The sequence below is a fragment of the Engraulis encrasicolus genome, chromosome 1 (genome assembly GCF_034702125.1).
Source record: "Engraulis encrasicolus isolate BLACKSEA-1 chromosome 1, IST_EnEncr_1.0, whole genome shotgun sequence".
Classification (NCBI taxonomy): domain Eukaryota; kingdom Metazoa; phylum Chordata; class Actinopteri; order Clupeiformes; family Engraulidae; genus Engraulis; species Engraulis encrasicolus.
In genome coordinates this window covers 35,846,716-35,973,234 of record NC_085857.1, presented here as the reverse complement: position 1 = coordinate 35,973,234, position 126,519 = coordinate 35,846,716, and the positions used below count along the sequence as shown (strand labels likewise).

The following is a 126,519-nucleotide window of genomic DNA, read 5'->3' as shown; positions in this document are numbered from 1 at the left end:
TTTCCAAAACATAGTTGGGGAAACAAGCTAACATGGTAGTCAGAGATTGTTTACAGGAAAGAACTTTGAGGTAGTTGTTAGCCCGCCAAGCCTTTCTATTCGAATTTGACTGGAAATGCTGGCATTGTCATGCAAACAATTGGTAAACGTTGAAGTATCCATATATTGTTTCTGTGCTGGTAAAAGCAGGACTACTTAGTAGCCAAGGTCTAATTGAAAAGGGGAATAGTTCCCCGCATATTTGTTTGATTACAAGCACGACAAACACGCTTCACATCGTACAGCATTGCCAGCGCATTGTGCTGTCTTTCTCTCCCATCCCTCTCGCTCTCCCCCTCGCCCCCAAAAAAACTCCACCGGCATGCTCATTACAACAAGCGCCCAAAGTCCGCTTCTGGTTCTAGTTCCTACGCATCACTATAGCGTGGACTCACGTGAAGCTCTCGCTCTCTGTCCCCCCGCTCTCGACTCAAAGAGAAGCAAGCTGTCTACATAGGCTATTTTAGCTTAATGGTGATGGACATTAATTGTTGAACATTAGGCTATTTAAGCAGTTGAAATAAAAAAGCACTGCTGACAACAACCGAACCACAGGACTATTATTTTATATCATGGCATTCTCCAAAGACTATGCCTATTTAATCCGTTTTGCTTCTCCTGTCCTTTATGAATGCGCTTATGTTCAGCCCCCTAAGGCTGTTATGTTCCGCTCCTATGCTTGCGAGACGGTCACTTTCCCAAGGTGAAGTGTTCCAGCCTTGCGAGTAACGTGCATTTTCCCCATCGCGGGCTTAACGTTATGATGCATATCTGGCGTGGTAAACATTACGAATATGCCCTGCTTTTAAGTTTGCCCCAACCCAGGATGTTTCCATTGGCTATGGCCTGATATGCAGGGCTGATATGCACCACAACTCAACACGCTTAAAATGCATGTGAAGCTCGCGCTTCTCAGTCTAGAAAGAGTAGCCTATCGGTGACATTCTTTGCATTGACCACCATCGGTTGAGTTTTAGAATCAATACAAAAAAGACACTTTTATAGCCTACATGGTTTTGTCATCCAGCATGCAATCGAAAATAGGCGAGTGGCTACTTCATCCCCAAACCTTAGTTAGGCTATTAGCAGAGAAGAGTTGGTCTTGCATTCATCAAAGGAGCTTTACTGAGCGGTTGCCTACTTCAGATGCTGGTGAATGGTGCGAAAGGAAGATAATTTATGTTCCAGGGATTCTTGAGAGATGGGACAAAACGCGTTTTGAAAACCTAATTTTGAAAATGCAGAATATGTTGTTGATGGTTATATATTCATGTAGTAGTTTTCAGGCATGTAAAAATACAGGCTCTAGGTAAAAAGGCAAGTTTACCTTCACACCTAGATTTTCGTCAACTCCGTCAGACACAAGAAAAGTGCATAATTAAATTATTATACTAGTCCAACAAGAATCTTTAGCTCTGATTTGAATTGTAATGATACTTAGTTACCTTGATATACAATAATGTGTAATGTATATATTAAAATTTTAATTTAAGACTGTTATTAACACACAGTTAGAAAAATTGTCATTTTCAGACTTTATCTTTTATTTTGCAACCATGAGGAAAACACCTAAAGTGGTTAAAATACATGATGGTATAGATCTAATGACCCTTTATTTCCTAAACAAAAACAAAGAATGATTAAAGAATTAGCTTTTCCCCCAAAATATTACAAAAACACCTGAAAGTGCTGAGGAAAATCTTAAGGAGTTGACAGAAAAACTGACGGAGTTGACATACTGGTCTGATTTTTGAAGCCTATTTAGTGCAAAATGTTTTTTCACAGTTTATTTTGTAGTTTTGTTAAATTCTTAAGCTTGTCTTTTTAAAAAGTTGATTTGTTTTTAATTAAACTTTAGTTTTATCTTTTTTGTCCATGTATCGAAAAATTATGTAGTTATATGCATTGTATGCACATTAATATACATATAATATCCTAAAATAACTTTTCCTCCTGTTTCTACATTTGAAAATAATATCATATCAGCATATTGAGCAGTTTTTGGTGAATTTGTCAACTCCATAAGATTTTGCATGTCAACTCCATAAGAAAATCTTATGGAGTTGACTCTTACGGAGTTGAAAAATAAACCTACTTTTCATACATTTTCTAACAAAAATCATCTGGTACATCAGCAGTCACTTAAGGACTTGCCAATAATTATATAAGCTTAATAAATTATTCTAAGCTTTTATTATACAAAATACTGAAATAACCCTTATTTTTATGCTATGGTGTTGACACATTATGGTTGTGACATAGGTGGTCTTCCTAAAGATGCATTGATAAAATCAAATATTAAATGTGACCTTAACAGAACAGTGTCTCCATGGCGTGTATACCAAACAGGAAGTAGTACCAGGCTGCTTAGAGTGTGAACTGACCACAATAATGGTAGATTTTTTTGTGTTTTAAAAAAATCTTACGGTGTTGACTAAAAGTCCGGACACATGTTCAATAGTTTAAAAAGTATATAAAAAGGTTTATAAAACATTGTACATACATGTAGTTTGATTAATTATCCAAAATACTTGATGACATAAGCTATGATGTTTGTTATATTTCATTTTAACCAATTACTATGGTATTGTCAAATTCTAAATCTTGCTTTCGGACATGGGGTTTTGAAGGTACTGATGACACATTGCAACGTGTAAAATAAAAAAAATAAAACTATATAAATATGAAATCATATTTTAGTGTACAAAACTACTTCAATCATTCCAGCTAATTTTGTTGCAATTTTTAATTACATTTTAAGCACAAACATGAGTTTTATCTCCCGGACATGTTTTGTCCCATCTCTCAAGAATCCCTGGTTCATGTCTGTTCAGGACAGTCTTGCAAACAAAGAGACAACCGTCTATGTTGAATAATTGGTCAAGGCGCGAGATGAGGAATACTTCAGGGCTATTGGAAAAAATTTAAGAAACTTAAACGCAAGCAGCACTGCTGCCCGCGACGCTTGCGCAGGCTATAAACAAGCTATGCGCCCCGAACATCACTGCTTGTTGTTCGATGACTTGAATCGATACATTTATAAGGACATCAAGGCTATCTTATTGATTCCTGGAATACCGCCTCAGCCAGCTGAAAGCAGAGTAGCAGTGTCCCATGTGTCAAATGGTAAGATAATGCTGTTCCTGTCTTCATTTAACGTTTTAAAACTCAGCCTTCCCTTGACACACGCATGTCGGCTACATCATATCAGTTGAAACGCAATCTTTAATGCAGCCTATCGTGAAGTTTAAATGTTATGCGAGGTAGAGGGTGTCCGTAGGTCTTGATTGATACCTGGTGTTGGAGGTAATAGATCAATTGGCCTAAATAAATGTGTTCGTTAGTTTTAGTTGAAGAGCCTAGGCCTATTTGTATTTCCGATAGTTAAAAGCAGGAGAGCCTGGACGTTGCAACCTCAGCTGTTGAGGTATTCGCTTTCGCTATCATTGTCACTTTTACATGTACTAAAATGCAATTTGACTCCAAGTATTTCTTTAATAACTATTGGCTCAGGGGCGGATCTACAGGGGTGGCTAGGGTAGCATTTGACCCCCCTGAAATCTGATTGGCTACCCCAAGTGCTCCCCCAGAAAATGGACAGTAGCCCCGCCCACTCGAGTTACACGAAGCGCATAGATCGCCCACAAATCGCTATCGTGAGTGAAGAAAGGATAACCATTTTCCCCACACACATTTTGATGCAAGTTTGTGTACACACCACCCTCGTGAATTGGGGCATATGGGGTACCATTCGAAAGCTTAGAATGCTGTCTGTCTAGTGGTATGCATAGGAACTCTCTGTGTAGTACGGTCTGACGGCAATGTGAATGGCAGATGTGTGCTTTTCCATCCTGAAGAAGAAAAGCATTAGAAAAATAACATCTTATTTCAGTCCAGACTCATTTCGTTTTCCTTTTAATGAAAAGTTAGTTGTGTGCCATTTAAGATTTTACAGTACTATATAATGCTCTATATCCCATGTGATAAATCAATAGATTCATTTTTGGTGGTAAAGTAGCTTCATGATTAATTCCTGTGAATTCAACTCAAACCTCATGTCTAAAGTCCAAATATTCACTGGCATATGCTAATTGCTGTCTTTGTGTTGGAATAGACTATATGCTAATGCGTATTTTAAAAGAATGTCCGTACAGCACCTTTGATAGCATTGTTATATGTTTGAATTGTAGCAAGTTCTTAGCAGCATTGCATCATTACAGTGACTGGATTTTAGCAGTAACTCTTTAATGTGCTGTCTGAGTTCAATGTGAACTTTGAAATTTGAAATTACATAAAAACACAGATGGTAGAAAATAATTTGATTAACTCTCAGACACCTAAGCATTCATTTCCTTTCAACCTAATTTTACTAAGTCTCTGATGCAGAAACTTTTAAGTTCATTTCTGAGAATTCTGTAGAAACGCTGAAAATCTGCAATAGGGCTTCAGTGAAACACTTATCTTTATCATCTCAAATCACTATATGATTCTCGTATACACAAACACAGATAGCCTACAGGTGTACACACCTGCCTGTGCATTCCAATGGCTTAGCACCCAGGTATTAGGCATTTTCCTTCCAAATAAGAGCAGCCCTTCATATCACTTTTCTAAAAAAACGTATGTTTCCCACATTTGTGGCACATCTACATATTAAATAATTACTTCTAAAATGGTTAAAATGTATTCAGAAAACACAGCTAGCAGTATACAAAAATGGCCATGTTTTTACTTGGAATGTGATCTTTTCTATACTATTTTCTCTCCGGAAATGACTGTGTGGTGTTGGGATATGTAGGCCTTATTTGAGTTAAGTTCAGTCAATGTAAGGCACTAAATATTTCTTTGTAAATCTTGCCATTTGCAATGCAATGGGTTTCTAAGGGTCAAATCACAAAAAATCTTACAAAAAATCACAAAAAATAACTGATTACCTCTTTGACATAATAGGAGACCTAAAATGTGCCAAATGTTGCCAAATGTGACCAATGATTACCAACCCAAAAATACTAAAAAGAACGCCTTAAGAATAAAATCTTGCCAGAATTAAACAGAAGTCTTGATTTATATGAACACAAATCTACAGAATATGTATCTGCCCAAAGCCCTTCTTTAACCCATAGATGACCATCGGAAACCGCTCAATCTGGTAACACTCACAGGTGTCATAAGAACCCGGAAAAATCATTCTCTTCCTCTATTCTATAGTGTTTGAGTGTTTTTTTTTCTTTGTGTAAGAGCATGCCCCTGTGAAATTCATGTGGCTACCCCATTGCTCCCCCAAGAATACAGTAAATGTCTGGTTCCGCCACTTTATTGGCTATGCAGCAATTCTGTGAAAGTAGTCATCTTTCCATGGGAATAGCAAAGTCCAGCACGCGCGCACGCTTATTTCTCTCCTTCCATTGACAATCCACAAGCTCCAACAAGGGGAGGGAAAAAACAGCGCTGTCCATGCGCTTCCTAACAGGTGGCGACCCCACCACTAGTGTCACAGTCATGAGCACACAGACAACCTGGCAGGCACTCCACATCATTGTAAATTTATGTGGCACGCACAGAGCTTAGGTGTCTGATGTGGCAACGAAAAATGGAATTAAAACCACTATCGTCAGATGGATGTGCTGCGGTCAAGATGCTAGACTAACTTTATTGATCAAAGAGGGAAATAAAGGGTGAATTGCTGCCACACGTAGCTGGCAGTCTAGGACATTACGCATCCCCTCGGTGCGGCCGCGGACATTTAATTTATGTTTATTTAATAGGCCCATAGGCTATATCCAAATACGCATTTATTTAGGCCTATTAAACAAAAACGAAAAATAAGCAGGGCGGGGCGGGTCGGGTTAAAAATCATTGTGTAATATTTCGGGCCGGGTTGGGTTGGGTTGGCTGCGTGATGGGTTGGGTTGGGGCGGGCTGTAAATATCAACGGCCAGCGCACCACTACTACATGGTTACTCAAGGCAACTTTCTTTACAAGGCATGGATGTTCATCATTTAACACCCCCAAAACCACTTAATTGATAGTGATTGTGGCTAGCTAACCGTGAGTCAATTGTGACATTTAGGCTATGTGAAATAAGACTGTACAGAACCCATCCTAATAATAAACAAAATGGCTTGCCATCTATCTATCTACCCCCCCCCCCCCCCCCCCCAACCGTGTGCGCCCTGCTGCAAAACTATCCGTATCCCCGCGTGCGCCACCATGGGCCCGAAGAGTCACCACCTCGCCTAAGCGAATTCCTGCGGGAAACACTGAAATCCATCCACCCGGTCAGAAGTTATGGGCCAAATAAAAATTCGTCCATCTTGAATTCGGCTATCTTGATAGTGTTGACCTTCAAACTCTAATCAGTTCATGAACCCACCCTAGAGCATTCACACACCCAATCTGGGAGAAATCCAACCATCCGTTCGAAAGTTACTGCGTTAACACGTAAGACCTAACGCGGCGGCGGTGGCGCACGCAAAACCATTACATCCCAGAGGCTCTGCATTTCGGGGATATAAATACAATTTTACAACAGCACTGTGAGAAAAGAGGTACTGGTAGTCCAGACAGTAATGTATTTGTCATCGCATTTAAGCCTGATCATTATGTACTAACACTAACCTCTACTGTAAACCCTTTTCCTCACTTGTGCACCGCTATCCTTCATGTAAGTTGCAGTGTACAAACCCAATGACTTAAAAGGTAGATCATAATGTAAAACATTGTAACCCCTCAAGGCAATTGAAGGAACGCTGTCTCGTCTACGGTGTTTATCTTAAAACAATACTCTATTTATCACTAACGTATTGTGAGTGTTTATATGTAGTATTTTTGTATCTCTGTCACCAGGACGTCTAAGATGCCCAGACCTCCGTCTCCAGTGCCCAGCTGTGTGTCTATGAAGAGTGACAAGTCCATAGATCATCCCCCAAATATCAGCCCTCAGCCCCTTTCACAGTAAGTACCTACAATAGCTAGACTGCCTGTGCAGTCGCCTTCGACTGCTTAAGGTACAAGCGGATTCCAAAAAAGTTGAGACACTTTGTATTTTGTGAATAAAATCAAAATGCTGGCATTTTAAAAACATCTAATGTGTTAATAAGGTAGATCGTTATGTACAGACAATATATCAGTTGTTAAAGTCGAGCAGAATTATTGTTTTGAGGTAATTATGTGATCATTTAAAATTTGACCCATGCAACAAATCTCAAAAAAGTTGGGACAGGGCCAAAACATGTTGTAATAGTTGGATAATTCTAAAAATTATAAAGAAAGAATATTTTAAAAGGAACTATATTGACTGCCAACATGAATGCACAAATAAAATACCATCACATAGAGGCTGTGGCACTCAGCAGCGAAGATTTTGGGGGACTAATTACTTATCTATTACACAGAAAGATTGAATTATCAAAATTGGAGGCATATAAGGCCTATTTCCGTAATATAGAGTTCTGTGTAATCATTGCACGAGTTATGAGATCATGACATTCTTGTGGTCAATAAGCAAACTATGACACTCCATCAATGACAGCTCTCGAAGAAATGACCATAAACACAACATTTGATTAATGCACATGATGCAGACATTTAACAGTGTTGCATGCGGAAAAGCTCATTCTATGGACCTAGGAGACATGTGAAACTGTCCTCTGATTACAGAATGGAAAATATTAAATCCTTTTTGAAAATTAAGGAGTCATGCACCCTCCAGGTCATATAGAAAATGAATACTTCAGCTTGATTTAGTGGTCAGTCTGAAAGACAGCATATATGATGGTAAGGGGGTGCAGAGGTGACTTGGTTAGGGTCTTCAGAACATACCTATCAGTTGAGCTGCTGAAATCATGTCTCGCACATCAAAATATCTAATTTTTGAATAAAATTATGCCATCAGTCAAAGTATTTAACTGTTCAGCATCATTCCTTGAGTTGTGTTTAGTCTTATCCAATATAAAAAGCATTTTATTGGCCCTGTCCCAACTTTTTTGGGATTTGTTGCAAGGGTGAAATTTTAGGGCGTATTCAGACCAGGAAAGTCCGATAGTTCACTTTGTTTGGTCCGAACCTAATTTAAAAAATTTGGTGCGGTTGGCTTTCAGACTGTGTACATTTCAGTAAGCGGACCAAAATCGACAACAAAGCCACGCGCCCTGAGGTCGTTCAGCTATTGGTCAGAAACGACACGCGCAACAAGTTAAGGCTATATTCAAATAGGCCCAAAGAGCTCAGCGGCATGTAAAATAAACGTTCACGCCGGCATGTAGGCCTATGGCATAGCGCTCACACGAAATATAGCGCAGACTATATGAAGTTCATGAAAAAGAAGGGAGTCTTCATGATAGCCCCTTAATTGATCCCGCGAGTTGGGATAGCCTACATTTTATCCCCGTTTCTTTCTTCCTTTCTTTTTTATAATGTCATAGGCCTATAGCGTGCGGGCGAGATAACGAGTGCATCGTAGGCTACATGGAATGGCCTCGGTTACATTACGCAGACAGGCAAGAGAGAGAGAGTCTGAACCTCACTTGGCTGTTCAAAGCCAGATTGTTCAAGAGCGAGTTTTCACCCATTGCTTGACAACGAGCGTGCTGGCTGGTTTATTCATCAATAGGATAACCACCTCCCTGCAATCGGTGTTTTATACTTGGGATGTCTGGGAACGACGCAAAACAGGCTCAATGTGAAACATTGGCGAGCTTATTCCAAGCACCACGCCATTCTTTCTTCTCGAAAATAAACAGTGCGCTCCACTGTCATTTGGATACGTTTGTATTGGAATATTGGCTACGATTTGCAGCAATATTTCACGCACTCCATCAAGAAAAAAGTAACATGATGAGCACGGGCATAGCGTTTGGATCATACAAACTTGCCAACATGCCACCACAGCGGGTAAATTAATGAATTACCTTCGTTGACTTCATCACAACTTCTTCAAGTAGCCTAGGCCTATAGACTATTCCACTAGCCTACATCCATCCAACGCACAGCTAGCAAGCCAGGGGGATAAGTGCCAACGTCGTAATTATTGCTATGATTATCAGAATCCATACTGTGCCGACTACAGTGTTTTCTTCCGTTTCTTCAGTAGATGCTTTTCGAATTTGCCCCAATCGACATTTAAAATGCTGTGATAGGTAAATTAACAGAGTCTCCTTTTCCTTTCCTGCATGTGCTCCACTGACAAGCCATCCTCATTGAAAATATAAATGACCGTAGCCTACAATAATGTTGCCTACGCCCACGATTGCGATAGTTTAGGCTATTATTTTATTAATAGGCCTATTAATATTGTTGCAAACAAACCACTCTGTCAAATTTACACCAAAGATATGGACATGACAAGTTGTGGAGTCGCTTTGTTTACACTCTGTTTCCCATGAATCTCAAAAACCACGGAAGCTCCCGAGGTACAAAACCATTACATCCCCGAGGCTCTGCATTTCGGGGATATAAATACAATTTTATTAAAACAACAGCACTGTGAGAAAAGAGGTACCGGTAGTCCAGACAGTAATGTATTTGTCATCGCATTTAAGCCTGATCATTATGTACTAACACTAACCTCTACTGTAAACCCTCTTCCTCACTTGTGCACCGCTATCCTTCATGTGAATGAATGAATGAAACTTTATTGTCATTGTACAGGTAAAACGAAATTGGTAAAGTGCAGATGCTCACGGTGCTTAAAAATCAACAAAGAACCTATATATATACCGTATAAAAATAATTAAGATTTTAAAAAGTCAGCTGTGCAAAATTTAGTGTGTAGATTGCTTTTGGATAAAAACTGTCTTTTAGCCTGTTTGTTTTTGTACCCAGAGCCCTGTAACGCCTGCCTGATGGCAGCAGCTCAAACAGTTTATGTCCAGTATGGTAGGGGTCTCTGATGATTTGCTTGGCTTTCTTTAGACAGCGACAGGAGAACAACTCCTCTAAAGAGGGCAGGGGACAGCTGGTGATCTTCTGAGCTGTGCTGACCACTCTCTGAAGAGCTCTTCTGTCCGCTGCTGTGCAGCTGGAATACCACACACATAAACAGTATGTTAGGATGCTCTCTATGGAGCTCCGGTAGAAGGCCACCAGTAGACTTTGGGGTAGATGGTTAGCCCGAAAGACCCTAAGGAAGTACAGTCTCTGTTGTGCCTTCTTGATGGTGGCAGTGGTGTTGGTGTTCCAAGTAAGGTCGTCCCTCAGATGCACGCCCAGGAAGCGGAAATCAGAGACCCTCTCCACACAGGCCCCATCGATGACCAGCGGTTGAATGTTAGCCTTTGTCCTCCTGTAGTCCACTATCAACTCCTTTGTTTTTGAGATGTTTAGGAACAGGTTGTTCTCCTTGCACCAGACCGATAGACGCTGCACCTCTTCCCTGTATGCAGTTTCGTCTCCCTTGGAGATGAGACCTACGATGGTGGTGTCATCAGCAAACTTGATGATACTATTGCTGGATTGAGAGGGGGTGCAGTCGTAAGTGTATAGGGTGTACAGGAGTGGGCTTAGCACACAACCTTGGGGGGAGCCTGTGCTGGTGTTTACGACTGAGGACAGGTGGGAGCCAGCTCTTACCCTCTGGGAGCGGCCTGTCAGAAAGTCCAGTATCCACCGACAGATGGAGTGTGACAGCCCCAGGTCCAATAACTTGGTCACCAGTCTGTTGGGGAGGATAGTGTTGAATGCCGAGCTAAAATTCACAAAGAGCAGCCTGGCATAGCTCCCCTGCTGCTCTAGATGGGACAGAGCAGCATGAAAGGCTGTTATGATGGCGTCATCTGTGGACCTGCCGGCCCGGTAGGCAAACTGATGAGGGTCAAACCCAGGTGGGAGACAGGAGGTGATGTGAGCCCGAACCAGTTTTTCAAAACACTTCATAATGATGGGAGTGAGTGCCACTGGTCGGTAGTCATTCAGTCCACTGATGGTGTTCTTTTTGGGGAGCGGGATGATGGTGGAGGACTTCAGGCAGGGGGGGACAGCAGCCTGGCTCAGGGACTGGTTGAAAATGGTAGTGAAGACCCCAGCCAGCTGGGCCGCGCAGTCTCTCAGGACCCGTCCAGAGACACCATCCGGGCCCGCTGCTTTCCGTGGATCCACTGCCCGTAGCACCCGCCTCACCTGCTGTTCCTCCAGCACGAGAGAGTGACTGCTGTATCCTGGTGGGTAATGGATGGCAGTGTCAGGTGGCTGTACCTCAAAGCGGGCAAAAAAGATGTTAAGTCCCTCTGCCAATGAGGTGTCCACGGAATCTGTTGACTTGGTACTGGGTCTGTGGTTCGTGATGTGCTGAATGCCCTGCCACACCTGCCTGGAGTTGTGGCTCTGGAAACAGTCCTCTATTTTCTGCCTGTAAGCCGCCTTGGCTTGTCTGATTCCCCTCTTGAGGCTAGACCTGGCCGCGCAGTACATCCCCTCATCACCACTCCTGAAGGCAGAGTTCCTTTCCTGAAGGAGGTTTTGTACCTCTCTGGTCATCCATGGCTTGGTGTTTGGATAAACCCTGATCTGCTTCTCCACGGTGACACTGTCTGTGCAGAATTTGATATATTCCAGGACAGCTGTGGTATGCAGTTCCAGGTCTGGGTGTTCAAAGACTTCCCAATTTGTTGACTCAAAACACTCCTGTTCAGAGGCAGTATCGGGCCAGGTTATGACTGTTCTGGTGGTTATGGGAGTGCTTCTCCTGAGGGGGGTGTATGCTGGTAACACAAGCAGTGACAGGTGGTCTGACTGGCCCAGGTGTGGTAGTGGTTTCACTCTGAAGCCTGACTTGACATTTGAATATACCTTATCCAATATGTTGTTCCCCCTTGTGGCGCATTTAACATGTTGATGGAATTTAGGCAGTGCTGTCTTTAAATTAACATGGTTAAAGTCCCCTGCTACAATGTGGACAGCCTCTGGATGAAGGCTCTGTTGGTCGTTAACTGCGTCATATAATAGTCCCAGGGCGGAGCTGGCTTTAGCATCAGGGGGAATATATACAGCAGTGATGATGATGACGGAGAACTCACGAGGTAAATAAAAGGGTCTACACTTCACAGTCACATATTCCAGGTCTGGGGAGCAGTATCTGCTTACAGGCACAGAGTTTGTACACCAGTTGTTATTTGTATACACGCATAAGCCCCCTCCCTTGTTTTTACCGGAGTCTCTTGTCCTGTCCTGCCGATGCGCTGTGAAGCCCACTATCTCGATAGCTGCGTCTGGGGTAGACGACTGAAGCCAGGTTTCGGTGAAGAGTAGAATGCAGCTTTTCTCCACAGTGTTGTTATTGACAAGTAGCAATTTCAGTTCATCCATCTTGTTTCCGAGTGATCTTACATTTGCGAGAAAAACGCTTGGGAACGGAGGTTTATTAGCCCCTCTCCGTAACCTCGCTACCACACCAGCCCTGCAGCCTCTTTTCTGTCTCCTTTCCCGACGCTGCCTGCGCCGTCTCCCAGCAGCGATAATCCTTGGAGACCCAGGGGTTCTAGCGAAGTCTTCTGTGATATTGTGAGACTGTAGAAAAGGTTGTAATTGCCCTCTCGCTTTGTAAACCGATTTTTATGAGCTGGTGCCTACTAAATGTAATTCCCGACATTTAAAACAGCAATAAATTAAACAAAAAAACATATATTAAGCAAAAAACAAAGCACCGAAAAGACGCACTAAGCCGCTGCGCGTCTGCGCGCCGCCATGTAAGATGCAGTGTACAAACCCAATGAAGGTAGATCATAATGTAAAACATTGTAACCCCTCAAGGCAATTGAAGGAACGCTGTCTCGTTTACGGTGTTTATCTTAAAACAATACTCTATTTATCACTAACGTATTGTGAGTGTTTATATGTAGTATTTGTGTATCTCTGTCACCAGGACGTCTAAGATGCCCAGACCTCCGTCTCCAGTGCCCAGCTGTGTATCTATGAAGAGTGACAAGTCCATAGATCATCCCCCAAATATCAGCCCTCAGCCCCTTTCACAGTAAGTACCTACAATAGCTAGACTGCCTGTGCAGTCGCCTTCGACTGCTTAAGGTACAAGCGGATTCCAAAAAAGTTGAGACACTTTGTATTTTGTGAATAAAATCAAAATGCTGGCATTTTAAAAACATCTAATGTGTTAATAAGGTAGATCGTTATGTACAGACAATATATCAGTTGTTAAAGTCGAGCAGAATTATTGTTTTGAGGTAATTATGTGATCATTTAAAATTTGACCCATGCAACAAATCTCAAAAAAGTTGGGACAGGGCCAAAACATGTTGTAATAGTTGGATAATTCTAAAAATTATAAAGGAAGAATATTTTAAAAGGAACTATATTGACTGCCAACATGAATGCACAAATAAAATACCATCACATAGAGGCTGTGGCACTCAGCAGCGAAGATTTTGGGGGACTAATTACTTATCTATTACACAGAAAGATTGAATTATCAAAATTGGAGGCATATAAGGCCTATTTCCGTAATATAGAGTTCTGTGTAATCATTGCACGAGTTATGAGATCATGACATTCTTGTTATCAATAAGCAAACTATGACACTCCATCAATGACAGCTCTCGAAGAAATGACCATAAACACAACATTTGATTAATGCACATGATGCATTTAACAGTGTTGCATGCGGAAAAGCTCATTCTATGGACCTAGGAGACATGTGAAACTGTCCTCTGATTACAGAATGGAAAATATTTAATCCTTTTTGAAAATTATGGAGTCATGCACCCTCCAGGTTATATAGAAAATGAATACTTCAGCTTGATTTAGTGGTCAGTCTGAAAGACAGCATATATGATGGTAAGGGGGTGCAGAGGTGACTTGGTTAGGGTCTTCTTACTCATGTAGAGCATTAAAATGAATGTTGAATGACACATACAGTCTTTAAACAGTAAACATAGCTACCAAGGCATTATATTTTGGAGCACCGCCTTTAGATATTGTCCCATAATGATGGCCAATTTCAATCTCTACTATGTTCCAACAGTGTGGTTCCATCATAAGAGTAAACAGGTCACGGAACCACGGAAGCTCCCGAGGTACAAAAAAGCAAAAAGTCTGGGATTAGGTCCGGTCTGCTTTCACACCTCCAAAAGGTCCTCACCAGGGTTCGTTTGATCCGGACCGAGTCTGACCTTTCAGCTCGGTCTCGGTCCGCTTGTTTGGTCCGGACCAGGATTCGCTGGTTTGTATTCAGACCATCCCAAAAGGTCCGAACCAACGAAAATCTGGTCCGTTTGGTCCTTTGGTCCGGACCAAATGTGGTAGGTGTGAATATGCCCTTAAATGATCACGTAATTACCTCAAAACAATACTTCTGCTTGACTTTAACAACTGATTTGTTGTCTGTACATAATGTTCTACCTTGTTAACATATTGAATGTTTTGAAAATGCCAGCGTTTTGATTTTATTCACAAAATACAAAGTGTCCCAACTTTTTTGGAATCCGCTTTGTATATCCCCGAAACGCGACGCCTGCAGTCCCCCATCATTCCTACCACTCCCATCCACCTTGTCATAAACGTATATGATATACAAAATGTAAAAGAAATACATTTCCTATCTATACATAGATCAATGACGTGCATAGGCTTAAAACAAAAGCAAAACATGGGGCAAATGGTAACACTGTTTTAATGGTTCACTATTACAGTGGATATACCACATTAGGTACAGTGTAATAACCAGTGTAACAATATTTAATACTATGTAATACCAGTGTAACACCATGTACCAATTTTGTACTTACATCATGTATCTGTGTGTAAGTGGTATTATATGGTTTTGCACATTGTTGCACACTGGTATTACACTAGTATTACATTGTATTAACTGTTGTTACACTGGTTATTACACTGTACCTAATATGGTAGATTCACTGAAATGGTGAACCATTAAAATAAAGTGTTACCGGGCAAATCAATCCACCCAGTCAGAAGTTATGGGCCAAATACAAATTCCACCATTTTGAAAGTGTTGACCTCCAAACTCGAATCATGTCATGAACCTACCCTAGAGCATTCACACACCAAATCTGGGACAAATCCATCCACCCGGTCAGAAGTTATGGACCAAACAAAAGTTTGGCCATCTTGAATTCGGCCATCTTGAGCGTATTGACCTCCAAACTCGAATCAGTTTGTGGACCTACCCTGGAGCATTCACACACCAAATCTGGGACAAATCCATCCAACTGGTCAGAAGTTAGACACGGACGACGCTCCGTGTTCCGGGGATATAACAAGGGCCATTTTTTATATATATATTATAATTATTATTATTTAATTTTTTTTCGTTAAAAAAGAAATAAAAAAATAGGGGCCCACAACGGTGCGGGGCCCACCGGGAAATGCCCGCTATGCCAGGTGGCCAGTCCAGCCCAGACGAAGGGTGTTGTGCGCAATGGCTATTTATATAGTGAACATGTAGTCATACATAGCAAAATCCATGCTTTTCTCCGTGCAATTCTCTCAGTACTCACACAGCAGAGCCTGGAGCAGTTCTGTGTGCTGTTTGTCCAAAGAGGGCGTTTAAGTCTTGTCGGACCTGCATGGCCTCCTTTTGTGGAGACCATGTGAAACCCCACTACACAGCACCAGCACTGCAGAGACACAGACTGGTGGAGGCCACTGAAGATCTGGAGCTGATGGTGTGTCAACGACACAACAGAGAAATGGACCTGTACTGTAACACTGACCAGACTGCCATATGTGCTCTGTGTGTGGGGAAGACACATATGGGACATGATGTCATAGAGCTGGGAGAACACCAGGTACATCTGCATTGACACATCAACCCTGTATACCACAACATATGTGATCTGAAGGGAAGACTTGAGTGTCAATTTTGTTCACTCTTATATCCTTAGGTAAAACAAGCAAGTAAATCTTGTATTGTTTCGCACCAGTGATAATTATGCTTACCTGTTATGATGGTTGAGTCTGATTTACTTGTTTAATTCAGCTTAAGGTGGGCATACACTGTGCGATATTTTCAATCTTGAGTATTAAGCTCCTTCTCACACTGCACGAGGGAATTTTTCGATTTAAAAGTTGACATCTCACGACTCACGTCCTCAAACTATGCGAGCAGAATGCTCCCACTGGGCGACACGACAGGCATGTGCCCCGAGTCTGCAGAGGAGAGAACATGCGCACCTGAGGTGGAGATGAGGATGCGCTCAAGAGCGAATCGCACTGCCCTGTCAGTTTACTTTGTGCATGTGTAGTGTCAAATCGGGTCATAGCACTGCTTTAACTGCGATTTACTCATGAGGGACGACCTGGATTTCAAACAGTTTTGATTTTCTTGCGCCCCTACGATTGCACGATCGTGAGGTGAAATCGCTTGATGTTACCCTATGTACACTACACGAGCGAGACTCACGATTGACCTGCGATTGAGCAAAGAATTGACCCGACTCCCCAAAAAGTTGTGCCAAATCCTGGCAAAATCGGGCAAAAAGTTGCACAGTGGAAGCCCGGCTTAAGGATACAAGAGTGAAAACATGTTTTCATATCATAACTATTGCACAAAACATTTCATTTTAATGAATTGGTGAGATTTGTGACATGCTTACTTTTATCTTTAGGAAAAGGAAATAAGCAAACGAGATATAAAAAACAGAATTGGTAAGATCATTTATAATAAGCACAAAATGAAATGACTGTTCATATGTATTATTATGGCAGTATTAATTTTCCAAGGTCTTTGTGGAACCCCAGTAGTTCCTCTTATCAGATTTGTTATGTGTATTTTAGATGTTCCTCCACCTCAGGATTTAACAGTGGACATGGGTTTAACATCAGTGTCAGTGTCATGGAGAAAACCACCAGGAGTGGATCAAGCCTCATACTTGTTGACTCTCAACAGTGATGGAGATTGTATGCAGACAATTTCGGTCAAATCTACCCAACATCAATTCACTGAGCTGGACATTGGCAGAGAATACTCTGTTAGTGTTTCCATGGTACTGCAGGAGAACTATAGCAAGCCCATCTGTAACACCATTTATATACGTAAGTCACTAATCTATCATCATGTGTTTGTCATTTCATCCCTTTCATTAAACCGTGACAGTAGTGTGCATACTTGGTTTTACTACCTTACATTTGGGTGTAGCAAAGACTAAAGATTAGGACAAAATAGAATTTAACTCCCTATCTCAACTTTGAATTTTAACGTTCATGTTTTGTGTTGTCATTAGTATTCAGTTATTTTTCTTCCGTCATGCTCATTTTGTTTACACCAATAGTCGGTGTTAATTTTGACAGGATTTTTTTATTTAGTTTTAGTTTTAGTCTCTTGACGAAAATGTAATTTTAGTTTTAGTCACAATTTAGTCCTCTAAATCATTTTTGTTTTAGTCGACTACAATTCATACAATTTTAGTCGACGAAATCTGAAATCATTTTAGTCAACTAAAATATTACATTAATTTCCTCTTGTCTTGTCTTGTCTTGTCCTTTTATCACAGAGCTGAGACAATATGTTTTTTATTGGGTAGCTTTATGCAGCAAAATGTCCATTTCTATTCCAAGATTCTGACTATCACCATTATTTTCTATTTTCATGGGGCTGGTGGCCCCGGTAGACTTCATCCAAATTTCAAAATATTTTACACAGTGTGTTTTTACTGGGTGTAGAACATTTTTACTATAGGGCCAAGGCGATATCTTTTCATAGGGGGCAACTGATGCACCCTACTATACAGCATTGACATTTTGACAAAATCCACCAACTGAACCTTGTTGTACCTATAGTACCATCATGGCACCCACCACAGCAACCCCCCTACCCCTCCTACCCTGTACCCTGGGAGCTACTTTTGCACCCTCCCACTACACACACACACGCTAGCATAAGATGGGTCACATATAGTCAGCATTGCTGTGCATGCTGTTCTGTGCCCGGCATACATAATTATAAGTGATGGTATATTTGAAGAGAAGCTTTATAATTGTGATCAAATATTGAAATGGACTGTTCTGATGGTGACAAGCCGATGTACTTCTGTAGATGGATGCGATCTCAAGGTTTGTTGCTATGTTGAGAGATGTAATGGTGCTATTCTTCTCCTCTATTCAGTATGGTGTTCCAAATTGACATAGTTGTCTGCAGCATTGGTTATAAACTGCTGCCACCTGACATAGAGAAGGCAGGAACAGCAACAGCTGTAACTCTTGTGAAGGACATACACATTGACGTCCATACCACAAGTTCTCCAATGGGCATACATAGTGAATAGAAGTAAATGTACTATTTGCTAGCCCTGTTCCTTCAAACATTACTCCACTACCATGAACATGTAATATGTCTACAAGGTCATTTTATTGCTTATGCTTTTTTATGCTCCTTGTGCTATTTCCCTTCACACCAATTCAAGCGTAGAAATAATGTAGAAAACAATGATTTTCTAGGATTTTCCCGAAACTCTTGGTTGGCAATGTATCCATGTTCTTACCTAACTATTATACTTGTGTTATAAATACACATTCAAACATTCAAGGAAAATTAATGTTGGACTTAAAAACCTTCTGAATGTTTGGGAAAATGTCTATTTCTTTTAGGGTCAAATTAACCCATACGGTAATAGACAGATAATATCCTTGATAATCAAATTTGTTTTTTTCTTTTCAAATGTTATAAGTAATAGAAATTCATATTTAGGGAGTATATGGAGCCACTAAAATTTCAATAATATGTATCCATATGTTTTTAGACCAATTAATGACATTTTATTGCTATTTTTTCTAATTTTCGCCTAGTCATGGATTAAGTTTTTTTGGTGTGTGGGCTATGTGTGGGGGTGCTAGGATATATTTAAAGGACTTTTTATGTCACCAACAGAGCAATGATACATATCTGAGACATAAACATGTGCCAAAGTGTTGTTTTCTACTGATTTTGTAGACATTTAAGTGGTTGGGGTCAAATTGACCCCAAGGATCACGGATGTTCCAAAATTTGAGGGTAACAGGAGGGTTAAGAGTTTACCTTGTGTAATCAAAGAAATGTACACTGTAGACTGGTGACGGCGGCCATATTGGATTCCTTCATTTTGATGTACTATGGGAATTAAAGGCATTGAGCACCCTTCAAACCCCCTGAAAATGTTGTATATCAAACATGAACACTATCAAAGACAATATGTCCTTAAAGCAAAAATATGGGCAGTGAGAAGTGCAGTATTTTGGGGTCAAAAATCTGTGCTTTTTTGTGGTGTCATCCCATGTTCTACTGCCCATAACTAAAGAATGGAAAAAGGTAGACACAACCTTCTTTTTTCAGGTGAAAGTAGACAGTTCAGTGCAGTTTTCTGTAGTATTTGTGTTCACAGAGACAAAGAGCATTTTTTCTGTGGATCTTGAAAGATTAGTAAAAATGTTAGAAATCGTTGACAATATGAGGCTCTCTGCTTTTAAAATGGCTGCCAGCCAATGACATAAGCATTTTCCTCCAATCTGAGCTTAAATCTGATGACATAATGGCTTTCCCCATGTCTGAAAACATAAAAGTAAGTGCTATTTTCAAATTCATACCTTATTTAGTCCAAAAGAAAAGTGATTGCAGGATTTTAACACGGTGGCGGCGGCCATATTGGATTTTGTCCGTTTTGAGGCATTTCGGTACATTTTTGCGTCCGGCATACGGCAGATTTGGATTCAGCACCCTTGAATACCCCTAAATCAGTTGTATGCCGAAAATTAACATGATTTGCCTTCAGGACCTTAAATAAGCACCTTTTCAGAAATCCTGCCTAGACTAAAACGTAGAAACAGGAGGAAAAGTTTTTTTTAGGTTATTATATGTATATTAATGTGCATATAACGCATATAACTACATAATTTTCCGATATATGGACAAAAAAGTCAAAACTAAAGTTTAGTTCAAAATAAATAAACTTTTTAAAAAGAGAAGCTTATGAATGTAACAAAAATACAAAGTAAACTGTGAAAAAAACATTTTGCATTAAATACCAACATTATTTTAGATGCAATTAAATGTGTTTTATTTAGTTCATTTAAGACCATAATGATACATCTGTTCATTTTTATGGTCCCCAGAAAAGACAGTGAGAGACAGTGGAAGGGCAGTGAGATTTCTCTTAATTTAAAAACACATTTTTATGTGTGAGTGAGAGAAGGCAGCACAAGAAGTGTGTATGCTGAATCTCAATTGTCATTTAAACCCTTTGAATGAGGAATTTCCCCAGGTTCTTCTAGAATTTTATTTGAACACTCTACAGCTCCCATAGAAGTAAGAATCTTGCAAAAAACCTTATGACATCATAATGAGAACTCAACATTTGGGCAAAATTCTAATCAAATACCGGTATTTGTGATGCTACTCCTCAAAGGGCTAATGATGGCGTTCTGTTGGTAAACCTGCAACCCCTTTAAACACATATAGATATGCAGATGAAATCAATGGTTAGGAAAACACCTTTGAAAATGACAAAAATATGAACCTTTGAATACTGTAATTTCAAACATTTTCGGTCTTTAACCCTAAAGCGACCGAGTCGGGTCATTTATCACCCCGGGCACAATATTTTTGTTCACCGTTTCTTGTCCTTTTAGGGGTTGGTCAATACCTATGTTGTGCATGTTGTGAATGAATTTTGTGAGAATTGGCCCATTTATAGCCTATGGGAATTTTTCTGGATTTTACGGCCCTCGGAGCAATTTGAAGTGGCCCCTCCAATAAAAATGTTCCCCAGCCCTGCTCTAATACATATGGAAGACGCCTTTTCACAGCCACAATGTCCAGAAAAAGTTTACGATAAATTGAGTGTGCACAAGCTTATATGTTTGAGACATGGTTTTGTCTATGTAAATTACCATATTCTCTATTAGTCGTGATTTCATGAACCCAGAAATGTTGAGTACCCTAAAGTTTTATTGCAGAAAAAGCCTATAATCTATGGGCCTGATTGATAGAATTTAGCTTGGTTCCCCAAAGTTGCACTTTGAGAGAAGAAAAAAAATTCATCGGATGTTTTTTTGTATTTTTATGTTTACATATGCAAATGAGAGCATACATCATTATCAATGTACGTATGTAAGTTTGACAACCTTTTAGCAAAACAATAAAATGTTCAAATTTACAGTGTATATTTGTTTGCTTTAGATGAGGGACAAGTAGCCTATGTATTGGATGTAAATACATTTGAATGATCCCCACAATATAATGTATATGGTGGTATTTCTATATTAACTCCTTGGGGTCATAAATGACCCCGCTCGGTCGGATTAGTCGCAAAAAGAGCTCGGTCGCTTGAGGGTTAGTCACTTTGATTAATGTCATCAAGGTGTCATAATAAAGATAGCCCAAGCAATGTCACCTACCATGACCATAGCGGAATGTCAATGAATGCCATCAGGCATAAAACGTTTATGACATTGACGTTATGATTAAAACACGTCCATGACTACATCACAATACAGTTATGACGCTGTCGTGTTAGCCTACTATAGTTCATGACAAATAAATCGTGCTAGTGAACAAAACACAGCATGTTTCAGGATGTAATCAGAAGTGCATATCGCAGAAGTTCGATATTCTCTAGTTTCTAAGCAGCATTTTTAATTAACCCTCAAGCGACCGGCCTGTTTTTGCGACTAATCTGACCGAGCGGGGTCATTTATGACCCCAAGGAGGTTATATAGAAATACCACCCTATAAATTATTTTTTGGGGTTCATTCAAATTTATTTACATCTTGTACATACTTGTCCCTCATCTAAAGCAAAAAAATGTGAATTTGAACATTTCATTGTTTTGCTAAAAATTAGTCAAACTTACATACGTATATGCTAAATATGATGTATGCCCTCATTTGCATATGTAAACATCAAAATACAAAAAACATCCAATACATTTTTTTCTTCTCTCATCTTCAGTAATCATCTGAGAAAGTTTCATGGTGATAGCTATCATTTAATTTTTTTAGCCTATTCACTTGTCATAGTCTTACCGTAATAATACAGTATATTTATGCTAATTATGGAAATTGCTCAAAGTCAAACTTTGGGAAACCAAGCTAAATTCTATCCATTAGGCCCATAGATGATATTCCTGCAATAAAACTTTAAGGTACTCAACATTTCTGGGTTCATGAAATCACAAGATCAGAGAATATGGTAATTTACATAGACAAAACCATGTCTCAAACATATAACCTTATGCACACTCAAAATGTCTCTGAAACTCTTTCTGAACATTGTAGCTGTGAAAGGGTGTCTTCCATATGTATTAGAGCAAATACATGATTCAACTGATGCTTCAGCCTTTGTATAGTCATATAATAAGGAAAATTCTAAAAACGCCATTGATTTCTACACTGATGACTTGTTTCCTCCCTTTTTGTTCATCAGGCTGACTTCCATTTCATATTCTAATCATGTGTCTAGGACCACTGTGCCATGATATCAACAAATATGGAGCAATAACAGAGGAAATGCTACCTGGGTGCCCTCACAATATCCTTCGTTGGCTATCGCAGGGGTGCCCTATTTATTTATATAATATATTATATTTTAATACTATAAATGTTTATATTATTCATATTTTAGGTCTGGTGACCATGGCCTGCCCCAAGACACAAAATACAAAAACCAGAGTTTGAAAATTACAACAACAATGGACATTATGATGTTGAGTATCTCATGGATCCTCTCAGGGTCATAAGTGACCCCAGAGGTGTTTTGATTATAAATCCCACATAGATGGTCCAAATCTCACAGAAATCATTTACAACATGCAAAACATGTGTATTGACAAACTCCTAGAAGGACAAGTTTTTCTGATGAAAATTGCAGAAATGGTGTATGAAAATATGTGCCCGGGGTCATAAATGACCCCAGTCGGTCGCTTTAGGGTTAAAACAAATCAAACATATGTATAGTGCACACGTCATTCAATGTGCTTAAGAATAGAGAAAAGAGAAGAAGAGGAAGAAAAAAAAAGTAGTTTGTGTTATAGATAGTGTGTAATTGACTATCACCAAAGGCAGATGAGAATAAAGCAGTTGTTAACTCCCTTTTAAAACAAGATAGGCCTACTGTTCTAATTTGGACAGGGAATTGGTTCCAGCATTTCGCAGCATAATGCCTAAATGCCATGTCATTTTTAGATGAAATGCCGTTAGATTAGGCTACTTCCACGCGGTTTTGATAGACTCGCCAATTCGATTTAGGCTATTGATAGCTCATCTCGACAGAATGTCTTGTCAATGCAATCTATGCATAAGGTTTTTGCAACTACATTTTTCTTATCATTACAATGAGTAATCCAATTATTCCACGAGTATTAGGCCTATTATTATGAGATAATAATATAAGATAATCCTTTATTGTCTCTTCAATAGAACTTTTGTTTGGACATGTGAGTGTGATGTAGGCCTACACAAAAAAACATAGCACAACAGACAGACAAATGACACACACATGTACACTGAACAAGGAAATATGTAACATATACGGACAGCTTCTGTTAATATAGTTCTGACTGCATCTTCGCCCATACCAACCAGCAAACATTCGTCCAAAACAATAATGCAAACCAAACATATTGCACTCATCCCTTTCAGAGGGGTAAAAAAAAGAAAGAATAAACAAATAGTAATGTATGCATGCATGAAGTGTGTAGAATGCAACTGCTCTACAGTTGAAAGGTTGTAACAATGTATAGGCCTACTCGTGTGTTACATTGTTGCTATTAGAAGGGCACTGCGCATGTCACCAAGATGGACCCGCCATAACGGTTTCGAAGTCACAAAGGGAGGGGCGCTTGGCCCTAGTACGCATTGTTTCAAGCAGGTCCTCCTGTGTGGCATAAATAAGCCGGGCTCACCATGAGAAGATACTAGTCTTTGTGATTACAGAGAGACAACATGAGCGGACGCGGCAAAGGAGGAAAAGGTCTTGGAAAGGGTGGCGCTAAGCGTCATCGCAAAGTCCTTCGCGATAACATCCAGGGAATCACCAAGCCTGCAATCAGGCGCCTGGCTCGCCGTGGTGGTGTGAAGCGTATCTCTGGCCTCATCTACGAGGAGACCCGTGGTGTGCTGAAGGTGTTCCTTGAGAACGTGATCCGTGATGCCGTCACCTACACCGAGCATGCCAAGAGGAAGACTGTCACAGCCATGGACGTCGTCTATGCTCTGAAACGCCAGGGCCGTACTCTGTACGGTTTCGGAGGTTAAATATCGACTCACCGACAAAAACCAAAGGCTCTTTTAAGAGCCACCCACTTATCTAAAAAAGCTAATATATCCATTGTGTCCACGCTCAAAAGAAAGGAACATCTGTATGAAACAATGAAATGGTTAGTGTTATGCAGAATGTGGAATGAACCATTCTGTGTGCCTTGCACTGCAAAGTAGCCTAGGCTACACCAGCTTCTTCAGATTTTAATCGAAGTCCTTATTACAGTGTGAAGCTTTGAAATTGAACTTTGTTCAAACCACTCACACGACTTGCAGTAAAACAATTAGGCCTACATCAAATTGTAAGGGACTGTTCGTAATTTACCGGGGGGGGGAGGGCTGGTGCGTAGGGGGGGGAGGGCCATGATGAAAAAAAATTAGGTGGAGGGGAGGGCCATGGCAAAAAAAATCGGAGTTAGGGGGAGGGCCATGGGGAAAAAAACGAATTTATTTTATTCATTTATTTATTTATTTTTTAAAATAATAATAAAGAATGCTCTGAAACACATCGCTTTGCGATGCAAGGTCCCGGTGCATACTATTATAGCACTGAAGCGTGTATCTGTAGTCAAAAAACTATCAGGTGCAGCTACTGTAGATTGCCCGCGCTGACTCTCTTTCACTGTAGGCCTATTGCTAGTGCTACGGGAACATTGAGCATCATAGAAAATGCCCGTGAGCAAATAACTAGCTGAGGTGAACTATATGGGCTAAACAGTTTGGGAAGTTTTGACAACGAATTGGATGGGCATTTCCAGAGGAATTTTGGAGAGGTGTTGTAGTCAACTGGTGGTCACAGCCTCTGGTAAGTCATGATTTTATTTATTGGCACCGCCGTGTGCTTTAACATCTGTGTTAAAAAAAACTTTTAGACCCCAACCAGACCGGAATGAACAGTAGGCCTACCTAGGCCTAGACGTACTTTGGTAGAACGGTGCAGTGACGCGGGAGATTTTGTTTTGTTTAGCTTGTGGTGTCAAGGTAGTAATAACAGTGGTATTAACGGCGATGTGTTGGCCATGCATCATATACGGTCTTGAAACCATTGGAGGAGCTAACTTGTTGTGAAGAGAAGTCTCGTCACTTTGGTGAACAAAAACGGACCAACTAAGCAAGGAATTGTGTAGCCTACATTTAAAGCGTGACGGGAGAAGGGAATGTCACCAAAGTTGTGCATCGTGTCAGGTAAGAAGTGACTTTTGTTTCTTGCTGTGGAGATTGGATTCGTAGAAGCGTGTATTGGTATGCTAGGTCTTGCCTGTTGCTGGTGAAGTAGTCTAGCTTAGCCTCGGAGTTGCTATGGGGTGAATCTGAGGAGAGCACAGCTGGTGTGCCTGGCTTGTCTATCATCAGTTGTCAAAGTTGAATTGCCGCGGTGTGTAATGGCTGTGCTATTGTTGGATGTTTTGGAATGTTGTACTGGTTCTGTTTTGGCAATTTGTTCCATTTTGCTGATTTGACCACCATAGCACCACCTATTAATGCGTCTTAAATAGGCCTATGGCCTACGTTAAATGCAAACTAAAGGTGGATTTCTCACTCTCTCTGTATCAATAGCCAGCAATGGCTCGAGCTGCTTTGGCGCTTAGCCTACTTCTTGCTCCGATCACATCCCGGACTCTTTGGCCGTCAAAGTGTATCACATTCGGGAAGGTAGAGCTATGTGTGTGTGTGCGTGCGTGCTTTTATGCGCGGTCTGGGAGACAGGACAGGGGTCCTGATCGAGATGCACCTTGAGATCCACAGTCGCAAATCTAAATTATTTGAAAGCCCGGTCACCTCTCACGAGTGCATCGCATAGCCTAGTCAAAGCATTTCTTCTAATTTCACACATTGCACACTGCCCATGCTGAGACAAACTGTCAAGGCAGCGCGATTTGCTCTTGAACACGCCCTCACCTCCACATCAGGTGCGCGTTTCCCTTCCGCAAGAAGAACTTAAATTAATAATGTCAAAGTGAGATGTTTAACAAAAAGGTAAATCTACCCATCCTTGTTTAGGCTACATAAAACATGAGGAAGTTATTCAGATGTGATTCGCCATTCCTCACCCTAAAATCGATTAGAACGCAGGAAATTGCATCTAAAAAACAGATTTTTTTTTCACAGCACCCCCTGGTCAAAACCAGTTCCTGCGTCCCTGGCTTCGCTACTGTGCTGAACATGTAAAACGTACTTTGTGAAAGGCGCTGCTTGTCGAGCAGGGAAATATTGAAGCTGCGGTGGGGAAACTCTCTCCACTTTGTAGTTTACAGTAGTAACAACTCGGACATTGGTATTGAAATGGAAGTTTTTATTATTATCATTATTATTACTTAACACGTAAAAACAATAGTGAAGGCAATTTGTCTTGGTGACAGTGGAGTTAAAAGGCATCCCATGCAGCCGCGGAGGTAGATTCTAGCGGCTTCTCATAGGTATCCACTGATATCGATAGCACATAATAGTGCAGACAACCGCCCTTGATGTAGGCTACTCTGACTGTTCTCATGATGGTTGTTCATCTACCAATTTTACATATTATTTTTTTTTTACCTGTAGGGGGAGGGCCATGGGAAAACAAAATTGAAGTGGGGGGAGGGCCATGGGGAAAAAATTGAGGTGGAGGGGGGGGGCCATGATTTTTTTTTTTGACCGGACTTCCAGCGCACCAGCCCTCCCCCCCCGGTAAATAACGTACAGTCCCTAATTCGGAGGCAGTTGAACTTGTTATTTCAATTTAGACCATGCCCATTGCCGTGCGTAGTAGAATTATTTAACTCTATCTATCATGACTTACTGACTCAGCTTTATTTAGTGTGTAGGACTTTCCCAGCAGGTTTCCCTATGAGCTGGTCGTGACAAAAGCCACTTTCCACATTGTGGTCCATTGTGTAAATGTATATTTAAAAATTGTGAAAACGGTCAAGAATGCCCCTCACAATAATTTCCCCCTGGGATCCATAAATTATACTCTACTACAGAATGAATAATGTAGGCAACTACATATGTTAGGCAGGTACAATAAGGTCTGCTATTTACCCTAATAAGAAACTTGAGTCTGCTTGCTCGCAACATAGGCTACACGTACTCATACTAACTTTTCAGGTGATTTAAGTTCATCTGACTAGAATAGGCTGCTTGTATTACTTTGTTGAACGTAATTTATTTCGTTAAAAAGTGCGGGAAAAGGTCAGTGTGCAACGAGGGCAAAACTAACGTTTGTGGGTAGAGTGCTCTTTGAGGCAGACGGAACGTCCCCCTATTTCAAAAGTGACCAATCATCGCCTCTGAAAATGGAGGGAAATGGCTCATTGGATTGTCCTTGAGCTCAGCTTGTGCCGACTTGAAGTGAGGTATTTGCATACTGGTGGGTATAAGAACAGCAGAGCAACTATGCCAAACACCATTGTCCCTGACAACTGCTAACCATGCCTGATCCAGCCAAGCCTGCCCCCAAGAAGGGCTCAAAGAAAGCCGTGAGCAAGACCGCCGGAAAGGGTGGCAAGAAGCGCAAGAGGACCAGGAAGGAGAGCTATGCTATCTACGTGTACAAGGTCCTGAAGCAGGTCCACCCCGACACAGGGATCTCTTCTAAGGCCATGAGCATCATGAACTCCTTCGTCAACGACATCTTCGAGCGCATCGCTGGTGAGGCTTCCCGCCTGGCACACTACAACAAGCGCCACACCATCTCCTCCAGGGAGATCCAGACCGCAGTGCGTCTGTTGCTGCCCGGTGAGCTCGCCAAGCACGCCGTGTCTGAGGGAACCAAGGCCGTCACCAAGTACACCAGCTCCAAGTAAAGAGTTCTCCCCCTTTTCCCAAACCAAAGGCTCTTTTAAGAGCCACCCACAATCTCATCAAAAAGCTATTCCATGTATTGTGAATATTGAACAGAATGATCTGTGTAGTATGCCTATGTGATCAAATGAAGTCTTACGCACATACGCGCACAATCAAAGCCACCAGTCCACAAGCTAACGAACCAAATGAATCATTTGTCACCACCTGAATCATTTGCCAGGCCTAGGATGACGCGCAGTAAGGTATTGCAGTCTTTCGCTATTGGGCCTCGCATGTGTCAACACAGCGCCTGGTTGAACTGGTTGAAAACAAGTGTTTTAAGTTGACCAAACTTACTGTGAGAAATCTGCTCAACTTATCACGTTTAAGTTGACCAAAGTCAAGCAGCCCGGACCCCTAACTTTTTTTTTTTGCACGTCTGCTCTACTTTTTGCAGTGTGCTGTATTGTTGTATATATGCGTGTCGTGTGAAGTTGTGACAGTGTAGTATAATTGGCCTTCAATCACATTTAAGATTGGGGAATATATTCTGAAAAGTACGACACGGCTGTATTGAAATACCCACTGCTCGGCCAGCGTGCGCTCTTGCTGTAGACTCACACGTGTAGCCCGTTACTTCACAGGCTTATAGTCATGGCTTCATAATATTAAGTGAATGATTGCTGCTATATTGCACTGTGCAAGCGCTTTGTTGTGTTGGCTTTTGATGTGTTTTGTGCCGTGATGTACTGTACTTGACACTGCGACTGGCTGGGTAGAAACAATGCTTTCATAGGAAGGTGTGAGTGGCTCTTAAAAGAGCCGTTGTTGGTTTCAGGGGAAAGACTTAAGCACGCTCTCCGCGGATACGACGAGCCAGCTGGATGTCCTTGGGCATGATGGTCACTCTCTTGGCGTGGATGGCGCACAGGTTGGTGTCCTCGAACAGACCAACCAGGTAAGCCTCGCTAGCCTCCTGCAGAGCCATGACAGCAGAGCTCTGGAAGCGCAGGTCGGTCTTGAAATCCTGAGCGATTTCCCTGACCAGACGCTGGAAGGGCAGCTTGCGGATCAGCAGCTCAGTGGATTTCTGGTAGCGACGGATCTCTCTCAGAGCCACTGTTCCTGGCCTGTAACGGTGAGGCTTCTTCACGCCACCGGTAGCCGGTGCGCTTTTACGCGCTGCCTTGGTGGCGAGCTGCTTCCTCGGGGCTTTGCCTCCGGTGGACTTGCGAGCAGTTTGCTTGGTTCTTGCCATTGTTGAGCTTCGTTGGAAGGGACGAACGTGAAGCCAAATGGGAAGCGCATGCTATTTAAGCGCTACATCCGAGACTTGCCTCCAATGACGTGTCCTCACCGGTTCCCTCTGATTGGATTTCATCTCAATGGCGCCTAAAATTTAAATCATAGAGCACCGCCCCACCGAGAGTGCAATGTAGTTCTACTCAATGGTGTTATAGTAGTCAACAAGCACTTTTCATCTCTCACATGCACAACGTAGGCACATTGAATTTATTTGCCACTGTTAAAACAGTTAACAATCACTTTTCAACTCTATCCTACATACATATGTCTTTCCACGTTATGCTATATTAAAACCACAGCCATATTTAATATCACCATACATGCTTTTGAGTCCCATTGTGCTTTGGCGCCCACACCGCAGCACTCTCAATGGTCTTTCTATTTTATGCGTGTTTGAAACATCTCTGAAATACTTTCATATGCATTCAACACACAAAGTATGTATATTAGCTGTTGCACCATAGTCGTGGACGAATGCATGGCAACACACCGTGCTGGCGTCTAATGCGGGAAATATACTTGGGCAGTCAAGGAGTCTTTGTAATAGGCCTAATTATAGCTAAGCAATTCCCTTCCGGTGTCGTCTTGGCACATTCTTATTTAGCCGGTATGTAGCCTAGACGGTGTATATTATTAGGCCAGGGTTTTGGAGATGGGCGATAGTAACAGTCATCCCCATTCTTCATGGTATAAACATGTCAATGTATACGTTTTGTTTTACTACGTGTCATCATGATTTCTGTCAAACATTGAAAATTGCTCTTTTCGGGATGTGTGGGTGGCTCTTAAAAGAGCCGTTTTGTTCAGGGAAGTCGGGGGAAGATTTACTTGGACTTCTCGGTCTTCTTGGGCAGGAGAACAGCCTGAATGTTGGGCAGCACACCACCCTGAGCGATGGTGACACCACCGAGCAGTTTGTTCAACTCCTCGTCGTTGCGCACGGCCAGCTGCAGATGACGGGGAATGATACGAGTCTTCTTGTTGTCACGAGCGGCGTTGCCAGCCAACTCGAGGATCTCAGCGGTCAAGTACTCGAGCACTGCAGCCAGGTAGACGGGTGCGCCAGCTCCCACGCGCTCAGCATAGTTGCCTTTACGCAGCAGCCTGTGCACACGACCAACGGGGAACTGCAGTCCAGCCCTGGATGAACGCGTCTTGGCCTTTGCCCTAGCCTTGCCACCGGTTTTGCCTCTTCCGCTCATGTTTGATGCTTTGTCTTAGATTTAGAAAAATCACCTCACCTCACGCCACTATATATATCCACGACTGTGGAGGCAACCTAGAGCTTGAGTGGTGACTGGCTGAAGCTGTAAGCTTTGGAGCCAATCACTGGGTAGTCAATACCGTGACGTCGTTGGGGAACTCAAAATGCGCTCTTTCCCCATTCTCCACAACATCACATATTCCCTTATTTTTGGCAAATAATATACTTCATGCCATGAAATATAAGTAAAAGCATGTATGCATGACGACGGGATTTTACACAGCCCACCGTGCGCTTTGTTATGTGCGCTGTTCTCGGAGGTGTGTATTTAATAAAGTAGCAGTAGAAGTACTCTTACATATGTAATTGCGACCCTATAACATATGGTGCATTCCCCAGAGGTAGGAGCTTCCTAGTAGGCAACAAGAAGGCAGCTACCTCCCACTTGAAAGCGTTCCAACCAGCAAGTCAAACAAACTACAAACATGGAGGGACAAAAACTACATATCCATTTCTCAAAGATGTCAGCAATGTAAACAACATCATGTGTTATTTTCATTTAGCCGCATTTCATCTTTGAAATACACAATGTCAATATAACTACACCTTAGAAAAGTTAACAGGCTGTTTTGCAACCGTTAACCTGTCCAAATCAACTTTATTTGACCATAGAATGGTGAAACTATTCCTAACACCGTGCGCTGCCATTGCTGTGATGACATCACGACAGTCAATGGGGCGAAGTCGGTTTGCTTCGCTTTTGCCCCAGCTCGCGACTTGAACATTCCGCTTCAACAGGCGTTCCAATGCATTTCAGCAAGTAGGAGGTCAGAAACATCCCATCTCCCAACCCTGGGGAATGCACCAATAGAACCTTTGTAATGTCATACTACTAGTGTTGTTATTACACATGTAAGCACTTCTACTGTAGGCCTATACAACTTGTTGCCTATCCCATTAGGAACAAACAGCTGGAGTCAGGCGTCCATTGCGCGTCTTTCTAAAGCCTCCAACAAATATGGGCAATTAGTTCCTAAACAGCTTGTCATGTGTACATATGTATCTTGTACAGATGTGTGTGCATGTTCATAACTAACCATTTACTGGCAGAGTTTGGCTGGGTTCAGCCTTTGTATCGTCATGGCAATAGCGGCGGCAGGGCCGTGAGTGGGGCCTCGGTGATTTTGCAAACAATGAACGAGGTTGGTTGTGAAAAATGGCGCAAATCATGCTTGGCAGGAGACCGCTAGTTCAGTCATGTCAAACTCTGAGACAGTGCTGATGCGTGCATTTCATTGGAAAGTGTGCAATTAATGAGGAAATTGGGTGGCTCTTAGAAGAGCCTTTTGTTTGAGAAACAGCAGCCTAAAATGAATTTACTTCTTCTTAGGGGCTGCCTTCTTGGGCTTGGCTGCTTTAGGTTTAGCTGCCTTGGGCTTGGCTGCCTTAGCCTTCTTCGGGCTCTTTGCTGCCTTCTTGGGAGCCGCGGGCTTCTTTGCCTTCTTGGGGCTCTTTGTAGCCTTCTTGGGGGCTGCGGGCTTCTTAGCCTTCTTCGGGGACTTCTTGGCGGCGGCTGGCTTTTTGGCTGCTGCCTTCTTGGGCTTCTTTGCTGCGGCGGGCTTCTTGGCAGCTGGCTTTTTGGCCGCTGGCTTCTTGACTGCCTTCTTCTTGGGCTCGGCCGCCTTCTTGGCTAACTTGAAGGATCCGGACGCACCGACTCCTTTAGTCTGGACAAGGGTGCCTTTAGTGACCAGTCCTCTGACTGCCACTTTGACACGTGCCTTGTTCTTCTCCACATCGTATCCGCCAGCTGCGAGCGCCTTCTTCAGAGCGGCAAGGGACACTCCCTTCTTCTCCTTGGAGGCAGCGATTGCTTTCACAATCAACTCGCCGACACTTGGTCCAGTCTTCTTGGGCCTGGGTGCCTTCTTCTTGGGTGCCTTTGCCGGTGCGGCAGCGGGGGCTGGAGCAGCGTCTGCCATTCTCGTTGCGTTTCTCTAACAGAGTTTCTCTTCTCAGTGAGTGACTGGATGAGCCAGTGGGCAGGACTTAAAATCGACATGAGAGCCGTAGAGATTCAACTAAGCCAGCTCTCCGACTCTTTGACTGTACTAGCAAATCGCTTGTGTTTTCTGCTCTCGGTTTATGGCAAAATATGTAAAGAATGAAACCACTTTTGGGTGCATCAACAAGTCCTCCGTTAAAGTAAACAGTTCGATGTTCACAGAAACATGAACAAAGTTGCTCTGTGTCCGTTTCTGGTGTTTAAACTTACCCCCAACTTCAATAGTACAGGTGGAGTTATGGGGACTTGTGTCTGTTTTGTCATGGAAACTTGCGATTTTAAGAGTTTTCCAGATATCAAACGGTGTCTTCGAAGCCCATGTGGTCAAATTCACAATGTCGTCTATCTAACGAAAGAGTAATAACTTGCTTACGCCTTCTGTATTACTCTACAAATAGCATGTTTTGGACTGCGTAAAACACAGTCCCTTGCGTGCCCAACTGGCCATACGCGTATAGTCATTAGGAACCTTGGGGCAAAAAACAAGCACAGATGTGCCACTAAAGTAATCATTGAGACTTTTGCCATGTTTAAACTTGGTGAACAAATGTGTGTTCGATGTTTTAATGTGTGGGTTGATGTTGCCTTCCCCGCTTCCCCCCGGACTGCAATTCACTATGCCTCACCACACAGTGACGTGAAACTATGGCATTTTACTTCATAATAATGCCTGGGTGGTTTCGTATTCTGCCCATCTTTACCATCATGTCCCCAGTGTTATGCAACATGCACCAGGAGATGCTGGTACTATCACTTGATATTCAACTGCTCACTATGTAGCCTTATAACGAAGCGATCTCCCCCAAATAATGTACTGCTTTAATATTGAACTTGGAACCTTTTACCAAATTAATTTTGCTCAAAATAAAAGATGATTCCCCCCCTTGTCTCTATGGGGTAGCTTTAAATTAGCCAACGCAACTGCTTTAATATTGGAATTGGGACCCTTCGCCAAATTAATATCTGAATTTTGATATTGATAAACTGAGCCACATCATCACATTCCCTCACATAGTGCATATTTGTTGCAGGTCCTAGACTCCATTACAAATGAGCCAGTCGCATTTCATGAGCAAGAGAAAACGCTCGCACTGCTCAGGTTGTTTGAGACAGCAGACAGTTTCCATTCTGGGTGTAACATATGCAGTCTCGTGTTTGTGGCCACACAAAAACATTCTTGTGCTAATTATAAATGTACATTATACAAATATTAAGGCATACATTACAATAAAAAAAAACTTGAATATTAGTATCTTCTCTCTGTTATTTTCCTCAAGACCGCCTCTGTCTTTGCAGGATCAGCAATTTCTCCCTGTAGCTCTTTGTTCTTTCTTTACCTGCCATCTCTATCCACCTGGTACAAGCTTAATCAAGCTGTAAAGCTGTAAATAAATCAACAAATAAAAGAAAGGGGAAGCATTTGAATTTTACAATGAAGAATGTTATCAGGAATTCATATTCACATAGGCCTATGGATATATATAGCATAATGTGTCAACACCATAATGCATAAAAATAAGGATTATTTATGTATAATAAAATGTATGTATAATAAAAGCTTAGAATAACTTTATTGGCAAGTCCTTAAGCGACTGCTGATGTACCACATGATTTCTGTTAGAAAAGCATGTGTTATTATGAAAAGTAGGTTGATTTGTCAACTCCGTTAGAGTCAACTCCATAAGATTTTCTTATGGAGTTGACATGCAAAATCTTACGGAGTTGACAAATTCACCAAAAACTGCTCAATATGCTAATATGATAATCTTTTCAAACGTAGAAACAGGGGGAAAAGTTATTTTAGGATATTATATGTATACTAATGTGCATATAATGCATATAACTACATAATTTTTCTATATATGGACAAAAAAGATAAAACTTAAGTTTAATTCAAAACAAATAAACTTTTAAACCCTTTAACGCATAACATGGGTCTAAATAGACCCGGCTGAGTTTAAAATTTCTATATCTTTGTAAGAATACAATTTTCTTACTCAGCACTCCATGAATTCCTCAATTGACTTGTTTTTGTCCCTTAGATGACTTAATTTATTTTTATTCATCATAACTTTTTGCGTGAAAACACTTTTTTGGTTACTACCCCTTTAACGCATAACATGGGTCTAAATAGACCCGCATTCATTTCCTATGTAATTTCATCACAAGCTTAATGTCTCTTAGCCATATTGAAAAAGGATTTTGATTATTTTACTAAAAGTCCAACTTTTTGTCATTTATGGAGTATTAACTTCTAACATCAATACTTATTTTAAATACGTGATGGTTATTCTTTGATATAGAAGCCATTTTATATAACTATATGATATTTAGACACATGGGTCTAAATAGACCCGCATTAATTTCCTATGTAATTTCATTACAAGCTTAATGTCTCTCAGCCATATTGAAAAAGGATTTTGATTATTTTACTAAAAGTCCAACTTTTTATCATTTATGGAGTATTAACTCCCAGCATCAATACTTATTTTAAATTCTTGATGGTTATTCGTTGATATAGAAGTGAAGAGTTCAGATGCAAAACCCCCTAACTCCATTTCTGAAGACCTGTACGTCTATATTTTTAGAGAACCCTGTTGTTGGTTTGGTTTACATTCATGTACTTGATAATACATATAAAAAGTTATATTACATAAATACAATTTAAAAAATATGCAATTTTGATAGCTTTGTATTAAATAAAAATGAATTAAGATTATTTTCTGAAAAGGCACTTAGGGGGTTTTGCATCTGAACTCTTCAAGTCATTTTATATAACTATATGATATTTAGACACATGGGTCTAAATAGACCCGCATTCATTTCCTATGTAATTTCATCACAAGCTTAATGTCTCTTAGCCATATTGAGAAAGGATTTTGATTCTTCTACTAAAAATTCAACTTTTTGTCATTTATGGAGTATTAACTCTCAACATCAATACTTAATTCAAATACTTTATGGTTATTCTTTGAAATAGACATCTTTTTATACAATTATATGATATTCACGCACATGGGTCAAAAATGATCCGCATTCATTTTTTTATATACACTGTGTGCAGAATTATTAGGCAAACATTTTTTTTTGACCATATTGTCTTTTTTATGTTTATTTTCCAACAGGAATCTATATGATCTTGAAAACCTATCGGATTTAAGAATTCCAGGCCATGCATATTTGTATAAAAATATGGGGCTGTGGTCGAAGGTGCCCAACACCTTATATCAGGTGTGCATAATTATTAGGCAAATTAGTTGTCTTCTTGGAAAATGGGCCACAAAATAGATCTAACAAACTCGATTAACAATTTTGAAGTCTTCTAGAGGGATGTGGCTGTCGTGAAATTGGCAAGACGTTGGTCACTTTACCACAGAATTATGAAATGCATCATTACAAAGTCATCAGTCTCGTAAGAAATGTCACTGCCAAAAATTGAAAAGAATTTAAGGTGGAGCTACAAAAAAGTATTACCCTGCAGTCCTATAATATTACACAACAGAAACCTACACCAAGTGTCCAGAAGAACAGGGCATTAAGCACTCAGAGATATGGCCAAGGTAAGAATGGATGACACAAGACAAATTAATTAAGTCAAGACTGGGTCAGAAATACCTGGGGACAGAGTTTTCAAAGTTAGGCCTATTATGGACTTGGGAAAGTGACTCTTGACAGACAGGGTGGATGAGCCCATGGCTGGATCATTGAGAGGAAGACATTTGCATCTTTTGAAGACCATGGTATTTGTGCTGTACTTTGCTGCCATTTGAGTGGAACTCAGGAACTCATGCAAGTGTGAACATTGCTGATCTAGACATAGACTCATCTACCTGGTCCATTAACAGCCACCTTCTCTAGTTCATAAAACCATTGAAAAAACTGCCTAAATACATTTTTTGACCCAGTCTTGACTTCAGTTTCTTGTTGAGTGGTCTTCAGGTTTCAGCCTGTTTTACCTTGCCCATGTCTCTGAGTGCTGAATACAATGTTCTTGTGGACACTCAATGTAGGTTTCAGTTCTGGAATATAACAGCACTGCAGGTAATAGTTTTGTGATAGTTTCATCTTCAATTCTTCTAAATCTGGCAGTGACTTTGTGAGCTCATGTCATGTGACACTGATGGCTTTGTAACAGTGCTTTAGACGGATGTGACCAATACTTCAAGATAGCCACACCCCTCAGGAAGACATCAAAATTGTTTATAGTATATTTGGAGTTTGTTAGATGTCTTTTGTGGCATATTTTCCTATAGGAAAGCAAAGTTGCCCTAATAATTATGCACATTAATTATGCCCTGATATAGGCTATTGGGCTCCTCCGATCACAACGTCTCTTATTACACAAATATGCATGACCTGGAATGCTTAAATCCAATAGGTCAGCAGTGGTCAACAGTGCTCAAAAACTGTCCGCAGTTTATTTGTTCCTGACTGGAATTCTTTTAAATATACATGTATTTTAGTACCTAACGTGAAACACTTCAGACTTAGGCTATGTCTGCAATAATTGTGGAAATTATTTGTGTGTTTATTTATATAAGATACAAAAAGTAGCACCCATTTTGTGCATTAAAAACAGCCTAAATCAAAACTTTTAATCCTTTAGCTATTAAAATACATTAATTGTGGAAGTTATTATTGTGAAAGATTTAGACTTCCATTAGAAATGAATGCGGGCCATTTTCGATCCACGTCTAGAAATTAGTGATTTAATTCCAAATTCATGTTTATTTGTAAAGTACAAGTATAAGAACATTTTAAAAAATACTTTTTTGAATTCAGGACCACCTGTGTAATTACTTTTAGAAGAATTATGGGATAAAATGTATTGGTTTTAGAAGTTGTGTGAGAGAATACATGATTAATGCACAGAAATACATTGGAAATGAATGCGGGTCTATTTAGACCCATGTTATGCGTTAGTGTGAGTCCAATGACTTATGCATTAAAGGGTTAAAAAGAGAAGCTTAAGAATGTAACAAAACTACAAAATAAACTGTGAAAAAACATTTATCACTTAATAGGCTCCAAAAATCAGACCAGTTTGTCAACTCCGTCAGTTTTTCTGTCAACTCCGTAAGATTTTCCTCAGCAATTTCAGGTGTTTTTGTAATATTTTGGAGAAAAAGCTAATTCTTAAATCTTTTTTTGTTTAGGCAATAAAGGGTCATTAGATCTATACCACCAGGTATTTTAACCACTTTAGTTGTTTTCCTCATGGTTGCAAAATAAAAGATCAAGTCTGAAAATTACCATTTTTCTAACGCTGTGTGTTAATAACAGTCTTAAATTAAAATGTATATATATATATATATATATATATATATATATATATATATATATATATATATTACATATTATTGTACATCAAGGTAACTAAGTATCATTACAATACAAATCAGAGCTAAAGATTCTTGTTGGACTATTATGTAAGGGTTAACGTTCGGCGAGTCGGTCGCTACCGTGGAATAGCAGCACGACAGAGAGAATCTTTAGACCCCGACGCGGAGCGGAGGGGTCTTGTTCTCTCTGAAGTGCTGCTATTCCACAAAGCGACCGACTCGCCAAAAGTTAACCCGCTTATTATGTGGATATACTTAAATGATTCACACATGGCGGGGACATTTCTTTAGGCCTATTTAATGTTAAGTCTATTATAGTTTTTAATATCAAAAGATTGTTGCTGCGCAAAACAAAACAGTGCCGTAACTTGGAACACCACTAGGCAACAGCTAGGTAGCCAGGACAACAGGTGTTGTCTATCACAGCAGCTGATTAGAGTCTTGTTGAAAAGTCGCTTTAGCAGTGAAAAGTCTTGTTGCCATTGACAGCGGTCTGTTATAGACCAACCCATCCGTTATCGAAAAATAACAGACGTGCGAACGTTGGGGAGCCCCGTTGAAATGAATGGAGCATTCGACCGATGACGTCACACCATATAATAAAAGAATTTATTTGTGTACTTTTCTTGTGTCTGACGGAGTTGACGAAAATCTAGGTGTGAAGGTAAACATGTTAATTTGTTAAAAATGCCTTTTTACCTGGAGCCTGTATTTTTACATGCCTGAAAACTACACATCTTTATCTACATGAATATATCACCATCAACAACATATTCTGCATTTTCAAAATCAGGTTTTCAAAACGCGTTTTGTCCCATCTCTCAAGAATCCCTGATTTTCATGTTAGCCATTTAAAACCACGCTAAATGCAATATGACAAGATATGTGATATAGACTTAAAAAAAAAAAAACCCTATTGTCTTTATTTTTCAGGGATTCTTGAGAGATGGGACAAAACATGTCCAGGAGATAAAACTCATGTTTATGCTTAAAATGTAATTAAAAATTGCAACAAAATTAGTTGGAATGACAGAAGAAGAAGTTTTGTACAACAAAATATGATTTCATATTTATATAGTTTTATTTTATTATTTTTTTACACGTTGCAGTGTGTCATCAGTACCTTCAAAACCCCATGTCCGAAAGCACGATTTAAAAGTTGACAATACCATAATAATTGGTTAAAATTAAATATAACAAACATCATAGCTACTGTGATCAAGTATTTTGGATAATTAATCAAACTAGTTGTAATCAAACTCTATGTACAATGTTTTACAAACCTTTTTATATACTTTTTAAACTATTGAACATGTGTCTGGACTTTTAGTCAACACTGTAAGATTTTTTTAAAATGCAAAAAAATCTACCATTATTGTCGTCAGCTCACACTCTAAGCAGCCTGGGACTACTTCCTGTTTGGTATACATGCCATGGAAAAACTGTTCTGTTAAGGTCACATTTAATATTTGATTTTATTTGTGCATCTTTAGGAAGACCACCTATGCCACAACCATAATGTGTCAACACCATAATGCATAAAAATAAAGGTTATTTCAGTATTTTGTATAATAAAAAATTAGAATAACTTCATTGGCAAGTCCTTAAGTAACTGCTGATGTACCAGATAATTTCTGTTAGAGAATCATGTGTTATTATGAAAAGTAGGTTGATTTATCAACTCCGTAAAATTCAACTCCATAAGATTTTCTTATGGAGTTGACATGCAAAATCTTATGGAGTTGACAAATTCACCAAAAACTGCTCAGTATGCTACTATGATATTATTTTCAAACGTAGAAACAGGAGGAAAAGTTTTTTTTTAGGTTATTATATGTATATTAATGTGCATATAACGCATATAACTACATAATTTTCCGATACATGGACAAAAAAGTTAAAACTAAAGTTTTATTCAAAACAAATAAACTTTTTTAAAAAGAGAAGTTTATGAATGTAACAAAACTACAAAGTAAACTGTGAAAAAAACATTTTGCAATAAATACCAACATTATTTTAGATGCAATTAAATATGTTTTAGTTAGTTCATTTAAGACCATAATGATACATATGTTCATTTTTATGGTCCCCAGAAAAGACAGTGAGAGACAGTGGACGGGCAGTGAGATTTCTCTTAATTTAAAAACATATTTTTATGTGTGAGTGAGAGAAGGCAGTACAAGAAGTGTGTATGCTGAATTTCAATTGCCATTTAAACCCTTTGAATAAGGAATTTCCCCAGGTTCTTCTAGAATTTTATTTGAACACTCTACAGCTCCCATAGAAGTAAGAATCTTGCAAAAAACCTTATGACATCATAATGAGAACTCAACATTTGGGCAAAATTCGAATCAAATACCGGTATTTGTGATGCTACTCCTCAAAGGGCTAATGATGGCGTTCTGTTGGTAAACCTGCAACCCCTTTAAACACATATAGATATGCAGATGAAATCAATGGTTAGGAAAACACCTTTGAAAATGACAAAAATATGAACCTTTGAATACTGCAATTTCAAACATTTTCAGTCTTCAACCCTAAAGCGACCGAGTGAGGTCATTTATCACCCCGGGCACAATATTTTTTGTTCACCGTTTCTTGTCCTTTTAGGGGTTGGTCAATACCTATGTTGTGCATGTTGTGAATGAATTTTGTGAGAATTGGCCCATTTATAGCCTATGGGAATTTTTCTGGACTTTTACGACCCTCGGAGCAATTTGAAGTGGCCCCTCGAATGAAAAATGTTCCCCACCCCTGCTCTAATACATATGGAAGACGCCTTTTCACAGCCACAATGTCCAGAAAAAAAGTTTACGGTAAATGTTGAGTGTGCACAAGCTTATATGTTTGAGACATGGTTCTGTCTATGTAAATTACCATATTCTCTATTAGTCGTGATTTCATGAACCCAAAAATGTTGAGTACCCTAAAGTTTTATTGCAGAAAAAGCCTATCATCTATGGGCCTAATTGATAGAATTTAGATTGGTTTCCCAAAGTTTCACTTTGAGAGAAGAAAAAAATGCATCGGATGTTTTTTTGTATTTTCATGTGTACATATGCAAATGAGAGCATACATCATTATCAATATACGTATGTACGTTTGACAACCTTTTAGCAAAACAATAAAATGTTCAAATTTACAGTGTATATTTGTTTGCTTTAGATGAGGGACAAGTAGCCTATGTCTTGGATGTAAATACATTTGAATGATCCCCACATTATAATGTATATGGTGGTATTTCTATATTAACTCCTTGGGGTCATAAATGACCCCGCTCGGTCAGATTAGTCGCAAAAACAGCCTGGTCCCTTGAGGATTAGTCACTTTGATTAATGTCATCAAGGTGTCATAATAAAGATAGCCCAAGCAATGTCACCTACCATGACCATAGCGCAATGTCAATGAATGCCATCAGGCATAAAACGTTTATGACATTGACGTTATGATTATAACACGTCCATGACTACATCACAATACAGTTATGACGCTGTCGTGTTAGCCTACTATAGTTCATGACAAAGAAATCGTGCTAGTGAACAAAACACAGCATGTTTCAGGATGTAATCAGAAGTGCATATCGCAGAAGTTCGATATTCTCTAGTTTCTAAGCAGCATTTTTAATTAAAACAAATCAAAAATATGTATAGTGCACATGTCATTCAATGTGCTTAAGAATAGAGAAAAGAGAAGAAGAGGAAGAAAAAAAAAAACCTAGTTTGTGTTATAGATAGTGTGTAATTGACTATCACCAAAGGCAGATGAGAATAAAGCAGTTGTTAACTCCCTTTTAAAACAAGATAGGCCTACTGTTCTAATTTGGACAGGGAATTGGTTCCAGCATTTCGCAGCATAATGCCTAAATGCCATTTCATTTTTAGATGAAATGCCGTTAGATTAGGCTACTTCCACGCGGTTTTGATAGACTCGCCTTCGATTTAGGCTATTGATAGCTCGTCTCGACAGAATGTCTTGTCAATGCAATCTATGCATAGGGTTTTTGCAACTATATTTTTCTTATCATTACAGTGAGTAATCCAATTATTCCACGGAGTATTAGGCCTATTATTATGAGATAATAATATAAGATAATCCTTTATCGTCTCTTCAATAGAACTTTTGTTTGGACATGTGAGTGTGATGTAGGCCTACACAAAAACATAGCACAACAGGCAGACAAATGGACACAGGCAGGCACATGTACACTGAACAAGGAAATATGTAACATATACGGACAGCTTCTGTTAATATAGTTCTGACTGCATCTTGGCCCATACCAACCAGCAAACATTCGTCCAAAATAGTAATGCAAACCAAACATATTGTATGAGGCGCCGCCTAGCCAATATGTCAGGAATTGCATACACATCACCGCTAAAAGCTTGCACGTACCTTACTTTTCCTCGCACATCACCGCTAAAAGCTTGCACGTACCTTACTTTTCCTCGCACATCACCGCTAAAAGCTTGCACGTACATTACTTTTCCTCGCACATGCACCCGAAAGGTTTGCACGTACACTGTTATTTGCTTGCACTCGAACAGGAAAACGTTGTGCATACGCCACATTTTCATGCACGCAGTAACAAAAATCTCACACACAAACTACTTTGACCTCGCACACACACCACTTTTGCCTCTCACACATACACACATTACACTCATACGCACAATACTTTTATTTGCACATGCACGCCAAACGCTCACACATAATTAGACTTTACTTCGCACATATCCCACTTTTCTATGCACATACACCCTTAAAGCTCGCACACATACCAGTGTTACTACGCACAACCCAGATAGCAAAAATGTTCTGGGCTTTTTATGGCCCAGAAACCTTGGTTCATCCTGGAAATATGCCACAATATGTAGGGGTTACTCCCGGGCCTAAAACGGCCCACAAGATTTTGCCGGAATCATGCCAGAAAGCAGCCAGTAGAATGCCAAGAACGTTCGACAGAGTGCCGGCAACCTTACCAGATGTTTGCCATAGACCCAGAAATGGCCCATGAGCCTACCACAAGATTGCCAGAACCCTACCGATTAAAACCCATAAATATGCCGGAATGTATTGAACCTTCCCAATAATAATAATAATAATAATAATAATAATAATAATAATAATAAAGAATAAAACCCACAAAAATCATGCAAATTGGCCATTTATTATCTTTAGTAAGCTACAACATTCATCCATTCAATAGATTTTGGAAATTGAAAATGTATGACATTTTAAACAAGAAAACAAAATGATCAAAATGCATTTTTTTTAAACTCACAGCCTTTCTTAAAATATCCCTTCATGTTTTAAATGGAATTTTCCAAAAAACAAACCAGAAGATAAACACGTTTCTTAACATATCCATTTGAGTTATTAAAAAAAACGTTCAGAAAATAAACAAAATATAAACATTTTGTAACGCATAAACCTTTAAGATATCGGTGAGAAAAACGCACAAGACCTTGCAGTCGTACATTGTATTTTCTTCTGTGAACATGTATTAATCATGTACAAACATGTAAAATACATACAATCAGGGTGCGGTTTGTAGGGATATTGTCCCCTCTTCTGGTTTTGATATTGTCACTTTTTCCACATGATTTTAATCATAGTTTAATGTAACTCCATTGATATTGTTGACATCTGAAAACACATCCCCCTTTCTGGTTTTCTGACAAATCGCACCCAGCATACAATATAAAAAGTTGAGTCCTTTCCTGAGAGTTTCTGCAGTCAGGGAGCTCTGAGACATTTGACCCACAGGTACCAAACATACCTTTTAAGGCGACATCTTTGTCATGATGTGTTAATTCAGCACTGTGGCATAAATCATCTCAATTACAAAATACATCAAAGTGAAGCGAATGGGTATACAAGAGTCTGACTATCAACATTTTAAAATATCTTCCCCACAACAAAGTTTCCTCCAAATTGACAAAGGTGTTCCTCCAAAAAATGGATGCAGTCAAGCCACCGATGCAGCCTTTTCGATCTGGCTACTTTGAGCATGTGTGTGTGTCTGACCTAGTTCACAGTCACCAGTGTGTTTGTGTGTGTACCGTAGCATGCATGCGTGCAAGGTATTTGTTGCTGCTGCCATGCCATGTGTGGTTCGGATGAAGGCACACCACACTGGGGAGAAAGTCAATGCTGAAGGACAGGACTCGCGTAGGTGGGGCACCATGGTGGAATCATTGCCGTGTGTATCGATTCAGATTATTTGCCAACATCACCAGAGACTCATCTTGTTTGAGAGTCTGTGTATGTGTGTGCATGTGCGCCTGTGTCTATGTGCATGTTTATATGCTGGTGTGTGTGTGTGTGTGTGTGTGTGTCTGTGTGTGCTGGGCATAAAAAAGGGCAAATGTCTGACATTCCGTTCTTGGTCTGTGCTTCTCTTCCTCACCCCATCTCAGTCTGCTGCCAGGTATAGCCACCTCTTCGTACGATTTCCCACCTCCTAGTGGGTGGCCTGGATGCATCTCTCTATTTCTCCAAAAAGTAAAGATACAAAAATGGCATTGAATCAGCAAATTTCAATGATCATTTCACCTGCAACAACATTCTTGAACTCTTATCCCTGGAACGATACATTGAGATTTGATACAGTTCATTTTTTCATGGGACAACAATTAATAAATTTCACTTTGACACATTGAATAGTAGCCAGCGTACAACAATATAACGACTTCAATTCAACTTCAGAATGCATCCATGTAAATCAACTTACTGCTTGAGGATGTCTGTCCTGGCCCCATGACGAAAGTCCCCCTTTTGGTCCCTGGCTGGAACGTGGCACATGGGACTGACCTGTAACGAGAGTGAGATAGTCAAATGTTTAAGTCCTGTTCTACTATACACAGGGTTAAAAAGTTCAGTATTATGCAAATTATATTATTTCACTGACATACCTAAATAATCAAGAAAAACTAAAAAAATTGGCATAAGTTTGTTTGTAGCACATACACGCTCAGAAAGATGGGCGGGCGGGCACGCGCACACACACATTTGATTTTTTATGGACTGACCTTATACAAGATTGGTAATCAAATGCTTATGTTCTATTTAAAGACAATTCACATGATTTCCTTTATTAGATGTAGAAGATCAACTTACTGTTTGAGGATCTCTGTTGATCCATGTCACTGGAAATTTCTCTCGGGCCCCTGGCCTGAAGACGTGGGCTCATGGACTGACCTGTGACAAGAGCAATAGTCAAATGTTTGGGTCATTCTAGGTATAGGGGTCTGTTAAGTCCAGGCAGGATTCACTTTCACTGTACAGTCTACACCTACACCTACAGTTATACACTGGGTTGTTAATTAACTTTTTTCTCCACCAGCCAAAATGGAAAGAATTTTACTATTAAAACACACACTTAATAATGACTCAAAGTGGCTAGTAAGTTAGTCTTTTCTACATATGCTAAAAAAAAATCAACTGTTCACTAGGAATGCTGATTATGGAGGAGTGCTGTTTCACTTTTTTTCTCATAAGCAGGTGCACTTTGGCTCAAGGAAATAAAGTTGCTCAAAATTATGGTCAGACTTAGCTCCAGTGACTGTTGATAAGGCCTGCCAAAGATTCCAAGGCACACTGATGGTGAATTTAAAAAGCCTTTAATTAAACCCTTTAAGACCTTATTAGCTGGAGCTAATTCTGACCATAATGTTAAGTCCTTTTTATACATACAATAGACACCTTTATATTGCATCATTTTCTTATGTAAATCAACTTACTGCTTGAGGATCGCCGTCTTTCCTCACGTTGTAGAGCCTCCTCTTTGGTCCCTGTCCCTCACCCGTGTTAGTGAGCTGATGGACTCTCCTGTGACAAGAGTACATGGACTATTTTATTGCAAATCTGATATTTCTGTTAATCACATTACCTCGTGCATGTGTAATAATAAGGGCAGCTACTTTGTGTCCTCAAAGATATATCATTGAGTGCGTATACATGCAGTTCAGTATCCCGAATATGATCGGGATATTAAGTATCCCGAATTTGCGTTTGCGCATATAAACACTTCAGTATCCCGAATAAGCCCTTATTCGGGATACTGAGAAATCGGGATATGCTAGGTGGAGTTTTCCGAAAGAAGCCGGGATACTGACGCATGTATACACCTTATCCCGAATACAGGGGCTTCCCATGGAACGCTGTTGCTGGTATCCAGGCTACACGCATTTGAAGAGAATTCTATAACGGCCAAGAATGTAGACTGGGATATAACGTTCTGTGCGCATATAAACACCTTATCCCGATTATGATCATAACCGGGATAAGCCTCATATTCGGGATACTGAACTGCATGTAAACGCACTCATTCACGTATGTCACAAACTGCCCTCTTTCGTCTGATAACGACCTAAGAAACTGGTGGCTATATTGCATAAAGCGACGTGGACTCGAGAATAGCACTAGAACTAGAGCTCAGGGTAATAATACGCTAAAGCAATAATCCGTGACCTGACATTAGTCATCATGTTCTCAACGAAGTGGGTGGCACCTGACCCTACGATAACTGGCATGGTTGGAGCATTGCCCAAATCATCAATATCGCCTATTCTGAAAAAAATAATTTCTGAATCCAAACCTCAGCAGGCATCTGAAATCTAGTCAAACGGGCTGTCCTAAGCCCGTACGATATGTTATGACCAAAGGCCATGATAGTACACCAACGATAAATTGAGAATAAAATACGGTAGTCTTGGCATATCAGTCATCTAGCTCTAAACACTGACGTTTGCCGAATGTCCAAAAAGGATTAGCTGCCATCTATGCTAGCAAGGGTCGCTAGCTTGTCCTCCAAACCAGTTAAAAGCCATGACATGACATAACATGAATTAATACGTACTGAAACGCCTGTCAAGAGACCTAATGGCACTTAGTCATGAACAAACATCTGAAATACCGTAGGCTAGATGTTAGCTATCTCCAAAGGAAAATTACCTCAAGAAATGTTGCCTCAGCTTGTAGCACAGGTAAACACAACAAAGAACAATGTAAGTGAGTAGGCCTACAGTGTAGCCTAGTTATTAGGTAAAAGTATAACAATCGTTTTACTTACCTCAATGCAAATTATTTACACAGCACAATATCCTAGTTCAGTAGTAGATCGAGTCCAGGTTCGTTACTAGACTACTGTACTGTCCCGCCGAAAAGTTTCCTAGGATGAAGTCGGTCTCACCTAAATGAGCATGCGTGTCAACCGTCTCCGTAGGGCAGGGCCGCTGTCATCTTTGCCTTGGGCCCTAGGTTTAAAAAAAAGCCCCCCCACCCGAACAAAATGTTTTCTGGTAATATTCCAACTTGCCGGGAAAGAACCATAAAGTATCTGTAGCTCCGCCCTCCTGCACCACCGATTTTGTTATTTGGGTGGCATTCCAGTGAAAAGCCAGAATATCTCTGGCATTATTCCCACGTTGCCATTAATTTGCCGGAATCAACTGAAATCGTACATTCCCCAGAGAAATGCCAGAAAGATCCAGAAAGATGCCGGAGGGTTTTGCTATCTGGGTATGCTTGACTTTTCCCTCACGCACATAGGCCTACCACTTTTTTCTTACACATCACTACCATTCAAAATCGAGATTTCAGATGGTGTTTATGACAGGGAAATGGTATGTGTGCGACGACGTTAGTGTTGTGTGTCTCTGAGAAAGTGGTGTGTGTGTGTGTGTATGTAAGTTGTAGAGTGTCACACAAAAAGTGTTGTGTGTGCGAGCTAACATGTAAATTAAGGGCCGAGCTCCGCCCAGGTGCCAGCTCATTATGCAAATGCAGACCGAGTAAAGAAAACATTGAATATTCTGACCATTCTGAACGTTACCCTTCTATTATGTAAAAAAAATATATATATAAATAATAAAATGAATGGTGATACAGTTTCAGAAATAAAAATATTAGCGTCCTCTCAAGACAGGAAGTGAAAAAACAACAACCGGAAAACCAGCCCAACCCACTTTCTTTGCCTGAACGTGGGTTGCTCGCACATTTAACGGACTGACGAACGGACTTCGAAATGGCTGCGCCATACCAGGGACAGGGACGCCATGTTAAATCAGGCTATAGGGCTTTTAAAACACAATTATAGATTCTCCTGGAAAATTCAGGCGTTAACATCCAGGCAGTGTGTTAACAATTTAGCTCGTTCTAATAATTCGACACCAACACCAATTGGCACCATTCAATGTTTTCTTTACTCGGTCTGCATTTGCATAATGAGCTGGCACCTGGGCGGAGCTCGGCCCTTAATTTACATGTTAGCTCGCACACACAACACTTTTTGTGTGACACACTACAACTTACATACACACACACACACACCACTTTCTCAGAGACACACAACACTAACGTCGTCGCACACATACCATTTCCCTGTCATAAACACCATCTGAAATCTCGATTTTGAATGGTAGTGATGTGTAAGAAAAAAGTGGTAGGCCTATGTGCGTGAGGGAAAAGTCAAGCATGTGCGTAGTAACACTGGTATGTGTGCGAGCTTTAAGGGTGTATGTGCATAGAAAAGTGGGATATGTGCGAAGTAAAGTCTAATTATGTGTGAGCGTTTGGCGTGCATGTGCAAATAAAAGTATTGTGCGTATGAGTGTAATGTGTGTATGTGTGCGAGGTCAAAGTAGTTTGTGTGTGAGATTTTTGTTACTGCGTGCATGAAAATGTGGCGTATGCACAACGTTTTCCTGTTCGAGTGCAAGCAAATAACAGTGTACGTGCAAACCTTTCGGGTGCATGTGCGAGGAAAAGTAATGTACGTGCAAGCTTTTAGCGGTGATGTGCGAGGAAAAGTAAGGTACGTGCAAGCTTTTAGCGGTGATGTGCGAGGAAAAGTAAGGTACGTGCAAGCTTTTAGCGGTGATGTGTATGCAATTCCTGACATATTGGCTAGGCGGCGCCTCATAATATTGCACTCATCCCTTTCAGAGGGGTAAAAAAAGAAAGAATAAACAAATAGTAATGTATGCATACATGTAGTGTGTAGAATGCGACTGCTCTGCAGTTGAAAGGTTGTAACAATATATAGGCCTACTCGTGTGTTACATTGTTGCTATTAGAAGGGCACTGCGCATGTCACCAAGATGGATAGCTTGCATGCTCCCGCCATAACGGTTTCGAAGTCACAAAGGGAGGGGCGCTTGGCCCTAGTACGCCTGGTTTCAAGCAGGTCGTCCTGTGTGGCACAAATCACCGGGGCTCACCATGAGAAGATACTAGTCTTTGTGGTTACAGAGAGATAACATGAGCGGACGCGGCAAAGGAGGAAAAGGTCTTGGAAAGGGTGGCGCTAAGCGTCATCGCAAAGTCCTTCGCGATAACATCCAGGGAATCACCAAGCCTGCAATCAGGCGCCTGGCTCGCCGTGGTGGTGTGAAGCGTATCTCTGGCCTCATCTACGAGGAGACCCGTGGTGTGCTGAAGGTGTTCCTTGAGAACGTGATCCGTGATGCCGTCACCTACACCGAGCATGCCAAGAGGAAGACTGTCACAGCCATGGACGTCGTCTATGCTCTGAAACGCCAGGGCCGTACTCTGTACGGTTTCGGAGGTTAAATATCGACTCACCCGACAAAAAACCAAAGGCTCTTTTAAGAGCCACCCACTTATCTAAAAAAGCCAATATATCCATTGTGTCCACGCTCAAATGAAAGGAACATCTGTATGAAACAATGAAATGGTATTATGCAGAATGTGGAATGAACCATTCTGTTAGCCTTGCACTGCAAAGTAGCCTACACCAGCTGCATCAAATTTTAATCGAAGTCCTTATTACAGTGTGAAGCTTTGAAATTGAACTTTGTTCAAACCACTCACACGACTTGCAGTAAAACAATTAGGCCTACATCAATTTGTAATTCGGAGGCAGTTGAACTTGTTATTTCAATTTAGACCATGCCCATTGCCGTGCGTAGTAGAATTATTTAACTCTATCTATCATGACTTACTGACTCAGCTTTATTTAGTGTGTAGGACTTTCCCAGCAGGTTTCCCTATGAGCTGGTCGTGACAAAAGCCACTTTCCACAATGTGGTCCATTGTGTAAATGTATATTTAAAAATTGTGAAAACGGTCAAGAATGCCCCTCACAATAATTTCCCCCTGGGATCCATAAATTATACTCTACTACAGAATGAATAATGTAGGCAACTACATATGTTAGGCAGGTACAATAAGGTCTGCTATTTACCCTAATTAGAAACTTGAGTCTGCTTGCTCGCAACATAGGCTACACGTACACATACTAACTTTTCCGGTGATTTAAGTTCATCTGACTAGAATAGGCTGCTTGTATTACTTTGTTGAACGTAATTTATTTCCTTAAAAAGTGCGGGAAAAGGTCAGTGTGCAACGAGGGCAAAACTAACGTTTGTGGGTAGAGTGTTCTTTGAGGCAGACGGAACGTCCCCCTATTTCAAAAGTGACCAATCATCGCATCTGAAAATGGAGGGAAATGGCTCATTGGATTGTCCTTGAGCTCAGCTTGTGCCGACTTGAAGTGAGTTATTTGCATACTGGTGGGTATAAGAACAGCAGAGCAACTATGCCAAACACCATTGTCCCGGACAACTGCTAACCATGCCTGATCCAGCCAAGCCTGCCCCCAAGAAGGGCTCAAAGAAAGCCGTGAGCAAGACCGCCGGAAAGGGTGGCAAGAAGCGCAAGAGGACCAGGAAGGAGAGCTATGCTATTTACGTGTACAAGGTCCTGAAGCAGGTCCACCCCGATACTGGGATCTCTTCTAAGGCTATGAGCATCATGAACTCCTTCGTCAACGACATCTTCGAGCGCATCGCTGGTGAGGCTTCCCGCCTGGCACACTACAACAAGCGCCACACCATCTCCTCCAGGGAGATCCAGACCGCAGTGCGTCTGTTGCTGCCCGGTGAGCTCGCCAAGCACGCCGTGTCCGAGGGAACCAAGGCCGTCACCAAGTACACCAGCTCCAAGTAAAGAGTTCTCCCCTTTTCCCAAACCAAAGGCTCTTTTAAGAGCCACCCAAAACCTCATCAAAAAGCTATTCCATGTATTGTAAATATTGAACACAATGATCTGTGCAGTAGGCCTATGTGATCAAATGAAGTCTTACGCGCACAACCAAAGCCACCAGTCCACAAGCTAACAAACCAAATGCAGGCTACTGAATCATTTGTCAGGCCAGGCATTTGCAGTCTTTCGCTATTGGGCCTCGCATGTGTCAACACAGCGCCTGGTTGAACTTGTAGACCAATTCAAGTACGTATGTATAAGTGTTTTAAGTTGACCAAACTTACTGTGAGAAATCTGCTCAACTTATCACGTTTAAGTTGACCAAAGTCAAGCAGTCCGGACCCCTAACTTTTCATTGCACGTCTGCTCTACTTTTTTGCAGTGTGCTGTATTGGATCATGTTGATGCGTGTCATGTGAAGTTGCGACAGTGTAGTATAATTGGCCTTCAATCACAGTTAAGATTGGGGAATATATTCTGGAAAGTACGACAAGGATGTATTGGCGAACAAATACCCACTGCTCGGCCAGCGAGCGCTCTTGCTGTAGACTCACACGTTGTATAGCCCGTTACTTCACAGGCATGGCTTCATAATATTAAGTGAATGATTGCTGCTATATTGCACTGTGCAAGCACTTTGATGTGTTGGCTTTTGTTGTGCTTTTTGACGTGGTGTACTGTACTTGACACTGCGACTGGCTGGGTAGAAACAATGCTTTCATAGGAAGGTGTGGGTGGCTCTTAAAAGAGCCGTTGTTGGTTTCAGGGGAAAGACTTAAGCACGCTCTCCGCGGATACGACGAGCCAGCTGGATGTCCTTGGGCATGATGGTCACTCTCTTGGCGTGGATGGCGCACAGGTTGGTGTCCTCGAACAGACCAACCAGGTAAGCCTCGCTAGCCTCCTGCAGAGCCATGACAGCAGAGCTCTGGAAGCGCAGGTCGGTCTTGAAATCCTGAGCGATTTCCCTGACCAGACGCTGGAAGGGCAGCTTGCGGATCAGCAGCTCAGTGGATTTCTGGTAGCGACGGATCTCTCTCAGAGCCACTGTTCCTGGCCTGTAACGGTGAGGCTTCTTCACGCCGCCGGTAGCCGGTGCGCTTTTACGCGCTGCCTTGGTGGCGAGCTGCTTCCTCGGGGCCTTGCCACCGGTGGACTTGCGGGCAGTTTGCTTGGTTCTTGCCATTGTTGAGCTTCGTTGGAAGGGACGAATGTAAAGATGAATACCAAGCGCGTGCTATTTAAGCGCTACAGCCGAGACTTGTCTCCAATGACGTGCCCTCACCAGTTCCCTCTGATTGGATTACACCCTAATGGCGCCTAAAATTTAAACCATAGAGCACCGCCCCACCAAGATTGCAATGTAGCTCTACTCAATGGTGTTATATGGTGCGGTCCCCAGGATTGGGAGATGGGATATTTCTGACCTCCTACTAGGTAAAATGCATTGGAACGCCTGTTGAAGCGGAATGTTCAAGTCGCGAGCTGGGGCAAAAGCAAAGCAAACCGACTTCGCCCCATTGACTATCGTGATGTCATCACAGCAATGGCAGCGCACAGTGTTAGAAATAGTTTATGTTGCACATCACCATTCTATGGACAAGTAAAGTTGATTCGGACAGGTTAACGGTTGCAAAATAGCCTGTTAACTTTTCTAAGGTGTAGTTATATTGACATTGTGTATTTCAAAGATGAAATGCGGCTGAATGAAAATAATGCATGATGTTGTTTACATTGCTGACATCTTTGGGAAGTGGATATGTAGTTTTTGTCCCTCCATGTTTGTAGTTTGTTTGACTTGCTGGTTGGAACGCTTTCAAGTGGGAGGTAGCTGCCTTCTGGTTGCCTACTAGGAAGCTCCTACCTCTGGGGAATGCACCAATAGTAGTCAACAAGCACTTTTCATCTCTAACTATCCAACATTCACAATGTAGGCATATCCACTGGGTCGACCAATACAGTTTATTTACCGGTGTTAAAACACTTTTCACCTCTAGCCTACATGTAAACAACATATGTCCTTTAATGCTACGCTATATTAAAACCACAGCCATATTACATATCACCCTACATGCTCTTGGGTCCCCCATTGTGCTTTGGCGCCCACACCGCATTAGTCTCACCGGTCTTTCTATTATGCGTGTTTGAAACGTCTCTGAAACACTTTCAAGTGGAACATGCATTCAACACACAAGATGTGTAGGACCTATATTAGCTGCACCATAGTCGTGGATGAATGCATGGCAACAAACTGTGCTGGCGTCTAATGCGGGAAACATACTTGGGCAGTCAACGAGTCTATGTATTAATAATCATAGCTAAGCAATTCTCTTCCCGTGTCTCACATATTGAGCGTCTTGACACGTTCTTACTTAGCCGCTACGTAGGCTAGACGGTGTAGATCAATATGCCAGCGTTTTGGAGATAGCGATAGTAAACGGGTCATCCCCATTATTCATGATATGAACAAGTCATTATTTGTTTTACAATGTTTCATTATGATTTCTGTCAGACATTGAAAATTGCTCTTTTCGGGATGTGAGTGGCTCTTAAAAGAGCCGTTGTGTTCACGGGAGCCGGGGACAAATTTACTTGGACTTCTCGGTCTTCTTGGGCAGGAGCACAGCCTGAATGTTGGGCAGCACACCACCCTGAGCGATGGTAACGCCACCGAGCAGTTTGTTCAACTCCTCGTCGTTACGCACGGCCAGCTGCAGATGACGGGGGATAATACGACTCTTCTTGTTGTCACGAGCGGCGTTACCGGCCAACTCCAAGATCTCAGCGGTCAAGTACTCCATCACTGCAGCCATGTAGACGGGTGCACCAGCTCCCACGCGCTGAGCATAGTTGCCTTTACGCAGCAGCCTGTGCACACGACCGACGGGGAACTGCAGTCCAGCCCTGGACGAACGAGTCTTGGCCTTCGCCCTAGTCTTGCCACCGGTTTTGCCTCTTCCACTCATGTTTGTTATTACTTTGTCTTAGATTTCGAGAAAACAAGTGCTTGTTTCTTCACCTCACGCCAATATATGTGCACGACTGGGGAGGCAACCTAGAGCCTGAGTGGCTGAAGCAGTAAGCTTTTGGAGCCAATCACTGGGTAGTTAACACCATGACACAGTTGGCGCTCTTTTCCCTTCTCCTCACAAATCACATTATCTTTTTAGGCAAACAACAAAACGCGCAACACAATGGAATTAACGTATGCTATATGAAACGCCGTACTTTACATATACTTGACCATACACCCTGCGCTTTTATTCTGTGCGCTCTTCACTATGGTGTGCATTGCAACTTGTTTCATAAGAAAGTAGCGCGCCATGGACATTTGACTCGAACCAAATTGTTTACAAAATAGAGAATAGCCATAACATACAAACAAAATGTTATGTGCACGTATATACGAAACTATCCGTGCGCAACTGTTTCACTTGGCTGGGTATATAAGTTAGCTTGGGTAGTTCTATAAGCCAAAAGCCTATAGCCATACAGTTCGTTAAGTTGGGCTGGGGGTGTGGGGCTTTGGTTGTTTTTTTAACAATCACTTTTCACCTCTGGCGCCCACACTGCAGCACTGGTCTTTGCATTGTGCGTGTATGAAACGTCTCTGAAACATTTTCAAGTGGAACATGCATATGCATTCAACAAACAAGATGTGTATATTAGCTGCATCATAGTCGTAGATGAATGACAACATGACAACAAACTATGCTGGCTTGCGTCTAATGCAGGAAAACACTTGGGATGTCAACCTGTCTTGATATTTATAGCTAACCAATTCCCTTGTAGTGTCGTCACACATTGGCAAGTGGTTTATTCAGCCAGTACCCTATGTAGACCATGTAAGGTAAGCGTACCCATTAACACTAGAACTACCACGGAGGGGTCAATTGACCTTTTTACCTAAAAGCCCCACAAGAGGGTCATTTGACCCTTTGGACCCCCTGCGGACACTCCTTTTGTTGTGGAAATGTGGCTGTTAGCAGCTCACAGCTGTCACTTGAGACACACAGAGTGTGTGTGTGTGTGTGTGTGCGTGTGTGGATCATTTCCAATGCCTGTTGAGTGCTGTATCTCTGCATCTTCGTTCCTTGGAGAGGAGCTTCTTTCACCACAAAATTCTTGAGGGAAATGAAGCAGTAGTCCACATGCACTGGTATTTATCCATCTAACAATTGCCAGGTTGCATTCACATGAGTCGTTATGGTCACATGGCATGGGAGATTCACACGTTACAGTTTTTCTCGATTGGTTTGGCTAATTTCTCGAAACTGAGATGACATTCTCAAAACAACACGGACAAATCCCCAAACCAACTTGCAATTTCCCAAAACAGAATGGCATTTTTCATTGCTTTCATCAGATACCAAATGCTTTGTACATGTCTCAAATGTTTAGTACATCTCTGCAGATGGATATGTACAAATACCCTTCAGTTGACACATTCAGCATACATTTAGCACATTTTCCAAATAAATTGACCTTGCTTATCTAAACGAATTAGTCAATTCTCAGTCTAATGGTTGCTCTCTCCAAAACACGTCAGCATTATTTCATTGTGTAAGTCATCATATGCAAAGTGGTCTACACAATTACCAAAACAGTCAAGGACATCATATTTTAAGAATTTCATTACATAGTAAATTCTTGACAGTGTTCAACAGGTCAGATGGTATTGTAACTTTACTAGTTAGAAATAGTAGAAAATAATTTTGCGTGTATACTACAGTTTCCTCTGTTATTTGGGTAATTTCATGACATTTTTTCAAACGACATTCTGTTTTGAACAATTGCTAGTTGCTTTGGCATTTATCCATGTTATTTTGAGAATGTTATCTCTGTTTTGAGAAATGAGCCAAACCCATGAGAAACCTGTGATATAGCCTATGGGCATTACTTTCTGTATATGAATTTACAGTAAAGAAAGTTACTGATAAATGTCCTTGGTAAATTATCTGTGTTGTCAAACTTCAATGGTTTCACTCACTTTTTCATTTTTATACATAGTCGAAATCTGTTAGCTGAACGTAGATAAAACACCTAACCATTTTGACTGGCAGTGCTTACACAATGGCAAAGGGACAATGTATTTTGGGGGTACTGATGATATATGTGGGGAAGAAATTTAGTTTTGACACATGGGTAAACTGTTTTTGGGGTGATATGAGCGAGTGATGAGGATCCATGTAGTTATGCTGAACCATCCAGTTTATTTTGACAGAAGGACTAAATGAATGCAAATGATTTAGTGCTGTTGCAAGAATGAGGTGTTTTGGGAGGTATATGACATTTTGCTAGATATCTGAACTGTTGTGCAGAAGTGTAAGAATGTTTGGCCAAATGACCCAATGGTTATAGGAATGTCATCTCAGTTTCAAGAAATGAGCCAAACCAATGGAGAAAAACTGTAATTCAACCATTATCTGGTTGCAGTCATATGATTCGTCATGATCACATGGGACATTCACACGTTCATTGATGACTTGTATGAAGAAAATGTGCTGACATGTTTTCAGGACAACCATTACACTGAGAATCAACCAATTGGGATAGATCAGCAAGGTACATTCATTTGAAATTCTACTAAATGTAAGCTGATTGTGTTAACTGTAGGATACTTGTACATAGCCATTTGCAAGGATGTACTAAATGTTTGAGACATGTACAAAAGCATTTGAAATTTGATGAAAGCAATGATAAATGCCATTCTGTTGTGAGTAACTGCAAATTAGTTTTGGGATTTGTCCATGTTTTGAGAATGACATCTCAGTTTCAAGAAATGAGCCAAACCAATGGAGAAAAACTGTAACACACTGTTCGCCAAACTGTGCTATCTGTCTTTGCTGCTGATATCTTCATGCAAGTTGCTATTTACCTGTGGTGATTTTGGAGGCTGACAGCCCTTGGTAAGAAGCTGTCTGTCCCTGTTTGTCTTGGCTGTTAGCACTGTAAGGTGTGACCCCCTCACCCCTCACCCCACACACGGCCCCTAACAGCCTCATTACCATAACAAAATGAGTGATTAGTGTATTAGGTAAAAGCCGCCGGGTCAAATGACCCCTCTCTGGTACTTCTAGGTAGGCAGAAAAATCCTGGTAGTTCTAGTGTTAAGCCCATGTACCCTTTAAGCCCACTTTCAACTTTGAGGTCAATTTAAAGAAAGGGAAAAGGTGAATTTTGTTGTTCATCACCCTATCCAATTAAAGGGTTTAGTAACTGACAAAATGTTTTTTATTGCAAACAAATCACATTTTTTATTGTCGAGTTATTCCCGTCCAAGTGAATCCAGTCTCAGGACTACTGACAAGAAGTTGCCTCAAAACTTTGCTGTTTTGGGACATGTCAGAAATCATAGAATATCAGCTAGTTTAAGTCAAATGTTTTGAAAATACTTTCATATTTAGTAAACTAAGAGGTAAATGTAATGATTTTTATATATATACATGCAGTGTTTTACTAAATTATAGCATTTCCCTTCAAATGGAAAGATGTGTTTTATGAGCGAGCACACGCCGATATTTTCTTGATACAACCACACACCATCTTTATCTTACTCTACCGTAAGACTTAAGGAGGTTAGGTATGAATTCTAAGCATATTCCAGTTTGTTTGGCATAGGTCTTTAAAGAAATGCATCATGAAATGTTTTGTGGAGTTGATTATTTCCATAAAATAGCTTTTTGTATAGGCGGGCTTAATGGGTACAAGGTGGACTTAAATGGTACACCCCATTGAAATGCATGTAAGTTTGCATGCATGCTTATGAAAAATGCCTTTGAGGGACATAAAAAGTGCTGTACAATCCCAAGTTGTTGGTTTAAAAGGCGTAATGTAATGAACTAACAATAATCAATATGAAAAAATACATTTCTCTGTTTGGATGAAGAATTTTATGAAGTATATGAAGTAAAAGATGCCGTAATATTTAATTAGGTTTTATGCACTATTTTTTGAGCAAATCTTACATTTTTGGTCTGAAACCATTTATGCCATGTAGGCTCCACTGTTTAAACTCAATTCACACACCTCACCTGGTATTTTGATAGAGAAATAACTATATGAGCTTATTTGGAACACAAGTGGGCTTAAATGGTACCAATGGTACCATTTAAGCCCATTCAGACTTTTCACTTTTCTCGTAAAAAATCTTCATATTGTACTTTGAAATATCCATCAACTCAGTGACAAACATTGAGAAGAGAGGTAAATCTTACTATTTAACAAAATATTTCACAAAAAAATTATGTGAAGATGATTGAAAAATAAAGAAATTTAGATTTTGGTGGGCTTAATGGGTACGCTTACCATATAGGCCAGCTTTTTGAGAGTTGGCGATAGTAACCGATCTCTATTATTCATGATGTATACCAGTCAATATATATGTTTTCTTTGTTTCATCATAGTCTCTGCCAGACATTGAAAATTGCTTTTTTTGGGATGGGTGGGCGGCTCTTAAAAGAGCCTTTGTGGTGAGGGACGTTGGGGGCAAATTTACTTGGACTTTTCGGTCTTCTTGGGCAGGAGCACAGCCTGAATGTTAGGCAGCACACCACCCTGAGCGATGGTAACGCCACCGAGCAGTTTGTTCAACTCCTCGTCGTTACGCACGGCCAGCTGCAGATGGCGGGGGATAATACGACTCTTCTTGTTGTCACGAGCGGCGTTACCGGCCAACTCCAGGATCTCAGCGGTCAAGTACTCGAGAACTGCAGCCATATAGACGGGTGCACCAGCTCCAACGCGCTGAGCATAGTTGCCTTTGCGCAGCAGCCTGTGCACACGACCGACGGGGAACTGCAGTCCAGCCCTGGAAGAACGAGTCTTGGCCTTCGCCCTTGTCTTGCCACCGGTTTTGCCTCTTCCGCTCATGTTTGATTTTTTGTCTTTGATTCCTAAAAATCGAATGCCCGTGGTGTCACCTCACGCCTCTATATGTCCACGGCTGGGGAGGCAACCTAGAGCCTGATTGGCGGAAGCTGTAAGCTTTGGAGCCAATCACTGGGTAGTTAACACCGTGGCATTGTTGGGCAAATAGTTGGCGCTCTTTTCCGTTATCCCCACAATCATATTCATTTTTGCAAACGTATTTAAGCATGATGACGACCGTATCGCATACAGCCTATCCTGCGCTTTGTTATGTGCTGTTTTCTTTGGCGTGTATTCATTAAAGTAATACTCTTACATATGTAATTACAACGTTATAGCATGGCTACAATCTTTGTAATGCCATACTACTAGTGTAGTAATTACACATATAAGTCCTTCTATATTGTATACAACTGTTGCAACTTGTTTCTAATCCAAATAGAAACAAACAGCTGTAGTCAGTCGTTCATTGCGCGTCTTTCCAAAGTGTCCAATAAAGACAGACAGAAGGTATATGATACGGCTAAATAAACTTGAACCTATATGATAATTAACATGCTATGTGCTTGAAACTATATGATAATTAACATGTTATGTGCTTGTACAGATGTGTTAGGAGATGTACGCTCACATGCATGTTCATAACTAAACGGTCACTGTGAGCATCAGGCTGGGTTCAGTCATGTATAGCTGGCTGGCTTATCCTTATGGCAGCAGCGGCAAGGACTTGAGGGGCTTCCGTGATTTTAGAAACAATGACGTTTGTTGAAGGGGGGGGGGCGCAAATCATGCTTGGCAACAGACCGCTCGTTCACTCATGCCAAACTTGGAGACAGTACTTGGTGCGCGCATTTCATTGGGACATGTGCAATTAATGAGGAAATTGGGTGGCTCTGAAAAGAGCCTTTTGTTTGTGACAGCAGCCATAAATGTATTTACTTCTTCTTGGGGGCTGCCTTCTTGGGTGCTGCCTTCTTGGGCTTAGCTGCTTTGGGCTTAGCTGCCTTGGGCTTGGCTGCCTTAGCCTTCTTCGGGCTCTTTGCTGCCTTCTTGGGAGCCGCGGGCTTCTTTGCCTTCTTGGGGCTCTTGGTAGCCTTCTTGGGGGCGGCGGGCTTCTTAGCCTTCTTCGGGCTTTTGGCGGCCTTCTTGGCAGCGGCTGGCTTTTTGGCTGCTGCCTTCTTGGGCTTCTTGGCAGCTGGCTTTTTGGCCGCTGGCTTCTTGACTGTCTTCTTCTTGGGTTCTGCCGCCTTCTTGGCTAACTTGAAGGATCCGGACGCACCGACTCCTTTCGTGTGAACAAGTGTGCCTTTGGTGACCAGTGCTCGGACTGCCACTTTGACACGAGCCTTGTTCTTCTCTACATCGTATCCGCCAGCTGCGAGCGCCTTCTTCAGAGCGGCAAGGGACACTCCCTTCTTCTCCTTGGAGGCAGCGATTGCTTTCACAATCAACTCGCCGACACTTGGGCCAGTCTTCTTGGGCCTGGGTGCCTTCTTCTTGGGTGATTTTGCCGGTGCGGCAGCGGGTGCTGGAGCAGTCTCTGCCATTCTTGTTGCGTTTGTCTTTCAGTGTTTCCACAGAATGAATAACAGGATGAGCCAGTGGGCAGGACTTAAACTCAACATGAGAGCCGTAGAGATTCAACCAAGCGAGCTCTCCGACTCTTTGTCTCTACAAGCAGCTCGTTTGTGTTTTCTGCTCTCGTGTATGCTAAAATATGTGAATAACGAAACCAAGTTTGGATGCACAAACAAGTTATCTGATAAATTAAATAACCCAACGTTCACAGAAACACGAACAAAGTGGCTTTATGTCCGTTTTTGGTGTTTAAACTTCACTGCAACTTCACTAGTAGTGGCGGAGTTATGGAGTCTTGGGTGTACTTTGTCATGAAAACACGCTATTTTAAGAAATGAACAGATATCACACGTTGCCCACGAAGCCCAAGTGATCAAATTCATAATGTGATCTATCCAATGAAAAAGTAATAACTTGCGTTCGCCTTCGGTATTGCTGTACAAATAGCATGTTTTGGACTGCGTAAAGCACAGTGACTTGCGCAGCCAACTGGCCATACGCTTATAGTTATGAACCTAAGGACAAAAAAATCAAGCAGATATGTGCCTAAAGTAACCATTCAGACTTTGGCCATGTTGAAAACTTGGTGAACAAATGTGGGTTTGATTCTTTAATGTGTGTGTTGATGTTTCACATCTTGTTGCCTTCTCTGCTTTATGGTCTATTAGCCAATCATCGTGCGCAAAAGGATGGATAGCAAAGCAAGGCAAAGCTTATTTGGTGAACAACGCGTTTCGCTATTGCTTCATCAGGTTCACTCTGACATTGGGTGGTTTCGTATTCTGCCCATCTTTACCATCATGTCCTCAGTGTTATGCAACATGCACCAGGAGATGCTGGTACTATCTATGGGGCGCCGTTTGTAAAGCTGACTGTGCTGAAAATTTCAGCAACATTTTGTCACATTTAGCTTAAAACAGTGTTATAAATATTGTGTGAATTTTTCAGACTCCCCTTTTTACACATTTAGAACAATAAATGTTAAATCTAAATAATGTATCCAAATGTTCAATATAAATGTAAATAATATATAAAAATGTTAAATCTAAATGTCAAATCTAAATAATGAATCTAAATCTAAATATTAAATATAAATCTTAAATCTAAAGGTTAAATCTAAATCTAAATATTAAATCTAAATATTAAATCTAAATGTTTAATCTAAATGTTAAATCTAAATCTAAATGTTAAATCTAAATGTTATACCCAAATATTAAATCTAAATGTTATATCTAAATGTTGAATCTAAATCTAAATATTAGGCCTATATCTAAATGTTAAATCTAAATGTCAAATCTAAATAATAAATCTAAATGTTGAATATAAACTTACATTTAAATGGGAAATCTAAATCTAAATGTTAAATCTAAATGTTAAATCTAAACCTAAATGTTAAATCTAAATGTTAAATCTAAATCTTACATCTAAATATTTAGATTTAGATTTAACATTTAGATTTAACATTTAGATAAGTTAAGTTACAAACACAAAAATGTTTAATCTAAATGTTAAATCTAAATGTTAAATCTAAATCTAAATATTTATATTTAACATTTAGATTTGACATTTAGATTTAACATTAAGATTTAACATTCAGGTTTAGATTTAACATTTAGATTTAAATTCCACATTTAGATTTAAGTTTATATTTAACATTTAAATTTAGATTTATTATTTAGATTTGACATTTAGATTTAACATTTAGATATATTATTTAGATTTAGATTTAACATTTAGATATATTATTTAGATTTGACATTTAGATTTAAGATTTAGATATAAAATTTAGATTTAACATTTAGATTTAACATTAAGATTTAGACTTAATATTTAGACTTAACATTTAGATTCAATATTTATATTTAATATTTAGATTTAAGATTTATATTTAACATTTAGATTTAGATTTATTATTTAGATTTGACATTTAGATTGAACATTTTTATATATTATTTAGATTTAGATTTAACATTTAGATACATTATTTAGATTTAACACTCATTGTTCTAAATGTGCAAAAATGGGAGTCTGAAAAATTCACACCGTTTTAAAAACACTGTTTTAAGCTAAATGTGACAAAATGTTGATGGAAGTTCAGCTAAATGTGACAAAATGTTGCTGAAATTTTCAGCACAGTCAGCTTTACAAACGGCGCCCCATAACTATCACTTGATATTCGACTGCTCAATATGTAGCCTTATAACGAAGCGATCTCCCCCAAATAATGTACTGCTTTAATATTGAACTTGGAACCTTTTACCAAATGAATATATGCATTTTGCTCAAAAGAAAAGATGATTCCCCCCCTTGTATCTATGGGGTAGCTTTAAATTAGCCCATGCAACAGCTTTAATATTGAAATTGGGACCCTTCTCCAAATTAATATCTGAATTTTGATATTGATAAACTGAGCCACATCATCACATACCCTCACATAGTGCATATTTGTTGCAGGTCCTAGACTCCATTACAAATGAGCCAGTCGCATTTCATGAGCAAGAGAAAACGCTCGCACTGCTCAGGTTGTTTGAGACAGCAGACAGTTTCCATTCTGGGTGTAACATATGCAGTCTCGTGTTTGTGGCCAAACAAAAACACTCTTGTGCTAATTATAAATGTACATTATGCAAATACTAAGGCATACATTACAATAAAAAAACTTGAATATTAGTATCTTCTCTCTATTATTTTCCTCAAGACCGCCTCTGTCTTTGCAGGATCAGCAATTTCTCCCTGTAGCTCTTTGTTCTTTCTTTACTTGCCATCTCTATCCACCTGGTACAAGCTTAATCAAGCTGTAAAGCTGTAAATAAATCAACAAATAAAAGAAAGGGGAAGCATTTGAATTTTACAATGAAGCATGTTATCAGGAATTCATATTCACATAGGCCTATGGATATATATAGCATAATCTGTCAACAACATAATGCATAAAAATAAGGATTATTTATGTATAATAAAATGTATGTATAATAAAAGCTTAGAATAACTTTATTGGCAAGTCCTTAAGCGACTGCTGATGTAACACATGATTTCTGTTAGAAAAGCATGTGTTATTATGAAAAGTAGGTTGATTTGTCAACTCCGTTAGAGTCAACTCCATAAGATTTTCTTATGGAGTTGACATGCAAAATCTTACGGAGTTGACAAATTCACCAAAAACTGATCAATATGCTAATATGATCATCTTTTCAAACGTAGAAACAGGGGGAAAAGTTATTTTAGGATATTATATGTATACTAATGTGCATATAATGCATATAACTACATATGGGCTATATATGGACAAAAAAGATAAAACTTAAGTTTAATTCAAAACAAATCAACTTTTTAAAAAGAGAAGCTTAAGAATGCAACAAAACTACAAAATAAACTGTGAAAAAACATTTATCACTTAATAGGCTCCAAAAATCAGACCAGTTTGTCAACTCCGTCAGTTTTTCTGTCAACTCCGTAAGATTTTCCTCAGCAATTTCAGGTGTTTTTGTAATATTTTGGAGAAAAAGCTAATTCTTAAATCTTTTTTTGTTTAGGCAATAAAGGGTCATTAGATCTATACCACCAGGTATTTTAACCACTTTAGTTGTTTTCCTCATGGTTGCAAAATAAAAGATCAAGTCTGAAAATTACCATTTTTCTAACGCTGTGTTAATAACAGTCTTAAATTAAAATGTATATATATATATATATATATATATATATATATATATTACATATTATTGTACATCAAGGTAACTAAGTATCATTACAATACAAATCAGAGCTAAAGATTCTTGTTGGACTATTATAATAATTTATTTATTTACTTTTCTTGTGTCTGACGGAGTTGACGAAAATCTTGGTGTGAAGGTAAACATGTTAATTTTTTAAAAATGCCTTTTTACCTGGAGCCTGTATTTTTACATGCCTGAAAACTACACATCTTTATCTACATGAATATATCACCATCAACAACATATTCTGCATTTTCAAAATCAGGTTTTCAAAACGCGTTTTGTCCCATCTCTCAAGAATCCCTGATTTTCATGTTAGCCATGTAAAACCACGCTAAATGCAACATGACAAGATAGTTTTTAATGTGATATAGACTTTAAAAAAAAAAACCCTATTGTCTTTATTTTTCAGGGATTCTTGAGAGATGGGACAAAACATGTCCAGGAGATAAAACTCATGTTTATGCTTAAAATGTAATTAAAAATTGCAACAAAATTAGTTGGAATGACAGAAGAAGAAGTTTTGTACAACAAAATATGATTTCATATTTATATAGTTTTATTTTTTTACACGTTGCAGTGTGTCATCAGTACCTTCAAAACCCCATGTCCGAAAGCACGATTTAAAAGTTGACAATACCATAATAATTGGTTAAAATTAAATATAACAAACATCATAGCTACTGTGATCAAGTATTTTGGATAATTAATCAAACTAGTTGTAATCAAACTCTATGTACAATGTTTTACAAACCTTTTTATATACTTTTTAAACTATTGAACATGTGTCTGGACTTTTAGTCAACACCGTAAGATTTTTTTAAAATGCAAAAAAATCTACCATTATTGTTGTCAGCTCACACTCTAAGCAGCCTGGTACTACTTCCTGTTTGGTATACATGCCATGGAGAAACTGTTCTGTTAAGGTCACATTTAATATTTGATTTTATTAGTGCATCTTTAGGAAGCCCACCTATGCCACAACCATAATGTGTCAACACCATAATGCATAAAAATAAAGGTTATTTCAGTATTTTGTATAATAAAAAATTAGAATAACTTCATTGGCAAGTCCTTAAGTAACTGCTGATGTACCAGATAATTTCTGTTAGAGAATCATGTGTTATTATGAAAAGTAGGTTGATTTATCAACTCCGTAAAATTCAACTCCATAAGATTTTCTTATGGAGTTGACATGCAAAATCTTATGGAGTTGACAAATTCACCAAAAACTGCTCAGTATGCTACTATGATATTATTTTCAAACGTAGAAACAGGAGGAAAAGTTTTTTTTTAGGTTATTATATGTATATTAATGTGCATATAACGCATATAACTACATAATTTTCCGATACATGGACAAAAAAGTTAAAACTAAAGTTTTATTCAAAACAAATAAACTTTTTTAAAAAGAGAAGCTTATGAATGTAACAAAACTACAAAGTAAACTTTGAAAAAAACATTTTGCAATAAATACCAACATTATTTTAGATGCAATTAAATATGTTTTAGTTAGTTCATTTAAGACCATAATGATACATCTGTTCATTTTTATGGTCCCCAGAAAAGACAGTGAGAGACAGTGGAAGGGCAGTGAGATTTCTCTTAATTTAAAAACATATTTTTATGTGTGAGTGAGAGAAGGCAGTACAAGAAGTGTGTATGCTGAATTTCAATTGCCATTTAAACCCTTTGAATAAGGAATTTCCCCAGGTTCTTCTAGAATTTTATTTGAACACTCTACAGCTCCCATAGAAGTAAGAATCTTGCAAAAAATCTTATGACATCATAATGAGAACTCAACATTTGGGCAAAATTCGAATCAAATACCGGTATTTGTGATGCTACTCCTCAAAGGGCTAATGATGGCGTTCTGTTGGTAAACCTGCAACCCCTTTAAACACATATAGATATGCAGATGAAATCAATGGTTAGGAAAACACCTTTGAAAATGACAAAAATATGAACCTTTGAATACTGCAATTTCAAACATTTTCAGTCTTTAACCCTAAAGCGACCGAGTGAGGTCATTTATCACCCCGGGCACAATATTTTTTGTTCACCGTTTCTTGTCCTTTTAGGGGTTGGTCAATACCTATGTTGTGCATGTTGTGAATGAATTTTGTGAGAATTGGCCCATTTATAGCCTATGGGAATTTTTCTGGACTTTTACGGCCCTCGGAGCAATTTTGAAGTGGCCCCTCGAATGAAAAATGTTCCCCACCCCTGCTCTAATACATATGGAAGACGCCTTTTCACAGCCACAATGTCCAGAAAAAAAGTTTACGGTAAATGTTGAGTGTGCACAAGCTTATATGTTTGAGACATGGTTCTGTCTATGTAAATTACCATATTCTCTATTAGTCGTGATTTCATGAACCCAAAAATGTTGAGTACCCTAAAGTTTTATTGCAGAAAAAGCCTATCATCTATGGGCCTAATTGATAGAATTTAGATTGGTTTCCCAAAGTTTCACTTTGAGAGAAGAAAAAAATGCATCGGATGTTTTTTTGTATTTTCATGTGTACATATGCAAATGAGAGCATACATCATTATCAATATACGTATGTACGTTTGACAACATTTTAGCAAAACAATAAAATGTTCAAATTTACAGTGTATATTTGTTTGCTTTAGATGAGGGACAAGTAGCCTATGTCTTGGATGTAAATACATTTGAATGATCCCCACATTATAATGTATATTGTGGTATTTCTATATTAACTCCTTGGGGTCATAAATGACCCCGCTCGGTGGGATTAGTCGCAAAAACAGCCTGGTCCCTTGAGGGTTAGTCACTTTGATTAATGTCATCAAGGTGTCATAATAAAGATAGCCCAAGCAATGTCACCTACCATGACCATAGCGCAATGTCAATGAATGCCATCAGGCATAAAGCGTTTATGACATTGACGTTATGATTATAACACGTCCATGACTACATCACAATACAGTTATGACGCTGTCGTGTTAGCCTACTATAGTTCATGACAAAGAAATCGTGCTAGTGAACAAAACACAGCATGTTTCAGGATGTAATCAGAAGTGCATATCGCAGAAGTTCGATATTCTCTAGTTTCTAAGCAGCATTTTTAATTAAAACAAATCAAAAATATGTATAGTGCACATGTCATTCAATGTGCTTAAGAATAGAGAAAAGAGAAGAAGAGGAAGAAAACAAAAACTTAGTTTGTGTTATAGATAGTGTGTAGGGTAGACTGAGTACAGTTGGGTACACTTTTATTTTTGTCCCCTTCCACGCAGAAATTAGACTATTAAAAGGTCCTAAAAAGAAAGTTGTTTTGGACAGAACATATTTTCAGGATGTTGGCAAATATATAATCAAGGAATTATATCTCTGGGATGTTTAATGTTTTTGTAATTAATCAAACAAAAAAGGTGCACTTTTGTCCAAACTGTACCCTAGCTAAAAAACGGTGGGGTACAGTTGAGACATAGTAGAGTATAGTTGAGACACCATTCTAATCAATGGGAGGTAATAGCCATGGGAGCTAATAGCATGGCTGATAGCAAAATACTGTACTCAACTGTACCCGTTAGCATCTTTACATTGGTTTTACATAGTGAAATTAGCATTACAGGCTAGCGTCTAAACTGTCCCCTTCTGGCCAGATCACACATCGATAAAGATTTTAAAATGGTTTTAACTGTTATGATGTCAGGAAATATGTCTGCTTTTAGAGTACACATCATGGCTTGCGATCATGTAACTTATATCAAGAGGATAACTACTGGTCATTAGATATTCATTGTTGAAGGACCCTGGTGAAGGAAATCTGACCTGTCGAAAACAGCATTTTCCCAATATCTTTGGATCTGTGTTATGGGCTGGTTTCAAATTTTCCAAGATCTAAGAGGATATCGATGCCCATGTCCACAGCAAAAATTAGATCAGAATTGCGTTGTTACCCAGAGATATTTGGTTTGTCTCAACTGTACCCTGTACTCAACTGTACTCAGTCTACCCTAATTGACTATCACTAAAGGCAGATGAGAATAAAGCAGTTGTTAACTCCCTTTTAAAACAAGATAGGCCTACTGTTCTAATTTGGACAGGGAATTGGTTCCAGCATTTCGCAGCATAATGCCTAAATGCCATTTCATTTTTAGATGAAATGCCGTTAGATTAGGCTACTTCCACGCGGTTTTGATAGACTCGCCTTCGATTTAGGCTATTGATAGCCTAGCTCATCTCGACAGAATGTCTTGTCAATGCAATCTATGCATAGGGTTTTTGCAACTATATTTGTCTTATCATTACAGTGAGTAATCCAATTATTCCACGGAGTATTAGGCCTATTATTATGAGATAATAATATAAGATAATCCTTTATTGTCTCTTCAATAGAACTTTTGTTTGGACGTGAGAGTGTGATGTAGGCCTACACAAAAACATAGCACAACAGACAGACAAATGACACACACATGTACACTGAACAAGGAAATATGTAACATATACGGACAGCTTCTGTTAATATAGTTCTGACTGCATCTTGGCCCATACCAACCAGCAAACATTCGTCCAAAATAGTAATGCAAACCAAACATATTGCACTCATCCCTTTCAGAGGGGTAAAAAAAGAAAGAATAAACAAATAGTAATGTATGCATGCATGTAGTGTGTAGAATGCGACTGCTCTGCAGTTGAAAGGTTGTAACAATGTATAGGCCTACTCGTGTGTTACATTGTTGCTATTAGAAGGGCACTGCGCATGTCACCAAGATGCATGCTCCCGCCATAACGGTTTCGAAGTCACAAAGGGAGGGGCGCTTGGCCCTAGTACGCCTGGTTTCAAGCAGGTCGTCCTGTGTGGCACAAATAAGCGGGGCTCACCATGAGAAGATACTAGTCTTTGTGATTACAGAGAGATAATATGAGCGGACGCGGCAAAGGAGGAAAAGGTCTTGGAAAGGGTGGCGCTAAGCGTCATCGCAAAGTCCTTCGCGATAACATCCAGGGAATCACCAAGCCTGCAATCAGGCGCCTGGCTCGCCGTGGTGGTGTGAAGCGTATTTCTGGCCTCATCTACGAGGAGACCCGTGGTGTGCTGAAGGTGTTCCTTGAGAACGTGATCCGTGATGCCGTCACTTACACCGAGCATGCCAAGAGGAAGACTGTCACAGCCATGGACGTCGTCTATGCTCTGAAACGCCAGGGCCGTACTCTGTACGGTTTCGGAGGTTAAATATCGACTCACCCGACAAAAAACCAAAGGCTCTTTTAAGAGCCACCCACTTATCTAAAAAAGCTAATATATCCATTGTGTCCACGCTCAAATGAAAGGAACATCTGAAACAATGAAATGGTATTATGCAGAATGTGGAATGAACCATTCTGTTAGCCTTGCACTGCAAAGTAGCCTACACCAGCTGCCTCAGATTTTAATCGAAGTCCTTATTACAGTGTGAAGCTTTCAAATTTAACTTTGTTCAAACCACTTACACGACTTGCAGTAAAACAATTAGGCCTACATCAATTTGTAATTCGGAGGCAGTTGAACTTGTTATTTCAATTTAGACCATGCCCATTGCCGTGCGCAGTAGAATTATTTAACTCTATCATGAGCTTTATTTAGTGTGTAGGACTTTCCCAGCAGGTTTCCCTATGAGCTGGTCGTGACAAAAGCCACTTTCCACAATGTGGTCCATTGTGTAAATGTATATTTTAAAATTGTGAAAACGGTCAAGAATGCCCCTCACAATAATTTCCCCCTGGGATCCATAAATTATACTCTACTACAGAATGAATAATGTAGGCAACTACATATGTTAGGCAGGTACAATAAGGTCTGCTATTTACCCTAATAAGAAACTTGAGTCTGCTTGCTCGCAACATAGGCTACACGTACACATACTAACTTTTCCGGTGATTTAAGTTCATCTGACTAGAATAGGCTGCTTGTATTACTTTGTTGAGCGTAATTTATTTCCTTAAAAAGTGCGGGAAAAGGTCAGTGTGCAACGAGGGCAAAACTAACGTTTGTGGGTAGAGTGTTCTTTGAGGCAGACGGAACGTCCCCCTATTTCAAAAGTGACCAATCATCGCATCTGAAAATGGAGGGAAATGGCTCATTGGATTGTCCTTGAGCTCAGCTTGTGCCGACTTGAAGTGAGGTATTTGCATACTGGTGGGTATAAGAACAGCAGAGCAACTATGTTAAACACCATTGTCCCAGATAACTGCTAACCATGCCTGATCCAGCCAAGCCTGCCCCCAAGAAGGGCTCAAAGAAAGCCGTGAGCAAGACCGCCGGAAAGGGTGGCAAGAAGCGCAAGAGGACCAGGAAGGAGAGCTATGCTATCTACGTGTACAAGGTCCTGAAGCAGGTCCACCCCGATACTGGGATCTCCTCTAAGGCTATGAGCATCATGAACTCCTTCGTCAACGACATCTTCGAGCGCATCGCTGGTGAGGCTTCCCGCCTGGCACACTACAACAAGCGCCACACCATCTCCTCCAGGGAGATCCAGACCGCAGTGCGTCTGTTGCTGCCCGGTGAGCTCGCCAAGCACGCCGTGTCTGAGGGAACCAAGGCCGTCACCAAGTACACCAGCTCCAAATAAAGAGTTCTCCCCTTTTCCCAAACCAAAGGCTCTTTTAAGAGCCACTCAAAATCTCATCAAAAAGCTGTTCCATGTTTTGTGAATATTGAACAGAATGATTTGTGTAGTAGGCCTATGTGATCAAATGAAGTATTCCACACAGACTCGCACAACCAAAGCCACCCGTCCACAAGCTAACAAACCAAATGCAGGCTACTGAATCATTTGCCAGGCCAGGCATTTGCAGCCTTTCGCTATTGGGCCTCGCATGTGTCAACACAGCGCCTGGTTGAACTTGTAGACCAATTCAAGTACGTATGTACAAGTGTTTTAACCCTATCCAGACTGATGTTGTATAATTCCCTAACGACTTAAGCTATGACTACGAAACTTTGTGACTTTTCCTAACATTTAGTTGGCTACACTTAGGTACCGAAAGATTAGGTTTATCATTTTTGCCGTTGCCATGACAACGGTTTTCTGACAGGCATGTCTGACCAAAAATCACTTTACCATATCTATGATGCCATATTTTTTTGTTATTTCCATTAGCATCAGACAACTTTGTGATTATTTAAGTGGTTTGAAGCATTAAAATCATAAAAATTTAAGTGCATTACCTAAATTTGTTGGAAAATCCATTATAACGATATTTTGGGCATAATAAGATAATGGTGTCATAATGACGTCATAATACCAGATATTTACACAAAAATTGTGTCATTCATAGATGTCCATATGTAGATCATCTCCCCCAAGTTTCGTAGTGAGACTGTATTCCGTTCATGAGTTATGAGGGGGGGGGTCAAAAGAGCCCCCCCCCCCCCCCCCCCAGGCCCAGGAATGCCAAAAAAGCCCAGTCTGAATAGGGTTAAGTTGACCAAACTTACTGTGAGAAATCTGCTCAACTTATCAAGTTTAAGTTGACCAAAGTCGAGCAGCCCGGACCCCTAACTTTTCATTGCACGTCTGCTCTACTTTTTTTGCAGTGTGCTGTATTAGATCATGTTGATTCGTGTCATGTGCAGTTGCGACAGTGTAGTATAATTGGCATTCGATCACATTTAAGATTGGGGAATATGTTCTGGAAAGTACGACAATGATATATTGGCGAACAATAACAAATACCCACTGCTCGGCCAGCGTGCGCTCTTGTTGTAGACTCACACGTTGTGTAGCCCGTTACTTCACAGGCTTATAGTCATGGCTTCATAATATTAAGTGAATGATTGCAAGCGCTTTGTTGTGTTGGCTTTTGTTGTGTTTTTTGACGTGATGTACTGTACTTGACACTGCGACTGGCTGGGTAGAAACAATGTTTTCATAGGAAGGTGTGGGTGGCTCTTAACCCTATCCAGACTGGGGGGGGGGTAAAAGTGCCCGCACCAACTTTGATGTTGTATAATTCCTTAATGACTTAAGCTATGACTACGAAACTTGGTGACTTTTCCTAAAATTTAGTTGGCTACAGTTTAGTGCCAAAAGATTATGTTCATCATTTTTGCCGTTGCCATGGCAACGGTTTTCTGACAGGTATGTCTGACCGAAAATCACTGATCTAAGTCTCATTATTGTTCCTTTTTCATATTTTTTTGTTATTCCCATTAGCATCAGACAGCTTTGAGAGCATTAAAGTGGTCTGAAGCATATAATCATTAAAAATTAAGTGCATTACCTAAATTTGATGGAAAATACATTATGGCGAGATTTTGGGCATTATAATCAGATGATGTCATCTGATTCAAAAGAGCACCAGACAGTCCTTGCCAGTTTGGGGCTTCTGAAGTAGATGCTCTGGTTGACTCGGTTGTGCAGGTGGTAATAGGACACCATGATGATGCCAAATGGAACAGCAAAACATAGCAGGGTCTCACACTGTATTCCCCAACAGTACTATGAACTAGAAAAGTTTACGTTGTAGTACTCAATATTGCAAAAATGTCCAGATGACATACACACATTTTAGGTGTCCGCAACAGGTTTTCAGGTACCAATAAATTAACTCTGGTTGGCATTGTGTTTTTAAGTACGACTGACATCCTAACACAATGTCTTTGAGTTTGTAAATTGGAACTCTATCTGGCATATGAGGGGTTAGATGTCTTGATAACAGCTGAGGCGACCATGGGGTTAAACAGCTGGTCTTCAACCTCAAAGGTTGCAGGTTCAATCCCCAACATGGAGATGACCTTACCTACTTCCATACTTCCTGGAACATGGTATGAAAATGTTCAGATGGCCACCAGACCCATGACTCCAGCTTTAATTAGCAATATTTTTCACATTTAATTTCGAGCGAAATTACAAAAGAAAAATGCTTAGGTAGGCTAAAGCAAGACAATGTTTGAGCTGTTGTGGTCTGGATAGGGGAATGGCCACAAGATCAGATGATTGCAGGTTTGAATCCTGTATTACCAATTAAAAAAACACTCAAGTAGTTATTTATTGTTTATTTTTCACGAAACTGTGAAAATTACAAATTCTTTAAATCATGTCAATTGGAACTATATTTGACATATGAGACTATGGATGTCAGCATGTTGTGCTTGGGCAGTCATGGACTAACAGTTAAGCAGTTGGCATCGAAACATGATGGTTTCAAGTTCAATTCCCAGCACGGGATGTTAGTGAAAAAAAAAAAAACACATTCAAACATTGTTGTTTTGGTATGATGTCAGTTGGCTGGATTTGAAGTGGAAAGTATGTGTGAAACACATTTGACTGTTAATTATGAGTAGGTCCAATAATTTCTAACAAACAGGGCTAACTTTCTACAAATACAATACCTGCAGTTGTGTGGTGTAGGGGATAGTCCTCTGCATGTAGCCATATTGGCATGTCCTGATCTTGAGGTTGAGAGTTCGAATCCTAAGGCTGGGTCACTCACTTTATTGGTTGTTTTAGTTGTTTTTTTTATTGTTTACCAGCTTCAGCTTTGTGTAAAGAAGAACCCATTCATGTCAGAACCATAGAAACCCTATTTTATTCAAATGTAACATAAAATACATCTATAAAATACAACTTCTCTAAAAATGGTGAATCTGTCAATGGGTGATAGATTTACTCAACACCATGTGACCATCAAACCACAACTGACAACTTGGCATGGAAAAATGTGTCTATCAACCTCACGTCAAGGTAAGAAAAGACCCATAAAAGTGTGTTGGTGTGTATGTGTAGTAGTTTACTATGTTGCTGTGTGTGACCTTAGGTGCTCTTGATGCTTCACTAGGCCTATGTGTATGTTATGTTAGCAATTTAGCTTAGTATGTTAGCTACTGCTAGTTAGGCTAGCACTGTGTAGGCCTTTCATACAAATGTTTTTCTTGTATCATACATCTGCAGTGTATCTGCAAGTGATATGTTGCAATTTCATGATGACATATTGCACATTTAACTTTTGTATAAACCAGTGTAGCAAACCCAGTGATCATGCTGTAGGGGGCTAATCCAACACGTCCTCATGAAAGCCTTAGGCCTACACTTATTATTTATGCTCCACAGGCAGCCGATATGGGACCACCAGAACTCTATGATCTATCAGCTCTGCTCAACACTCCAAAGGATAAACAGCTAACTGTGTTGAGAAGTCTGACACTATTTTGGGGGACATGTTATTGCAAGATATATGGATCTCCTTCAGCGTCCAACTCCTAATAAAAGATTCAGAAATGGACAACAAATAAATGACTAAATTGCCTAATGTGTTGAGGTTGATTCTTTGTAATGTATTGACTGTTCACTGTATCGACTGGGTCTACATTTTAGAACAGATTGTTGTACATTGTATGATTGTTGTGTCATTGTCTACTGTTTTTTTGTTAATCACATGGAACAAAATGAAAAAAAAAACTTGATATAAAGCATTGTTCATGTTTGTGGAATTAAAGTTCATGTTATATTTGGTTTAAACAGAGGGGTGGTAGCCTAGTGCATTGGTATAAACCATTCAATCAATAGACCAACCAAGATTTTTTTTGCCTCTAAAATGGGAAAACATAAAACTTTTAATTTTGAAATCAAAAACTTAGAGCCAATATAGCTAAACATGCTTGTTTACTTTAAAAATGTAACTCTCTGCTAAGTACTAATTGCATTGATTTTTGCCTCATTCTCGAAATATTTATGTCAATGGAGCATGTTAGATCTTTGAGTAGCAGCTACTAAAACATTCAAGATTTAATTTTTTCTCATAACATTTGTTTTCAAATAACATGTCTGATTTTATGTAAGACTTACATAAACGTTTTAGTTTTCAACACAAATCTTTTGTGTAAACCATTGTTTCTGTGCATTTTAGAGTTTGGAGTACATACTTGACTTGGGCTGCTAAAAACTAAAAATCTAATCATGGGATTAAAGGAATTATCCGGAGTTGGAACAAGTTTGCCTCATTTTTGCATGTTTGGGATGAAATACAGTCACTCTAGAGCAATATCAAGGCAAAAGGATGCGTTTTGAGAAAGTTTGATAATATCACGTTAGCCTCGTTAGCCATATCAGCTATGCAATATGAAAGATGCGGGCATCGTTTTTCGGCGGTTACACACATTTAAAAAACACCACATTTTAACGTCTTGCACAGCTCAAAACAACGTCACACTTACCTCGTAATATGTTGAGGGTATCCACACATAAACCGAAGTGTCCAAAGCCCTTCATGTATTCTTGAAAGGTCTGCAGAATGTGTTTTGTGAAGCTACTACCTTGACAATATCTACAATTACGGCCATGCAACTATTTGACACAAAAGTCCACAAAGGAGATTGCCGAGTGCGTCGCACCATCAGCTGTGGTTACTCGCTATGGAAATAATCATAGCTGATGGTGCGACGCACTCGGCAATCTACTTGGTGGGCTTTAGTGTCAAATAGTTGTCTTGACCGTAATTTAGATATTCTCAAGGTAGTAGCTTCACAAAACACATTCTGCAGACCTTTCAAGAATACATGAAGGACTTTGGACACTTCGGTTTATGTGTGGATACCCTCAACATATTAAGAGGTAAGTGTGACGTTGTTTTGAGCTGTGCAAGACTTTAAAGTGTTGTGTTTTTGAAATGTGTGTAACCACCGAAAAACGATGCCCGCATCTTTCATATTGCATAGCTGATATGGCTAACGAGGCTAACGTGATATTATCAAACTTTCTCAAAACGCATCCTTTTGCCTTGATTTTGCTCTAGAGTGACTGTATTTCATCCCAAACATGCAAAAATGAGGCAAACTTGTTCCAACTCCGGATAATTCCTTTAATGTTTTCAATCTTTTCAATAATTTCAAAGTTTTTGATCATTTTCTTAAAGATTTTGTGTCCTGCATATGCATGAATGTATGTAGTATTTACTTAAAACATTTGGTCACAAAACTAAAACTTTAACGGGAATAAGTTTCCACAAAACTTTTGAGTTCGTGGGACATGTTGGGGTTTACAGTGTGGTGTGAATGAATTTTGTGAGGATTGGCCCATTTATAGCCTATGGGATTTTTTCTGGACTTTTACGGCCCTCGGAGCAATTTCAAGTGGCCCCTCCAATGAAAAATGTTCCCCAGCCCTGCTCTGATACATATGGAAGACGCCTTTTCACAGCCACAATGTCCAGAAAAAGTTTTAGATACATTTTGAGTGCGCACAAGCTTATATGTTTGAGACATGGTTCTGTCTATGTAAATTACCATATTCTCTATTAGTCGTGATTTCATGAACCCGGAAATGTTGAGTACCCTAAAGTTTTATTGCAGAAAAAACTATCATCTATGGGCCTAATTGATAGAAGCTTGGTTTCCCAAAGTTGCACTTTGAGAGAAGAAAAAAATGCATTGGATGTTTTTTTTGTATTTTTATGTTTAAATATGCAAATGAGAGCATACATCATTAGCAATATACGTATGTAAGTTTTACAACCTTTTAGCAAAACAAAAAAATGTTCAAATTTATATTTGTTTGCTTTAGATGAGGACATAGCCTATGTCTTGGATGTAAATACATTCGAATGATCCCCAAAATATAATGTATATAGTAGGGTGCATCAAAAAACGCTTTTTTCAGCCTATTGATCTGTCTGGGTGATAAAAGTGTTCCACTGCATGTACAAATAACACATGCAAAATATTTTTGCAATCCATGGTGGTTTACAGGTCTAACGGAATATGAGCTGATATGAAGGAACTGTGGATTAACTGCGTCAGTCTTTGCCAATTCAACGAAACCCTCCCACCTAATAACTTGGACTGTTTTTGTGATTTTGTTGAAATATTTTAACCTAAATATTTAAATGAAATAAAACCACTTTGACATATGTAAAATAATAGATTCCTAATTAACTATAATCATCAGTACCCCCCAAAATAATAGATATAAGTACTTCCGAGAAACTGGGAAATTCACACACTGACACACAGGCTAAGCAAAAGGAAAAAAATCTTCAGTTTTGGATAGAATGATGTAATAAATAAAGGCCTCATGAAAATCAGAGTGTTTGACTCTGAGTTTGTTAGGCATGGTGAATAACTGTTGAGCTGATCTTCAGCCATGGAGGGACTTTGAATTCTTACTTGCAACTCTCACAAGTAATTTCTGAAAGGACTTTACTCTGGTGTCTACAGGACACAAAGCAGGTCTGGCACCACAGTCTTGACTCCACCAGACATCCTCAGCCGGCCAAATCTTGTGTCACTGGCTACAAGGTTGAAGATGACTCCTATGCAGCAAGCTGCTTTCACACGTGGCCTGATCTCAGAGTCAGGTGGTGATTTGTCAGAAGTTTCCACATCCTATGCCACAGCAGATCGATCACGCCGTAAAGTGCTGAAGACCATCAGTGAGGAATGCCATGAGCAGTGGATACCACCTGCCTTGTGCACCCTGCACTGGGACAGCAAGTTGACGCAGACACTTGACAATGTGCGCCAGAAGGAAGAGCGCCTGACAGTTGTTGTTGGAGATAATACACAGCTGAAGTTGCTTGGTGTGCCTGCATATACAAAGGGGGCTGATGAAGCTTGTGGAACTATCATTGGCAACCTAACATGCAAATTGCTCCAAATTGCACTGTCATCATGTGGCAATAGGTGCCAATTATCCCTCAGACGAGAGAACAGTGCAACCTCTGGTGAGCATGACACCTCGCCAATGTGATGGCGGCACCCAGACCACAGCAGTGGTCGTCCCAGTGAAAGCTGTATGGCTATGCAGGCTGCGCTCAGATGGCCAGTATTTGAAGCCGTGGTATCAAATGCCATATTGACTACTTGATTGGTGCATTGCCATTCTTGGAGCAATTTGCATGATTTTTTTCCTTTTGCTTAGCCTGTGTGTCAGTGTGTGAATTTCCCAGTTTCTCGGAAATACCTATATCTATTATTTTGGGGGGTACTGATGATTATAGTTAATTAAGAATCTGTTATTTTACATATGTCAAAGTGGTTTTATTTCATTTAAATATTTAGGTTAAAATATTTCAACAAAATCACAAAAACAGTCCAAGTTATTAGGTGGGAGGGTTTCGTTGAATTGGCAAAGACTGACGCAGTTAATCCACAATTCCTTCATATCAGCTCATATTCCGTTGGACCTGTAAACCACCATGGATTGCAAAAATATTTTGCATGTGTTATTTGTACATGCAGTGGAACACTTTTATCACCCAGACAGATCAATAGGCTGAAAAAGCGTTTTTTTGATGCACCCTAGTATATAGTGGTATTTCTATATTAACTCCTTAGGGTCATAAATGACCCCGCTCGGTCGGATTAGTCTCAAAAACAGCCCGGTCGCTTGAGGGTTAATCACTTTGATTAATGTCATCAAGGTGTCTGTTGCGTCAGGCGGAGCCTGGGCACGGGCCCGCTTGATTGACAGCCGTCTGCACCGCTCCTAACTGCGCTGAGTAGCGTGGTGCCATGCTGCAGGCTCCAGGTGTAGGTCATTTCTGATTGCCCCTAATTGGCATGGGTCTCAAACAAAAGACATGGCGTGTTGCTGTTCATTCACTTCACGAGAGAGCAGCAACACGGCCGGTCGGCAAAAGTTTTAATGCCAAACATTCTTAACAAAATCCTAACAGCTTGGGGAAAAAAGGACTTCAGAAGGCTACCGGTAAGACCAGAGACTTTTGATCTAAATGTGCATGGCTACGCTCTTACCAGAGCATGGAAATGTTTCTCAGCATCTTGGATTGAATGTTTGAATTACGACTATCGGCCAGATGGTTATTACTTGCGTTCATCGGCCAAGTGTATTGTTTGTTTAATGTCGCGGACATGCGTAACGGGTTTGGTTGCGTTATTTTTCATTTAATTCACTTCATTTGTTAAAATGTAAAATGTAAAGCTAAAGCGGTCATGAAATGGCCTATGTTTGAGAGTTTTTCTTTAATAAGTAACTGATCATTTGTCAGTGTTCCTTTGTTTATTTAATAATGTGTCAAAGCGGTTTTAATGCTTGATTGGTGGCATTTTGACCGCGTTCAAACCGTGATAAATAGCCCAGTTTATACTGACCTTATGCAATGGCTAAAAAATGTACTTACCTTTTTGTTGCCTATTTTCATGGGCGAAGATACTTACCTTTGTTGCCTATCGTGTAGGCTATATACTTACCTGGTACCTATTTAACCTGGGCTCAGTAGAAATGTGTGTTGTGTTTGTGCGTAAATAATGACAAGTGCGCATTGTTTAATCCATTTTATTTCTGCTTCATGTGTTTAAGGTTTTTCACCTGTACCTGTACCTGTACCTGTACCTGTACCTGTAAATCCAATCTGCACTGCAAACCCTGTTGAAACCCTGATCCATTGAAACTCACTTCAAAGAACAATCCACCGAAAATCAATAAAACAAAACCAACGAGTGGAATCTTGTGTCCGATTCAGTCCTTCCTATTTCAAGTGTGGGAAACCCAATGCTGGGAACTTGACAGTGAAAAACCGCTACAGTGGATGACCGCTACAGTGGACACATAGACGACTGCCAGAGAATCGCCGCCTGTCAAGAGCCGTCTGCAGTTGTTCGTCACCGACCAGAGGCATCGCGCGTTGCCGACCAAAACCGCCTGTTGCTACCAGTTAAAGAAGGAAGACTCCAATCAAGCCACAACCCAAAAGAGGAGAAGCAACTTCACCTGGGGGCCTGGAGGACACCGTCTTTAGCTGTAATCACCTGCTGTGGACAATATCTCAAGTGAAGAAAAAATCACTGTGAAAAAAAAAACTGACAAAAAAAAAAACATCACAAAGTGACAAAAAAAAAGATCACAAAGTGACAAAAAAAAAGATCAAAGTGACAAAAAAAAGATCACAAAGTGACAAAAAAAAAGATCACAAAGTGACAAAAAAAAAAAAAGATTCACAAGGTCACCAAAAATTATTGAAAATGTCACTAGAAGACCTAAAGACGGAGCGAACCACGGCAAAAAGACTTTTTACCCGCCTGGTCAATCACATTACAAGAACATATCCAGACATGGCTGTGGAGGAACTGAAAGTGCATTTCAACAAGCTCACAGCCGAGTGCTCCAGAGTCTTGGAAGCCAACGACGACGTCGGGGCTGCCTATATGGCGGAAGAAGACGCAGCCACAGTGGAGGACTTGAGTGCTGACACAAAAGGAGACCTGGAGAAGACGGAGGAGGACTGCAAACGGAGGACCAAAGAAGCAAAGATCCTAATTCAACAGGCACTCTGGGGGCACGGGGAAGTTGAGCTGGCCCTCGCTCTCCACAATGCTGAAGCAGAGTACAAAAACGTTTCCTCAGCCCAGCTTGACGTGACCCTGGAGGGCTATGAATTCATGCTGACTCACTTCGAGACACTGGTGCTGAAAGCGAGAGAGGCCCATAGCGATTGGAATCGTTGGGCACCCGCTCGGGAGAAGAAGGAGACTGATCAGCGTTTAATGGAGCTTGAAGTGTTTCTTCCACAGCTGGTTTCCCGAAAGGCCGCCTTTATAAAGGCAGCGAAGATCAAGACTGACGACGAACCCACCGCCCACCGTGCAACGCCTGTTCCAGCAATAAAGCTCAAAGCCCTAGCTCTCCCAAAGTTTACCGGCAACCAGCGGAGCTACTACCGGTGGAAAAAGGAGTGGGAAGCACTGCAGAAGCAGGGAGAACCAACGGGCTCGAGAGAAGTCAAGAAATTCCAGCTGCTCGATAGCATCGACGAAAGGGTGGCTGGAACCTTGCACCTGCCGACCTACAGCTCGCCGGAGGAGATCTTCAGGGTCCTCGACAACAGGTACGGCAACCAGGCCAACATTGCTCTGGAGATCGTCGAGAGCCTGCAAGCAACCCCTGCAGTCAGAGCTGGTCAGCCCCGAAAAGTCATTGATCTCATCCAGACCATCGAGAAAGCGCTGTGTGACTTGAACGACCTGGACAACGCCGAGGCCATAAAAAACCCCATTGTGACGAAGTCCATCGAGGGTAAGCTTCCAGAGACATTAAAGAAGGACTGGCTCACCCACGCAGCTGTACAGGCCAATGCTGTGGACCAGCACAACCGCTTCGACAAGCTCTTGGCCTACCTAAAGACCCAGGAGGCCATTTATGAGCAACTGGACCAGCTGAGAGAGGGTGCTGAACCTGCCCAGACCAAGTTCCAGAAGCAAGCCAGGACCAAAACAAGTATCAGCCCTGCGGCAACCAACAATGACTCAGCAGGGTGCGTTGTCTGCGGCGATCCAAAGCACAGGAGGAAGCTGTACTTTTGCCGAAAGTTCAGAGCCAACCTGAAGCCAGCGGAGAAGAGGGACGCAGTTCAACAAATTGGTGCCTGCAGGAGATGCCTTGAGGTCCACACCGGGGAAAGCTGCAAGAAATCAACGTACCTGTGCAGGATTCCAGAGTGCAAGAACCAACACCACTACCTCCTATGTCCAGTTGCCAGACCTCAACCCCAAACAACCACCACCAGTCCAGTGAGGGCCACAGCCAAAAAGCTCACAGACACGCAGGAGCAGTTCCTCTCAAAACTCTCACCAGAGTTGGCAAAACAATGCCAAGATGCCTTCTGCAACACCGCATCCAGGGCGTTCATCTCCAGTGCTGATGAGAGAAGTCTTCTCGACGAACACTCCCTCAAAGAATACCCAGTCATCCTGATGCTTCTGAACGTCACTGCCAATGACGGACAGAGCATCGGGACCCTCATTGATCTCGCTTCTGACACAAATTACATAACCCACAGAGCTGCAAGCAAGCTGAATCTCAGGAGCGAAGACGTCACACTGGTGGTTCACGGGGTCGGCGGTATGAAGGTGTCTGTCGCGACCAAGCGTTACCTACTCAAGGTACGCGTCAGCACAGCAAGAGGGACGGTCACGGCACATCAGTTGGTCTGCTACGGGCTGGAGAAGATTGCAGAAGTCCACAAGCATGTCTCTGCAGAGAAGCTTCAGAAAATCTTTCCAGACGTCACCCTTCAAGACCTGGTGAGACCTAAAGAAATCCAACTTCTCATCAGCCACAAAGAGGGAAAGCTGGTGCCACAAAAGATCCGCTCTGCTGGCGACCTGGTGTTGTGGGACGGTCCACTGGGCAAGACGATCGGAGGCACACACCCCGATCTCTTCGAGGAAGTCACCTTGACAGCACACACTTCGAAGACTCATTTCGCAAGATCCATGCGAACTGCTGCTGTTAGATACACCGAACACTCATCCAAAGCTCCAGTCTTCTGTCAACCTCACACACACTCCAGCTCCCAGTCCAACACAGCCACGAGCAACAGAGACTTTCTAAAGTGGTGGAAATGGGAGAGCATCGGCGCAGCTTGCCAACCAAGATGTGGAGGGTGTCGCTGCGGCAACTGTCAGCCCGGTGGCAAAGAAATGACGCTGGCCGAAGAGAGAGAGATGGAGCAGGTGAGGGAAGGTTTGACTTACGTGGCAGAAGACCATCACAGTCCTGCACCACACTGGCATGCCAAGTACCCTTGGAAAGTGGACCCAGCATCTCTCCCCAACAACAAGAGAGCAGTGGAAGCCACATTCCACAGAACTGAGAGGCAGCTGTCAAGGGAGCCAGAGTGGAAAACGGCCTACGCCTCTCAAGTCCACGAAATGGTGAGCCGCAGAGCTGCAGTGAAGCTCTCCAAAGATGTCTTGCGTAACTGGACTGGGCCAGTATGGTACATAAGCCACCTGATCGCCCCAAATCCACACTCCGTCACCACGCCAGTGAGACTGGTATGGAACAGCAGCCAGAACTACAGAGGTCTCAGCCTGAACGACATCCTAATCAAAGGGCCCGACGTCTTGAACCCAATCAGAGGTGTCCTGCTCAGGTTCCGCACTGGTGTCTTCGCTGCGCTGGGAGACATCCGCAAAATGTATAACTCTGTCTGGCTTGAAGAAACAGAAGTCCATCTGCACAGATTCCTCTGGCGTGACTCAGAAGACGCAGAGATCGAAGAATTCGCAATAACACGAGTCAACATTGGAGACAAGCCCGCTGGGTGCATAGCCCAAGTTGCCATGCGAGAGACTGCCAGTCTGCCAGCATTCAAACACTTCAAAGAAGAGAGACGCATCATTGAAGAGGATGCCTATGTTGACGACATATTAACCTCTCACAACAACCTCGACTGCCTGAAAAGCCTCACAGCCAACATTGAGCAGATCCTGTAAGCAGGAGGATTCTCCATGAAGCCCTGGATCTACTCGGATCAAAGTGGGAGGAACGAGTCGAGAGGTGAGAAGATGAAGTCAAACACCACCGTGGTTCTGCCAAACCAACTCACCGAGGAAGACAACAAAGCCTTGGGCCTCGGTTACACCATTGAAGACGACAAGCTGCATGTCATGGTTGCAGTGAACTTCTCCAAGAAAAAGAAAAAGATGCGCCTTGGCCAGGACCTGAAGAAAAACCAGGTGAGGGAGAACACTCCAGATCCACTCACCAGAAGAGAACTGCTAAGCCAAGTCTCCGGCCTCTACGACCCCCTCGGCCTTGTGGCTCCAGCAAAACAAAAGGGAGCCATCTTGATCCGCCGAGCATTCCAAGAGGCAAAGGTCATGTACGACGCAAAAGACACCTGGGATGCTGCCTTGTCCACTGAGCTCAGAGATGATGCCATAAAGCTCCTTGAAGAGTATGCTGAGCTAAGCCAAGTCAGATTCTCCAGAGCTCTCACACCACCAGACCCAGCCGAGGAACCATGCGCCGTCACCTTCTCTGATGGCAGCGAACATGCATATGGTGCTGTGCTGTACCTGCGATGGAGCTGCAGCCATGGTGCCATCGTGAGGCTGGTGGAAGCCAAGGCCAAGCTGACCCCTCTTGACCAGAAGGGTGACCCGGTGAAGGCGGAGATGTGTGGAGCTGTCTTTGCTGCACGGCTGAAAACCTACTTCCAAAAACACTGCCGAATGAAGGTCAAGAAGTGGTTTCACCTGGTCGACAGTCAGACCATCCTTGGCGCCATACAGCGAGAGAGTTATGGGTACCACACCTTCTACGCGAACAGAGTGGGTGAAATCCAGAGCAGCACTGACATCGGAGATTGGTGGTGGATTCCAGGTGCTCTGAACGTAGCAGACATCATCACCCGAGGGGCCAGTCCCGATGACCTGACTGAGGATTCGGAGTGGCAGTCCGGCCCGCAGTTCCTGCAGCGTCCAGAGGTTGAGTGGCCAATGATGTCGGCGAAAGATGTTGCTGTACAGGCAAGAGAGAGCATCACCAAAATGCAGAAGAAAACCTTCTCTGTAATACTTACCAGAGGTCAGCTGAGGGCACAACGCGCAGTTGCAGTCCAGGATGGCGACACGCAGTCCAAGTCCAGAAAACCACCGACAGTAGCAGCAGTCCAAAGACTTGTGGATGAAAAACGCTTCAGCAGTCTCAGACGGCTGGTTGGAACGATTGCATGGACTTGGAGAGCTGCCAAAACATTCCTGAATGCCAAGGAAGAAAAGTGGGAGGCGGCACCATCATGCGGCACCATCACCGTCGGCGAGAGGGAAACCGTGTTCCTAAGCATCTGCCTGGCTGCGCAAGAAGGTGTCAACTTTCCAGCCACGACCACTGACAGACTTGTGGTATACAGAGACCACACAACTGGCATCCTCATGTGTGGCGGGAGGATACAGGCCTTCAAAGAAGACCATAAAGCTGTTCCTCTGCTACCGTACCAAGCCTGGGTCTCCACTCTTCTAGCCCGCGAAGCACACAGTGAGGGGCATGATGGAGTGGCAGGAACTCTGCTACGAATGAGGAAGAGAGCCTGGGTGATTAGAGGAAGACTTCTGGCCCAAAAAGCTGTCGATGACTGCATGGTCTGCAGGAAAGAAAGAGCGAAGACCTGTCAACAAATCATGGGTGACTTACCTGAAGAACGTGTGAATCCAGCTCCTCCTTTCCAATTCACATCCATCGACCTGTTCGGCCCGTATCAAGTAAAGGATGATGTCAAAAGAAGAGCGAACATGAAGGTCTGGGGAGTTCTTTTTTGCTGCATGTCCAGCAGAGCAGTCCACCTAGAACTCTCAAACACACTGTCAACAGAGAGCTTCCTGTTTGCATATCAAAGATTCACCTCCATCCGTGGCCATCCACAGAAAATCTGGTCCGATCCTGGGACGAACTTTGTAGGGGCGAAACCGGTCCTACAAGACATGTATGCTTACCTGAACCAACATAATCCAGAAGCCTTGGAGGAGTATGCTGCCAAGAGCGGAACCTGCTGGATGTGGAAAATCCTGCCAGCTGATTCACCCCACCGAAATGGCGCTGCTGAAGCTGCAGTCAAGGTCGTCAAAAGAGCTCTACAAAGTCTTGGCGGAGGAAGTGGCCTTACCTTCAGTGAGTTCCTGACTGTGCTGAAGTTGGCTGCCAACCTTGCCAACGAAAGGCCCATTGACGCCAGAGTACAGAGTGGTGAGGACAGCATCAGCTACATCACCCCAAACTCACTGCTGCTTGGCCGAGCCACACAGACGGGAGACTTCAAAGCAGTCGATTACACCACCTACCCCTTCAAAAGGCTTCAAGAGATGCAGTCTCAGGTCAGCCACTTCTGGAGATCGTGGAGTCAGCTTGCCGGCCCAAACTTGTTCATCCGCAGTAAGTGGCATACTGCAAAAAGAAATGTTGCTGTCGGAGATGTGGTTTGGCTCTGCGACCAGAATGCACTACGGGGGCAGTACAAGCTGGCAAGAGTAACCAACGTGAATGCAGACCCCAAGGGCATTGTCCGGGACGCTTATGTGAAAGTCCCAGCAAGTGGATGTGCCCAAGACAAAGCAAGACCCAAGGCAAGGCAAACCAAGAAGTCCTGGGACGCGCAGGGCACCACACTACACCGGGATGTGCGACGCCTTGTTGTCCTCCTCCCAGTGGAAGAACAGGTCACAACTCAGCTCGCCTGATGAGGGCGATCTTTCCGTGATGTCTCACAGCAAGACCGAGTGGGAGGTGTTGCGTCAGGCGGAGCCTGGGCACGGGCCCGCTTGATTGACAGCCGTCTGCACCGCTCCTAACTGCGCTGAGTAGCGTGGTGCCATGCTGCAGGCTCCAGGTGTAGGTCATTTCTGATTGCCCCTAATTGGCATGGGTCTCAAACAAAAGACATGGCGTGTTGCTGTTCATTCACTTCACGAGAGAGCAGCAACACGGCCGGTCGGCAAAAGTTTTAATGCCAAACATTCTTAACAAAATCCTAACAGCTTGGGGAAAAAAGGACTTCAGAAGGCTACCGGTAAGACCAGAGACTTTTGATCTAAATGTGCATGGCTACGCTCTTACCAGAGCATGGAAATGTTTCTCAGCATCTTGGATTGAATGTTTGAATTACGACTATCGGCCAGATGGTTATTACTTGCGTTCATCGGCCAAGTGTATTGTTTGTTTAATGTCGCGGACATGCGTAACGGGTTTGGTTGCGTTATTTTTCATTTAATTCACTTCATTTGTTAAAATGTAAAATGTAAAGCTAAAGCGGTCATGAAATGGCCTATGTTTGAGAGTTTTTCTTTAATAAGTAACTGATCATTTGTCAGTGTTCCTTTGTTTATTTAATAATGTGTCAAAGCGGTTTTAATGCTTGATTGGTGGCATTTTGACCGCGTTCAAACCGTGATAAATAGCCCAGTTTATACTGACCTTATGCAATGGCTAAAAAATTTACTTACCTTTTTGTTGCCTATTTTCATGGGCGAAGATACTTACCTTTGTTGCCTATCGTGTAGGCTATATACTTACCTGGTACCTATTTAACCTGGGCTCAGTAGAAATGTGTGTTGTGTTTGTGCGTAAATAATGACAAGTGCGCATTGTTTAATCCATTTTATTTCTGCTTCATGTGTTTAAGGTTTTTCACCTGTACCTGTACCTGTACCTGTACCTGTACCTGTACCTGTAAATCCAATCTGCACTGCAAACCCTGTTGAAACCCTGATCCATTGAAACTCACTTCAAAGAACAATCCACCGAAAATCAATAAAACAAAACCAACGAGTGGAATCTTGTGTCCGATTCAGTCCTTCCTATTTCAAGTGTGGGAAACCCAATGCTGGGAACTTGACAGTGTCATAATAAATATAGCCCAGGCAATGTCACCTGCCATGACCATAGCGGAATGTCACTGAATGCCATCAGGCATAAAACGTTTATGACATTGACGTTATGATTATAACACGTCCATGACTACATCACAATACAGTTATGACGCTGTCATGTTAGCCTATAGTTCATGGCATAGAAATCGTGCTAGTTAACAAAACACGGCACGTTTCAGGATGTAATCAGAAGTGCATATCGCAGAAGTTCGATATTCTCTAAGTTTCTAAGCGGCATTTTTGATTTAAAAAAATCTTTATATATATAAAAAATATTTATAGTGCACATGTCATTCAATGTGCTTAAATATTAAATCTAGGATTTCATGTCAGTTGAGCCTCCTATAGTTATGTCACATGGATGAGATATTGTAAGCATTAACCAGGAATAATAAAATATTTCCCTCCATGTATGTACGACTTGTTGGATTTACATCTGTCGGTCTATGTGAGTCCTATACAGTTGTGACTGCAAATTATAAGTGTAGAGGTCAGGGGTGGGGAACTTTTTTCTTTCATGGGGTTATTTCAAATTCCTCCAAGGGGCCATAAAAGTCCTCCCAGGGCCATGCATTAAACACAAACCAGGATTCCCCCCTGCACTTTAGGCCTTTATTGAAGGCAGCCACCTTTAAAACAGACCTCACTTTCTCTAGGCCTCCTGAATATAACTCAATTGTATTGAAAATGTAAATTCTAAGATTCCTTTACAAAATATGTCATATTTCATGTGAAGCTGAATAATATTAAGATTATATTGTATATTGTAAATGGCCCTCGAGGCATACGTTCCCTACCCCTGTTATAGGTGGATATAATGCTCAATATGAAGAAGACAACACTTGTAAATGGGCAGCATCAATTCTGGGTTTATCCGGGTAACAGTCACATGCGGAAAAGTTCAGAGCCCCCCAAGCTGGACAGTGGGTGGTCGTCCCTGCCCAGCACACTGATCACCTTCCTTAATGCCCGCTCCTCTAAAATTTGCTCCACCGAATTAAAACACACACCCGTGATGGACCCCGCTTTCTTGATTAGCTGCCACAATCCCATGACAAAATATCATAAGGTGTGACGGCTTTCTTGTCACAACATATTACCATTTTGTCACACCATATGAGATTATAATACACAAATAAAAGCTCCATTCCTTTTTTCATGGCTAATATTCAGATTTACTTGATATTTTGATGCTCTAAAACATTTTCAGTGTTGTATTTGTATTATTCAGACACCAATATATCTTATATGAATTCATGATAAAATTCTTCTTTTTATAATTTAAATGCTTCCCCTTTCTTTTATTGGTTTATTTATTTACTTTTCAGGTTGATTAAGATTGTACCAGGTGGATAGAGATGGCAAGTAAAGAAAGAACAAAGAAATACAGGGAGAAAGGGCTGATCCGGTAAAGAGAGAAGCGGTCTTGAGGAAAAGAATAGAGAGAAGGAGATACAAATATTTAATTATTTATTGTAATGTATGTCTTAATATTTCTATAATGTACATTTATAATTAGCACAAGAATGTTTTTGTGTCGCCAAAAACACCAGACTGTATGTTACATCCAGAATGAAATAGTCTGCTGTCTCAAGCAGTGCAAGCGTTTTCTCTTGCTCTTGAAATGCGACTGGGCTCATTTTAAAAGTCTAAAACTGCAACAAATATGCACTTGTAAAGGAATGTGATATGGATGCTCTGTATACTAATATCAAAATTCAGATATTAATTTGGTAAAGGGCTCCTAGTTCAACTGTTGCATGGGCTAATTTAAAGCTACCCCATAGAGATAAGATTGAATCATCTTTTCTTTTTTGCAAAATCTATATATATATTGATTTGGTAAAGGGTGCCAAGTGCAATATTAAAGCTGTACATGGGGGAGATTGCTTCATTATAAGGCTACATATTGAGCAGTTGAATATCAAGTGATAGTACCAGCATCTCCTGGTGCATGTTGCATAACATTGGGGACATGATGGTAAAGATGGGCAGAAAATGAAACCACCCAGGCATTATTATGAAGTAAAATGCCATAGTTTCATGTCACTGTGTGGTGAGTCATACTGAATTGCAGTCATTGTCCTGTTTCCCAAGGTGAAATGAAAAGGCCGAGACCAAATTTACAAGCGAAAGCGCATCTGTCCACTGGTTCTACAGACGGCAATGCCGATAGAAACGCAAATGCACGTTCGCGGTGGAGTTGAAAAAAAAAATCCTGTGTGAAGCTAGGTATGAAATTAACCTAACACAGGAGTAAGCCAAGTAGCCTAACACCACCAAATCCATCATGTAGGGAGGGACAAGTTTTGTTACACCTTGTTACAAGACTTAGCCTAAAAATTCTTTCATGATCTGACATTTCCAAGTTATTTGCAAAAGCAATTTTTCAGAGCTAGAAGGACTCATTCCTTAGTTAAGAAATTAAGCTTATTCTTCATCAGCTTCTTCTTCTGTCTATTGCCTTTGCAGTTATTGATAACGCTGTATGGGTTAGCTTATTAATGGTGTTAATTATGTGATAGGCCTACGCCTATAGGTCTAACTGAAAAGATTTTAATTGTCATTTATAGTAGACAAATGAATGTGCAGGCCAAAAAGTTCTAGTGGCTTTTAAACAAATGACCATTTTGGGTGCGTTGATACCGATACTTTATAGGCCTACTATCATGCCTGGCCTCATACCCATTTTCATACCTGTAGATACACAGATACACTGATGACCCCCCCCAAAAAAAAAAAAAAGTGTCCTCCTTTTATAAACCCAAATCTGGTCAGCCTATTGCTAACTAGCTTGTTTGTTAGCTTGCTTGCCAGCTAGCTGTGGCCTACATTTTCCGTAAGGTTATTTTCAGGCCATTTTTTAATAATATGTAAGGAATGCTTTGCTACCCTTCATTGATGATACTAGACTGGTCCACCTGCCAGTACTAGACAAATCTGTCAATTAGGCATTTATTTTAGGCTACGTATGTAATTAGGTTGATGTTTATTGGACTCCAGTGAGTAGGCCTATAATCAGTCCAATAACTTGTCTTATTGTAACTCTATAATTGGACTCACCCAAGTATATATATTGGAGTATAATCAGTCCAAAGTTGTCTGATTGCAATTGGACTCACCTGAGTATAATCAGTCCAATCAGCTGTCTGATTGTAACTCTATGTGTCTAATGGCAATGTAACACTATTTGGTGTTACCAGGGAGTGAATTTTGGAATTTAACACCTAAAAATCTTACACAGTGTCCCTTTTAACACCTCGACGGAAGCTTTTGATAAAAAATGGTTATAGAGAGTTGTTATGCAACTTCACCACAGTTATCTAAGGAAGTAGAAACTGGGTTGATTATTTCCCATGACACAATATGCCAAACAAGGCGTATGCCGCCCACCAAGGAAGCCTCTCCTTCAGTCCAGTCACAAAAATCCGGCCAAGCATATGCCAGGTCTTATTCTGACAAAAAATGAGGGCTAATGGGACTCTATACACGGAAATTGTGATCCCAAAATCAATATTTTTAGAACTGATGACATCATGAAGAATACATATAGTGCTTAAAATTAAACATGGTGGAGATGTAGTTCTTATATGGGGCTGCATGAGTGCTGCTGGTGTTTGAGAGCTGTTTTCATTGAATCATGAATACAAATGAATTGCTCTACGAATAGCTAATATGTTACCGTTACTCATTGACCTTCATTGTTGGTGTTTTCTCACCTGACAATGACCCTAAACACACATGAAGCAGAGAGGGTGACTGAGATAATAAGTATGACACCTGAAAGTTATTTGAAAATAACTTTTCAAAAAGGGTGCACTCAATTTTTTTTCCAAAACATTTCTTTATTTAACTTTGACTATTTTACAGATCACAACCCACACCCACCCCAAACTCAAGGCACACACACACACAAAAACAAATAACAGCAAAAAAAAAAAAAATCAAAAACAAGAAAGCATAATAATCATCATTCCAATATCAAAACAAATTCCCATTCAAATACCCACTGTCTCCAAGCCCTCAATATTATTATTAAAGTATAACTGACTCCTTCTAAAGCAAAATAAAAACAAATTCCCTTCATCAAGGTGTACTCATTATTGCTGTGCACTGTATGTAGGCCCACATAAGCGCCTCTCAGAAGACCCAAGGTCACTGTACCAGGGCTTGACACTGGCACCTGCCAACCGACCAAATGCTGGTAAAACGTGCTTGGAGGTCAGAGGCGTGCTCAGTCCTTTTAGAAAGATGAAGAAGGGTATTCTTGTGGGTGCTCTTTGGTTCAAGGTTCAATGTCAAAAAAGTTGCTTGAAAAGAGAAAAAAACTTTTCTTCACCAAGGCACTCCTAATTTGGAGTGCCTTGGTGAAGAAAAGTTTTTTCTCTTTTCAAGCAACTTTTTTGCTGGTAAAACTTGGCTGTGACTGGTAACAAGTTCAGTGTCACCAGGGCCGCTGACAGCTTTGGTTGGGCCCGGGACAAAGTCATCTGAAAGGGCCCCCTCACCCAATACATGCAATGTACTGAGGACCAATTCTGGGCCCCCTCTCTCCAAGGGCCTGGGGCAACTTACCCCTTTGTCCCCCCTTGTCAGCTTCCCTGAGTGTCACTAGCCAATTTGGCAGGTGGCTTGTTCTATGGTATGACAATCAGAATAGCCTACTCTACACTTCCTTGTGTATCAATTGTATGTACTCATATTTAAGTTCAAGAAAAAGCTCAGTTACTCGCTTTCTGTTTGTTTGACTTATTTCCATGTAGAAAGCTATGTACTCATCTTATTGCTTTAGCACCTAATCATCATAATTTCAAATGTGTGGCTAGTGGAATAGCTGGATGGTTAGCGACGTGGGAAAAACACTAGCCACAGTGGCAGGCAAGCGAAAAAGTTAATGTCAAGACCTGCACTGTACATACAAATGAAAATGGCAAAGCAGCAACGTGAAGCAGAAACAGGAAGTAATCAGCAATGATATAGACAAAACACAATGAAGTAAATAACAATGGTACAAAATAATACGAATAAACGATGCAATACTGTAATAATGAAAGCAAACAGTACGCCTATGTGAGTGTATGTGGTGAATATGCACTGTGTGTGTGTACATGTCAGCACTATGGTGGGTAGGCAAGGTGTTCATATGCAGGGCCGTAACCAGACATTTTCAAATGCCAAGGTCAAATACTGCATGCTGTACTGCATACTGTACATTTAGAATGCTTCAAACACTTCAGTCAAACTCTTCAGTTTGTATTCATTAATCACTGCCTTGAGGATAAATGGGGGTGGCGTATACAGACTGAATTTGTCATTGTTGATCATATATCGATTTTCATTATAGATACATTTTACATGACTGAAAAGAATGCTGAGGGCATGACCTACACTGTAACAAATAGCTGTTTATTTACGGCAATTCTGCAACAGCATTCTACTTATTTTCGCAAAAACAGACAACTACTGTGAAAGTATTACTTTGAGTCACATATTGAGCATAAACAGTAAGTACTGCACAATAGCAGTATTCGCCGTTGTGGAAAAAACTAGAGATGCACCGGATCCTGATTTTTAGGATCCTGCCGGATACCAGATCCACTGAATAAGATCCTGCTGGAACCGGAACCGGATACCGGATCCTACAAAAGGGTCAAAACATATAGTCTACTCGCACACGTGGGCCCTTTTTATTACGTTGGCGCAAACTATTTTTTAGACTCATTGACACACTGCCTGCAATAGCAGCTTCCAAAGGGATTTCACTCCATGCAGTGATTGGGGTTGTGAAAGACTGAAAAGCCTAGGCTAGACATGCACCAGACCCTGATTTTTAGGTAACATGCTGGATACCGGATCCACTGCTTAAGATCCTGCCGGACCCGGACCCTGTGAAAAACTCTATTATCCTGACGGATCCGGAACCGGAACCGGATCCGGTGCATCTCTAGAAAATAACAAGTTATTTTAGGCAGCACCATTGAAACCCATTCATCCTCCACTTGTCCGTGATCACCATCAAACTTCAATACCACCTGAAGAACTGAAGTCATTCTGACTGGTTAAAGATTATCTGATTCTATCAAGCATGATGAAACAATTTCTAAGGAAATGCAGCAAAGTGTGTGTAGCACATGCATTTTGATAGTGATGAAAGTGTGAATGGCTGAAACATTTTAAGAACTTGTAACACTCTTGCAACAAGCAGCCCCATCTAAACCAATCTGCTAATCAGTGCCTGGCCTCACCTGAGTAGGGCTGTTATGCCATTATTCAATTACGGGCGTCACCTGCCAAGGGCCTGATGACTCTGGTCACATGGTACTCTTGCACCTGTATATAAATCTGGACTATCAACACTTCAGTTGCTTGCCTGCCTGCTGGCTGGCCTGCATGGCACAGCATAGCACTTGTTTGCCTACAAGCTTGCCTACAAGCTTGCTTACATGCTTGCACACTTTCCTCTTTGTGAAAGCTTGCTGTATGTGGCATCATTTGTGGCATTGTTGCATATAATGTGCCTGCTGCAAATTAGGCATTGCTTTGAGAGCTAGCTTGTAGTGCTGCTTGTTTGCTGTGCTACTTGGTGCAAAATAATTTTTTAAAGACTGACCAATGCTATATTTATCATTGGCTCATCAAGAGATACAGTAAAAAGCCCACCTTGCACACTATCATTGTAACATAGCACTGCGTACTCTGAAATTTTATTCATGCCCACACTTTCAAAGGACCACCGCAAACCATTTTCTCAATACAGCATTGCGCCATAGTATCATGCTCAAGGCACTCCAGTCATGGTGAACGATGGGAGGGTGGGGTGGTAACATGGCCAGGGTACCACAGTTATGGAGAATGATGGGTGGGGTGGGAAGTTGCCATGGCCATATTCATGAATACAACTATGACCCAGTATTTGCCTGTCATCACACAGTACAATTCAACTTTTTAACTGAAATGTACTGTTATTTTTCTGTAGAGTACTGTTATTTAACAGTTCAATTGCTGCTGAAAAAATGTTATATACTGTGATACATTAAACAGCAATGAGCTGTATTTGATTTTTGGTGTGAAATAACAGTAGAATTACAGGTAAATATAATTGCCAGTAACTGCCGTTATTTTGCAGGGAAATTTTCTTAGAGTGTACACTCGCCTCCAAAATAGTTGTCGCCTACCCATCTGTTTGGAATAACAGCTAATAACCTGACTTTCAATTAATCACTTGGCTTCAGAAGTCACTCATATGAAAGCTACAACCCTCTCGAATGATAATGTATGCACAAAAATTAATTTCACGCACCAAAGAAAGATTGACCCTTTAATGAACACAGACAGGGCAGATTTTGACAAGACAAAAGTTTTGTCGCCTATCGAACATAATGTGAAAATGAGCAGATAAGTCACTTCAAAACACTTCAAATACGCAGATCGGGTGTCATACTTAATCACTGGTTCACTCACACCTCTCCAGAAAATCAACTTTGGCCTTAGGTGTATGTTTAGGGTCATTGTAATCATGGAAAGCAACACAATGAAAATCAATGGAGTTCAATGAGAGATGGTGACATATTTGCTATTCGTAGAGCAATAAATGTTTAACTTCATGATGTAATCAATGATAAAAGCCCTCACACACCAGCAGCATGCATGCAGCTCCACATAAGAGCTGTATCCCTCCCATGTTTGACTTTAGGCACCATGTATTTTTTCCAAATTCTTCACCTTTAACACCAAAGAAGTCTCTCCCACTGTCCTGTCTCAAAAAAGCCAGCCAAGAGTATGTCAGGCCTAATTCTGACAAAAATGAAGGCTAATGGGACTCATACTCTGAAATCAAGATCCCAAGATCAACCATTTTAGAACTGATAGCATCAGAACTATATGGTGTTGGAGATGAAGAATATGAAAAAAGAGAAATGGTGCATAAAGTGAAACATGGTACAGATACAGCTCTTATGAGGAGCTGCATGCATGCTGCAGGTGTTTGAGGGCTTTTGTCATTGATTAAATTATGAAGTTAAACATGTATGGCTCTACGAATAGCGAATATGTCACCATCTCTCATTGAACTCCATTGATTTTCATTGTGTTGCTTTCCATGATTACAATGACCCTAAACATACACCTAAGGCCAAATTCGATTTTCTGGAGAGGTGAGAGTGATTCAGTGATTAAGTATGACACCCAATCTGCGTATTTGAAGTGTTTTGAAGTGACTTATCTGCTCATTTTCACATTATGTTCCATAGGCGACAAAACTTTTGTCTTGTGAAAATCTGCCCTGTCTGTGTTCAATAAAGGGTCAATCTGTCTTTGGTGCATGAAATTTATTTTTGTGCATGTATTTTCATTCGGGAGGGTTGTAGCTTTCATATCAGTGACTTTTGAAGCCAAGTGATTAATTGAAAGTCAGGTTATTAGCTGTTATTCCAAACAGATGGATAGGCGACAACTCTTTTGGAGGCGAGTGTATGTGTTCTCAATGGTAGTTACGGCCATGCACACATGCACCAAGTGCTCTCAAATACGTATGTGGCCAATTGTATTCGTTTTCTCTCTTTTATTGGCACATTCCTCAGATGAGAAATTGAATTTGCAAAACGAACAAACCAGGCCGGAATTGAACCCGGGTCGGTGGGAGAGAAGCTGGAAATGAGTGGGGAGAGAGACGGAGAAGGATCAGCAAACGAACCAGGGGTCCGTTTATCGATTCTTGTCGTTGCTAACCGTCTTAAGACCGTCTTAAGACCGTCTTACCATTCCCTTGGATTTAGTGGTGAGCGTCGCTGTCGAGAGAGAGTTGAGTTGCTCTTACGAAGGACGTTGCTACCGTCGTTAGCAAAGACGCTTTCGAGATACGGACCCCTGGCCGGAATTGAACCCGGATCTGTGGCGCAGCAGGGCCCAGCTGCTTGAGCTACGGCCAGTGCTGGACTGGGACCGCAAAACGGCCCGGGCATCTTTGGCATAGACCACAAAATCATTATTAGCTCATTCCTCTGTCTATATTCAATAGATAGAACAATGGGTCATCCCATCTAAATTGAGGGCTGGTCTCTCAGGAAAAAAAAAGAAACAAAACAGGGCGTCACCCTGAGGTCTGTTGGTCCACCGGAAAAATGCCCTGTATGCCAGATTACCAATCCAGCCTTGGCCACGACTGTGGACTGCTGAACCAGTGACCCGGGTTCAATTCCGGCCGGGTCCGTTTGCCGATCCTTCCCCGTCTCTCTCCCCACTCATTTCCTACTTCTCTCCCACTGCCCTGTCTCGGAAATAAAGGCAAAAGTCCAAAAACTATATCAAAAAGTTATTCTTACATTATTGTGTCTTCTGTGCTGGTCAAGGGTCAGTTTGTCATTGCTCTGCGGAAATTGTAAATGATTCTGTCCACCCAGGCAATAGATTTTGTATGGTTTTCATGTGAATCACACATTATCAGTTGCCTTTGTCATTCTATTCAAAATTAGACTTTTTTTCTACTTTACGATGACATTGCCTGTCAATACATTAGTCATATTCTTAATGTTTATCTACTCCGATCTCATGTGTCATGTCGAGTCTAGTTTCCAACATTTGCTATCAAACCACATTTGACATCAGAAAGACCCTCCTAAGTGCACTATTCCTTGACATGAGTGATTCTTTTTTTTATCCATACACTAAACATTCTGATGACACTGCATGACACATTTATTTAACACAACTAATGACTTTTGCAGGTAATGAACGCTGTTTTGCTGTTTGCTCAAATGGTTTCGGGAAATACCTTTCACAAATTGCAAGAGAGATTCGAGAAATGCACCAAAGTTATTGAGGAAAACTTTTAAGGGGAAAGAATCCTGGTCAATGTCAGCATACAGCTGTATTGGTCATACTGCCATTGACTTGTCAGTACACAACGATGCAGCAATTTTTGTTCAGCTCTATCCAAGATCCTGCCCATTCTAATGGAGGCATGGTGTAGTTACGCAAATTTGCAGTAAATTACATTACCATTGGGGGGGCGCTGTGGCGCAGCACGCTAAGCCCCCCACATTTGGGTCTACATTGCCCACGGGGACCCCGGTTCGATCATTTCCTGCCCCATCTCTCTCTCCCAGTCATTTCATGTCTACTCTCACTCTGTCCTATAATAATAAAGGCTTAAAAAAACCCAACTTTTTTTAGTATTAATTATCCTCATCGTCAATCAGCATCTCAGTGGGGGGCTGAACAAGAAAATATGGTGTGGGGCCGGGTACTGACAAGTAAAGGGTAGTGTGATCAATAAAACTGCATGTTGAAATTGAAAACATCATGTTGAAATGCATGTTGAAAATATCCTCACGTGCTAAATCAAAAAAAGGTATACAGAGAGAGACTGGATACTACTCCTAGAATCTGTATGTATGTAGAAAGGGAAACCAGGATTTGCACACGGCTTGCAAAGGCTTTGCAAGCTGTTATAATGTTACAATGACTGGGGTTATGCACAAACTGAAAAAAGTAAATACACATTATGGTATATATGTGAGACCAATAATACAATAATACAATACATTATACTTTGCTGACGCTTTTTTTTTTTGCTTTGCAAGACTATGCAATTAAGACACATTAGTAAATATAATGTTAATTCAGATATTCCCGCCTTTTGTCAGACTATTTACTAATATCACATCATGGTTTCAAGCAAGCTGCTAGCAATTATGTCATGCTAATAATGTTGCTACTACACTTAGTTTCTTGAAGTCTAATGGCAATAAGGTTTTGTCATTCATCCAGTACATGTCAGCTTAACCTGGTACAAAAGAATAGAGATTGTGGCTCTCAAACACTGCAATTAGATACTTCTATGCTGCATATTCCAATCAAACAAGTAATGGCAGTGATGGCTCTTCTGCTGTGTAAATATTCCAACAACTGTAACAAGGGTAAGTCCTTCCTCGATCTCCTTTGTGAATTAGCAGGTGTTTACTGAGATTAGCTGACCCCCCCCCCCCATAACTCATGAACGGAATACAGTATGACTACGAAACTTGGGGGAGATGATCTACATATGGACATCTATGAATGACATAATTTTTGTGTAATTATCTATTATTATGACGTCATTATGACATCATTATGTTGTTATGTCCAAAATCTCGCCATAATGGATTTTCCAACAAATGTAGGTAATGCACTTAAATTTTAATGATTTTATGCTTCAAACCACTTAAATGCTCACAACGTTGTCTGATGCTAATGGAAATAACAAAAAAATATGAAAATATATGGCGTCATAGATATGGTTAAGTGTTTTTTGGTCAGACATACCTGTCAGAAAACCGTTGCCATGGCAACAGAAAAAAATGATAAACCTAATCTTTCGGTACCTAACTGTAGCCAACTAAATGTTAGGAAAAGTCACAAAGTTTCGTAGTCATAGCTTAAGTCGTTAAGGAATTATACAACATCAAAGTTGGTGTGGGCACTTTTAGCCCCCCCCCAGTCTGGATAGGGTTAAATGTCCTGCTTAAGAAAATCTTTGCTACAAAATGTTCAGGCATGGGGCTTAGGAGTCCCCTGTGTGAATGGTGCGCTGGTGTGTGTTAAGATGTGTTGACTGTGAAAACCTTTTGTCACACAGCTTGCAGTGATACGGCCTTTCTCTTGAGTGGAAACGCTGATGTACCTTTAGAGAACTTGCATGGGAAAAACTTTTGCCACACAAAGTGCAAAGGTAGGACTTCTCCCCTGTGTGAATGAGCTGGTGTGTGTTTAGATGTGATGCCTGGGAAAAGCTTTTCTCACACAGTTTGCACTGATAGGGCTTCTCTCCTGTGTGGAAACGCTCGTGAATCATTAGAGTTCCTAATGCAGAAAAGCGTTTTTCACAATGTGAACACTGATACGGCTTCTCCCCAGTGTGGATGCGTTGATGTGTCTTTAGAATGTCTGCTCGAGAAAAGCTTCTGTCACACTGTGTGCAGGGATACGGCCTCTCTCCTGTGTGACTCCGCACATGTCTCAGTAGACTTGGTTTATCTGAAAAGCTCTTGTTGCATGTAGTACAGTGGTAGGGCCTCTCTCCTGTGTGAACGACCTGGTGTTTCTTCAGATCTCCTGCTACAGGGAAACTCTTGCCACACAGACTGCACTCATAGGGTTTCTCCCCTGTGTGAATGCGCTGGTGCCTGTTTAGTTGTGATGCCTGGGAAAAGCTTTTCTCACACAGTTTGCACTGAAATGGCTTCTTTCCTGAGTGAGAACGGTGATGTATCTTTAGAGAACAAGCATGGGAAAAACTTTTGCCACACAAAGTGCAATTGTATGGCTTCTCTCCTGTGTGAATGCGCTGGTGGGACTTAAGCTGGGCATTTTGGGAAAACATTGCACCACATAGTTTACAGTGGTAGGGCTTCTGTCCTGTGTGAATACGCTGGTGTTTCCTCAGATCTGTTGACTGTGCAAAACTTCTGTCGCAGAGACTGCAGTGGTAGGGCCTCTCTCCTGTGTGGGTGCGCACATGTTTCGTTAGATCTCCTGCGTTTGAAAAGCATTTTGCACAGTGTTTGCAGGGATATGGCCTTTCTCCTGTGTGAACGCGTTGGTGTACCTTTAGACCGTCTGCTCGAGAAAATGTTTTGTCACATAGTGTGCATGGGTAGGGCCTCTCTCCTGTGTGGATGCGTTGGTGTGTCCTAAGATGGGCTGCCTGTGAAAACCTTTTGTTACACTGTTTGCATGGGTAGGGTCTCTTTCCGGTGTGAGTGCGGACATGGATTATTAGACGTGCTGCTGTTGAAAACCTCTTGTCACACAGGCTGCAGTGGTGGGGCCTCTCGCCCGTGTGAATGCGCTGGTGTGACTTCAGATGATCGACCCGAGAATACTGTTTGCCACACAGTGTGCAGCAGTAGGGCTTCTCCTCTGTGTGAATGAGCTGGTGTGTCTTTAACACTTCTGCATCTGAAAAACTCTTGCGGCATACTCCACAGGGGTGGGCCTTCTGTAGTGTGTGAATGCGCTGGTGTGTCTTTAGGCTGTCAATGCGAGAAAAGCGTTCTTCACATTGTGTGCATACGTAGGGCTTCTCTCCTGTGTGAATGCGCAGGTGTCGTCTTAGACTTTGATGAAGTGAAAAACATTGGCCACAAATTCTGCATTGATGTGACTTCTCTTGCGAGTGTACTTGTTGGTGTGTTTTTAAATGGCATTTCTCAGAAAAAGTTTTGCTACACTGTTTGCATTGGTAGGGCCTTTCTCCTGTGTGAATACGCAGGTGTATTTTTAGACTTGAATCTTGTGAGAAACTTCTGCCACACATTTTGCAGTGGTGTGGCTTCTCTTGTGAGTGAACTTGTTGGTGTGTTTTTAAATTGCCTTCTTGAGAAAAACTCTTGCCACAAAGTGTGCAGTCGTATGGTTTCTCTCCTCTGTGAATGTGCTGATGTACTTTTAGACCGTCTGCTCTAGAAAACATTTTGACACACAGTTTGCAGTGGTGGGACTTCTTTCCTCGTGGATTGTGCAAGTGTTGAATCAGAGAGATACTATGTGGACTCCCATGCAGCTGCAGTTCTCTTCCTGCCCACGTGAAAAAGGAAGAAAACACAGAAATCATGAATCATGATTACGCAGAAAGAATATTCATACAAACCAAATTGTAAACTACAGCACAGTACACAAAACGTAAACTAAAAAGACATTTACAAGAGTTTTTTTATGTTAACAAAACATAAACTCACTAAAATGGTCAGGATATCGGACAAGGCAGGACAAAAAATGCTGCATTGCCAGGAACTGACAAGTCAGTGGCAGTGTGAGTACTACAACCCTAGACACTTTGGGGCCCAACTGACCCATATTTTAATACAATTTAGTGGTAAGGTAGAACCCAAGAACTGAATTTGCATGAATCTAGCACCAATATTAAGGGAACATGGACTAACAGAGTTCCAATTCAGAGGGTAGGACTCTATCCATTCATCCTTTATTAAGTCAGCCAATTTAAGTCACAAAGTGACAGTTTTGAAATTGTTGAGAGCAATTTGCTGGCTCTGCAAATTACACAAACAATATGGAACACAACTGTAAATAACCCAGTAGCCATGGTTCCATAATTGCTTTGAGTTGTTGTCATCCATGCGAGATGTGAGAATTCTATTGTTATGATTGTTGCCGCTGTTATGTTTTCAACATTCTGAAGAGCAGTCATACCTTAATGAACCGTAAGTGCACCAATTCCTTACAGTGATACCAGTTTTATATGAAGAGAAATAAACCACATGAACTTGGACTAGCAGTTGTTGGAAGGCCATTATTACGTGAACAGTAAAGAATTGATCCACACCTGCCTGACTGGATGATCGCAACAAAGTCCCAAAAACGGAAACCGCGCACACCAGGGTCGACGCAAGTGTAATGGTCATCGGAGAAATTCAAACAAACATCACATCGGACAAGTGTCAAGTCAACTCGCACGGAAAGGGAAGGAGATCGCAATCCCAACACGAGATGGACACGGAAAAGGCAGCTAAAAGGCAAGAACTTAACACTTTTCTTTGCAATGAAACAATTGTCAATAGGCCTATGCCAAAGGATGATGATGTAGTCTCAGTTAGACGCTCTGAACGCGAACGCATTCCTACGGATTTTTTTTTAGGCCTAGGCCTACTATGCAGTACAGAAGAACAAAATAAAAGAGAAAAGAAACTGTGTAGTCTTTATGAACAGTGGAAAGTGTCAGCGCGTACTACCAGACAAGAACTTAAGTATGAGACAACAGAAAAACGTATGGGAGCTCTCTTAGACAAACTAGAAAAAGGAAAAGCTTCAAGGAAAATGTTCTGAAAATGTTTGATGAATTAAGATCACATTATGCGGAGCCCTATCTCACGCCTTTTGTAAAGTCTTCACGAAAAAATAACTTTAATTTTCGTGGTGCATTCACGTTATTGCCCGTTTTTCGTGGTAGGGCAACGAAACGCTGCCTATTCACTTGAATTGCCCCACTGCTGATATGGTTATCCAAGCGTCTGCAGGGGCGGGGAGGGGGTGCTGACAGAACACTGCTGATACACTCGGGACTCACTAATTCGACGCCCTTTCGGTATTTACGCCTTATGTCCCCTAAACCTAAACCTAAACCTAACCCTAACCTTAACCCTACTTAACCCTACACCTAACCCTAACCTTAACCCTAACCTTGACCCTAAACCTAAACCTAAATTGCTTGTTTGAAATGTTTGATTACCATGTGACGTTAGGCTACCGAAAGGGCATCAAACTAGTGGGTCGCTAGGCAACAGTCGGGCAATTCAAATGAATAGGCAGCGTTTCGTTGCCCAACCACGAAAAACGGGCAATAACTTGAAAGAACCACGAAAATTAGAGGGTTTTTTTCGTGAATACTTCACGAAATGAGTGAGATACGGTTGTTATGCGCCTGATCCAGAGATAAGATGAAAAGCTGATGCATGTGTAGCAGTAACGGGTGACCTCACGCAAATGATTAATGACAGAATGGTTTTTGAGTACGATGCAGAATGTGCAGGACAACGCACGCGTGAATTACGCGAACCTTAATTTGCCAGGTCAGTGTATGGATCCGTGTCAGGATTCGGCTGTCTTTCAAAACATTCCAGTGTCGCCGAAAAATGAGCGGAAGCAGCGGCAAATCTAGCAGCAAAAGAAACCGAATATGAGACTTTAATAGAGGAAGAACAAGGAGAAGAAAATGAGAGAGGCAGAAGACGAGTGTAGAAAAGAGGCAGCAAAAATGGAACAAATGAAAGCAAAGAAGCCGGGCGAGCCAGATTCGAAGTGTATGACAGAGAAGTGAGAGAAGAGTATGACGCACAGATCTTCCAGCCCTCTCGTGAACACCAACCACTTAACCAAAGTACCCCTCTCGCCCTAACGCAATCTAACCATGACAGTCCATCTTCGAACACCCCAACGCCTTCACTCGATGTCACCTGTTTAGCAAAAGCAATTCAAGACAGCATAGCCACACAGAGACTTCCAGTACCAACACCTACTATGTTCAGTGGCGACCCAATTCACTACATTGAATGGAAAGCTTCGTTTCAGTCACTCATAAATAAAAAGAACATCTCCCCTGAAGATAAACTGTATTACTTGAAGAAATATGTCAGCGGCGCAGCCCAAAAATGGGGACATTCTTTAGAAGTGATGATGATGCTTACAGAGATGCCTGGAAAAGGCTAAATCAAAGATATGGGCAGCCCTTTGCCATACAAAGAGCTTTCCTGAGATAAGCTATCCAACTGGCCAAAAATATCATCTAAAGACGCAGAAGGGCTAAGATCATTCTCTGACTTTTTAAACGCATGTCTACAAGCAATTCCACATGTAAAAGGCTTGGATATTCTAAATGACTGCGAGGAGAACCAAAAGCTGATTCTTAAAGTACCCGATTGGCTGGTGTCTCTGGAGGCAGAAATCGCATGCAACCCTGTGACTTCTTTTCACGCTCTTCATTCATCTCACGACAAGAGAGAGGCAAAGGAATCCAAAGGGAACAAAGTTAACGTCTGTACTGTCCAAGCAGCTGCAAATGAAAATGATATAGGCCTAACAACAAAGGAAAAGGTCAAAAGCCCATGCATGTTTTGCCAAGACAACTACCATCAGCTTCCCAAATGCTCAGAATTCTTGAATCAAACGTTACAATACAGCTGTCTAAAAGCTAGTCATGGAACAAAGAACTGCAGATCTCGTCACAAGTGCAGCCTGTGCAAAGGACAACATCTCACCTGCCTTCACAACAGCAACAACAGAACAGATGAACATAGAGTGAGGCAAGTCAACCCAGTGCAATTCAATGAGGTGGAATCAACATCTGCCACGTCACCAGCCAAGGTCAGTCAGTTAATACTTCTATAGTACCAGCGTGGGTCTCAAACGAAAAAAAAAATCCATCAAATGAGAAACTTGTATATGCCTTACTAGACACTCAAAGTGACTCCACTTTCATTGACCAAGAAGTAAGCAAAGAGCTACAGCTTACCACTTACCCAGTAAAACTGAAACTCACTACCATGATAGGAGAGAATATGATTCTGAATAGTGAAAGAGCATCCGGCTTGCGAGTGAGAGCCTTCAATTCCACTGTGCACATTGATCTACCACCTGCCTACACCAAAAACTGTATTCCTGTAAACAGAGAGCATATCATTATCCAAGTATGAATTATGAGATATTCAAATCGTAAAAGCTGAATATGAAAAACCCTACATGTTAATATATTTTCTAAACCTAGCATACAATGTGAGGAACAACACCTCAAATTATGATGTTTGGTTTTTGACTAATTTCAGAGATAATTTGCCTTTAAGGTGCATTGTGTAATATTTTTAGTGGTTCATTCCCAGAATCCATGCTGCCAGTACCCATGTGACGGAGGTCATCTTGCACCTGTTCACCCCCCTCGGGGATCGAACGTGCGACCTCGTCAACTACAACGGTTCGGCAATGGGAGACACAGTACGATACCGCTGGGCTAAGAGACTAGTCTCTCGGCCCAACGGCACGAGACTGTATGAAGCTATCGGAGGGAGGTTTACCAACGTTCCACGCCAACTCTGTGCTAGTTAGCCTCCGTTACACTCTCCCCCTTAAACCTCACTCCCATCCCGGGTCAGCGGCACCACTGTGACGGAGGTCATCTTGCACCTGTTCACCCCCCTCGGGGATCGAACGTGCGACCTCGTCAACTACAACGGTTCGGCAATGGGAGACACAGTACGATACCTCTGGGCCAAGAGACTAGTCTCTCAGCTTCATACAGTCTCGTGCCGTTGGGCCATCAGAGGGAGGTTTACCAACGTTCCACGCCAACTCTGTGCTAGTTAGCCTCCGTTACACCCACTCACTAATGCTACCTTTTTAACAAATACTTACCACCACCATACAAATCTTGGTATTAAATATGACTGGAAAAATTGCACTTTTCCTACAGTACATGAAAAGGAGGACCTTCTCCGATTATATTCCATTGGTCCGACAGCCCATTAGTCAGACAACATACGTACTATGCCCAAACCAAAACAATTCCTTACCCCAACCATAATTAAAAGCATGTAGCATGTAGCCTGTTAGCTCAGTAGCCTGAGGGTTATGCTCCTCTAAGGCATTTTGTCTGACTTATGGGCTGTCAGACTAATGTGCTGTCTGACCAATGGGCAGACCCTTCTTCTCCATGGTCCGCCATTTTGAATTTTTAGCTGCAACTTTTAGCTGTACTTTGGTAATACTAGTAAATACTAGTTTACTACTGAGTAAATATTCATTTATATTACTCAGTAAATATTCATTCATACTCAATTCATACTCTGGCCACAATCTTAGACAGTGCAACTTTAAAGGTTGAAGTGAGATGTAATGAAATAGTAATAGAGTAGGCTAATGCTTATGCCAATTTGGGCAGAGTGTCAGGTGGGGTAATACATGCCAGGTGGGGCGATTTCTGGTCTTTGAAATAGGGGACGTTGAACCTGTATGCCAGGGGTGGGGAATCTTTTTCATTCAAGAGGCCACTTCAAATTCATCCGAGGGCCGTTAAAGTCCTCCGAGGGCCGTATTACGAACACAAACCAGGATTTCTTCCCGCACTTTAGGCCTATATTGGAGGCAGCTAGCTTTAAAACAGAACCCACCTTCTCTAGGTCCACTGAATATAACTTAATTGTATTGCAAATGTATTTTCTAAGTTTCCTTTACAAAATATTTATATTTCATGTGAAGCTGCATAACACTAAAACTATATCGGGACCGGATAAAACGGCTGCCTAGTGCCAACCACTTGTGGTGTGCTGGTAGAGAAGAATAGAGTAAACAAAACACATGCACGCCACGGTTATGGCACATCATACAGATGTCGCTTCGTCCTAAGAACCGTCAACTAGGCCTATCCCACATCATACGCACTAGCGAGAACGATAGGCCTATAGTGCGTTTCCAAGCACAACATGCTCAAGAGAAGCTGCAGGGCAGCAAAATACCACAGCCGATACACAGCCGAATAGCGGACCAAAAATGCCAGTAAATGTACTGTAAATAATTGGCACGAAAGCAGTAGGCCTAGGCTACTGTTCGTGTCGGGGATGAACACTTAAAAGAATGAGGCGACCTGGCTGACACACGAAAATATTTGGCCGTGTAGCCATGCTTTTTAATCTCTTGTGGGAAGGAATTATCCATTTCACATGGCAGATGTGACTTCCCATTATTATGAAAATCACCACCTGTCAGTCACCTTTGTGAATTTGTTCACCAATGAGTTCAAGCACAAAGAAACAGCAGGCAGACAACTCGGAAGGATGCTTGTCGCCCATCCATCATGACTAAATAGAGGCTACGCACAGCCCGTCTCAACGTGCTAAGACAATATAATTAATGAAGCCTTTACAGTGATTTAATCATGAGTTTGTAGCACATCGGGAATTATTTTAGTTTCCACATAAAATGATCCACTGCCTTGTGCTAGAGCTAGCCATGGCAGAAATGTCGCTAACAACAAGAAGCTAGTAGGCCTAGAGCTCTATAGCGAAAGCAAGATGTAGGCCCTACAAGCAAAACAACGTAAGATTACACAGACAGACAAATATTTCTGAAAATTTCTGAATGCAATACATTGTTCTACCATTGTTCAAATTGGTGGTAGCACTGCAGATAAACAACAGAGCACTTTTTAAGGTCTAAGTAAATGAAAAATAACAGAAAGAAAGCCCAATTGCCACACCTTGCCAGTTTGTTTTCGGCCAAACCACAAAACTGTAAAAATAAAAAATAAAAAAAAAACTGACAGAACTGTCAAGTAAACCATGTCTCTCGTTCTCACTTTGCGACCAACAACAGACCAATCAAGTCCTAAAGAGTAGAGGGCCACCTCAGTTTGTCCACCCCCGAGTCTAACCGCTCTCCCTGTGCTCCCTCATGATAGATTTTGGACTTTTCACCAAGATCTTCTTCTTCAATAAAAATTGAAGGATTGTGGTTTTGCTCTGCGTTGTGTTCAAAGTAACTCTTTTGCAAAAATGAAAATAAGTCTTGACGGAGTGATTAAAAGGGTCAATCAAATGGTAATGTATTAGCGATAAGAAAGGGATTACAAAGAGGTAAATGAATAAAAGAAATAAAGTATAAAAGTAAAAAGGGTAAAAAGACGAGGAGAGACTAAGTCTCACCAAGTCCAAAAAAAATGACAAAGTCTTTGCGAAATGAAAATCTGCACAGGGGCAGCGTCTCACTAACAGTGCTCGAGTATCCCTTCTCCAAGAATGACAAAATGGAGGACGAAGGCCAAAGGCTTTATACCCCCCAAACTTGCCACGTCTTCCACTCTATCTCTCCCAGAAGAGACGACACTCTTGCCTTAATCTTACCAACAACCTTGTGTTCTATCTTTAATTCTATCTTCAAGTTAACACGAAAAAGATGTCCGGCGCCATAAATACAAGGGTCTGGACCTAACCTGTTTTAGCAATACACAGTTCTAAGGAAAAGAATGTACAATATAACACACCTAAGAGCTTAGGAATTCACTCTCCCACTCTCCCAGTCCTCTCCTGAAGTGTATTAATTGCTTATACCATAGTCGTAAAATAATCGTAAATGTCATGACGCCCAATGCTCATAAATAGGCTGACCTCGAGCTGGGCACCTAAACCTCCCTCCCACATTCTTCCAACGGCCTGTGGTCCACGTGTGGGTATGGGGTCAACTTGCGTTAATCCAACATGAACAACGGCAGCACATGAATGTGCAGAGAACACACCAACTAGCACATGAATGTGCAGAGAACACACCAACTAGAATACGCCAGAATTCTACACTCAGCTCCCCTCCCGCTGTCTGTTATCAGGCCTTGTTTTGGGGTTTGGTTAGTCGTGGAGTCAACAACACACAGGAGATACTGCTGCCAGCTGCAAGGATACGGTCAGTGTGCCTTAGATGTTCTCAGAGAATGGGGCTTTTTGAGAAAGAAAAACAAAACACAAGCTTCCACATGGCCAAGGGAAAGTGGAGAGGCACCAGTTTCTTAGTGAAAGAGTGATTGTGTTTTAGCTCTGAAAACGCAAGCTGCCTCGTGTGACACTTCTTGATAAAGCAACTAATAAAATTTTTTTGCCACATACATTAATGTAATGCTAAATAAACTGAATATATTTGAGTCAACAATCAATGTAATGTTTAATAGTAAGTACAGGGCAACTCCTGCCAATTTCAATGTGCTGTTGTATTGCTCACGCTACCCTTGACTTGTCAGTACCCGGTGACGCCACAATTTTTGGCTCAGCCCTTTCCGAGATATGAGCTATTCTAATGGGGGCAACTTTTGTTTACATTTCAAAAAACATTTTTATTCATTCCCAAAAACATCCCAAAGGTTATGCAACATTAGCAGACAGCTAGCAAACAGCGATACCTTTTGGGAAAATATTTGGAGTAGGCTTATGCTCATTTTTTTAAAAATATAAACAAAAGTTGCCCCCATTAGAATAGCTCATATCTCGGAAAGGGCTGGACCAAAAAATGCGGCATCACCGGGTACTGACAAGTCAAGGGTAGCGTGAGCAATACAACAGCACATTGAAATTGGCAGGAGTTGCCCTTTAAGGAGTAGAGTAACACCAGTCAGTAAGTCTAGTGTTATTTTCTGTGCGTTAGCTTGAGTGTGTGTCCAGAAGGATCTCAACCCCCACTGAGTGTTTGAGAATTTGCGTGAGTGTCTCTGCCTGTGTGAGTTGTGTGTCCCTTGGTGTCCCACAATGTTACACCCACTGTGTGTGTGTGTGTGTGTGTGTGTGTGTGTGTGTGTGTGTGTGTGTGTGTGTGTGTGTGTGTGTGCATGCGTGTGCGCACGCTTGTGTGTTTGTTATGAATGTATGACTGTTTGCTAGTCTTAGAAGTATAACCATATGTAACTAACCAAATGACTTTATCCTTCTTATGTGTCTGTAAGTTTGCATGGAGTAAAAACCTGGTAATCTTGCCCCCACACTGACCACAAGGAGATGTTAAGGCCTGCATAAGGTATACATAATAAATGTCATCAGAGGGATGGGCATCTGTTTGTCGCCATGTCAGTACTTTAAACAGTTTTGGGTAGTTTTGTTTTGGGTAGGGTGCGCACATCCAAAGCCACTTGTTGCAGGTGCCAGATGGACAGTTGAAGAAGGTAGATCTGCACACTGCGGAATATGCTCCAGAAACTAAAGTTTATTGAATTAACACAGTGTTAACAGATTGCTAATTTGTAATTAGTAGGCCTAGGCCTAATTGACTAATACCTACTGGGTATTTTCCATAGACCTAAATTAAACAAAAAGAACAAAAAGAAAAAGAACCAAAAAATCGATTATGTGCCCTGTGAATCGATTATGTGCATTTCGATTCGATTTGATCGATTATCGATTAACTCGATTATTTTACCCAGCCCTACTCCAGAAACTAAAGTTCATTGAATTAACACAGCAACGTTTTACGCCTGACGAAGATCCAGAGTGATCGAAACGTTGCTGTTTTAGTTCATTAAACTTCATTTTTTGGAGTATATTTCACAGTGTGCAGACCTACCTTCTTCAACTGTACTTTAAACAGGAACATGGGCCGAGAAACAGACTGCAAAAACATCAGGATGACTACAATGAACAAATAGACAAATGGACTAAGTAACTGGGGTCCTCTTGTGAGCCCACAACTCCCCTTCCTGCCATTCGTTATCAGCTCTTCAAGACACAGGAATGTTACCAAGAGCAGCGAGGTCAAGCCCTGCCCCCCTGAATGCCACGAACAGCATGGTTGGAGTCAGCCCTTCCTCCAAACCTCTATCTACTCACAGAGTATTACTTTTTGTCAACATACTGTATATTTATAATATAAATACACTGTATATTTATAAATTAAGACTTTGGAAATAAGAGAAACTGTTTCTAACCATTTTTGTTGGTGAAAGAGTGTGTATCTTTATGTGTCTGTAAGTTTGCATGTATTAAAAACTTGGTAATCTTGCCCCCACACTGACCATATAGGAGGCCGGAAAGGAAACGCAAAGGCCTGCATAAGGAATGCATAATGAATGCCATCAGAGGAATGTGCATCTGTTTGTTGCTATGTCTGTACTTAAAACAGGAAGATGGGCAAAGGTGATGTTTAATTGCCAATTTATTTATTATTTATTATTTATTATTTATTTACGTATATATATGTTATAAATTATCTGTGTCAGTGAGCCAGAGAGAAGCTAAAAATACACCCAAAAGAAAAGGTAGGCTATATACATGTAATAAAACACTGTTTACAGGAGGAAGCAACCAGGCTGCGCACATGTGAAAATAAGGCACACACTCTCTTTGGACAAGGTACAAACCCCAACTCCGATGAAGTTGGGACGTTTGGTAAACAGTGAATAAAATCAAAATGCTATCATTTTCAAAACATTCAATCTATTCATTAGATGGAGAATAGTGAAAAGACAACATATTAAGTGTTAAAACCGAGAAAAAATATTGTTTTGGGGGACATATGTACTCATTTCTAATTTGATAAATCCAACACGTCTCAAAAGAGTTGGGACGGGGATCAGGGAAATTTAGTAAACATCCAAATAAGATAAAACAACAAAGAAGAACATTTCAAAATGAATTGTACTGACGGACAATATACGTGTCCAGGTATAAGATCATCACAGAGAGGCTGAGTCACTCAGAATTAAAGATGCAAAGGGAATAATTACCATAGTTGTTACATACATTTTTGAATTCCCTTTGATTTACCACGATTGAGTGTATATAAGACATATTTTTGTTAATAAAATCATTGTATAGGTTCATGACATCATGAAATATATATTGGCTGTAGTCTCACTCTACTTCCTGGAGTGCTAGAGCTATTGAAAATTGACCATATTAAGAATGCTTAATGCGTGCAAATGATACAGGGGTGTAACATTCTCCTAAGCACCTGAGCTCACTTGAAATAGACCCAGAAGACATGGGAAACTGTCCTTTGCTTACAGAAGTCAGCAGAAGTTGTAGAAGTCCATTCTTTTTGACAATAATAGAGCATGGCACATCCTGTGCTACAGTGAAAATGGACCATCCAACTTGTGTTAGTGCTAGCTTTAAAAGTCAGCCTCCATGATGGCATGCGGGTGCAGTAGTGCATTGGTTAAGATGTTCTCACTCATCTGTAGAGTTAAATACAGTGCTGAATGGTATTAATGGGTTTTAAACAGCATGAAAAGCCACTCATGCATTATATTTTGAAGGGAGATCTTCGATTACTGCCACATAGTAAGGTCAAATTGCATTCTCTACTATGTTTTAACAGTTTGGCTCCATCATAAGGACCAGCAGGTGATAAAATGGTGGGTTTTTGGTCAAGACCTGTCACACTGTAAGCACTACAGAAAGGAAAACATTGCAAAACATGACAAGGAATACACCCACCATTTAAGCTGGTGAAATCATGTCCAAGATAGGAATTAATACTGTTTTTTATATAAAATCATCTCATCGGTTAATGTATTTAACTGTTAAGTGTTGTCTTTTGTCTTGTTTTTAGTCTTCCTCGACATTTGCTGCCATTTATTGTCCCCGTCCCAACTCTTTTGAGACGTGTTGGATTTATCAAATTAGAAATGAGTACATATGTCCCCCAAAACAATATTTTTTCTCGGTTTTAACACTTAATATGTTGTCTTTTCACTCTTCTCCATCTAATGAATAGATTGAATGTTTTGAAAATGATAGCATTTTGATTTTATTCACTGTTTACCAAACGTCCCAACTTCATCGGAGTTGGGGTTTGTAGTTAATTCTGTCTTTAAGTTTTCTCAAGATGAATTATATATTATTTGAAATACATGTAGGCCTATTTTATTTTATTTTAGACTTTCCTTCAAAAACATGTTGTTCCTGGCATGATTAGGGATGGCTATAGTGTAATGTAATAATGCTAATAGCATCCTGCCCCATGTCATCTTTTAGCCAATCAGTCAAACAAGTAAAGAATTTAAAGAATTTATTTAAAGAATTAAAATACTCTATTAGCGCTAAGCCCCCCACATTTGGGCACATTGGCCATGGGGACCCCGGTTCGAATCCGGCCGGGGTCATTTCCTGACCCTGCCCCATCTCTCTCTCCCAGTCAATTCCTGTCTACTCTCACACTGTTCTATAATAATAAAGGTTAAAAAGCTCCAAAAAATACTTCACAAAAATACTCTATTATACATGATTATCCACATTTGGCATGGTTAGACTCAATGGACACCTTTTTAGTAAACCGTAACATGACCAAAATGTATAGAATGAATGAATGAATGAATGAATGAATGAATGAATGAAATCTTTGACACCTACCACTTCCAGGTTTTCCTTCGTCTTTGTCGTTCTTGCTATTCACTCCTCGCCGACCTGATGGTGTAGGCCTACAGCAGTCGACCAGTTGCACTGACAGTCTCTTCAGCTGGTATAGAGACACTAGATCTGGGGGACACTGGCTCATCTCGGAGCCGGGGGCTGCTGTAGCCATGTCTGAGGATGCGTCGACCGTCCCTTTTCTGAAACGCACATAATAGGCTACTAGTCAACTCAAGTGTACTCTATCGTCAAAAATCGATGAAACAGGGTTAGCACAGAAGTTTAAAATTGCGTTTGACCAGTCTCCAATGTGCAGTTTAACTAAATACATTAAATAAGACATTGACAATAATCTCTCTGTCACACACACACACACACACACACACACACACACACACACACACACACACACACACACACACACACACACACACACACACACACACACACACACACACACTTACTTACTTACTTGGTAAGGTATACGGTAAACTTTATTTATAGACTGCATTTCATACACTGGCAGCCCAATGTGCATCACATGAAATAAAAAAAAACATCAGATAGGCTATATTAAAGAATAAAAACAGTGTAACAACTTGCATGAATAAAACATCTGATTGTTTAACTGTTGCATTGTCTTCTCTCCTTGAATAAACATGATTAATTGGCATAAAGACACAAACATGGACACACTTGCAAGTCAAGTCATGTCAGCTTTGCATGTCAGTTTCTTCGTATGTACAGGTCATACAAGGAAATTGAAATTATGTTTTCTCTCTATACGATGAAGGTTGCACGTTGATTAGAGCCAATTAATGATGGAGAGGTATAGCTATGATCAACCCAATGCACGTCGGGCATGCAAAAAAAAATGCAACTGCCCATGTCATCTGCTCGTCTGCTACAGTAAAGTCGAAAAACACACAAAAAAATATTTAAAAACCATCATGTCTGAGGATTGTAATTCAAAAACTATTCCAAGTAAGCCAAGCACTTTTAAATAGGCTACTTTACCGTGATTCATGACGAGCTTTGCTTATGCCCTCCAAGTCCGGGTGCCTCACGTCCCGATTCATTTTTCTCTCCTTTCTGCAGGGACAGTTGAGGAAGGCTTCCAGCATTCAAGAGGAAAGCCATTCGTGATTGGAATGTTGGTTAGGGGAGGTTCTGTGTGACTGAGCAAGTCAGTGATTGGTTCAGGGTAAAAGCAACAAAGGTTAGGCCTACCAGAAATTCTCTAAGCTATGAGATAGGCCTCTCTCATTGGCTCCCATTATAGCCCCGTTGGCGAACGCAGCCAAGTAAAAGATGAATGGGAGCCTATTGGGCTAAATGGCTCAGCAGGGATTTGTGACGGTTCTGTTCTCTGGTTTGTAAAGATGTGTGCACATTCTGTACCTTATCATGGAAGTTGTATTAGAGGTGAAGTTAAAGGTTCCTGACATGGCTTTGTTCTCCCAAAGACGTGTTAGTTTTGTCCTGCAACACGCTAGCATTCGGCTAATACCTGCTGGCTGAGGAATCTCTGCGACTATTCACGACCAGAGCTGACGAGAGACGTACTCTGACTGATCCTAGCAGAGACATCTACGGTCACACACCTCAAAACCCCCCACCGCCGTCCAACATGTTAATTGAAGGTGCCCACATTCTTAAGGATGAGTGCAGTCATTTCCTTTACCCCATGTACACATACCTCTTTTCCACCACCTTAAATGCAATAAATAACAGGTGTCCGCAACAATCCTAACATAACTTTAAACACATCGACATCTGAAGTCAGACTTAAAACTACAAAACAAATGGCGTAGTGCCGTAAAGTCGATTGTCACGTGTTATGCCATTGCTATAGTTGAAATAAGGGTCATTTTCACGAATCTAACACTTGTCAAGATGCAAACGTGTCGGCAAATGCTTTCACTTACTCTTATCTATCGAACGCGACTCCATTGTTTCCAGGGAAAAAATCACACGGGCAGATAGTTCTATGACAAGCGTACAGCCCCATTGGCACCCATTCATTATTTACTTGGCTGCGATAACATAGCTGCAGTGCCACTCCTGGCCACACCAGCTAGTGGTCGTTCTTGTACAATATTCCATTTTCTTTGGGCCTACTGACCGACCGCGGGTGCCGTTGAGTCTCCCCAGCCAGACCCTCCAACCCTTTTTAACAACTGCTGCTGATTGATTTTATTGGCTTTTATGTGTTTTTATAGCCTGTTTTTGCGGTGACTCTTTATCAGGGGCGTAAAGTATACCCCCGCAGCCCCCGCAACGCAGGGGGGCCCATACCAGGCGGGGGGGCTCACGTGGGCCCTTGACTTGAAGAAACGGGCCCCCTCCACATGATATTAGGCCCTCTTTTTTTCTTTCGGGGGCCCATTCTTGGTAGCTTGTAGGGGGGCCTGAAGTACAACGTTACGCCAGTGCTCTTTATGTGTGTTTTTATGATGGGCTGTTTATTGTTTCTTATTGCTTATTTATTGTTAGCTCTTATTTATTATAGGCCTATCTTTGTTTATGTCTCTGGAATGTGCTGTGTGGATGACCAGATGGCATTCAATTTCCTCTTTGGGGATTAATAAAGTCTTCAAGTTTGTCAGAGGGCGCGTTCAACGTCTGTGGAAAAACGAATTACTTTGGGTGCTGAGAGAAATATCCTTTTTAAATATCCTTTTTTAACCTATTTCCTTTTTGTCAAAGCAGTTTAGTTGTTAGTAATTAGAGAATGCGTATAGTATGTGCATAAGTTTGTAATAGAAATCAGTGTTCATAGTTGTGTGCATCATTATATTGGAAATATAATCCTATGTGGTTTCAACTAATAAACTTGTGAGTAACCATTTGTCAGGCCCTTAGCCAGCATTGTGGTGGGGGGGATCTTTTCCCCCCGAAAGTGGACTTCATTTGGCTCCCTACTCCAATGTCCCCCAAATACACTGGCACACTTCAAATCTTTTAATTTAGACATATTTTGTCGTTTAAATTTGTCGTGAGTCTGTTGTTGCTGTCCTTAATGTTTGTTGTTCCCCACTCATAACATAAACGGACATGAATTGCTTCAATTGAGCTATCACATAGTGTCGGCCCAGTGTTGGCTCAGACACTGCAAGATGAAATGGCCTTTCAGTCAAAGTGGGGGGATGCAACGTATTTGGGGGGTTCGAGAGGGGGTGGGGGACGGGAGGGGGGTTGTGAACGCACCCCTCGAACCCCCCCTGGCTACGGGCCTGTTTGTGGTTGTGACAGTCCTGGTGGAACTTTTTGTCCATGTGGAGTTTGTTTGACCTGTTTGAGCTTCTAACCTTATTTTGAAACCATTTGCTGTCTGTTTAGGAGCAGGGTCCGGCAGCAGCTTTTAACCTAATCTAAATTACAGGGACAGCCTCAAACCGGTCACACTCCTAGTTGTCTCTGACCTGAAGGATGGGTCAGGGTCTGGGAGTAGGCACCACGAAATGTCAGTACCCTTGACATATGGGTCTAGTCAATGAATATCAGCAGGCCTGTGTATCTGCTCTGTGTTCTCTGTTGGTTTCTCTCTTTAACAGGAAAACAATGCCCAATACCAGCCCACCCTAAGTAATGACAGGAGGACCAGGATGGACGAGAGGGAGATGGCTGGACAGGAAGACGGCGTGCACACACTTGTTGCTAGGCACATACATACACATAGACACTTGTCTCAACATTACATCTCTGACAGGTCACAGACCCTCTTCCCCTATATACAGCTCTGTCCCCCTCCTTCTCACCATTTCTTAATTTGCCAGGCCAGAGTTGACCCCTGATCTTTTGGGAGTCAGGATGTAAGTTATGTAAGTTTAGCTCAGGGGTGTCAAACTCATTTTGGTCCGGGGGCCGCATACAACCCATGTGGACCTCAAGCGGGCCGCATTAGTAACATCATCGCAAAAAAATAAAAAAAACCTAAAGCAGAGGATTAGTGTTACTATCGCGTTTTAAGTGTGTTGAATATGTAGAAAGCAATGTAATACTGATAATCCTATGCAAAATTTCCTTGACTTCATTCATTCATTGCCAACCGTCAATTAAATAAATTTTGGCAGGGGGTCTGGGGGTTTCCCCCAGAAAATTTTGTATTTCTTATATGTCATTTCCTGCATTTTCACGCATTCTAACATCCCGTTTCCAGTTTGAGCTTAATAGGAACCAATACAAATCCAATTATATTTATTATTTAATTACAACCAATACCAATACAATACGAATAAGAAGTATTAACATTTTATCTCTATATATGAGGTCTATAATATATGAGCTTTATCAAATGCCTGTTACAGTACAAATTCACTATTTATAATAGAAGTGTGATGTGCACTTTACTACATACTGTATATACAGTGTAACAGAGGGACCATTGGGTTAATGTCATGCAGGTCTCGATTTTGCCCCGAGGGCCGTAATTGCGCATTTCGGTTATTTCATTTAAAAAAAAAATTTTTTTTTTTTTTTTTACATCCGGGCCGGATGGAACCCTCTGGCGGGCCGGATGCGGCCCGCGGGCCGTATGTTTGACACCCCTGGTTTAGTTGATTATATGATCCATGTTACAAGGAATGAGATTTGTCACTTCATCCCCCTCTCCCCTCTCTCCTCTCATTGACCTCCCCTCTGACCTCTCACCCCTCTCTGTCCCTCTATCTGTTGTCTACCCATTAGTGTCTGGTCCATGAACAGACACACACACACACACAAGCAATGACAAGTAAACACCTAGGCACGCACACACAGAGAATTCCTATATAAGATACACTTAGGGAAAGTCAGGTCAGTTGCCAAATCTTGGACAGGGAGAATACTGTTATTGGTCAGGATCAGTCAAGTCAAGACTAGGGAACTCCAGAGCTCTAGTTAACCCTCCTGTTATCTTCAGATTTAGGTTACATCCGTGATCCTTGGGATCATTTTGACCCCAGCCATTTAAATGTCAACAAAATCAGTAGAAGCAAAAACTTTTGCACCGGTTTATGCCTCAGATATTTACTGTTGCTCTGTTGGGGACATAAAAAGCCCTTTAGATAAGTCCTAGCACCCCCACACACAGCCCACACACCAAAAGAACTAATCCATGACCAGGTGGAAATAATCTAGACAGATTGGAGCATGTATTAGGAAAATATGGATGTTCCAATAATGTTTAATACACTTAAAATAATTTGGGGTCAAATTGACCCCAAGGAACACAGATGTAACCAAAACGTGTACAGCACTTTTTTTGTGGAAATGTCAGTTTTTTCACATTGACCCCATATATTTAGGAAAAGTCATCGAATATGAAGCAAAAGAATTATGTACATCATGTATTTTTCAGACGTTAAACATTGAAAGGGGGCAAATAGACCCCAAGGATAACAGGAGGGTTAAGTCCAACATTCATTTTCCTTGAATGTTTGAATGCGTATTTATGTCACAAGTATAATAGTTAGGTAAGAACATGGATACATTGCCAACCAAGAGTTTCGGGGACATCATAGATAGTTTTCTACATTATTTCTACGCTTGAATTAGTGTGAAGGAAAAAAGCACAAGGAGCATAAAAAAGCATAAGCAAAAAAGAGCATGTGTTCCTTGTAGACATATTACATGTTCATGGTAGTGGGGTAGTTTAAGCTTCTACTACTCATCAGGGCCGGTTCTGGCTTATTTGGTGCCCTAGGCGAGTTTGAGTTCTGGCGCCCCCCTCTCCCCCCCCCGCCTTACCTTTGAAAGAAAAAAAAAAACCTTTTTCTTATACCTTACAGAACACAAGAGTAATATCCGTAGTAAGCTTAACTAAATAGCATCAAGAACAATAACTGTTTTGCATCAAATGGATTTCTGGTTCTTTTTGACAGGCGACCAACACATCAGATTGAGTTGCATGAAAGTAGCTTCACTGTGTGGTGTGTTGGGTGTGATGGTGGTGGGGCCCCCAACCCCAGATGAGAGGGAGGTTATCAATGTGTTTGAATTGTAATATGAAATTGAAATGCCAGGAGAGTGATACAGTTATTTGCATGTAAAATGCATGTGTAGACAATAGGCCTACCAAGGAGGTCTGCATTGATAGCCTATCTACACTACAGCATCACAAAGCATGGCAGCATAACAAAATTAATAAGCTACACATTTGTGCTGTCTATGATTCCAAATCAATTTCATTTCTGGACTGGAAATAGTGGTGCATTTGTGAGTAGGAGAATGAGAAGGGGGCTGTCTGTGTTTGAACTGGAGGGACAGGGTGAGAGAAAGGGAGAAGAGCTCACGCTATTGAATTTCATAATATACAAAATATAGTAAATAGCCTCACTTGTCTGCAATACTACATCACTCAGCATGAAAACATGCGGTGCATGGTTCTGTTACATGATTCATGTAGGCTATGTCATTCTGGTCTGGAAACTTTTAAGCTTACAACAAGCAGGTAATTCATGTGGATGGAAGGAGATATAGCAGCTAAAAATGTTTTAAACATTCCACCAGTCTTACTTTACATTGCTTGTCAACCTAAGCAAGTATCATCAGGTGGGTGTTAGTGAGTAGTGAGTAGGCTACTAACAGCTACTTTACTGGATTTCATTGCTTGGCATACTTGGCTAATGTTAGCATGCTAACTAGCGATTTCTCAGATCAAAAACAAAGCTCTTTTTCTCTCTAATTCCAAATAGTAACCTCACAACTATTAGGCTTTCCATAATCACAAACGGTTGCTGATTAAATAACATAGTTCCAAAACACCCTCTGCAACTCCTAGTGCGGTAAAGTTAGTTTGATATTGGACATTCATTTGACATTCAAAATAAAAACGTGATGGATCTGAAAAATAAGTCTTGTGGTACATGAGGGACTTCTGTCCCTATGTTAAAAATATGGTTTGATGACTCAAGGTCAAAAGGTCAGGGAGCCTAATTAGTTTATATCAACATATTAAGTATTTTTATTATTTGTAGAATTACTTGAGTGCTAAATCTAAAAAACAAGTCTTGTGGTAAATGAGGTATATTTATCTCTGTTTTATAAAACTGGTGTGGTGATCAGAGGTCAAAAGGTCAAGGAGCCTAATTCATTGACAACACATTTTTTATGATTTTATTTTTTTCCGGATTGACAGAATGAAGAATGACAAAACAAACTCTTGTGGCATATGAGGGACACATGCCTCTGTGTTACAAAACTGGTTAACCGACTCAAGGTCAAAAGGTCGCGGAGCCTAATTCATTTATATCACTCATTTTTGTAATATTATTATTAAAATACCCACCAAAGTGATTCATCTGTAAAACAAGTCTTGTGGCAAATGATGGACATTTATGTCTGTGTGATAGACCTGGTGTGGTGAGCCAAGGTCAAAAGGTCAAGGAGCCTAATTCATTTATACCACCATTTTAATTATTTTTATTATTTATAGAATTATTTGAGTGCTAAATCTAAAAAACAAGTCTTGTGGTAAATGAGGTATATTTATCTCTGTTTTATAAAACTGGTGTGGTGATCAGAGGTCAAAAGGTCAAGGAGCCTAATTCATTTACAGCACATTTTTTATGATTTTATTTTTTTCTGAATTGACAAAATGAAGAATGACAAAATGAACTCTTGTGGCATATGAGGCACACATGCCTCTGTGTTACAACACTGGTTAACCGACTCAAGGTCAAAAGGTCGCGGAGCCTAATTCATTTATATCACTCATTTTTGTAATATTATTATTACAATACCCACCAAAGTGATGAATCTGTAAAACAAGTCTTGTGGCAAATGATGGACATTTATGTCTGTGTGATAGACCTGGTGTGGTGAGCCAAGGTCAAAAGGTCAAGGAGCCTAATTCATTTATACCACCATTTTAAATATTTTTTATTATTTATAGAATTACTTGAGTGCTAAATCTAAAAAACAAGTCTTGTGGTAAATGAGGTATATTTATCTCTGTTTTATAAAACTGGTGTGGTGATCAGAGGTCAAAAGGTCAAGGAGCCTAATTCATTTACAACACATTTTTTATGATTTTATTTTTTTCTGAATTGACAGAATGAAGAATGACAAAAGGAACTCTTGTGGCATATGAGGCACACATGCCTCTGTGTTACAAAACTGGTTAACCGACTCAAGGTCAAAAGGTCGCGGAGCCTAATTCATTTATATCACTCATTTTTGTAATATTATTATTAAAATACCCACCAAAGTGATTCATCTGTAAAACAAGTCTTGTGGCAAATGATGGACATTTATGTCTGTGTGATAGACCTGGTGTGGTGAGCCAAGGTCAAAAGGTCAAGGAGCCTAATTCATTTATACCACCATTTTAAATATTTTTTATTATTTATAGAATTACTTGAGTGCTAAATCTAAAAAACAAGTCTTGTGGTAAATGAGGTATATTTATCTCTGTTTTATAAAACTGGTGTGGTGATCAGAGGTCAAAAGGTCAAGGAGCCTAATTCATTTACAACACATTTTTTATGATTTTATTTTTTTCTGAATTGACAGAATGAAGAATGACAAAAGGAACTCTTGTGGCATATGAGGCACACATGCCTCTGTGTTACAAAACTGGTTAACCGACTCAAGGTCAAAAGGTCGCGGAGCCTAATTCATTTATATCACTCATTTTTGTAATATTATTATTAAAATACCCACCAAAGTGATTCATCTGTAAAACAAGTCTTGTGGCAAATGATGGACATTTATGTCTGTGTGATAGACCTGGTGTGGTGAGCCAAGGTCAAAAGGTCAAGGAGCCTAATTCATTTATACCACCATTTTAATTATTTTTATTATTTATAGAATTATTTGAGTGCTAAATCTAAAAAACAAGTCTTGTGGTAAATGAGGTATATTTATCTCTGTTTTATAAAACTGGTGTGGTGATCAGAGGTCAAAAGGTCAAGGAGCCTAATTCATTTACAGCACATTTTTTATGATTTTATTTTTTTCTGAATTGACAAAATGAAGAATGACAAAATGAACTCTTGTGGCATATGAGGCACACATGCCTCTGTGTTACAACACTGGTTAACCGACTCAAGGTCAAAAGGTCGCGGAGCCTAATTCATTTATATCACTCATTTTTGTAATATTATTATTACAATACCCACCAAAGTGATGAATCTGTAAAACAAGTCTTGTGGCAAATGATGGACATTTATGTCTGTGTGATAGACCTGGTGTGGTGAGCCAAGGTCAACAAGGAGCCTAATTCATTTATACCACCATTTTAAATATTTTTTATTATTTATAGAATTACTTGAGTGCTAAATCTAAAAAACAAGTCTTGTGGTAAATGAGGTATATTTATCTCTGTTTTATAAAACTGGTGTGGTGATCAGAGGTCAAAAGGTCAAGGAGCCTAATTCATTTACAACACATTTTTTATGATTTTATTTTTTTCTGAATTGACAGAATGAAGAATGACAAAAGGAACTCTTGTGGCATATGAGGCACACATGCCTCTGTGTTACAAAACTGGTTAACCGACTCAAGGTCAAAAGGTCGCGGAGCCTAATTCATTTATATCACTCATTTTTGTAATATTATTATTAAAATACCCACCAAAGTGATGAATCTGTAAAACAAGTCTTGTGGCAAATGATGGACATTTATGTCTGTGTGATAGACCTGGTGTGGTGAGCCAAGGTCAAAAGGTCAAGGAGCCTAATTCATTTATACCACCATTTTAATTATTTTTATTATTTATAGAATTATTTGAGTGCTAAATCTAAAAAACAAGTCTTGTGGTAAATGAGGTATATTTATCTCTGTTTTATAAAACTGGTGTGGTGATCAGAGGTCAAAAGGTCAAGGAGCCTAATTCATTTACAGCACATTTTTTATGATTTTATTTTTTTCTGAATTGACAAAATGAAGAATGACAAAATGAACTCTTGTGGCATATGAGGCACACATGCCTCTGTGTTACAACACTGGTTAACCGACTCAAGGTCAAAAGGTCGCGGAGCCTAATTCATTTATATCACTCATTTTTGTAATATTATTATTACAATACCCACCAAAGTGATGAATCTGTAAAACAAGTCTTGTGGCAAATGAGGGACATTTATGTCTGTGTGATAGACCTGGTGTGGTGAGCCAAGGTCAAAAGGTCAAGGAGCCTAATTCGTTTATACCACCATTTTAATTATTTGTATTATTTATAGAATTACTTGAGTGCTAAATCTAAAAAACAAGTCTTGTGGTAAATGAGGTATATTTATCTCTGTTTTATAAAACTGGTGTGGTGATCCGAGGTCAAAAGGTCAAGGAGCCTAATTCATTTGCAACACATTTTTAATGATTTTATTTTTTTCTGAATTGACAGAATGAAGAATGACAAAAGGAACTCTTGTGGCATATGAGGCACACATGCCTCTGTGTTACAAAACTGGTTAACCGACTCAAGGTCAAAAGGTCGCGGAGCCTAATTCATTTATATCACTCATTTTTGTAATATTATTATTAAAATACCCACCAAAGTGATTCATCTGTAAAACAAGTCTTGTGGCAAATGATGGACATTTATGTCTGTGTGATAGACCTGGTGTGGTGAGCCAAGGTCAAAAGGTCAAGGAGCCTAATTCATTTATACCACCATTTTAGGATTTTTCATTCTTCATTCATTTTTCATTCTTCATTTACAGATCTATCACTTTATAAAAAAAGTGATGAAAATGCATTATTCTACTTGACCTTTTGACCTTGAGTTTCTTAACCATTTTTGTGACACAGAAGCACATGTCCCTAATATGCCACAAGAGTTAATTTTGTCATTCTGTCCATTTGGGAAAAAATGAAATAAAAAAAATTGTGTTGTAAATGAATTAGGCCGCTTGAATTTTTGACCTTGGATCACCAAAACAGTTTTATAAAACAGAGATAAATATACCTCATTTACCACAAGACTTGTTTTTTAGATTTAGCACTCAAATAATTCTATAAATAATAAAAATAATTAAAATGGTGGTATAAATGAATTAGGCTCCTTGACCTTTTGATCTTGGCTCACCACACCAGTTTTATAAAACAGAGATAAATATACCTCATTTACCACAAGACTTGTTTTTTAGATTTAGCACTCAAGTAATTCTATAAATAATAAAAAATATTTAAAATGGTGGTATAAATGAATTAGGCTCCTTGACCTTTTGACCTTGGCTCACCACACCAGGTCTATCACACAGACATAAATGTCCATCATTTGCCACAAGACTTGTTTTACAGATGAACCACTTTGGTGGGTATTTTAATAATAATATTTACAAAAATGAGTGATATAATTGAATTAGGCTCCGCGACCTTTTGACCTTGAGTCGGTTAACCAGTTTTGTAACACAGAGGCATGTGTCCCTCATATGCCACAAGAGTTTGATTTGTCATTCTTCATTCTGTCAATCCGGAAAAAAATAAAATCATAAAAAATGTGTTGTAAATGAATTAGGCTCCTTGACCTTTTGACCTCTGATCACCACACCAGTTTTATAAAACAGAGATAAATATACCTCATTTACCACAAGACTTGTTTTTTAGATTTAGCACTCAAATAATTCTATAAATAATAAAAATATTTAAAATTTTGATATAAACTAATTAAGCTCATTGACCTTTTGACCTTGGCTCACCACACCAGGTCTATCACACAGACATAAATGTCCCTCATTTGCCACAAGACTTGTTTTACAGATTCATCACATTGGTTGGTATTTTAATAATAATATTACAAAAATGAGTGATATAAATGAATTAGGCTCCGCGACCTTTTGACCTTGAGTCGGTTAACCAGTGTTGTAACACAGAGGCATGTGTGCCTCATATGCCACAAGAGTTCATTTTGTCATTCTTCATTTTGTCAATTCAGAAAAAAATAAAATCATAAAAAATGTGCTGTAAATGAATTAGGCTCCTTGACCTTTTGACCTCTGATCACCACACCAGTTTTATAAAACAGAGATAAATATACCTCATTTACCACAAGACTTGTTTTTTAGATTTAGCACTCAAATAATTCTATAAATAATAAAAATATTTAAAATTTTGATATAAACTAATTAAGCTCATTGACCTTTTGACCTTGGCTCACCACACCAGGTCTATCACACAGACATAAATGTCCCTCATTTGCCACAAGACTTGTTTTACAGATTCATCACATTGGTTGGTATTTTAATAATAATAATACAAAAATGAGTGATATAAATGAATTAGGCTCCGCAACCTTTTGACCTTGAGTCGGTTAACCAGTTTTGTAACACAGAGGCATATGTGCCTCATATGCCACAAGAGTTAATTTTGTCATTCTTCATTCTGCCAATTCAGAAAAAAATAAAATCATAAAAAATGTGTTTCAAATGAATTAGGCTCCTTGACCTTTTGACCTCTGATCACCACACCAGTTTTATAAAACAGAGATAAATATACCTCATTTACCACAAGACTTGTTTTTTAGATTTAGCACTCAAGTAATTTTATAAATAATAACAAATAATTAAAATGGTGGTATAAATGAATTAGGCTCCTTGACCTTTTGACCTTGGCTCACCACACCAGGTCTATCACACAGACATAAATGTCCATCATTTGCCACAAGACTTGTTTTACAGATGAACCACTTTGGTGGGTATTTTAATAATAATATTTACAAAAATGAGTGATATAATTGAATTAGGCTCCGCGACCTTTTGACCTTGAGTCGGTTAACCAGTTTTGTAACACAGAGGCATGTGTCCCTCATATGCCACAAGAGTTTGTTTTGTCATTCTTCATTCTGTCAATCCGGAAAAAAATAAAATCATAAAAAATGTGTTGTAAATGAATTAGGCTCCTTGACCTTTTGACCTCTGATCACCACACCAGTTTTATAAAACAGAGATAAATATACCTCATTTACCACAAGACTTGTTTTTTAGATTTAGCACTCAAGTAATTCTACAAATAATAAAAATACTTAATATGTTGATATAAACTAATTAGGCTCCTTGACCTTTTGACCTTGAGTCATCAAACCATATTTTTAACATAGGGACAGAAGTCCCTCATGTACCACAAGACTTATTTTTCAGATCCATCACGTTTTTATTTTGAATGTCAAATGAATGTCCAATATCAAACTAACTTTACCGCACTGTCAACTCCTGCATCATGCAATGAGTGGTTTAATGAGAACATAACAATTCTCCATCCAGCAGAGCACTGCTGTTTGCGCTTGCCCTCTCTGTCTCTCGAGTGAGTCTCCAATTTCAAAATAGATCGCAAGCTGTCACTCGTCCCGCCCCCTTTCTCAGAACTGTCTGTTTATTGGTTCACAGAATTCCCTGAGGCAGTTGGAAGCGATATTACTATTGGCTGAGGGGCGCTTTGCCGTGAGGAGCGCTTTCGCCACGCTTTGTTGATTGCGACTTCATAAAAAAAAAAACATATCGCAAAATTATGCATCGGAGAGCGCCATTTCGGCGCCCCTTCTTCACATGGCGCTCTAGGCGACCGTCTAGCCGGCCTATGCTTATAACCGGCCCTGCTACTCATTGTCTAAACTTTGACAAATTACTACTTTTTGTACTTATACCTTTTCGGAATTAAGTCATTGGATTTTTATTATAGGCCTACTTGAATACGGAGTTGTTTGCCTTTTTTTTTTTTTTACCTTGAATAAAGAACACGCAGGGAAGGGCAAAAGGGCCCGAAATTTCCAACAGTGCGCAATCGCCTTAAAGGTATCAACTTAAAGAAGAAAAATCCACACTCATAAGCTGTCTCATGATTTAATTTATAAATTACCACCATGTCCACAAGCAGACGCGTTTCGGCTCTTGGTAATAAAGTCTCTCATCATCATCATCATCATCCCTCCGCCTATGCCTTTCCTCTTGGTTGTTGGGACGCAAGGTGGAAACAGCTAAACCCAGACTCAGTGTTACCGTTGAGGTGTGTGTGGCACTGGTTCCATCATTTCCCCAAACT

General features: G+C 40.7%; 16 protein-coding genes across 17 annotated transcripts; 8 read left to right on the top strand and 8 right to left on the bottom strand.

The window, feature by feature from the left end:
• The first annotated feature begins 6,889 nt into the window (after nucleotides 1-6,889).
• LOC134457182 (tripartite motif-containing protein 29-like) lies at nucleotides 6,890-15,810 on the top strand. Its single transcript, XM_063209048.1, has 3 exons — nucleotides 6,890-6,994; nucleotides 12,897-13,004; nucleotides 15,498-15,810. The coding sequence occupies exons 1-3, from the start codon at nucleotides 6,897-6,899 to the stop codon at nucleotides 15,808-15,810; spliced, it is 519 nt and encodes a 172-aa protein (XP_063065118.1). The 5' UTR covers nucleotides 6,890-6,896.
• An 8,092-nt stretch (nucleotides 15,811-23,902) lies between these two features.
• Nucleotides 23,903-24,231, top strand: LOC134451060 (histone H4). Its single transcript, XM_063201210.1, has one exon. It carries the CDS (start codon nucleotides 23,919-23,921, stop codon nucleotides 24,228-24,230), a length of 312 nt encoding a protein of 103 aa, XP_063057280.1. The 5' UTR covers nucleotides 23,903-23,918; the 3' UTR covers nucleotide 24,231.
• Nucleotides 24,232-27,608: 3,377 nt separating this feature from the next.
• On the top strand, nucleotides 27,609-28,070 carry LOC134451024 (histone H2B 1/2-like). The gene has a single exon (XM_063201147.1). It carries the CDS (start codon nucleotides 27,644-27,646, stop codon nucleotides 28,016-28,018), a length of 375 nt encoding a protein of 124 aa, XP_063057217.1. The 5' UTR covers nucleotides 27,609-27,643; the 3' UTR covers nucleotides 28,019-28,070.
• A 733-nt stretch (nucleotides 28,071-28,803) lies between these two features.
• On the bottom strand, nucleotides 28,804-29,409 carry LOC134450945 (histone H3). Its single transcript, XM_063201011.1, has one exon. It carries the CDS (start codon nucleotides 29,254-29,256, stop codon nucleotides 28,846-28,848), a length of 411 nt encoding a protein of 136 aa, XP_063057081.1. The 5' UTR covers nucleotides 29,257-29,409; the 3' UTR covers nucleotides 28,804-28,845.
• A 672-nt stretch (nucleotides 29,410-30,081) lies between these two features.
• LOC134451003 (histone H2A) lies at nucleotides 30,082-30,577 on the bottom strand. Its single transcript, XM_063201092.1, has one exon. It carries the CDS (start codon nucleotides 30,503-30,505, stop codon nucleotides 30,128-30,130), a length of 378 nt encoding a protein of 125 aa, XP_063057162.1. The 5' UTR covers nucleotides 30,506-30,577; the 3' UTR covers nucleotides 30,082-30,127.
• Nucleotides 30,578-30,794: 217 nt separating this feature from the next.
• LOC134450911 (histone H1-like) lies at nucleotides 30,795-32,994 on the bottom strand. Its single transcript, XM_063200962.1, has one exon. The coding sequence runs from the start codon at nucleotides 32,487-32,489 to the stop codon at nucleotides 31,884-31,886; it is 606 nt and encodes a 201-aa protein (XP_063057032.1). The 5' UTR covers nucleotides 32,490-32,994; the 3' UTR covers nucleotides 30,795-31,883.
• Nucleotides 32,995-49,166: 16,172 nt separating this feature from the next.
• LOC134451070 (histone H4) lies at nucleotides 49,167-49,489 on the top strand. Its single transcript, XM_063201222.1, has one exon. It carries the CDS (start codon nucleotides 49,177-49,179, stop codon nucleotides 49,486-49,488), a length of 312 nt encoding a protein of 103 aa, XP_063057292.1. The 5' UTR covers nucleotides 49,167-49,176; the 3' UTR covers nucleotide 49,489.
• Nucleotides 49,490-50,467: 978 nt separating this feature from the next.
• On the top strand, nucleotides 50,468-51,504 carry LOC134451030 (histone H2B 1/2-like). Its single transcript, XM_063201159.1, has one exon. It carries the CDS (start codon nucleotides 50,512-50,514, stop codon nucleotides 50,884-50,886), a length of 375 nt encoding a protein of 124 aa, XP_063057229.1. The 5' UTR covers nucleotides 50,468-50,511; the 3' UTR covers nucleotides 50,887-51,504.
• A 106-nt stretch (nucleotides 51,505-51,610) lies between these two features.
• LOC134450938 (histone H3) lies at nucleotides 51,611-52,246 on the bottom strand. Its single transcript, XM_063200997.1, has one exon. The coding sequence runs from the start codon at nucleotides 52,106-52,108 to the stop codon at nucleotides 51,698-51,700; it is 411 nt and encodes a 136-aa protein (XP_063057067.1). The 5' UTR covers nucleotides 52,109-52,246; the 3' UTR covers nucleotides 51,611-51,697.
• Nucleotides 52,247-53,153: 907 nt separating this feature from the next.
• LOC134450994 (histone H2A-like) lies at nucleotides 53,154-54,370 on the bottom strand. The gene has a single exon (XM_063201079.1). The coding sequence runs from the start codon at nucleotides 53,886-53,888 to the stop codon at nucleotides 53,511-53,513; it is 378 nt and encodes a 125-aa protein (XP_063057149.1). The 5' UTR covers nucleotides 53,889-54,370; the 3' UTR covers nucleotides 53,154-53,510.
• A 4,001-nt stretch (nucleotides 54,371-58,371) lies between these two features.
• On the bottom strand, nucleotides 58,372-58,839 carry LOC134450985 (histone H2A-like). Its single transcript, XM_063201066.1, has one exon. It carries the CDS (start codon nucleotides 58,792-58,794, stop codon nucleotides 58,417-58,419), a length of 378 nt encoding a protein of 125 aa, XP_063057136.1. The 5' UTR covers nucleotides 58,795-58,839; the 3' UTR covers nucleotides 58,372-58,416.
• Nucleotides 58,840-59,166: 327 nt separating this feature from the next.
• Nucleotides 59,167-60,856, bottom strand: LOC134450901 (histone H1-like). The gene has a single exon (XM_063200952.1). It carries the CDS (start codon nucleotides 60,336-60,338, stop codon nucleotides 59,727-59,729), a length of 612 nt encoding a protein of 203 aa, XP_063057022.1. The 5' UTR covers nucleotides 60,339-60,856; the 3' UTR covers nucleotides 59,167-59,726.
• Nucleotides 60,857-68,966: 8,110 nt separating this feature from the next.
• On the top strand, nucleotides 68,967-69,455 carry LOC134451084 (histone H4). The gene has a single exon (XM_063201248.1). The coding sequence runs from the start codon at nucleotides 68,978-68,980 to the stop codon at nucleotides 69,287-69,289; it is 312 nt and encodes a 103-aa protein (XP_063057318.1). The 5' UTR covers nucleotides 68,967-68,977; the 3' UTR covers nucleotides 69,290-69,455.
• An 805-nt stretch (nucleotides 69,456-70,260) lies between these two features.
• LOC134464866 (histone H2B 1/2-like) lies at nucleotides 70,261-70,707 on the top strand. The gene has a single exon (XM_063218202.1). It carries the CDS (start codon nucleotides 70,293-70,295, stop codon nucleotides 70,665-70,667), a length of 375 nt encoding a protein of 124 aa, XP_063074272.1. The 5' UTR covers nucleotides 70,261-70,292; the 3' UTR covers nucleotides 70,668-70,707.
• A 13,937-nt stretch (nucleotides 70,708-84,644) lies between these two features.
• LOC134464728 (uncharacterized) lies at nucleotides 84,645-87,320 on the top strand. Of its 2 annotated transcripts, none has more exons than XM_063218105.1 (2): nucleotides 84,645-86,169; nucleotides 86,956-87,320. In XM_063218105.1, exon 1 carries the CDS (start codon nucleotides 84,716-84,718, stop codon nucleotides 86,012-86,014), a length of 1,299 nt encoding a protein of 432 aa, XP_063074175.1. In that variant the 5' UTR covers nucleotides 84,645-84,715; the 3' UTR covers nucleotides 86,015-86,169; nucleotides 86,956-87,320. The 2 variants fall into 2 exon arrangements, 1 of the variants encoding a protein (XP_063074175.1); XR_010038050.1 differs by lacking the exon at nucleotides 84,645-86,169 and adding an exon at nucleotides 86,183-86,343.
• An 11,421-nt stretch (nucleotides 87,321-98,741) lies between these two features.
• LOC134457174 (zinc finger protein OZF-like) lies at nucleotides 98,742-112,735 on the bottom strand. The gene is made up of 5 exons (XM_063209036.1): nucleotides 112,564-112,735; nucleotides 107,845-107,975; nucleotides 103,103-103,149; nucleotides 99,450-100,212; nucleotides 98,742-99,365 (listed from the first exon to the last, which is right to left on the bottom strand). Exons 1-5 carry the CDS (start codon nucleotides 112,733-112,735, stop codon nucleotides 98,742-98,744), a joined length of 1,737 nt encoding a protein of 578 aa, XP_063065106.1.
• Nucleotides 112,736-126,519: the final 13,784 nt, after the last annotated feature.

Coding starts and splice junctions, on each gene's coding strand:
- LOC134451024 (XM_063201147.1), top strand. CDS start 27,644: ATGCCTGATCCAGCCAAGCCTGCCCCCAAGAAGGGCTCAAAGAAAGCC.
- LOC134450938 (XM_063200997.1), bottom strand. CDS start 52,108: ATGGCAAGAACCAAGCAAACTGCCCGCAAGTCCACCGGTGGCAAGGCC.
- LOC134451003 (XM_063201092.1), bottom strand. CDS start 30,505: ATGAGCGGAAGAGGCAAAACCGGTGGCAAGGCTAGGGCAAAGGCCAAG.
- LOC134451030 (XM_063201159.1), top strand. CDS start 50,512: ATGCCTGATCCAGCCAAGCCTGCCCCCAAGAAGGGCTCAAAGAAAGCC.
- LOC134457182 (XM_063209048.1), top strand. CDS start 6,897: ATGCCCAGACCTCCGTCTCCAGTGCCCAGCTGTGTGTCTATGAAGAGT. Junction 6,995..12,896: donor AGCCCTCAGCCCCTTTCACA/GTAAGTACCTAC, acceptor CTCTGTCACCAG/GACGTCTAAGATGCCCAGAC. Junction 13,005..15,497: donor AGCCCTCAGCCCCTTTCACA/GTAAGTACCTAC, acceptor CAATTCTCTCAG/TACTCACACAGCAGAGCCTG.
- LOC134450901 (XM_063200952.1), bottom strand. CDS start 60,338: ATGGCAGAGACTGCTCCAGCACCCGCTGCCGCACCGGCAAAATCACCC.
- LOC134450994 (XM_063201079.1), bottom strand. CDS start 53,888: ATGAGTGGAAGAGGCAAAACCGGTGGCAAGACTAGGGCGAAGGCCAAG.
- LOC134451060 (XM_063201210.1), top strand. CDS start 23,919: ATGAGCGGACGCGGCAAAGGAGGAAAAGGTCTTGGAAAGGGTGGCGCT.
- LOC134451070 (XM_063201222.1), top strand. CDS start 49,177: ATGAGCGGACGCGGCAAAGGAGGAAAAGGTCTTGGAAAGGGTGGCGCT.
- LOC134450911 (XM_063200962.1), bottom strand. CDS start 32,489: ATGGCAGACGCTGCTCCAGCCCCCGCTGCCGCACCGGCAAAGGCACCC.
- LOC134450945 (XM_063201011.1), bottom strand. CDS start 29,256: ATGGCAAGAACCAAGCAAACTGCTCGCAAGTCCACCGGAGGCAAAGCC.
- LOC134450985 (XM_063201066.1), bottom strand. CDS start 58,794: ATGAGCGGAAGAGGCAAAACCGGTGGCAAGACAAGGGCGAAGGCCAAG.
- LOC134457174 (XM_063209036.1), bottom strand. CDS start 112,735: ATGGCTACAGCAGCCCCCGGCTCCGAGATGAGCCAGTGTCCCCCAGAT. Junction 100,213..103,102: donor TTCGAAGATGGACTGTCATG/GTTAGATTGCGT, acceptor TCGCATTGACAG/CCTAAAGACACACCAGCGCA. Junction 99,366..99,449: donor CCCATGCTTGTTCTCTAAAG/ATACATCACCGT, acceptor TCACAACTAAAC/AGGCACCAGCGCATTCACAC.
- LOC134464866 (XM_063218202.1), top strand. CDS start 70,293: ATGCCTGATCCAGCCAAGCCTGCCCCCAAGAAGGGCTCAAAGAAAGCC.
- LOC134464728 (XM_063218105.1), top strand. CDS start 84,716: ATGTGTGGCGGGAGGATACAGGCCTTCAAAGAAGACCATAAAGCTGTT.
- LOC134451084 (XM_063201248.1), top strand. CDS start 68,978: ATGAGCGGACGCGGCAAAGGAGGAAAAGGTCTTGGAAAGGGTGGCGCT.